Source organism: Astyanax mexicanus, chromosome 7 (assembly GCF_023375975.1).
Source record: "Astyanax mexicanus isolate ESR-SI-001 chromosome 7, AstMex3_surface, whole genome shotgun sequence".
In the NCBI taxonomy this organism is placed as follows: Eukaryota; Metazoa; Chordata; class Actinopteri; order Characiformes; family Acestrorhamphidae; genus Astyanax; species Astyanax mexicanus.
The window spans coordinates 45,735,739-45,878,395 of record NC_064414.1 but is presented as its reverse complement, the minus strand read 5'-3'; the positions used below and the strand labels follow the sequence as shown (position 1 = coordinate 45,878,395).

Genomic DNA, 142,657 nt, shown 5'->3' with positions numbered 1-142,657 from the left:
TGCATGTTCAGCAATAAATAATACAAATTTCAGCCACCAGATCTCATTTTCCTCATGTTTACTGTATTCGAGATAAAGTTTCTGATGTCATGATAAAATATTATAGTGATTAAAAAAAAATAATAATTTTAGTAGGATACCAAGAACAATTCCAAGTTTGCAACTCTAGGTCAACCACATTTTCATTAAATCCCCATTTTCACTAAAATTATTCACCCTGTCGTTCAGCTCGTAATGACCAGGTGGATAATTGCATTAAAGTTTAAATATAAAGTGAATAAAATGGAGACGTATGATTTCTGAGTAGTCTGTGATCTGTGATCTATGATAAATAGTCAAAAGAATAAAAAAGTACTCATTTTATGAGCTAAAAGGCATAGTATGTTGATTGCGAACATTTAATGTAGTTGAGCATCTGCCCATTTCTTTTATTATATATATATAATACTTGCTCAATTTAATTTATTTTAATTTCGTAGTTTCCATAGTTTTTGAGAACCGCAAAAATGCCAATCGACGCTTACTAGAAATGAGAAGTGAAACACCTCAGTGATGAACCTTAAAAAAAAGACTGCAAACGTACAACAAAAAAGACAAAGAGGGAGATAGAGAGAGATAAAGAAGGGGAGAAAAAGGTCAAACATTATGAAGCACAATCCACACAAACTTCATAGATCAACTTCAGTGTTTAATATTCACACCAAAAAAAGAAAAAAGCAATAAAAATAAAAATAATAACACACTTTTAACAGGCTACAGTCATCATTATCACCACCAACCCGACAGAATGTCTTTCCTCTAATGCTGCACATCACAGTGTGCGACTAAAAGATCACCCCATTTCCCCTCCTGTTTATTTCATGCCAGCTTTCTCCCTCGCTTCAGGTCCTGAGGACGGGCCGTAGACGACGGGGCTTTTGCTCCAAACCTGAGTCTTAATTACTGAGTTCGTTTAATTCATTAAAGCCACCTGAGGCTTGATTGGGGACGCCTCTGGTTTTTGGATTGCTTTTAAAGTTAAAAACAATAATGAATTATAACAAAATAAAACTAAGAGGGGGAGGAAAAAAAAACAAACAAAAAAAAAACAGAAGAAAATCAAAAACTGACCCCGAGCTTCTGATCTAAAGCTAATGGTTATCAGGCTCCGCCACCAGGCCCTTCTGCCGTAGGGACAGAGGCTGCTATTGTGGAGTGCAAATGTGATTCAGAACAGTCATCCTATCAGTCCACAAGTCCACATGTAGCAGGTAATCACTCCAAAAGATGTGGGCTGCTGCTGCTGCAGGGGACTACATAACACCTTCGTAGAAGTTACATAAAGCCTTTATTAAACCTTGGTTTGGGTGTCGCGCAACCCAAACCAAGATTCTACCAGTGATGAATACTCGTATCTACCTCAAGACCTTTAACCCAAGCCATCATAACTGTAGAATATTACAGTAGGGATTTAAAAGTAGAGCTGGGCAATATGAGGATATTTTTTAAATGTTTTGAGTACCTTTCATTACAGAGAGTGTAATTAATCTTGTTTAATTGCATGATGTCCAGCAAAAACTGAATAAAAAACACTGTACTGTGCACGAAAGACAGTTTAAACAGGTTTGAAAACTCTGCCGCTGCTGTCAAAACATTTTGATCAAGACCATTTAATTTAGTGGATCATTTCTCCTCATTTGTTTTGTATTGTAATATTTGAACAATTTTGTGTTAAATATTACATATTGTGACAATGTATTTAAGTACTGTGATATATAATATTTTTATTTATTATCATCATCCAGCTCTATTTAAAAAAAACAAAAAAGGTTAAATGTCTTTACCATACCAGCTGCCTATACATATAGTAGTAGGGATTATCAGCAATCAGCAATTATTCGGCCGAACAGTTTGGGGAATATATATATATATATATATATATATATATATATATATATATATATATATATATATATATATATATATATATATATATATATAAATAATTCGTACCAAACTATGACATTTTGAAAGATCAACTTGTAGGCATGTCACAATAATTACATCACTGATTTATTATACAATATATGGACATGACCTCAATATTTTTTGCTGAACTCTAAATTAATCCTTATGTTTTGCTTATATATTTATACTTTTAATTTAATTTATTCAATTTAAATATTTTTTAATTGTAGATAATTTTAAGACAAGACTTAATTTGAATTTTAAGACAATTTTATATTTAATGGTGAATAAAGGGGAAAAATTAATGAAACCTTTTAATTCTATCTATCCGTTTCTTTAACCAGAATTTTCATTTCGGTGTATCCCTAGCTATAGTATCCATATTAAAGAACCATATTTGCAGTGTCGGGATGGGTACTAAAAGCTGTATGAACACTACTAAGGATGTTACGCAGCCCAGAAAAAAAAATCCCTTGCATATGCACTGTGCTGTGTTATGTTTCCCTTGCTTCGAACGCCACACCACCTACTGTGCTATAGCAGATAAAGATATGTCTATATTAATATCCCTTGTTTTTTTATTATTAGTAGTAGTAGTATCTGTTTATACAAATCACAAAGTCTCCACTTGAGAACTTGTTGGAAATAAACTGATCCTTTCCAACTGATCATTGTCACTGTTCTCAATCAATAATAATCTATACATTAATCAAGGAGGTATGAACCAAACCAGAAAAAAAATAAAAAAAAGGAAGGAAGGAGAGAAAGAAAGAAAGAGTGTGAAACAGGATAAAAGGTTAAAAAAGAGGAGGAGAAGTGATAAAAGAAATGTGGAGGAAGGGATGGAGGGAGCAAAGCAGTCGTGCTCTTCCATTCACAACAGAACCTACCGAACTCTCAGATTTGACAAGTTACGAAAAACAATGTCTGGTCTGGGTGCAAATCAACCTGATACGATATATGTCCACAAAAACGTGTGTGGTGACAAACAAAGAGACAAGAGAGGATTGTGAAGCAGTCTGTGCCTTCAGTACATGGTGGAAGAAGTGTAATGCTCTAAATTTATACACAGTACAGTCAGATTATTAAGAATATTTTCTTGTTTATACAAACACTGTCCATTTTTCAGCACCAGGGAGCACTTTTAGTTCTATGATTACAGCCTGTAGTCCTGGGTCTGTTTATCTGCTTACTTTATTATTATCCTCCTTTTACCCCGTTCTGTAATGGTCAGGACCCCACAGGACACGGTCAGCTATTCTCAGTCCAGCAGTGGCACTGGGGTGTTTAAAAACTCCAGCAGCACTGCTGTGTCTGAGCCACTAACACCCCACCACCATGCCAGTATCACTGCAGTGCTGAGAATGACCCACCACCTCAATAATAATAGCTGCTCTCCGGTGGTTTATTCTGTGGAGTCCTGACCACTGAAGAACAGGGAAAAAGGAGGATAATAATAATAAAATATGCAGAGAAACAGATACAAAAATACAGTTCAATCACATAACTATAACGTGCCCCTATATGGTAAATGGAGCTGATAAAGTAGACAGTGTATGTATTCAAAACTATGTAGTAACAACTATAACCCAAAATGAGGATGTTCCAGAAAAGAGATGACCATGTGAACACAAGGATAGCCTGATGCTAAGAGATGCACATGCCAGTAGTGTGAGACTTTTTTTTGTCATTAGTATTTCAAGAAAAGAAAGAAAGAAAAAAAGAAAAAAACAAACAAACATGAATTATGAACCATAGCCAAAAAAAGCCAAATATCAAGACGAATCTGTAGAATGAACATGATTTGATAAACGTCAAACACAACCAACACACTATCAATGACTTGCGATCTCAGAAAACATGCTAGAATAGCCAGGAACTGAACCACTGAGTCCAGGGTCAAGTGCGACGTCCGTTTTGGTCTCTGACAGGTTTTTGGAGCCAGCTGTTCTTTGAGGTGTGGAAAAAAGGGGGACATGGCAACCCAAAGTCTATCTTTTTTTTTTTTTTGTGTAAGCCTCAGACAGGAAGAGAATGTGTCAGGGGTACGCGAACCACAAATTTTGTGTCAGGAGTAGAGGGAGGAAGGAAAGAGACAAAACAGTTGAGGGTGAGAGGGTGAGAGAGAGAAAGAGAGAGAGAGAGAGAAAGAGAGGGAGAGAGACATTAGGGTTCAGGAGTATGGCTGTGGTACTCCAAACCCTGGCCTATAAAGCGGCCTACCTGTAGGTGATTGGGTAGGAGCCATGTGAGGCCCCATGGGGTAACTATAACCGCCGTAAGGGTATTGACCGGGGTATGGAGCGTTGGTAGGGCCGAACTGCCCAAACGGTGGGCCCTGGGGAGTGGGGAATGCAGGCTGAGCCGGGTACGGGCATGCGGGGGCGGCAAAAGCAGGCCGTGATGCAGGGTAGCCTGTGGCTGGAGTAAATGCGCTGCCCTGGGTGGGGTACGGCTGAAACGCAGCAGAAGGGTTGGAGGGGACCGCTGCAGAGGCTGAGGCGTGCTGGGTGGGAGGAGAAACGGGGTACGGAGGGTACGGCAGGGCAGAGTTGGAGGGGTTGGTAGACACACTGGGTTTCTGTTGTGGCTGTTGCTGGGGCTGCTGAGGTTGCCAAGGTGGTACTGATCCAGCGTCCAGAGTGGGGCCAGACTGTGACGTCATGCCAGACTCTCCCGCTCCCTGGCTCTTCTGGCGTAGGATCTCCTGCAGCTTCTCGATCGACACCCGTCTTTTGTGAGCAAGGGAGCGGAGAGAGTGGAAGCGCTCAAGGAAGGATTCAAGTGACAAGGAACCTTCCAGAAACTCGTCAGCCAGAGTCTGAGGCAGAAGAGAGAGAGAAAGGGAGAGAGAGAAATTATTTTTGTCCACATTTAAGATTAAGTCTATGCACTTAATGCAACACTGAACATAGGCCCGTCACAATAATTCGGATATTGCCTACTCGAACAAGAAAAGCTGTTGCGTTAAGGAGAGTAAAGACTTTATATGGTAATATTTTGTTAAACTGAAAAATTAAATCCATAATTCAAAAAACAGAATCCAAAATCAGACGTTTTGTGATAAAGGAGATTCATTAAGCTGGTCTGTGAATTTTTTATTATTTAAGTTTTTAATATCTGAAATTACTTAATTATCAGACGTTTACAGCTCTTTGAAATGGTGTATTTGCCTTATTGTGCCATTATATTATTCTTATATTAGTGGAATAAACTGATTTTAAAACTACACTAGTATAATTTACCTTAATTCCTGGGATAATATATTGCCTGACAGGCCTAACCAAACCTATGCAATTTTGTAAGATATATTATTGTATAGCTGAACACAGTATTTACTATGAGATAAATATATAAGGAGACCCTTACCTCAGACTCTGCCTCTGTGCTGGCGCCCTCTACCTGCAGACGACAGAATAACCCCTCAGGAGACACCTGTCCCATTATTCCATCTGAAAAAGTAGCCAGGAAACAGTGACGTTAAATCAAAAGAATGTTTTAAAGACAGCATAGCTGCTACAGTAGATCTGTAGCATACCAGTCATACAGGATTGTGTGCTACATCAACATATTACATAACAGGTATTACTGGCATGCATTTTAAAATCCATAATACCATTAATTTGGTCAATAATTGTAGTTAAAGAGCCTACAGCTATTTAATAGACAATGTCATTATCATTGTTCATATATTAAAGCAATGTACAGTTTAATTTAATACACAGATAATTTGTGTTACATTATGTTATTGTACTAAAACAGTGTTTAAAAAGTGTAAAAAAAAAAAAAAAAAAAAAGCCAACTTACACCGAACATCTTTAACAAATATTTTTAATACTTTAAACTCAAACACATTTTTAATAGTCTTCTTTAAATTTTCACAAAATCACCAATTGTTTCTACTTTAAATGTGTCTATAAAAACTACTAATGTGTCTAAAAAAAAAATCAACCAAACAATTCTGGCACATCTACAAATATATATATATATATATATATATATATATATATATATATATATATATATATATATATATATATATATATATATATATGTATATCACATTGAAAACTGGGTTTCCCTACAGCACTTTTTAGTTAAGGATGCCTTGACCACAAAGGCTCCCCACCTTGACTACAGCACCGCCAAGACACACATTCCATGCGGTACACTGCTTAAGAACTAGTCCTCAGAACAAGTGTTAGGAAAGTAAAACTCACACGACAGACAGAAGGCTTTTATACGTGACAAGTGGAAAAACAGGATTGTCTAGCTGAGCCACATGTTCCTAATGATTCACCAACATGCCAACATCAACAGCATTACTTCATACAATCTGCAGTACTGTTTTTTTTTTCATCCACAGTACAGTTATTAAGGCCAATGTTCAGTAAATCAGCATTTAAATCTGTGAAAGTGTCCTAATATAATATTTCCTCTTCCTCACATGATCTTTTAAAGCTTTCTGTTCTTCTTTTACTTTCCCTTCTTAAACAAATCTCAAAGGTTAAATCACAGAAAAAAAATGTAACATTTCAAAATGTACTATCAAATGTACCACCGAAAGCTAACCAGAAACGACAGCCCAATTATATTTACTGAATTGCTAAAATGTATGAATCAGTAAATGATTCAACAACTCCATCATCACTTCCGTTCATCAGCTGCAGAAACATGCCAAAACGGCTCACTTAAATGAGAGTTAAATGCAGCTGGCTTCTTAGGTGTAGCTACAGACCTGGGCACACTTTGCCTCATTCACCAGCATGTCCTTAAGGATTTTCTTTCAAATTTCAGAAAAGTCTAATATCAGATTCATGAAAGGGCAGAATTGTTCCGCTCTCCTTTTATAATGATAATGTTATAGTAAATTGAACAAATCCCAAACAAGAAAACACTGCTAATTATCAGAATCTATTGTATTTTAAATTGTCTTGTTACACCCATTTTATTTCCGCTTGTTTTTTAATTTCGGCTTCTCATCTGAACAGGAAAAAAAACCCTATCCGAAAAAAATCTTTATTCGGACAGAGTGAATCTGACTGTGATTGGATGAGAAGTATAAACACATACTATTCCAACACCCTATTGGTTATACTGTGATACATCACACCTGCACACGTCACTAATCAACAAGATGTTGATTAGTGAACCATTTAGTGCACGGTTACTAACATAGCCCATAAAAACCCCTTCATATAAGATGAATGAACTCACTTCCATTTACATTCCATTTGCATTTACAATGTGTAAAGAAGAAGAGTCATTGACATAACATGAATCACCAGGGTGATTCAGGGAGCTTTTTAAGAAAAACTACATATTTGTCCATCAGACCTATAACAGAAAGGAACCTTGCATACTGAATATTAAATGTAAAACAATAATGTAGAGCAGTCCAGGATAAATAAAAAAAGTTGAAATAACTTCCCAGCTTAAATTTTTCAGGCCTGTTCAACTGTTCAATGCACTGCCCAAATGCATCGAATATTCGACAACTTAATTTACTTGGCTGAAAATGTAAAAAAAAAAAAAAAAAAAAGCAGCATTTTGTTGTTCATCTTTGGGTTTGATACTTTTAATATGTTTTTAATTGCTCTTTCTTCAAAAGGCAATACAAACATACATTTAATCTACCTGGTTTATTGGCAGTTTATTGGCCTCTACATTGGCAGTAGCTCTTGTTTCAGGGCCATTAGCAGTGAATTAGCAGATAAGCAAGATGTTGTCAGAAAGCACACTGATGCCATTTATTTGAACATGTTTGTCCCTGTCTACTCAGGAATACTACTGCTTTCAGTTTAAAAGAAAACTATGTGAAAGACTGCTACATTAAGGAAAAGAAAACACAAACAAACTTTAGTTTCTGCCTTCAGCCAATGGACTTATTTTGTTCCTTTTTAGTTCATTTCAGTGCTTCCCTTTCAATCATCCCTTTTTTCCGTTAGTTTAAATTTTACCATTACTGTCCACAACTCTTAATGCTTCTCTTCCCCTAAACCTTCATCTCCTCTTTCCATTATAGTTCCTCTGTCCCTCACCTCTGAGGGCGCAGTGCTGTTTGTATTTTTCCCTCACTTCCTCCAGTTCAGCGTACTTCTCCACCAGGCGCTCTCTCTCACGCTCCAGTTGAGGTTTCATGTCGAGGTTCTGCTCGGCCAGGCTGCGGTTGGAGGCCAGAGCCATTTCCCTTTCTAGCTGAATGTTCTGGATCTAAAGAGGAGAAAGTCAAAGTGAAAGTTCATCCCTAAATCTTAAGCAACAACGATCAGCAAACCCTCCCACAGATCAACACTTCCACAAGGCCTGTGTGAACGTGCCAAACATACAATCAAACTAGATTATTACAGTAGGGTTTAAAACACAATATTAGACAGACAAGCACACCTTCCTCTCACAGAATCTTCAGAATCATTAAAATTATATCAAGACACTCAACACCTTTTCTGTCGAGATGCAATGTCACATTTGGCTCAGCAGTATTAAAAGAATGTCATTTACAGCTTTGGTAGTGAACAGATTTGTGATGCTGTTAATTACTAACTAATTGGAGTTTTCAATGAGAGTCTTCTGTAAAGGTAAAGTTTGAGGCAGTAAACACATTGTTAAAATGCACATGAAAAAATAAAGTTATAATTACGTACATAGCATTTTTATGAAAATCATCTTATAAAGGTAAAAGAATATTTTACATATTATTATTTATTACATATTAGGGATGATGATCCAGGCGTATTTAAACGCATTGCGTATCAGATCAGCTATTTTAATCCCAACCCAGTTCTGAATCTTTGTTTTAAGCACAGTGTTCAGAGCACCATCTGTGTGGCACGACTACAGTATTTTAAAGAAACTGGTACCTGAATGGTCCGGTAGGTCAGTCAGACTGGATAATAAGATATTAAACACACTATAAAACATAAAACATTTATTTTTAAAACACCACTACTTAACACTAAATAAATCAATCCAGAATAGCTCATTATATTACTAAAACATTTGATGTATGGTGAAACATGTAATTTTACATAAGCATTCATCAGCAACACACCTTATCTAAACTGTGCAACAGTAATATTTATGAAGAAAAAAAACATTAAAAGACTCTGGGGCAAATTAACCTGATATAAACGTCCCTGTTTTATGTAATAATATATGTACTGCAGTTGCGCCACCTCATCTACTGGTTGCACCACCTTTAAACAGTATACCAATGGTTGTAGCACCTGAAATTAAAAGTATACCAGTCTACCTGCAAGCTGAAAGTAGCTAATTAACAATATTTGTAAAAGGGTCTTTCGCAGGGTTCTTGCACCATTTTACAAGTCTAAATGGTTAGCTCTCCACTTAACTTAAAGTTCTCTACCCGCTTAAGTTAGCTAGCTCGCCGCTAACACTAGCCAGCTTGGCACTAATGTTAGCTAGCTCTCTGCTTAACTTAGTTCCCTCCTTGCTAACGTTAGCTAGCCCGCCCGCCCCTAATGTTAGCTAGCTCTCTGCGTACCTTAGTTCTCTCCCCTGTAAAGAAGTTAGCTTGCAGCTAATGTAATACCTACAGCAAATGTACAGTAAATTCAAGACAGTTTAAGACCTTAATTACCCAGATTTTAATTGAAGACATTTTAAAGCTTTTTAAGGACCTGCGGGAACTGTTTTAGTCAGCCATGAAGATCACTTGGTGTCCCATTGATGATACAATATAAATGTTTACTGTTAGTACCCCTTCTTTTCATAAAAATGACCTAGCATACAAATGTGACACTCTGACTTCTTAGAACCTACAAATAGCTGAAAAACAGTTTGACAATTCTTACCAGTTTTAACACTATTTGCTAGATTGATTGATTGATTAGATTAGAAAGGTTTTTAAAATCACACAAATCATACAATTGTGTTTTAGTTTAATTTATGAAAGCAAACCATTTTAATAGTTTTCCTAGTCAGTATGTTTTGCACATATTTATGTGATGTTAATCTATTCAAACCCCCAAAATATGCATAAAATAAAGAACCAAACTATGAAAAACTTAAATGTTGTCTGATCTGCAGCCACATACTCAAACCACTAATATACTCAGAAATATACATATTTACAATCTGCAGTTTATTTTAATAATTTATATTGGTGTGAGCATCCAGCTCAAGTACTTTTAAAGTCTTGTTAAAGCATGGGAACAAAACCACCAATGTCTATGCCCATATTGGTCACTACCAAAATCAGCTTAAAGGCCAACTGACCTCTTCAACATGCAAATTCCAAACTTAGACAGTACATGTAAAATCGTGTGTGTTAAATGAGTGTATGCACTGCAAACAGACAGCAGTTCGAGGGAAGCTTATCTAAAGCTAATGTTCAACCTCTGGCTGACAGGTGAATTTTACCCATCCCTGTTATTTAAATATACAGTATTTCAACAGACCTGTTTTTGAATGTAACTAAATTTCACAGAACCATTATCATAATAACAGACTGCACTGTCCCTTCACTCTCTTATCTTTCATTATACTAGCTCTGAATTAGCTCAAATAGAGAAGATCCAAGGCAAGGCATGCAATTAATGATTCTTTCAAAACAGGAAAGATGGACATCACCACATGTGGCAAGTTAAAACCAGTAGATTGCATTGCATTACAGAGATACCTACAATCAAAAGGGTTGCATGACAGAATTTACACACACTTGACCAAAACAGAGAATCAAAACAATGTTAAACTGTGGTTGTTAAATAGTGAATTTGTGATTGAGAGAACAATAACGATAAATACATTGTCCCATAGTAAGTGAAATGTTCACAGATTACACACTAAAATAATTTGCAAAAACAGCCACTCACAGGCGTAGCACTGTTTAAAAAAAACAACATGTACCATCTAGTATTGATCCCATCTTGTTTAACTCCAACTTAAAGGTTAAAGGTCACCTCACCTGGTATTAAAACCGATCTCTGAGTTGTCGCACTAGAAATTACAACTGCAGTTTTCAATCATTTTAAACAATAATTTAAACGACATGTAAATAATGCATAAGCTGCAAACCAAACTACAACCAACTGAAAACTGTGACCTTCATAAAAGTATGATGTGGAGAAATTGGGGAACTAAATACATTTAAAAACAGAAATCTTAAAACTCTCACCTCATCAGACTCCAGTGCCATCGACTCCACCCGCTCAGAGTTATCCAGCAAATCCTGTAACTCGGATTGGCTGAGATCCTGAAGCTTATCCATTGATTTGCCAGGACAGCTGTCAATCAAAAAAGGTTAAAATGACAATTAATAATTTATTCAGTGCAAACGTCAATGTTTACAAAATACGTGTATTTTAACTTTCATTATAGAAAATTCTTAACTCACATTATTTTGAGGGTAAATCTAACCTATTTAATGGTTAGATTTATAATTTTTGTGCTTTGCACTGGCAATTTTCGTTGTCAAATTTACCACAGGCTGTAATAGCTGTATATAATAAATATCTATATTATAAACACACTTAGACATGCTAAAAACATTTCTATGCTTTATAGAATGGAAAATAACAACACCATTCTCATAGTAATGTGAGAAGCACTGGCAGTTTACACAACATGGTGGAAGAAAAACATAATCCCCACACCATGGTTCCCATGAGGACATTGAAACTTAATATGAAAGACCAAACATATAAAGGTTTCTGAACCATTTCTCTTGCTGCTGTGTGTTAAGGCTCTTTCAATTAGAAAAATAACTAAGCTAATTGTTTCTACATTATGGTTTTATCAGAACACTGACAGTAAAATGTAACATAGGAGAAAATCAGAGACCGAAGTTAATACTGAGAAGGACTCTGATTATGAAACATCCTGCTCTGATGAGACAGAGACCTTTACTGTTGATCCTCTTTTCTCTCAAACAATAACAGACAAAAATGGAAAGGTAATATAACCCCTCTCCCCACCTGAGCAGGCTAAGTGGTGCTAATATCATCAAAACTGTTCCAGGCCTAACTAGATACATTAGTCCCATAGCTAAGCATACAATCAAAAAGCATATACTTGAGATGCCAAGCAGTGAGAGTTTATAGCAAGTTTTGTAGCTATCCATAGTTGCGTAACAGATATTTTGGAGAGTATTATGTATGGCTTTATGTTGGTAAGAACTTGGCAATATGATACGCATCATTATACAGGGGCTATGATTGTATTATATTAGAATATACTGTGATACTGTATGCAAGGCAATACATTTTGATTGATTAAATCTAATTTTACGAAAACTGTCAGACTAAAAAGCTGCCAACCTGACTGCCAACAATAATTACATATATACTTATAATTTAAAATCAAATGCAAAACCATACACTTTGATATTTTGATATATCCTAATATATTTCCTATTACCAAAAGTATTATGGATATGTTTACATAAGTTTTTTTTCCAACAAGGAAACATTAAACACCTGTGTAATATGTTTAATTCTAATGTTTAAAACTTATTTTTTAAGAAGTTTAAACTGCTAGGGACAAATTGACCACAAGAATAAAAAGTGTTGGGTAGTCAATTTGAGGATAAAAAAAGGTTCATGAATATGAAAATGAATATGAATAGAGCACAACCAAGTTTGATCTCAAACCAACTCTTTTTAAGTTATTTGTTGGTACATTGTTTAGCTAAGCTAGATAGCTAATAAATGAGCCAAGCCAGCCTGAAACCACTGCTGTTATTTTTTAGCTTGAACAGTAAATATACAGTACGTTTTTTTTCCTCTGTAAAATAACCATCTAGTGAATGTTTACCAAAATGAGAATTAATTATCAATAAGAATGACTAAATCATATATAATGGCATGCTGTGAGGGTACAAGGCAGTTTGTAAGATGTATAATGCCTTCTTTTGTAGTACATCATTAAAGGTAACTTAAAGTAAACAGATTAGAAGGGAATATTGCATTATGTACCTTCATACACCTTGACAGAACAGTGTCAAATCAATTAAAACATTTTTTTTAAATAGTGTTACATGAAGCGTTTCCACACACTAAACCATGTTATCACATTGTTTCCTTCCTACACAGTAAAAAATAACTATCAATAAACCTGTAAGAAAAATATAAAATATTGTACCTTTAAGAAATCTAAAGGGGGGAGTTGAGTCATTCTTGCACTACACAGCATTTTGAAGATACTTTCCATTAAAGGGAGCCTGAGACCATATTTAGTCCCTGTTTAGGAAACTGCCCCAATATGTTCCAAATACTAGACTTACTGACATGTTTATATGAGCCAGCTAGTGTTCACTGGCATTACCTAATAACACAGCTTTATGGATGTAGATTTTCCATTGATTCAAATGAGCCCATGGTGACGTATGTCACAGACCCTTTAAAAGAAATGTAATGTTTCTTACAGCACTTTCTCAGTCATTTTAACTCATGAAGTCCCTGAACTTCCCGAGAGCATTATTACAGGCCTGTCTGAATGTGTTTGAGATAAAACTAACTAGCTCCTTTTAAAAGTGTATTTTGTGCATCTACGAGTCTGTTTAAACCATTTAACCATTCAAATGCTTTTCAACTAGCCCTGACCTGATTTCTCAAACAAAATGTTAAATACAAGTTATGGAATTGTTGTCTTAATTGTGTTACATCAGGATTTTTGCCCTAAAATATTTACAGTCACATGCCCACAATAAGAAAAACATTAATAAGCTCCACAATCCATCTATCAGATCAAATTTTGATCTTGGTATCAATATTCAGAAATTGGTCTTGGCTCTTTTGGGTTAAGAAATCTAAGAGGGAGTTACCCAGACAGAGATTAAGCCTAGTCTTGGAATACACAGCATGGATTTTGAATACAGATTTCCATTAAAAGAGAACTGAGACAAACTTAAGTCTATAACAAGGCATAATCCATGTCTAGGAAACTACCCAACATGATCCAAATACTGTGTTTACGGACATGTTTGAGACATATGAATTGGCTAGTGTTTACTGGCATTCATTTTTCCATTGTGTCCCAGATTCTTCAAAAGTAAAATTTCTTTACAGCACTCTGCCCTCCACTTTAACTGTCAACCCCCCTAAGTAACATGTACTATCACCCTGAGAACATCACATGACAGTGTGTGAATGTGTGTGGTTCCATCTGACATTATTACACAAGGTAGGTGTGCTGGGTTAGTGCTAGAGATAAAACTAGGGCCTTTAAAAAGTATAGTTTTGGATTCTACAGCTATGTTTTAACCATTTAACCATTCAAATGCTTTTCAACTTGTTCTGATTTGTTTTCTAAAACATAATGCTAAAATATAAGTCATGAAATTGGTGTGTTTCTTGTTATGGCAATTTTTTTTAACCTAAAGAACTCTAAGGGGGAGCTACCCAGACAGAGATTAAGCCTAGTCTTGAACCACACATATTTTTGGATGGAGATTTTCCAATAACCCAAAAGACAGACTCTTTAACAGTCAAAGCCCCTAAGTAACATGTACTAAACATCCTGAGAGCATCACATGACAATGTGTGAATGTGTGCTCTTTCGTCTGACATTACACGAGGTAGGAGTGGTGGGTTAGTTCTAGAGATAAAACTAGCTCCTTTAAATGTGTATGTTTGGTTCAACAGCTGTGTTTCAACGATTTAACCATTAAAATGCTTTCAAACTTGTTCTGACCTGATTTATAGAACAAAATGTTCAAATATAAATATGAAACTGTTAATATGTTAATATTTTAATCTAAGAACTTAAAGGAGGAGTTACCCAGACAGAGATTACGCAAAGTCTTGAATCACACAGCATTTTGGATTGAGATTTTCTATAAAAGGAAACTGAGACCATATTTAGTCTCTGTCTGGGAAACTGCCCCAATATAAGCCAAATACTGGGTTTAGTGACATGTTTAGTTATATGAGCTAGCTAGTGTTTACTGACATTACTTTACAACACATAGGTTAGTTAGGTTAGCTAACGCGACATTATAACAACACGCCTCTAAATCTAAGCTTATCTATGTAAGTAAGCAAAGGTTAGGTTAATCAAACACCTAGGTTAACTAACCAGCCACCAACACGTGTGGTTAGTTAGTTAGTTAACTACTTATCACTTAAAGAGTTTAATCCTGAGAAACACTGATAAATAGTTAAATACTCACATGGTGCTAGCAAATCAAATGTCTTGCGGTGGTCTGGAGCACATCGAAAAACATCCACATTAATAGGAGGCCACGGACGTTTAAACAGGACCACCGAGCCGCCGTCCTCGGTCCGAAACGCCCGGAACAAGTCCTTAAATATCCTAGAACTGATTAACCGACCAAACAAGCGATTAATCGCGAATAATATGAAAGTCTTGGCGCTTTAATCCGGGCAGGGGCAGGCAGAAACCGCCGCACTGGAGCTCCTTCTGTTCTCCTCTGAGCTCCTAACGCCAGCTAACGAAAACATTCACACATTCACCCACAAAATCCTCTAAATCAGGAGCTCCCCGACACCCACACCGAACCAGGTCAGCGACACGACAACACGGCACATGTCAAAGCGCCAACAGCGACCGGTATCGAGGCAGTTTGACCCGATTTATTCACTCTCTTCTGCCAAAGTTTCACTTCTTGCTGACAGATACCGCCGCCATATTTGGGTTCAGTCCACTGCCGGGCTCTTCCGGGGGGAGCCGGGGAAACGCTGAACCAGTTTATTTGGCTATAACAGCGAATTCCGCGCTGTTTTATACATACTATTATACAGATAAATTAATTAAAATATTATTCAGGTTATATGTAATGGTTTGGGAGCGCTGTGATGTGATATAAAGGCAAAGAAGTGGATTGTAAACAGCCGCTGGCCGAAGTGGTACGGTCGGGTCGGTGGGAAAGCCCACAGTGACGGGAATGTTCCACTCGCTGCAGGTCAGCAGGGAGGAGCCGCTCATCAACCCCGGATGGTTTTATATTAACTCTTTACTGCAGTAATGAACGAAATACACATACAAATATGGGTCAGTGTAACGTTTATTAATTTATTTACTACTATTTATTATTCTTACTGTTTGAGGCTAAATGCAAAAATAGAAAATTGTATGTAAAAACTGTTTTTTTTTAATGTAGAGCAGTGTACAAGAAATAAGTTTTCATAATTTTTTCCAATTTTATTTTTTCATCTCTGCACCTCACAATTGGATTTTCAGGAAAAAATAAAAAAAAAATGAATCTTTTCTTTTTTTCTGATTTTTACATTTTTGTATTTTGCAAGGATTATACCCTCAGATTTTTGTTACAAGATACAAAAATTGACAAATCTAAAAATCAAGAAAAGATTCACCTTTTAATTTTTCTTGAAATTCTGTTTGCTAAAAGCTGAAGTGAAAAAATACATAATTGAAATTAATAAAAGTAGTGGCAATGATAAGTATTTGTATATATTTTTTGTTTGTTTGATTTCTCCCCAATTTACAAGGCCAATTACCCAACCCACTCATTAAGACTACGTGGGTAGTAATGGCATACTACCCACTTGAGGTACCAATAGATATTCTTCAGGATCCCTAGAATTAACAAATTTTCACATTCATCTATGTTTTAGTTTTTTTTTTCCATTAACTTTTAACTAACCTATCTTTTCACTTTGTAGTTTAGCATTTAAAGTGGCAGTACACATGTTTTTGGTGAGATTGTGGAATTTCACAGACCATGCTACCAGACACCCAACTACATGAACACTACTTAAGATTTAAAAGATCTTAAGTAGAATTTAAAAGAAAAAAATCTTAAGGACTAAATCTTAAAAAATATCTTAACTCTAATAACCTTTTATTTTTCTTTTATTTGTTTAGTTATTATTATTTTATTGGGGTACTGTTTTCTTTTATTCTGGTTTTAATTTTCATCTGTACTTTATTAATTTTGCTTTGAACTTACTTGCTTCTTTTTTTTTCTTTCAATTATAAAGTATGCAGATAAAAAGATACAGGACAACATTCTGTGATTAAAAAGCTGCAAAGTGCTCCTATGTGCGTAGAAACAAGGAGGTAGTCATAATGTTATACTTGATCTGTGTGTATAATGTATCTTTTCAAATTCTCAAAACCATGACATGCTGTAGATAATTCTAAAATAAAATAAACCGGCCATTCAGAAAAAAATCACTATAGACAGACAATTAGACTCAATATCATTTATTAACACATTTTTTCTCCAAAAAACAATAAAACAGTGTATAAAAAAATCACAAATACATTCATCAAACAGTTTATAAGATGGCAATGTATAGTGTATAGATTTCTGTTTATGGCCAGTTTTGCTCTCGAAATCTACGACTGGGATTTTAACATAAACTTGATCCTTAGGGCAACTTATTTAAACTTAAAAATCCTATTCTGTCACATTAAGTGTCCTGGTAAAGTTTAAATGACATAATTTGAGCCTAAGAGAAACAGTGACTCATGAATCTTAACTGAATAACTGATGTCATCTACAAATGATATTTTAAGGTTTAAGCTTGATTACAGGGGGTGTGGTGTTGAGTTTTGTTCTTAAATATTCAGCCCTGTCACAATTGACTCTGTTATACATTTACTATAAATGTTATTTGCATAAAAATAGTTTTTTTTTTTAAATGTTGAACAATGTGAAACATTTGTTTACAGGTAAAAAACAGTGCTCTCTGGACATTAACAAATATTAACTGAGCATATGACGCCATCTGGGACCAGGTTGATGAAATGACTTGTCTATGCTCTGTTTACTCCCACCTTACAGATCACAACAGAAGCCATTCTGTATAAAGCTGTATCTGTTGCTTCTAGTTTGATATCATATTTACATTATGAAACACAAATAATTGGTATTATCAGTTTGTTATTTGTGTATATGTGATTATATTTCCTATACACATTATAGACATGTGCATTTCAGTTTAATCTCAGAGCTTTTATGGCTGAAATTGACAGAAAAGACTGAAGAAAGATAGCTGCTACCGCATAAATCCCCATCAACAGTACATAGTGCCTGAAAAAGTCCTGCAGAGAAAAAAAGAACCATGTTGAATCTAAATACATTTTTATTTGCATTTTATAATGCATAGGTTGATTAAGAACAGCAATGACAACTTACAACAAATGCGTCTCGTGGGCACTCAGAACTTCTCTGAAGGTCTTGCGGTGTACAAGTTTCCAAAGACAGAATGCTGTTAGCTGAGAAGCCATACAAGATAATTGCGCAAAATCCTAAAAACAGCCCACAGAGTGTTGAATACAGGCAGTTTTTCAGCTAAGAGAAGGAGAAAACACAAACACAAATAGTTTCAGCATACATTGTTAGTACAACTTTTGCTAGGATATATTATTTATCTTTGTAATACACTCTTTTACTCATCCTCAAGGAATCAACTGATAGGAATGAAACTAGGTGGGTGGTAGTATCAGACTGTAATGGACTGATTTATAATGGCAGCTGGTCACCTTCAATGACGAGCATAGATGTATAGTAACAAAGATGTTCTGCACTGTCACTGGGTTTAATGGAGCTGCTCATCACTGTGTGAATCAAGCAATCAAGCTGATCTTATTACATTACATTACATTACATAGCATTTAGTGGGTGCTTTCATCCAAAGTGACTTACAAATATTGATGTACATTAGAAATAGAGGATGTAGATGTTTATGGCAAAAACATTTTAAGAAGAACACGCATCAGTACTTCAGTACTACAGTTTACAATAAACTACTTGCAATACTTAGGTTAAAAAAAAGTTGAATACTTTAGAACTTCCATTTAAGTGTGCCACTTAAAGAACTATTCAACTTCTACTCAATTAATTAACTAATTAATTCATTAATATTTTTAATAGAGCAGTTTTATACATGTCTGGTGACAAAAGTCCCACATTTGTCTTGGTGGAGGTGACTAACGAATCTGTATGATCAGGAACAGTGGTCAGTACCAAGATCAAGGGTTTAATGTCACACAATCATTACAGGCTCTACAACCAGTAGCCCTACCTCTTCTGAACGCACACTCTGGTGCAATAGTGCAACAGGACAATACCTGTCCACATACTGCTCCTGTTTTGAGAGCTTGCCATAAACATATGCAATGGCCAGCTGCATCACCAGCCGTATTCCTGATTTAAAAATATGTGGAATGCTTTTGGACGTGCTATCAACACCACAACCCTACGGCAAAATGTGCGGTAACTGCATGACAGTATTTAAGCTGCATAGGATGGATTATTGGAGAACATCATTAGGAACCTCTACAACTCTATGCTGAGACGTCTGGCATGTTGCGCTACATAAGTGTTACACGCTACTTCTGTATGTGTAGCTCAATAAATATGACCAAGAGTTTCCCAGTATAAATTTTACATTATTTATTGTCCCTGGTAACTTTCTTAATCTTTCTTCTGAATGGTACTTCACCCTTACACTCTTGAAGAGGAATGTATTTGCCTGCCCTGTTTTTAAAATCTGTCACCAACAAAATTACCTTCATTTGTCATATATACATTTTTTCAATGTATAAATATCGTCGCTGTCCAATGAAAAACAATTATCTCCATTTTTGTCGATTTTTAGTTTGCTAGATAGTTTGAACTAATTGTCCCTCAGACTGTGCCAGAATTTCTTGGTAAAAAGGACCAATAGGAATACTTAAAATAACATTAAATAAACTCTTTTTATATTGACTTTCATTGAAAGTTTAGAAGTTTTTTTTCATTGCTTTTCATTGGACAGCGACTATTTGCTGTTTTTTCCTTTTTACTTTTTATTACAGTTTATTACATAATACTATATAAGTTCCTTCACATACTGATCTTGCATTTCTTACATTTACAATGTAGAAAATAATAAAAGTGTCCAAGCATTTTATTGGTAGTTTTTATTTAATGTCAATAACTTCACAAATTTTATTTGTTCCCAAATTTTATGTTAAACATAAAACAACACAAATAAAAAATTATACTTACCATCTTCTTGCTGGGAGATCTTTCACATACAAATGCAAGTGATCCTCCTGTTACATGCTGAGCAAAAATGACAATCCAAAAATATTATCTTTTTTTGTGGTTGAATTAAAAATTCAAGATTAAAATAAGTGAACTTAGCTTTTTGTAGTTATTATTTTTTGAGGACCACAATATTTGATTGTTTCTAATTGTATTTTCTATCCAATTTGGAAGGCCAATTACCCAAACCCTGTCCAAATAAATTCCCAATATCATGAGTAATGTCCTAAAGATTAACGCATGCTTCATCAAACACGTGAATTCAGCCATCACCTCTTGTACAACTACCAGCTCTGATACAACAACAAACAGACGCCTGTGCTGACCATCATCACACTAGCAGTGATAAGGACAGAGAGTGTCATCTACCCACCCAGAGTGAACATGTCCAATTGTGCTCTTTTCGAGTCTGGCTGCTGATGGCAAACAGCATATTCTGGTATTTAAACTAGAATATTTGATTTTTTTCCATATTAATTAATAATATTTTTAGTTGTGATTTTATGGTTGTCTCTTACATGGAAAGTAACTAGGTGTGTAAATATTAAAGAATAAAAAACAAAAACCACAGGAATAAGCATTATTCTGCGAAATAAAAATTGAGATATGCCTGCATTTATATAAAATAAATATATAAATATAAAAAAAAAAAATAATACACACCATCGCTCCAACACAGATTGGGCACCAATAGAGGAAAGTTACATCAATGCTCAAATAGTAAGCTGGAAATGCCAGGATCACTTGGAAAAGCCCAACTAATATCGTAAGTACCTAGAAAAGACAAGCAGTGTACATTTTAATATACATTTAAAAATATACATATATATATATATATATATATACTTAAAAATAAAGTTATTCATACTCACCGCTATCACCTCGGGATCGTAGAATCGAAACAGAACATATAATCTGTGGGGACCGGTCCCTGTAGACTCAGACTGGGTGGCAGGCATCATCTTAAAAGAGAACCATTATGAGTGAAATCTATCAAGTTTTGTTGAAGATAAGATTTAATAATGATGAAAGGTGTCTGCAAAGCCTTCCCAAAATTAAAATTCATAATTTGTATTTCCATATATAATAAGTTGGCAATTTAGAAAGATTATGTGGCTAGATCCAACAGTTTTGTCATTATTTCCTACAAGTACAGGTATATGACTACAATTGAAGTTAGCTTTGTGGACATGAACTAGTATGGGATATGGGTGTGGATATGGATGTAATTTCTGTCAGAATCGCTTGACTGTACACACGGACAGTTCGAGCCAGATGCCACCAGTCACAATCATTATTAACCATTGCACTGTGCACTTTGAGTGATACACACACTTGTACTTGTCCAACCTTTGGGCAATGACTGCCAAGAGATTTAAACCTAGAGTAATTTAATGTAAAATACACTGAGTGATGAATGGAACCACACCCTAAATTAATGTCTCTTCAATCAGATAACAGAAAGATAACAGAAATCTAATGCACCAATCACTGAGCATTAGGAGCACTTCGAAGTTCTATAATTACAGACTGTTTCTTCTGTTTCTTTGCAATACCTTTTTATTTTTCTTTCACTTTCTTCAATGGTCAGAACCACTACAGAGACAGATAGTGGACTATTTTCCGTACAGCAGTGAAGAAGTAAAGTGTTTAAAGACTCAGATCAGCACTGCTGCATCTGATCCATTTGCACCAGCACAACACACACTAATACACTAATCACCTCCATGCCAGTGTCACTGCAGTGCTGATAATGACCACCCAAATAATAATAGCTGCTCTATGGTGGTTCATTATGTGGGGTCCTGACCACTGAAGAACAGGTTGAAAGAAGTATAATAAAGTATGCAGAGAATCAGACACAGGGGAGGGAGAGAGGGAGAGAGGAAGAGAGAGGGAAGGAGGGAGGGAGCATGGGATGGTTTGATGAAAACCACATGTTCTGCTCTGCTTACTATGAACACTGCACAATGTGGAATGCAGACTGGAAATGTGTTTAGAGAGACTCTGCGCTCTCTCTAACGTCACTGCATACACACAATCACCCATGCAGGCAAAGTAGCCATGTTGGGCAAGCAGCCTTACTAAAAAAAGGGAGAAAATGAACAACAACTACTGAGGGTGGACAGCATGTGACTGGGCAGCCCCCATGGTTGAAAAAGCATCGCTAAAGTGCCTTCTAGAGTGGCAAAAAGACAAGTGCTCTGTGGGGAAAATGTGGAAGAGTGTCTGCTACTAGGCTGCCCTTTCTTGCAGTACATTATATTAAGATACCCTCTTGATCAAGGAATTTTTATATCGAACTATTAAAGTAATGTAGAACAGTATCAACATCATACTTAATTAGAGTCACAACTTTTTGAAAAATGTGGTTAGCCATTTATTCATAAATTATTATTTTGTGTTAAAGTTCAGATGAACAGTACTAGGAAGCCTAATAGTATGCAGGATCAAAAACATTGCATAGGTATTGCAATAGCCACACAGTTAAATGGGTTGCTGGTTTGATCACTGCTGCAGTTTCTGTCTGTGAAATGTTTGGTGTCTTAATGTAACGTGTAATTTGTAATGTGTCTTAATGCCCTTCCAAGTAAACAGGGTGCCATTGGGTCAATATCAATGCAACATAGTTGGTTACATATCATACAAACACTGTGTAATAATAAATGTTTTAGTACTAATCATACATGAATCATACATGAATTCTAAATTAACACATTATTAAAAATATAGATTAATGTTACTTTCATTTTAAAGTGTTTATTTGTACTATTTATAGATAAGAAAGTTTGCCATGTCTGCAGTACTGCCTGGTTAAGAGGTTAAAAGTTTTTAAAAGTATGTTATCCCAAGAAGACAGGATGGACAGGAAATTCACATATGGAAATAGCTGAACAAATCATTAAAAAAAAAACGTAAAAGGTATCTCTGCTGTAAAGTAAATGCTTTGTTCTAGATTTTGGAGTACAGCTGTGAGGATTTGGTTGCATTCAGTGACTAGAGCATCAGAACGTTGGATGATCACATCCTTAGGTCATCCTCAACCTTCCAACTTTTAAAGAAGTAACAGCTGACATGTTAAAATTAATTATAGTTAATATTTATCATATTCTCTCCATAATATCATGGTAAATGATTTTAGAAACAGAAACAGGGTCAAAATGAAAAATTCTACATGTTTACAACTCTAGCTAAACTATACTGTCATTAAATTATTATTTTTTTGCTTAAGTTGCCATTGTCCACTCTGTGGTGCAGCTTGCCCTGACAGGGTGGACAAATGCTCTGAACATGTAAGTGAAAAAATATATATATATATATTTTTTGTGTAATTTGGGGTCTTATAAGCCATTATATACTCTTATGTAAGAATTTTGCACTCCGCTGCATTCAGACATCCAGAGAGTGAATGCACCGCTGCATTGTCCAGTGCAGTGAACTCCAGTACATTAACACCCACTGACAGTAATGGGATGGGCTAGGGAGCCCTCTTGCTCAAGGCAAGCCCCCCCTAACTCAACAACCTCCACATCACACCCCTCCCTCCCAACTCCCCAACTCCCTTCCAATCCCCCACCCCTTTCCCTGCAGCTGGACAACAGAAGAATAATATGACACTGTGGAGAAAGTGAATAAAGAAAAAAGCTAAAAGTTAAGCACTGCTCACATAAAGAAACTTTAGAAACTGTTCCTCCATGCTCATCCCTTCATTCCAGACTAAAAGTGAGTCTAAAGCAGGGCTTACCTCGGCTGCAGGAATGCCTCTCGGCTGGGTAGTCGCGATCAGCTCGGCTGGGGCAGAAAGCAGAGCACTGGACTTCTGATATGAAGCAACAACGTGAACGAATGAGTGCGCAGGCAGGGGATAGGACAGGAGGAGGGGGCAGGAGGGACGAGTACAGAGAAAAACAATGAACGGGTGGGACGTGGTCTGAATGTACTTATCCAAGACTTTCCCGGGCTCGTGTTGCTGCTGTTAGTGTTGGAGATCTATGGTTTTGATAGTTAGAGGAGTTTGAAGATTGGAATAACCGGTGTGCACGGCGTTTGGGTAAGTTGTGCTTGGTGGGATAAATGGGTTTGAATTTTAAAGAAAGAGAAAAAAACAAATCCAGTCGTTTACACGTGTCAGGACGAGGCGACAAATGCAAACATCAACTGTCCTGTATGACTGAGTATCGTCACAGACGGCAGAGCATCAGTTTACATAATATTTTTTGAAGATATGGGGTGAACTCTCCCAAAACGTGAGTGAGTACATATTTAAAGTTCATATTTTTTGTCTCCAACTAAGAAGTAAACTGTATATGTGGTTATGCTGTAGTTTTTAATCAAGCTCGTAGTAGGTGTTGATTTTGGAGCTGGAGCTGCTTTTTTGGGACAGCTACCTCTCAGTCTATGGCGGTGAAGAACTTACTTGAGTGTGGACGGTGACACTGGTGTTTCAGAAGCGTCCAGTTTATGGCAAGCATGTTCATTAGTGGTTTCTGGGTTGTTCTTAACCATCCAAACCAAATTCCCTCTCAGCTGGTTGCTTTAATTAGAATCAGAGGGAAAACTATTACAATGAAATGAAAAACAAATGAAATGCAAACCATATAGTAATTTAGAACAGAATCAACATCATATTTAACAACTAGTGTTAACAAATATGGTTTGCCTTTTATTCATAAATTATTATTTTGTGTTAAGGTTCAGTTGAACAGTACTTGGTGATATTTTAGAAAGCGTAATAGTATGCAGGATTAAAAGCATTGCATAGGTATTTCAATAGCCACACAGTTACATGGGTTGCTGGTTTGATCATTGCTGCAGTTTCTGTCTGATATGTTTGGTGTGTTCTCCATGAGTCTGCGTGGGTTTCCTCCAGGTACTCCAGGTTTTCTCCCAGCCCCTATAAAAGAAAAATTACAGTAGGGGGTTTGGCTGTGCTAAGTTGCCTCTAGGTCTGAGTGAACAAGTGTGTGTGTACTCTGGGATGAACTGGCCTGTGCCCAGTGTTTCCGGGAAAGCTCCAGACACACTGTGACCCTGGTAAAGCTGAGTGGATGAGAAGATAAATGAATGAATACGTCTGTTCATTATAAACAGAAATGGCTCAAACTGGTTCATTTCCAGATTCTAAGGCTTTTTTCAAACTGTCATCTGACAGCAAATTGAATGAAAACCATATTTGGAGGAGGTTTTTAACGCACTTACAGTTTGATTCGTATAGATTGTATTTTATTTTACATCACTCACTACGTTGTTACCACATCATTCACCCACGCCGTTAGATTTGTGATATCGGAACATACAAATAGTAGTATTTTTCATTGTTCATTTTCATTCCTAAATTATTTATATTCAGAGTTGCAGAGACAGCATGTGAGAGCCTCCTCCAGATCATTAGTGTGAGCTTGTCCAGTGCTCCGGTCTCCTTCCACTAAAATCCACTTTTTCTTGTTTGTGAAATACTAGGTCATGCTGCATATGAAACTGTTTCTCATCCTCCCTTGTCTTCAGTAGCTAAGAAAAGAGAGATCTCAGAAAAAAAACGAGTCGATCTGAACCCTGGCTGGATAGAGCCGACACTGTCTTATTATCTAAGGAGGAGCTTACAGCTTCTGTTTACAACCAGCTAGTTAACGTTTGTGGGGGGAGGGAGCCAATCAGAGGCAATATGTTTGCATGTATGAATAGTCATGAGCAAGAGCCCAAATCCTGTCTTTCTTCAGAGACCTCTAATTCAGTTAAATAAAGCAGGGCTAAACAGAAACACTGGAGCACTTTTTTCACAAAAACGGCTCACATGACATTCATTCAGACTAGAGAACATAACTAGACAACTTAAAAAGAATGAAAAAAACGACAAAATGAGACCTTTAAAATGTATGTGGAGATTTATCTATACACTTTGTGAACAAAAGTATTGGGACACCTGCTTCTCCATTGGTTCTTTTGAAATTATTTCAATTAAAAGGAGTTTGTTATGTTGGAGTAACTGTCTCTAATGCTTGGGAAGGACTTTCTGGTTTTTTTTTTGGATTGTTGCTTTGAGGATTGGATTGCACTCATTGCATGTTGGATGGTCACCATACCACCTCATCTCCAACTCCCTAACTCGTCCCAAAACTTCTGAGAAGCACAGTCTTTATTTCAGGAAATAAAGGTCCACTGCTCTAGTACTTTTGGGAAGAGTGGGGTGTTCATGTATCATTCTGGCCTTTCTAGTGACCTTGTCGCTGAATGCAGTCAAATCCTCTTAGAAATTTTCTAAAAATCTAGAAAAAACTCTTCTCTGGACAGTGAAGAAGTTACTGCAACAAAAGCAGTATATACCCTCTTAATTGCCCCTGATTTCACATTTGTCTTAATACTTTTGTTTGTGTAGAGTATTTTTTTTACAAAACTGTTATACTATATTTTTTACAAAACTGTTATACTAAACATGCAATTGGGTGAGCAGAGTACTTGATATTCAGCCCAGGCCTGGGGGCACTGTGTGACCTTGACTGCTGACATTCATCAGACAGACCATTTATTTGTGCTTGGAAATTGTTCTGGTTCTATTAAGTCGTTCTGGACTTCCTTCACAAACACAGTGAGTAACACTGCTTGGGTCGGCTTCAACTTCACTTTGAGGGAATCCTGTTTTTAAGGACTTTCTTTCACTGTGCTTTACTCTGTTTCTGACAACCAGAAGAAAAAAAAAATCCCTTTTTCAATATTTTTTTCATAGAAGTGAGTAATTTTATTTATTATTGGATGCTTAGTTGTAATCATACATTCAGCTAAAGTGTTTGGTAACTGTTTCTATTTGAAGAAGGTGTTGAACTTAACTCAACCTAATTGTGGCATCTTACCAATCTGCAGACATATGTATGTTAGCCTAATAAAGTCCACTATACAGTAGGTCACTGTGCCTTTCAGTAGTACGCTTTTTTAGTTCCTTGCTGTAACTCACTCCACACATTTCTTTTTTTTAAGGACATATACATTTTGGCATATTATACTTCCAGAGGTTTTGATTAATGTAATTATGTAGCTTGTACTACATGAACTTATAATAATAAATACTATTTTTGATTTGTTGTTTGTGTTTTGGTTTTACCACAAAGTATTTTATCTAAAAAAAATTATAGAATTATATATGAGAAAAAGGAAAAAAAAAACTTAAACAAAACAACACAAAACAAAATCTATTTCTTTTTTTTTTCTTGAGGATGTTTAAGGATAAAGTCCCTTCATAAATAAAGAAATAAAAGTCTAAGTAAATAACTTTTTTTTGCTTTTTTTACTATATGGTCATTCGTTTGAATAGTTTAAATAATATAAACCTTTTCTTATATTTTAACCAGTAATGTGTATACAATTACAATTCACGCTTAAAAAACATTAGACCTTGCTCTTCCTGTCTGTTTAAGTGGACTCACATCTGCACATGCACATTCTCTCTGGATTATGCATGGGCTGTGTTCCAATTTAAGCAATATCTGCTTAATCCTCCTTCCTGCTTTCTTCCAGTTTCTCATAATATAAGAATCAGAAATATGTCAATGTGGCTTTGGGGAAAAGCACAATTGTCATTTTCTTCTGAATGGTGCATCAGGGAGAAACAAGCAGAAATGCTCAAACAACACTATATACACTTCTACACTTTAACAGTTATTTAAACGCTTTGTAATATTAAAAGGTTCCTTGCTTGGTTAAATTGGTCCTCTCAATAAAGGACAATGCCTGGCTGTTTTTTTTCCTAGTTACTACTGTCTTTTAGACTAGTCCCTTTTTGAAAAATGTTGTTTCAATGTAGCAGAAATGTGCCTATTGTGCGTACAATACTTGTACAGTACAGAACTTTGGACTCAACCTTCTCATTCATTGTTTTTCTTAAATGTTTTTATCTAGACAATTGAGAGACACATGTGGAATTACGTACTAAACAAAAAAATGTTTGAATGAGCTGGAGCTTCACAACTATTGTTCAGCACCTCCAGGAACTCCTACAAGACGCTGAGAAAACTATTCCAGGTGATTCTTCCTCATGAAGACACTGAGATTAAAATAGTGTGCAGGTCTGTCCTCAAAGATTAATGTGAAAAGAATCTAAAGAATAAAAAACACATTTTGGTTTGTTTAACAATTTTTTACAGAATAATTCTGCATGTGTCCCTGTATAGCTTTAATGGCTTCAATATAAAATTTTCATTGTAAAAAATCAATAAAGGAAACAAAATACATTGAATGAGAAGAGGTGTGTCCAAACTTTTTATTGGTACTGTATTTAGATATGCCTGATTTTCCTATATATGATCACAGACAGTTCTGCTAAGCATGTAAAATCATGTATGCTAATATTTCTTTGTTTAATGCATTTAGGTACTAAAATCGAGAATGGCGGTGACAGTGTCGAGTGACTTGTCTGTGAATGTAAGTGAAGATCAAGTTGTGAAGAAATTAACAGACAAACAGGAAGTCTTAAAAGAGAGCTTACGCAAAGGGGAGCCCAAAGCCATGGGGGTAAGTGACTGTGTCAAATTGAGTCTTAAGGTTTGATCATATGTAAATTACCTATGTACATTGGCAATCGCTACACAAGCCCTTATTTCTTCCATCCTGTCATGTTTTCCATTGAAAAAACGTCATTTATCCAACCATGCAAAATCTTAAAGCCTTGCTCCACTGCTTTTATAATGAACAATCGCTGTTTGATAAAAACCTCCTATCGCCAACATAAAAAGAAGTAGGAATAAGTAAAAGTCTCATTTATTTTATTACAGAGCATTCCTATAGGTTCAGTTATCATAAACCTAATGTAAAACTTTACTGCCAGATTCACAAAATACTGTTGCAAATGTACACTCAAAGATTTTTACCTGACAGTGATGATACTTTGCTATTTTGTCCTTGAATTAAAATAGCTTGTGATCAGAACGTTTGCTTAACCTTATGCATGGGATGTTCCTGGCATTCAGTTTTCAGTGCTTAGGTATATCTGAATTTCAAACTGTGGTCTGTCTTTTAGATTTGCCAAGTGATGGTGGGGTTTATGGTCATCTCCTATTCTATTCCACTGCTCTCTGCTGAGTTCACACAGCTGGTCTGGTTTGGTGTGCCGTGGTGGAGCGGCCTAACAGTAAGACACACTTGTAATCAGTCCGCTGTTTAAAAAACAGAACATTCTGATATCTAGCATGGTAAATGTTTTGTTGCCTAAAACTACTCTTTTACAGTTCCTTCTCTTTTCAGTTTGTTGCTGCAGGTACTATGGCTTTAGTAATGGAAAAACGCAACAGCATACAACTGGTGAGTTGGGAACTCCTACATCTGTTTGAGTTGTAAGGTGTTATCTTGTGAGTGAGGTTGAAAGGATCAGAATGCGAGCAAGGATTGATTCCATTTCTATGGGTTCTGTGTCTGAAGTTTGGAGCACTGGAATAGGTTAAGGCATTACCACCCACAGGGGACAGTGCCGTGTTTGGTAATGACTGTGAAAGGTGGCATCTGGCTTGAATTGTCTATGTGATCAGACAATGACTCCGGCTGAAATCAACCATCTCATGACAAGTCATTAATTCATGTCCTATGACATATGGCATGTTAGTATATTATCCTATTATTTAGCCCTTAGTTTTTTATGTCTCAGGCTAATATGTAAATGGTTACACGCATGTTCAAAAAAATGTTGTAAAAGTCGAAGTGGGATAGAGTGTTTTTCAGTTATACATGGGTACAGCCAAATGGTGTATGTTCTATCACTCATAGATGCTAATTACTTTCAGTCTCCATCACATTACTTTCCACATTTTCACTCACTATTTGCTTATGGAAAGGCTAACAGTTGAAAATGAGAGCACGAGTGAATGAGTGAATGTAAGTAAGCTTCTGCACATCTATTTCCTGTTTCTAGGTCCTGGCATGCTTGCTAATCACAATAGCGGCTGCATTCATCTCCATCCTTGCACTGGTCTTCTACTTCGTTGACCTTCTGAAGAACCCAGAACATGAATGCATGGAGAACCAGACGAATTTGCCCGAAAATACATGCGAACAACTTTATCATGGCAGTGTACGGACAAGATTGGAGTATCTTTGCATTTCTGTATCTTTTTTTTCTCACTGTAATTCCTGAGAAAACTTATTATGTGTTTTTCGTCCTTTTTTGTACCAAATTCACACCAAACAATAAGACACTGGTATTTTACCTTAATTCTTCCTCTTTGTCTCTTTTTCAGGTTTTCAGCAAAGACATGAAGTCAATTCTTATGTGCCTGACTGTAGTGCAGACTGGCATCTCCTCTGCTTTTTCATACATGCTGTACAGCGAACGGAAAAGGTTTATCCGCTACTCGGTAAGAGCAATGCACAAACACTACGGGGCAGTTTCCCGGACAAGGATTAAGCTTAGTCTCTGACAACACAGCATTTTTTATTGAAAGTAGTCTATGACTAGGTTTAATAGCTGTCCATTAAAAACTGCCCTTAAGTAAAATTTTTCTTCATGTACACACAGTGAGACGGTTGTGCACATCTTTAGAACTGAACGCAACACATATGCAACCTGCCATACACACAAAACGGTAGTGAAACTCAGCAGCATCAAAAAGGCTTAAGGATTTAATTAAAGATTACCCACATGTGTATGATGTGTCCTTGTCCCTTTATCTAGCTTTTGGAAGCCACGAGTGAAAGCTCCAATGACACACACAGAACATAGGCAGATATGTAAACAGTTAGGTTCACAATTCAACCAGTTGTCTAAGCACATAGTCAAACTGCAGGCTTATCTTTGGCCTTAGGCCCGAAACATACTTCATACAGGGACACTAATGCAAATAACAAAACGCCCAACAAACCCTCTGCAAATGCACAGTACTGCTGTAGAAAATGAATGTGCATTTTTATGGTACTGTGGTGACTAAAACATTATATACTCAGTGGTCAACAAATGACAAATTATAGGGCTATGACAGTGGAATAGAGTAGTCCACATATATTTTGGGCCTTAAAGTGTCTGTACACCTCACATTTGTTTGTACTTAAAGTACTTAAAATTAAAAACAGGTGCACCACATCAGCTGTAAATGATTAAAACATTGTTAGAAAGGTTTGTAAGGAGACTGAGTGCATCCCGATTGCATATTATTCTGTAATACTAACCAGTTCTTAAGTGTGTTTTATGTATTATTAAAAAAAATAGGTAAACTCAGATAGCCACAATGCATATTTAGAATTCATGCTGCTTAAAAGGCTTCTCTCTCTTAATTCCAGAGAGAGAAAATCAATATTGCTGCACATTTGCAGCAACTCTCAGATATTCAACTTGATCAAAGGTTCACGCACTGTTGATACAATCTGGTGTTGGTCAATCTCTAACCCAGTCTGACTCTAGAGATGGGAAAATTCCAGAATCCAAATACAGTCTCCGTTTCCAAAAAAAAAAATCAGACAGTAATCATAATGGGCTCAATGTTTTCAATACAAGAAAGCAGAAAAGAAAAGCAATTTCTCTCAAATGTGAGAGAGAGCATGGCTGTCTTTATTCTCTCCATCTGTTCTCTATTGAATAATGCAACCACAGAGTGTTGGCTGTAATGGCATGCCTAATTGGAAACAGCAGAAAAATAAAGCCCAAAGTATTATGCTTTAACTTGTTTGGGCTGAATCATCAATGCTTTCATAAGACATTACAAAATATAATATGTCTTTAAAAGCTGCTTATCCCTTATTAAGTGCAGAACTCACAATCCCTTCTTCTCTCTCTGTTGCCTCTTAAAGCTTGTGAATTGAAGATCTCCTGTTTATCATATAACCTCGACGTTCAGGACTCCAATCTACATATGGCGCACATCTCTGCAACTTCTTTGTTATGTCTGTAATACATTGCTTCAACTGTACCTTAATACATTTACTGACCAAAAATATCACATCAAAAAGGAGTTGATGGATTGGAATGAAACTCTGTAAGTGTGAATGTTATGATGATATATGCAAGTGATTAAAACATTAGAGTGTAAGGAAAGGTTTATTAGGGGAAACTGCACAATAGCAAGGAGACTCTAGAATGCCAGTCTCAGCTGGTCCCATAAATGCTCTATTAACAAGAAATCTGGCGACTGGCAGGACAAGAAAAGTGTTTTAATCCAGCAGAGAAATTCCTGGGAAACCCTTATGGTGTGTGGGTGAGCATTATTGTGCTAACAATTTCCAGTTGGAAGCCCCGCCATGAGAGCCAACATACTGAATGTGCTACACCTATTATTGAGCTCTTTGCGTCCCCCTGATCACTACTACAGGTGACTAGCTGATGTTTATGTTGGCTCCCCAGATCAAAGCTTTAGAAGTTAGGGTAGTGTGTTGTTACACAGCAAAGGCAGGATGGAAGCACTACATGAATGTTGTTGGATCCCAAACAGACAACACAGTTTCAGTCTGCAGTGGTACAGGTTTCTTGTTTTTATGACATCTCTACAAAAAAAATCAGTGGTACCTAATCACCTAGATGGCAGGCAATTTGTAAAAAAAGATCATCCTGCTTCTCTCAGTTCAATGATGCATCCATATTAAAAGTCTGGGCATATTGTCTTTGAGTGTTTGTAGAGGCATGTCTAGCAGTCCACAATCTCTCATCAAGAGGTACACTACCTAAAAGTAGCCTCTGAGGTAATTTCTATAGGACAGTGGGAAAAGCACTATTAAGACCTTCTTGTGGAAAGTCTCACTGTCCTATAAGGCCATACCTGTTATCATTTACACAGACATAACTGCACGTCAAGGTTTGCAGACATTGTATGCTTTATTTTTTTTTGCCAATAAGTGCATATTGCTTTATATATTGGACATTATGTATTTGCGGGTGTTTTAAGTTGTGTCAGTGTTGTATAAATGTATTATTACTTTTTTTATCTGCATCAAAATCACATCAAAAGCAGGGCAGTTGTGAAAGGGTTAAATTTCAGCTGTAAAGAGAGCGCTGGATCTAAGAGGTCTGTTGTTTTTCATGCTTCCTTGAATGGACAGTGAGAGCTGTGTTGTGTTGAATCTTGCAGCCGCTGGCCTTTAACCTTCTGAAATTCTTCCAATTGTCCCTACAGTATTTCTCTCTCATAGCAACAGACATGCTAGGCTTTTCGGCCTCTGTGAGAGAAGACACTTACTTTTTCACTCTGCAGTACATTTAGAAGTGATGAAAAGCTTAGTAACCACTCACACAATGTTCATTTGTTAAAGCACAGCAGGATGAATTACTTCCCAGAACTGTGAGTGTTTCTAAGAATTGCAAGTGAAGAGTTTCCAAATTACATTACAGTATTATACTCTGTCATGCAGGAATTGTGTCTGAAGACTTTTGCTATGTCCCCTGGAAACTGAAGAACAGTGAACTGGGAGTAACCTGTCTGGTTGCATGGACAATTTAGCCAGACGCCACTGGTGACAATCATTAACATCCACTACACTTTTTAGGTGGTAATGCCTTTTACAACATATTTTTGGTCCATCTGGCACCCATTATCAGGCCTCAATGTGACAATGTATGTTAACTTACCATGAGCACTCAGGCCAGCCTTCAACATAACTTTCTCAACTTTTTGTAATTTGGTAAATAATGGTCAATTACTCATCGTGAAGCTTTTAAATTGCTTGTGTGTAAAGTTCACTTTCAGCAGCATATTACACTAAAAAAAAACAATATCAGTAAAAATTGTATTTATGGAACCAAATTATTCAAATAATCAGTTTAATTAAAACTTATTAGAAAAATACAATTTCTTGACACATGCGTTATCTTTGCAAAATGTCTTTTGAATATCGCCAAACAAGTACTCTAATGCATTTATAATGATTCAGAATGTTGTTTTGATGTTAACTAAAGAATGTATGTTTGCCACTTAAATGTTTGTGTTTTTTTTATGGAAATATGTTTATAAAGGTGAAATTATAAATTGAAATTGTAACTTGTTTTTATTTGTATTCATTTTCTTATTTTAGTTCATTAATATGTACACTGATGCTCCTGAGCAACTCCAACAACTATAGAAAATATAACATATAACAAAATACACTTTAAACTTGCTTTTGGGTGGGTGGGGGTTTGCAGGATTTCCTGGATATTGTTTATAATTCATGGGCATCAGGGAGCCCCTGTTAAAATGCAGAAGACTCCCTGGCCTTCAGGGATAGGTAGGACACCTGGCACTTAGGTCATCACTTAAAATATAACACCTCAAAAACAATTTACACAGTGGTATCCCATGACTTTTTGTAATTTGGTAAATAAAGGTCAATTACTCGTATTGAAGCTTTTAAATAGCTTGTGTTTGTGAATTCAGCTGCTTATTACAGTGAAAAAAATTAATCAATGAAAATTAATATTTGATGAATTTTGGAATCAAATCATTTGGATAATCAATTGCATTGAAACCTAATGAAACAAAGAAATATTTTAACACATGATTTATCTTTATTCCAAAATGTTATTTGAATATTGCAAAACAAGTATTGTAGTGCATTTATAATGATTCAGTATGTTGTTTTGATGTTAACTAATGAATAAATGTTGGGTTTTCATTTTTGTCTTTCACAAACAGGATTTTAGGAGAAAAAAGAATATTCTCTATTCTTTCTTATTTTTACATTTTTGCATTTTACATTTTTCATACTTTCATTCTGTGCTTGGAAACGGCAGAAAAATGTTATTTCTTCCTAAATACACAATCTACACTGACCCTGTGCACTCTTTCAGTTCCTAGCAAGGCTCGGGAGGTAACCTAGATAACAGTGCTAACTAAAACCCTGATCCAGTCACCATATTCAAGATAGCTAAGCTAGCCTAGCTAGGTTGAAAGGTAGGTAACTTAACTTAGAAATACAGATATATGGACAAAAGATAAATAGGTTCTTTTATATCATTACACAAAATAAAACCAAATTAAATAGCTAGCTATTGCTAGCTTACTAGCTAGCTAACCAACCTAGTTTTTTTTTTATTTTCTTTCATTTTAAATCAAGAGTATGGATAGATTATTATTATCATTATTGTTGTTATTATTATAATTAATTACAATGTGTAGCTAGCAACCTAACCTAGTTGGATATGTACGTTAGGCTAGCTACCTAGCTAACCTAGTTATTTAGCTATCTAGTTAACCTAGTTAGCTTTATATATTTAGTTAGCTAACCTAGCTAGGTACCTAACATTAGCTTTCTATCATAGTTTTATAGCTTTCTATCCTACATATGTAGCTTATGTTGCTTAGCTAGCTAACCTTGTTATATAACCTAGTTAGCAATCCTAGTTATGTAGCTAGCTAACTAGCTAGTTAGCTAGGTTAGCTAACTACGTTATCTAGCCATGTACCTAGCTAGGCTAGCTAACTAACTACATAAAGCTAACCTAGCTAATGTTAAAGTTAATCTAGCTAGCTAACCTAGTTTTATAACCTAGCTGGCTAAGCTAGCTAACCTATATAGAGTTAGCTAACTATAGCATCTGGTTGAAATGAAAATATAGCTAGTTAAGATATAAACCTGAGTTAAAGTATAGAGAAACTGCAAATATTCCAGAAATACTGAGGGCAGTAGTCAAACAAATGGGTAATTAAATATCTAACTAGATAAAATCTAAAAAATATATAACCCTAGTTAACAGTACTGTAAGAGTAATAAGAGATCCTTCAAATGCCAGCAGGTCTAGTGTTTCTTAGGATAATAGTGTCCACTGGTTAATTAGATTAAATATAACCTGTTGGATGTTCCTGTAACTCCTCTTCTTGTAGCAGTAATGGAGGTGTTACCTAATGAAGATCTGCCTTTGGAGCCCATCAGATCTGAAAATGTTGTGATTCGTGGCAAGGAGTTTTTGAGCTTTTTGGGCCAAACCCTGGTGCCGCCCTGCGTGAGTGGACTTGCTAGACATTTCACGATAATTATGTTATCGATTTATCATATAATATTGGGACATGACCTCAGTCATTGTTGGCCTCAATAATACACAGTATAGACATGTAAAGCCCATTAACATGAACAAGCTGGTATGCAGACCATGTTTAAAAAAACAAATGTTTATGCTATAATGTTTTTTATTATATTCTTCGATGACGAAAAACATGGATCACATGGATACATGGATCTCCATTTTTAGAGCATTTACATTGGTCTATTCATCCACTGTTTTTATACAGTTTACAGAGCAGCTACAGGGTCCAAATGATGTAGAAACACAAAAAAAAAACTAGATGGAGAAACATGTTTCTCATTGGACGACAGTGATATTTCAATTCCAGTGTCTGAAAATGAAGATTTCCTTCTTTTTAAAAGGGTGTAACTGCATTAGTTTACTATTATATTATCATTATGTCAATAGCACATATAGTGACAATAATATTTTTTTTCATAGTTAGTGTGAAAATATATTGTCCCTACAAAAATAGTTATTGTGACAGACCTCCTGGCTGCTAGTGTTATTCTTATTATCATTTATTCTTAATTCTTAAGTATGTTTTGCAATCAGGATCTGAGACCTCCTTATCTTTTTGAAGGAGCAGGATTGGTTTGTTGAATCTATTGTGCCATCCTTAGCTTGTATGGCTGTGGAAAATGGTGACCTCCTTTCACTACAGCAGTTTCTGCCTCTGGTAACTTGCAGTTTATATTCATGAACATGTTTACATTAAAATAGTTTGCCTACAATTTCAGTGTGGCTCTGCACTGCTTCTATATTCAGAAGACAAGAAATATAATATATATATATATATATATATATATATATATATATAAAATATATATATATAGTTAAAGTGCACATGTTATGCAAAACTCACTTTTTGCATGTTGTTGTATAAATATAATAATCCTACATTATGCAAATGTACATATAAATAAAAGTTCCTGTAAGGAATAAGGTTTTAGCTTAAGGTAACTAAATGCTTATTTCTATGAACATGTTAAGATTATTAAAATAACAGTCAGAAATGTTCTAACACTGTGGTTTTGTACTAATCATCATAAAAGTGATATTTTTAAGAGTGAACAATTTCTATTTTTTCCCTTGTTCTCTTGAGTTGCATTGGACCACTGGAGATTATGATGACACCACTGCCCTACATAAAGCCTGTGAGCTGGGTAAATTGGATATTGTGAAGTTCCTTGTGGACAAAGAAGCATTTTCTCAGCTAAACTGTTTTGAAAAAAACACCCTCCTTCTACTGGCCATTAGAAACAGGTACAGCTTTCTGGTTTGAAAAAAGTAACAAAAACCTACAATAGAGTGCGTCCAACTATATAGACAGAACTACACAAAAAATGTAGTTTCATGGAATCCATAACAGATCTATTGCTTTCCAGTGTTCTCAAAATTTAGCATCAAAATTTTCAAACAAATGTGAAAAGAATTTATTGAAAAGGTCACCTTTCCAACTGTCAAACGTTTGAGGCATGCTGGTCACTGTAACAAACATCTTTTGTTTCCCCATTTCTTACTTTGCATTTACATTTAAAGAGTGGACCTCTATATTTTCTAAAAAATATTTAATGTTTCCTGGCAAGAGTTTAAAAAGTTCCACACAGGAAGTGATGTAAGAATCAACAATAAACTACAGTTGTGTCCCAATTGCGTACTACACACTAATACTAACACTAATAAGTTATACGGTATACAAATCTTAATCCCTTTCTGTTTTGCATTGCTTTGTGAAATAGTAGTGTCCATTATAACCACACCCCAAAATCAACCGGTTTTAACTTGGGCAAATGAGAAATATAGGAAACACCTACCAAGGAAAAAGCAGGTAAATATAACCATAGCTTAAATGTCACCTTCCGCGAAAATCCGATTTTTCTTGTTTTTTGTGGAATACAGTAGGTCTCTCAGAGTTGAATGTGTACACCTGCACATTAAACTGTTTTGCAGCCCCCATTGTCTGCAGGAGCTAAGCAAAGAAATCCCCCCTCCCCCCCCTCCGAAAAACGGGTGAATTTTGAATTATCTTTCTGCCTACGTAGGCAGAAACTCACAGACCAGCCCACCTTGGCTCGAGAAACTCCCAGAGGCGGAGCTGAAGCGACGCAACATCACCGCTCATCAGTTAGGAGGTGGGAGGCAGTGAGCGGCAGAGCGGTGGAGGGGCTTCGCAGTGCTCCTAGCCAATCAGAGGAGAGATATTTGCATGCTGTTTGCATGTATGAATATTCATGAGCAAAGCTGGAATCCGGTCATTTTGGACACACCCCTAAAACAGTCCATTAAAAAAGAGCTATACAGAGACACCTGAGCACTTTTTTTTTTTACAAAAACGGCTCACATGTCATTCATTCATACTAGAGACCACAACTAGACATTTTAAAATGAAAGAAAAAACGACGGAAGGTGAGCTTTAAATAGAATGAATAAGCATAATTCGATATGCATAAATACAAGTAATTATGGCCATAAGTAAGATGTATTTATAAAGCACTCTTATAACAGCTTGTGTTGACCAAGGTACTGTACATAAAATATATAATATAAAAAAAAAAAAACATTGCTAACAAAAATAAAAAATGCTGTTTTGATAAAACAAATAAAATCAATTATCAGTAAACCAATTATCAGTAAACCAACTATCAGTAAACCCTTCCACAAATTAAAGCACTTTAAACAGTATTTATTTTCTGGATAGCACCTACTTATATCTTTATAAAAGACCTTAATGGAGAAAGCCCTAATTTTGGCTTCTGGCATCTGATCCACAGCAGTGTTTTCACTGGTTTTGTTCTTTTTTATCAAGCTCTGCTCATTAGTGAAATTATTTGTTGCTGTGCAGTGGTGCATCAAATACTTGTAGTCACATTGCCTTTCTTTATTGGATTTAACAGAGCAGAGCTGCTGCAGCGCTCAGTTCACTGATTTTGCTGCTCAAGAGATCCTACAGTTCCCAGATTCAGTTCCCTGAAAGTCTTAAAAATTAGGGGATTGGTGTGTTGAACGGAGAGGTTGTCAATATAACTATATTTTATAATATTTTGGTACAATAGATTTAATTATTTTAACACAATACTTTTTAAGCACATCGAGAATACCACTAATGCTTAAAGAATGCTGACCCAACTGCAAATCTCATTACAAAGAATGGTATTATTCCAGTTTAATTGGATGAAGGACGGGGCAATTTGAATAAAAAAAAAATATCAGTTTAGCTGTGATTTTGTGTATAAAGATAAATATTGTGATATAATATGTTTACCATATCGGCCAGGCCTAGTTAAACACCATGCTTATATGATCTTGTGGACATATGTGAAACAGATTGCATCAAAGCACCACACAAAAGCACTCAGTGCTGCCTAACTGAATAGTCACATTTTTTGGCTTTTATCACACATTGTCCAATCTCAAAAACTTCAAAATAAATAAGAAGAATATTTTCATTACTGTGTTAACAGTGCTTTGTGTGGAATAGAATAACAGGGTGTCATACATGTTTTAAATGCATGTAACTTAAACAAAGGCCTTTGACTTAAATCCATCTCCTAAAAGTCCTAAATTTTAAAAACTTCACAGACAGTGTACACAATTTTGGATTTATTTTGTGTATTTCATAATTTCCAAATTTAACATGCAATCTACCATACTTATTTAAGGCTCTTCAATCCTGGTAATGGTGCTCCCGTGCCCTGGAATTCTGATAGCGCTTGTTAATGAGCTGATTAGTTGAATCAGGTGTGGTGCAGAGCAGTGGGGTGACTGGAGGGGCACTATTTTCAGGTGTGTTTATTACTTAAATTATTATCTACTAGAAAAGGTACATTTAATGAAAAGTCGTTGGATAACCTTATTTTAAGTGTATGAACAGTAAGAGTGGGCGATATAGCCCTACAATAATATTACAGTATTTCATAATATATTTTGCTATAACAATATCCTCAGCCATATGAAAAACAAAAAAGTGTTTTAATGATTTTAAGGACAATATATTACAATAACAAAATATATGTTGATTTTATTATAAATATATCAGATTTAAACATTAAATAAAAACAAAAGAATTTGCAAACTGTACTATAAACAATAGTAACTTAGTTAGAGCAAGAATTATATTCCAGTGTAACAAAAAAAATATGTAACATGAAATAATGTAATGTAACAAAAATCTTCCACAATACTAAAGTTTAACATTTAGTGCATGCTTATTATTACTGTTATTATGAGGGCATGTATTACTGTTATTATTGTGTGCTTTTTGCAATTTCGCTATAATAACAATATCTAAAATTATCTTTAATATAATACAATGGTATTAAAAAAAGTCTTAAAAATTCCTCATATCTACAGAGACCCTTCATAGCCATAAGGTTATTTTTACTTTTGAACCACATTCAGTCATATTAAAGTACAGAAGGTATTGAGAAAGTAAAGAATCCCTCAGAAGTCTTTGTTCTGCCAAAATATTCCCGAAAACAAGTTGTAACACTATCCACACAGAAACGAAAGCGTCCCCTAGGATCTGCAGGCCTATCTTGATCTCACATTCATGAATCCACCATCAAAACAACAAGGGCAAAAACAGTCCTTGGCAGTCATTAAACTAAATGTCCTGCAGCAAAATAGTGGATATTAAAGTTCAGATTTTTAGAGAAATACAGCAAGAATTCCAATCTGTATTTTTACAACACACAATAGAAATAACAGAGACACATGTATATTATTTTCCTTCTTTCCTTCTAAGATTTTAAATAATCAAAACTACCCTGAGATATTACATTAAAGTAAAAAAAGCATCTAGTGTGTCCAAAAAATAAATCATGATTTTAATTAATACAATATTTTTTTAAGTGACTGACACCATTAACATAACGTGTGTGTGTCACTTGTCGACTGAATAATTTCCCTACATATATATGTATATATATATATATATATATATATATATATATATATATATATATATATACTGTACATATATTGTATATATCATGGTAAACCCTCTTAAAACCATGAAGCTACTGTGATTAATAGTCTTAGCAATATTTCAAAAATAATTATACATTTTAAGTAAGCATTTTAATTCATAGTGTAAACACATTTTTAAAACCACAGGCACTTGGACGTTGTGGAGTTCCTGCATATGAAAGGAGCCACTGTGGAAATGCATTCAGTGATGGTTGCTACAGAGATAATCCAGTAAGTCTTCTTCTCTTCTGTTCAGGACAGTGTATTTACTGTGTATTGATTTTTCTATGGTCTCTTACATCAGGTGGGTCTCAACCAAAGCTTTTTACATACTGTAGTTTTTGTCCTTCTTCATGTGCTGATGTTAAAACTTGAGAACTAGGGCATGGAAATATTTTTTTACTTTTTCTGAGGAACAGTTTCACCATTCTTTCTTCGTGAAAAGATTTTTCCATCTCTTGTTGGGTGATTGTCTGCTTCAGCTGCATTGTTTTAAACTGTTGACATTTCATTTGTGTTCATTTGAATTTATTATGCAATTTTTTTAAAGTATACATTTCTATTAAGGTTTATATAACGTATTGTTTGAACACATCGGATGTATTGATTTTTATTCTGACTAATTATATATATATATATATATATATATATATATATATATATATATATATATATATATATATATATATATATTTTTTTTTTTTTTTTTTTTTTATATACTTTCATGATTTAACTTCCCAGCTAACAATTTTTGGTTTTCCGTACGATGTCACAAATAACATTCAATCTTTCAATCTTTCTTGGTGTTGTTAGAATGTGTACTAGTGGTCCATAGCACACAGATTTAGAAATTCTTTGTTTCATGACAATTCAATGATCTGCTTTACATTCTGATTAACCTCTAACCCACAGAGCTGTTAAAAAGAAGGATTATGGTTTGCTGCGTGCCTGGTACCTAGCTGGAGTGGACATGGACAGTAAGGACTACAATGGCCACACTGCCATGGACCATGCACGTCGACTGAAAGACGAGGCCATAGTTCACAAACTTCAGGGGTACGGAGCAAATCTTCTGGTAAGCCTTCTATTGTGTTTAACTGGTCATGATACATAGGGTTTTCAGACCAGAGTCCTAACCAGTATTCATGTTTTTACATTTGGCTAGTCCAGTTAATTGGTTTCACATTGCAATATAAAATGCACACTACAGAACTTTGTTGCAGTGGTGTAAAGAAATCATCCAGTAATCAGTAGTTCTATCTAAATGACAAGAGTAATCTCAATAAAGCAGCAAAGAGAGCAGTTGAGTCACCTCTTTTTAAAGCAGGTGGAAGCTGTTGATTGGTTGAGAGCATGAACTCTCCTGGTGGAACTTGTGCATGCTTTCATTATTGATTAAAGAAAGGTCAACAGAAAAGGTTAGACAGGTTGGAGCAGATAGAAAGCCTACAGTAGCAGACCTGAATCCAGTAGAACACTTTGGAATATGTTTTTCATTAAATTTACCTCAGGAACACTCTCTCTCTCTCAGGGAGCTGTGAAGGCAGACAGTGCTGAACAAGATTCATCTTCAGAGGCTATATTTTATCCTGTCTCTACCCATCACTTCCCCACCAAACAGGCAGAGCTGCAGCAGAAGGAAAACTATGTGTAGTGTTTCTCCTCACACTTCTTTTAGTAGTTTGAAAACATTGTTCTTTGATAATCTCTTTTACTTAAATGTTCATATTCTCTCTCAATGAATTTAAGTCAAATTACTGTTCTGCTGGTTTATTATAAATTGAGTGTTGGTTTTCAGTTAATATTTAGCACGTACTGATAAAACTGGAAAATATTCTTACTATTTTCACAACTGTAGTTGTTTTTTCTAATTAAAACCAGTCAGTGAGTTTGTTAACTTAATTCTAAATGTTTCATCTGATTACACAACATTAAATGCTTTGCCAGGACTGTATGCACCTTAAAATGCTCCCTGGATTCACTAATTATACTTTGATACAGAAAGTGTATGATGGTATTACTGGCACACTTTCACTTAATCCCAGAGAATGAGGTCAATGTAGTTTTATTCGTTTAAGATTTCTCTTACAAGGACTGAACTCCATGAGGCCTACAGAAGCTGTGAAATGATGGTTAACTTCTTAGAGCCCCAATATAGGATAGGATAGTGTGTCTACTGAAATGTACTGACATTAGTGTAGTTAAAACAAGGTTTCAAAGAGTCAAAGTTTGTGGGAATGTGAGATTAAAATGGTGCACTTTGGTGACATCTGCTGATGAAATGTAAGTATATGCACTAGAAAAACAAAAACGTGCATGTTCATTTATAAATAGTCTATTAGATTTCCATTACAGACTAAATGTTTTAATCTGTTTAATAAGTTAAAATTAAGAATATAAAAGGTTTAAAATGAACCACATTTCTATCATTGCATCACAATCTTCCAGAACATACAGTACCAGTCAAAAGTTTGGACATCTCTTCTTATTCAATTTTTATATTGTACATTCGAAATTTAATATTGAACACATTAAAGCTATATAGGAACACATGCGGACTTATTTTATTATAAAAGTGTTCAACAAAACTAGAATATGTTATATACTTAAGATTCTTCTAAATAGTCATATTTAACTTTGAGGACAGATCTCTTGAGAAGGTGTGTCCAAACTTTTGACTGAGTGCATTTTCTTCTATCCTTTCTTAGGTTATTTAATGAAAGCCTCTTTATTTTTATGCGAGCTGTAATTTGTAGCTTTACTATTTATGAAACAATCTTTTGCAAATTAAATTTTTTTATTAGTGGCCAAACTCTAGCGGCCAAACAGCAACACTTCAAGCCTTTCCAAAAAGTATGAGAGCTGGTGATGGTAAAGTTGAGCACAGTTTTTAACATAGCATTATTACCAAGTATTTCTTCCGTCGTTTTTAACTTTTAACACACACTTTACGATATAACTTAAATTTGGAAAATGCAGATGGGCAGGGTTAAGCCAGATAGTGTCTTGACAGAGACCAACAGGGGGCGCATCAAAATGAATGGGTTTATATAGAACAAATAAGCAAAATCATAAACATAGCACAAAAAATAAGGACATTTGTGTTTGGTAGATTGTTAATTTGTTGTAACATTGCTTCTTTGCAATAAATTGTTTAGTGGTTAAAAGCTTGTTAATTTCCTTTTTACATTGGGCAACATTTGTAAGTAACATGAATTTGTAGGATGAGCTGCAGAGCTAAGTATGTGAGTTGCACATATTGGCCAAATATTCTCTACCATTGCCAAGCATCTTGTTTTGCTGTTGGTATTTTCACCTGATTCGTAACACCTGTGAGCATGGGCCCTGCAACTGTGGTCAATAGGTACCTGCTTCAAGAATCAGCATCATGCCACGATGACTGATCTGGATAGGGCCCATGTGATACGGCAACTTCAAGAATTGGCGGAGAGGATTTGGAAAATTTTTCATGGGTATAAGTATGTGGGCACAACCTACATGCTCGGCTCTGCTGCTTATCCCACAAATGCATGGACCTTGCAAATGTCGCACAATTTAGGCTAACCATACAGTAGACAACTTCGAAAAGACTCTGAAAACTCTGAAAATACTTTAAACGGACTAAAGTCTGACACTCTCTCACATCTAAAGACTTTTTAGTCACAGATTAGTTACAGGCTAAGATTTTGCAAAGACTGGGGATCTTTAAGGATTTTTTTTACTTTTATTTATATATACTTTCATTATTTTATACTTTATATACTATTTTATTCCATTCTGTCATGTTATAAAAGGAAAGACATGTCAAATAGACCTTCATACTCACTCCACAGATCCACAGTTTCTCCTTCCTTTGTACACTCCAGGAGAATGATTTTATCTGAACATCAGGACGAGAAAAAGGCTGACTTAAACCTTTAATCCTAACCTAAGATGACGCGACTGCAACTCAACTCAAGCAAGACTCTAATGATTTTTTTCCCCGACACTGGAAATGTGTCTATAATATTAAATAAGATCAATTGCAGAGAAGCATTATTACAACAGAGAAACCAGTGATGACAGTAACGCCTTACTTAGTAACGCGTTACTCTAATCTAACCCTTTTTCAGTAACGAGTAATCTAACGCGTTACTATTTCCAATCCAGTAATTAGATTAAAGTTACTTATTCAAGTCACTGTGCGGTACTCTCTCTCTCTCCACCTCACACACACACACGCACGCACGCTCCCTTCCCCAACCCCTCCGCTCCAACAGGTTCAGTGTTCAGATTTATAGTGTTTAAAAATATCAGGTCAAGAAAGAATTTCTTTATTTTATATTTTTTATAAAAACAAGTGTTTATGTTAAGTGAAATCAAGAAAGACCATATTTTATTTTTTATAAAAACAATTATTTATGTTAAATTCATTCAAGAGATTTTTTTTCAGTAAATAGTTCAACTTTAAGTGTCAAGAGATACATTGCTGCTATTAAAAATGCATTTTCCAATAAAGGCAGTATTGGCAAAACTGGTTATCATTTTTATGTTAAGGTGGGGGGAGGTGGTGTCTGCAGCTGCCTAAAGTAACTAATAAAGTAACTTGTAAAGTAACTTAGTTACTTTTAAAATCAAGTAATCCATAAAGTAACTAAGTTACTTTTTAAAGGAGTAATCAGTAATCAGTAATCGGATTACTTTTTCAAAGTAACTATACCATCACTGAGAGAAACCATAAAAAAAATCAATTCTGTTTTAAGCATTTTTAAACATGCTCTGTTAGTCCAACAGCATCAGCTTAACAACAAGTCAGCTCACATTAGCATTAATGCTATCGTAATTTCTGTCCGAATATTGTTTGCTGCCGAAAAATTAAATAAGTACAGCTATTACATGTTTGAGCCAGTACTTTATTTTACTTCCTAAAATTAAAAGAATATCCTGTACAAGTAGTCAGACACTATTTTTAAATTGTGTTTTTAGCCGTTTAGCTCCATTCACCCCATTTATTGAGGACTTCCTCGTGGGCTCCCTCTATCGGTCAGCAGGAAATTTCTGCTATAACAGGGGAGATGGGAGAGTGGGCAGGCTCGCCATAAACCAGCTGTGGTCAAGCCCTGCCCTCAGCTCCACCACGCTGCCCACACCCTGAGTTGCCAGGTTCGTAGGTTTCCAGCCAAAGTGGGCTTGTTTGAAATTCCAGTCGCGGGTAAAAAATAAAAAAGCGGCAAATGTGTAGAAGTCCAGACTAAAATCACTCTTTCTTGGATCACAACAATAAAAAACAGGAGAACAAGGAGGTAACCCATTGCAAGGACTAATAAATATTAACGTCACCATTGCATTTTGATTTTATTTTTTTTACATTTATTATGCAGTTCATCACGAAAAGCCATGGCCAAAGTGAAGCTTTATTTTTTCTTTTCACTCAGCTTTTTCATTTTGTATTTGACTGTGAAATACACGTATGGGAATGAAAATGAAATGGCAAGACATTTAATTTGCCCTGTGACCCTTATTATTTATTTTGTCATAATATTTTCCACACGTTCAGAAAAAGAAAGCACAAAACAATGTATGCATTTTCATGTTAGTATTTTCATTTCAGTTTTATTTTTGGCAGGATTTAGCTCCCATAAATCACAAGGCGATGAAAAAAATGTTAAAGAGGATAGAAGAGTTCAAAAGGGGCAAGAATAATAATTAGCAAAAGTCAGTTCTTTTTTTTGCTAATTATGTTACTATTAGATGTTCTTGACTGGGATATAAAACGGTTATAAAAGAACTCATAAAAGTAAAGTTACAATATTATTAAGATCTTTAAGACAAATAGCAATACTGATAATAAATCCATTATTAACAAAATACACTTGACATTTGCTTCAAACATGTAACAGACATATGTATATTGGGCTAGTTTAAGTATCTGAGGGCGGGTTTTAGACTGACTTTGGGCTGGATATTGTTTTGGACCTGGCAACCCTGCCTCACCTCCTTCTCCAGCATTTTCCTTCCCTGTTAAGCCAGGCGGACACTGTGCGATTTTAGCCCGATTTTAAGCCCGATCTGGTCGGATGCGACTGAATTTCATGATCGGGCCGAATTTTAGCTTGATCGTGCGTCGTTTGTCGTGCAGTGTGAGAGGGGAAGCCATGTCCGATTAATTGCCCATACGAGCTGCGAATGAGCAGTCGGACGCGACCAGGGATTTCTGACATGCCAGAAATTTTGGTCGCTTGTCTCACAGTGTGAGCTGTTTTGCGGGCCGATTTCTTAACGTCACGGCCTGTTTTCCCAAAAATCTGCACAGTAACTATATATAATTATTAGTCATATTTATTTCTGTCAGTTATAAGGATTTATATTTATGTTCGTTACACAGACTTATAGCTTAATATAGCAGACACAGGCATTCTGCTGTTTAAGAATTTCAACAGATGCTTATTCTCAGTCAATAGCTGGAGTTTTTGAAAAGAAAAATTAAAAGAGAAAATATCTTTGACAAACATAAATTTATTTTATTTCACTTTGCTATTATATCTGAAAAATAAAGCACATTGTCAGCCTCTGATGCTGCCCGTCAATTATATAAAACCTAAAACATGCACAGAAATATAATATATATTTTATTATTCGTTTCTTTTCGCCAGGGCAAATTTATTAAAATTATAAATATGTTAATTTATTAATTAAAATCTCGTCCAGTGCTCCAGAATATTAGCCAAAGCCAGCTTAGCGCAGCGCGTGGCATTGCGCGCGGCATTGCCCGCATAATAACCTCTGTCTTCTAAAATAAACGTTTTAATAAATAAGGTCGGAGAAGTGTAGTATAATTAGTGCTATTAAACTTACTAAAGCTAATAAATGTACTGATAATTAATCAAGATAAATCAGACAAAATGCGCTGCGCCTCTCTCTCGCTCTCTTTCGCAGCGCGGAGCTGAATTCAGCGCGAGGCTACAGAAACTCAGTTCAGTTGAATAAAAATAAGTAAGGGCCTGTAAGTACAAGCAAAGGGCCTGTAAGTAAATATTGTCAAATATAAAGAATAGTTTGAGGTTTTGGTGAGCTGTTTTCATGATTTGAAACTGAACTAACTGAAACTTTGATTAATCTGCAGAAAGCCTGGGTTATTTTAAACGAATTTTTAATGAGTTTATATTTTATATTTATTCATTTTAATTATTTTTCTTCTTTTATTAATCAAATCATTAAATATATATCTTCATAAGATATACATTTTTTACCTTTTATGTCAATTTTTATTATATTTTTTTAAGGTCCTATTTTTCCTTTTTTACGTATATATTTTATTCGTCTATAATAAATGTCAGTTTTTATTTATATTTTTTATATATTTTTTAAATCCCTTTTAAAATGTTAATGCTCAGCGGCACTGTAAATGAGGGTCCCTATCCAGTGTGAATAACCTATTGCTTGTTTAATATTCAGTGTTTCAAAACCAGTTTTTACATAAACAATAAACAGAATAAAAAATAAAATTATTTTATTTTATTTAAGCTGCTGGTGTTTCTTTCGCAGCCTGACGCGCAGTCATTTTTCTATGCGCTCTCCTTCTGTAAAACGGACAACCCGTAGAGTCCACGTCGCCTCAGCCACCTGCGAGTCCATGTACGTCTCTTCCGTGGACTTTCAGCGCACAACAGGGCACAAATAAGCAAAGCTAAGCGCTTTCTTTTGCAAGGCGTTGTGTTGAAGCGAGAGTTTGTACGCAAAGAAAGCTCCGCCTACGGGCTGCGTTTAGACGTGCAGTGTCAGCTCCCCTGTCGCAGCAGGTCAGTCGGACCGTACAGTGTGTGCAGATGAATCGCAGGCGTTGTTCATACACGACAAACGATTCAAACGTGCAGTTTGAGCTCTCCAGAACGCATCCGATTAAAAAAATCGCACAGTGTCCGCCTGGCTTTAAAGTAAAGCTGAAGTTCCTGTTAAAAAGTCACTATACTCCTTATAAAAGCCTGTTTTCTGTCCTATTTTTGGCTGATATCACCCAGACATTATCCTGTAAAGGTAAAGATAGAGGGGAAACGTAATAAGTGTAGGTTAATAGTTTTAGTAGCTGTAAAATGTTTAACATGGCATGGCTGTTCGTCCTGGTATCGCTGATTTTGTCCACGCCGGCGTGTTTAAGTCAGTCCTCGGGGTCTGAAAACCAGCCCAAAGCCTCTGGTTTGTGGCAGACTCTGCAGTCAGTGTCCACCAGTCTGTGTGAGGACGGACACGGGTTCCTGGTGTCTCTGTTTGGCAGACAGTCCGTGGATTCAGGACTGAAGGTGGGTACAACTTGGTTTAATGTCTGTGGACGAGAAAAACCCAGCCATTAGTCAGTATACTACTTCGTTACTACTTTGTTTTAAGTCCAGAACAAAACATAGCTAGAACATATGACTATACAGTACCAGTCAAAAGTTTATTATTATTTATTATTAAAGTTATGTAAATTAGGAAGGAAAACTTGTGGAAATATTTAGCAAACAAAAAGTGTTAAACAAACCTAAATATGTTTTAGGTCTTGCTTAAAGTTAACTAATAACTTTACATCAGCTATATTGTGAAACCATATTTTTCACTTTTTTTGTAGTTTTGTTGTTTTGTAATTGTTTTTTGTTATTGTTTTAAAGCAAGGTATGCAAAATACATTTAGGGTATTTGTTAAATGAATGCAATGTTGAAAAAGGTGAAATTTATTATTCAACAAATCTTGGTGCATCTTTAAAAAAAAAAAAAAAAAAAAAAACACCTTACTTTAAATTGCAGTAGCTGATGAAACATTTTCAAAATAAAGTTCAAATTCATTATAAATAAAGTCCTGTATGAAGCCAAAAGTGTTTTGACTTAGTCTTCAAGGGGGGGTGTCATAAAGCCAAAACAGATGAAAAAGGATTTTTGACTGTATTAAAGGGCAACCTTGAATCTCATGGTAAATTTGGTGTATTAGCTTGTGTCTTTGGCTTTAAGAATAAACATCACTTAAATGTAAAGCAGGAGAGTCCAAACGTCTAGAAAATGTTTTTAACGCATTTGTTCAAAATTGGATCAGATACAGTGGCATTCAGAAAAGGAAGTTAAATTTTCTGTTATGTTTAGACGTAAGAATGTTGTTCTCGTTTTATTGGCTGTATTGTTTTTGTGTTTTTAAACAGACCCTAAGAGAGATTACAACGTGGGCTTTAGAGTCTACTGCTGGTTCTCTGAACATACTGGCCTCATATGTCACAGAAGTGCTAGGAGCAGCTGGAATCACTGGTGAATCTACATTATTTCTAAAAACACTACATTATTTAAGTCTGTAATGAATAGTTTTGCTGCACTTTAGAAGTGTATGATATGTGTGATCTTGGTGTTGGATATCCTGATGTCAATGTGAAACATGATAAATTAAGATCCTGAATTAAGTTCCTCAAAGATTATTCAGCATTCATGTTCTGCCTCACTGTCCCCCACTCTACCTCACCATCCTTCATTCTAACCTTGCTCTACCTCACTGTCCCCCACTCTACCTCACCATCCTTCATTCTAACCTTGCTCTACCTCACTGTCCCCCACTCTACCTCACCATCCTTCATTCTAACCTTGCTCTACCTCACTGTACTTCATTCTAACCTTGCTCTACCTCACTGTCCCCCACTCTACCTCACCATCCTTCATTCTAACCTTGCTCTACCTCACTGTCCCCCACTCTACCTCACCATCCTTCATTCTAACCTTGCTCTACCTCACTGTACTTCATTCTAACCTTGCTCTACCTCACTGTCCCCCACTCTACCTCACCATCCTTCATTCTAACCTTGCTCTACCTCACTGTCCCCCACTCTACCTCACCATCCTTCATTCTAACCTTGCTCTACCTCACTGCCCCCACTCTAAAGCCTGCTGTACCTCACTATATCTTGCTGTACCCCACTCTACCTCATTTTAACCTTACTGTAACCCAGTGTAGCTTACTGTAACCCGCTCTACCTTACTCTTGCCTGCTCTACCTTTTTCTACCCTGCCTCTCTACTTTACTCTACCCAACTGTACCTTGCTCTAACTCAACACAACGAAGTCTAGTTTTAACCTTTTCTGAATTACAGGCCAGGCTTTCTTAAAGAACAAACATTTATTTTAGTCATTAAAGCACTGTTAAACTAAAACTGTTTCCCACACAGAGATTAAGCTTAGTCTTGGGCTACAAAGTATTTAGAATGGAGAATTTTCTAATAAATGAAAATTTTGTGAACGACTATGCCTGTCCAGGAAACAAACCCTTAAAATGTATTTTAAAATATAAAATGTTAATATAACATTAGCCCATTAATGGCCTAATAATCAGGTCCTAATAAAAAAAAAAAACATTTATTACTCTTATTGCTACACTGAGTAATTGTTGATTGGAAGATTTGTAGAATTGATGCTTATATGTATTTCCCTTTTTTTTGCCTTCAAGCCAATCTGCCTGTGAAGCGCATCACTCCGGAAGGTGTTGCGTTTGTTACTAAGTGGGTCCTGTTGGCTGTGCTTGTCTACTGGATCCTGTCCTTGGCGGTGTGCTTTGTATCAGGGATAGTGCAGCGTACTCTGTGGCTAGTGAAGATCACTGTCGCCATTGCCATGTTTGGTCTCATTCTAAGTGATACTGGTGCCACTGCTGAAACCACAGCAATGAGACTGGCTGGATTAGTGCTTGCCTGCATCCTGCTGGGTATCGGACCCTCACCGTTCAAGGGAGATACAAATACACACATGGAAGTGAAAGTTAAGGTGCTGGAGAGGAAGGTAAGAGAGTTGGAGAAGAAGAGCAAAGATGACTAAGGGGCACAAATCCAGGATCACTAAACTGAAATGATCCTGACTTTAGATCTGTGTTTTGTGACTGAATTATTATATTATATCATACTCTTAAGCCTTGACCTGAGGACTGTATATATATTTTTTTTGTGTTTCAGCTCTGTTACAGCAAATTTAATGCAAAAACTGAATCACAAGGGTTTGATTTTCTGGACAGGGATTAATCCTATTTTTTGTTCGTCTTCAATGAAAACCTCTCCATTTCAAAATGCTGTGCTGTTTTGTTTGTGTATTCTGTAAATGTCCTTATTTCATTCTGATAGAGCTTGACAAGATGCATAATATAGCTATTATGTATGTTCTACTAGGTTGATACAAAACAGCATCTTTTTAAAGAGATTCCTTTTTTTTCTATTCTGTATTATGTATGTTAGGAATGCATGAAATATTTGGCAACCAAATAAGTGAAAAGACAGAAAAGTTATACTGTTACACATTTATTGACGTCATTTTGCAGCCTTTCTTGTGTCTTTGGAATATGGTGGAGACAGGCTCACAATCAGTTGTAGTTGTGTAATTGTTTTTTATATATATAATATAAATGAAAGGCAAAAATACATTAAGGCTATGCTATTTATTTAACGGTGAAGTGTGGAAACAGATGTGGGCAATTTAATAATAGCTTGTGGAAAAAGTATTCAGCTTTCAGCCAAAAACTGATTTTGGTGCATCCCTAAAAAATGGGACAGTGTACATCGGATGTGTTTACATCAGGAAACAATTTTATTTACTTTGAAAAATAACCTATTTTTTTTTATTTCCTCTGGTTTATATTATCACTACTGTGAACAATTCTGAAAGTCCACACCATAATCTGAACCAAGATTATTTTGTACACTAGGGGTGGGCGATATGGCTCTAAAATAATATCACGATATTTCATGGTATTTTCACAATAACGATACTTTTGGTGATTTGACAAAACACTAAATTAGAAAAATTATTTAAAATTTTATTATTGCATGCAATATGATATGGCTAACTGAGATATTAAAAAAAATAATAATTTTATCAGATTTGTAACAGAAGCCAATGATTCAGAATGTCATGATACTAGCAGTGCACTCCAAATATCTCCATATATCCAGGATTAAAGTTATATAATCTGTCTATAGTAGATATATAATGGGGAATGAGAACAGTGTGAATTTTTCCTTTGCTAAAAACGGTAAAAAAGTAGTACCCTGTTGTGATAAGTAGGGGTGGGTCATAGGGCACGATATTTCAGGGTATAATATTGTTCACGATATTCAATTTTTTTGGCGATATTATTACATACGATACAATGTGGCACACCCCTATTGTACACTTTGTTTTACACTGCCCTTTAATGAGCAGCTTAAACCACTTGTCTTTACCTACATGGGCTGTGTCCCAATACTTGAATTTGTGTGTTGAATGTTGTCAATTTAGAGAGTTGCCTTTTTAGATGTTGTCAAATTCTGCCTTCCTACCAGAATCTGACTCCCTTCAATTGAGGTGCAACATCAGATTACCCTCAGATTTATTTGATCTCTGTTTATAAGTAAGATAAAATATATCGTATACAGTAGATTCAGGAGTCACCAGTGTAATCTGTGTATGATGCGCATGCACATGAAGGGGAGTCAGAAATCGACACAACGTTGTTGTTTTTTCTCTCTTTTGTTTAATGGGTCAATATAGACTGCCTCAGCTTCCTGTATTTGATCCGACAGTGCGAACCATTTAAAAACGTTCAGGTGTGTGGGAGTAATAGGCATGAAAACACTAGTTACATTAATAATTTATTGTTTAAAATACAACTGTTGTTTTCATTTAATTTGTGCGCAGAAAGATTAATGACATTTGTTGTGTCTATATTGTGTTGTGATTTTAATAACACCTTGCACAAACAACATGGGACAGATATATTAACAATCTTATTTGTTGAGGTTTATGTTAAACCTTATCAGGAAAAAAACACCAATCTAGCTTCTTTTGTCATTCATCTTGAATTGAGAAGAATCTGCAGAATTCCTCACACGGTTGAAATGCGTGGCAGCTAAGCTGTGTTTAATCAGTGCTATTTCTGTTGAAAGAGTGTCCTCTAAAGCAGCCAAAGAAACACAAAATGTACAAATATGTTTTCACATTTTTATTAATAATATTTTGACCTACATCTCATAGTTTACGGGTTGTGCTGGGTTATATTTTATATAACTGTGTTGTTAGGATCTACAAACACTAGGTATAGTAATAAAATGTTTTAAAATATTAAACATGTGGCAAGTGTTTGGTGTCAATATTGTTCTCAGCTCTGCGGTGACACTGACAATGAGAAATATGCAGGCATGAATATTTGAAATAATTTGAATACTTCGACAAAGGCCAAAATGCCTTGGCCAGATGACTGGTAGGAAGCATCTCCTGGGTCTTGTGCCATAGTGTTTTATTTCATTTAAATGTTGACAGATGGTTTACACTGACACTGATGCATCCTGCACCTGCAGGAGAGCTTGTATTTCTTTGGAGCTTGATTGGGGCTGCTCATCCTTCATCTGGACTATCCTGTGTTGTAACCTTTAATAATATTTTCTCTTCTGTCAACGTCCAGGAAAAGTAGCTACACTGCCATGGATTTTACATGTTTTGAATATGTTGTGCACCGTGTTCAAAAAAATATCAAGATCTCTGGAGATGGTCTTGGTAAAATTAAGATTGTGGATATTTAATTTATATTGGTAGATAAGTGGCATTTATGCATGTAACTGTTTTTGGTGACTGACAAACCTTTGCCAGTGTCTTGCCAATGTGGTTCTTTCTTTACACACTGAAATTCCCTCCAATTCACTGTAGAGGAAAAGCATGCAAATCCCTTTCAATTTTTAAAACATTATTGATTGACAAACTGGAGATCTTCTGCCCATCTTTAATTTGCTCCTCACACTTTTGTGGATACTGCTGTCATATCAAATCATGATTACAATCACCTGTGCATGACATCATCTCATCATATTTGTATTAAATATAAAATAAAAAGTTCCGCCTCTGGTTGCATTCAGTACATGTACCCATTTCTAATTGAATGTACATGAAACATGAAGAGGATTTTTTGTAAATGTATTTTTTCTGTCTACATCTTATTACTTTAGCTTTTCTTGGGCTCCAAAAAAAGCAACATTCTCTTTAAAATAATCCTATTTGAATATACTTCAAGACAGACAGTTGCAGACAAAGACAATTATAAGATAAAATGAGATGTGATTATTGATGCCCACACAACAGTGGAGTTTCTTATTTTTTTTTTGCATGTTTGTCACTCTTAAATGTTTTAGATCATCACAAATGTAAATATTAGTCAAAGACAACACAAGTAATCAGTTTTTAAATAAAAGTTTTTATTATTAAAGGAGAAAAAAAATCTAAACCTACATGGCTCTGTGTAAAAAAGTGTTTTCCCCCCTAAAACCTACTAAGTTGGGCCACTCTTAGCAGCAACAACTGCAATCAAGTATTTGTGGTAACTTGCAGTGAGTCTTTTACAGTGCTGTGGAGGAATTGTGGTCCACTCTTCTTTGCAGAATTGTTGTAATTCTGCCATGTTGGAAGGTTTGTTGCAAGCTCTGGCAGTACTTGTGTCTATATTTTAAAGCCAACCTCTGGATATTATGCTGAGAATATTGAATACAACCTAACATAAATTAATGAAACAGCAGGGAAAGCAGCAGACCTGCTTCAGGCCAGAAAAATACTTATTTTATTGGAATTAATCGTATGGCAAACTGTACCAAGAGAAATGAAGTGAAGAAACAAACAGAAGTATGTCATTCTTTCTGTGTGGCCCTCCTTAAGAAAACCACGCCAACTCACTGTTGGGAGGAAGAACATAAAAATAATTATGGGAAAGCAGATTCAGATGTGCTTCATCCAACATTAGTCCTATTCTGGTCACGCCCAAAGACCCACCTATTTATAATAAAACATGGTTCAGCAACATTTTCATTGAAATTAAATCACCAAATTAACTAAAATATTATATGTTTACAAAGTACAGTTACCCATTATTACTGATGCCATTAAAGAGGTAAATGGTTAATTCATTTAAAAAGGTTATGTTATTTCTCCCATTTTGCAAATATATAACCGAGGCTAGTAACATAAATATAGAGGTTACATCCCACCCTGGCTTCTGGCAGGTACTTGTATGTTTTTTTTATGTTTTTATGTCACACCTTAGGGATATTTAAAAAAGCAGAATTTCTCAGTTGTGCTACAGAACTAAACTCAATCCTATTTAATAGAAAAAAAAATCCTAAAGTACATTACTTTAAATGCATGCTCCATCACTTTTATTTCCTTATTATACCTCTTCATGTGTGACTTTTGTGGTCACACCCCCTCATTATTATCCTCAGGTGTTCCTCGATATGTGTTATGTATTAATCCCTCTTTACTGGTGCTTTGCTAGCATTTTAATAAATATGGAGGAAGTGAATTTGGAATTAGATTTTTAAGGTCCATGGTGACAGAAAGAGAGTTTTAAAAAGTGGTGGCTAGTTAGAGCACCAGGCCATTGACAACAAGATTGTTGGTTTGATACCACGTGTGTCTGCTGATTGTGTTCACTAGTATGTATGTGTGTGTTCACTGCATGGGTGTGTGCAGTTAGCAGAGCCTAACTTCCATCAGAAGTGTATACTATATATATATATAATATGGTCCTCTTATTCTTCGTCTTTTTCTGCTGTCTCCTCTTCTGCTACACCTTCTAATAAATGACTAGGCTAAGACACATATCAAAGTAAGAAAACAAAGTTGGGAATTAAACTGACAGCAGTGTTATGTGAATTATTCATTTTATCCAAGATAATTAGTACATGCCTTTTGTATATTCCAAGCTGCGTAAGGTATATTTTTCCCGTTATTATGATAGCAAAGAAACACTAACATGCTCTAAACCAAGCTGCATGTTGAGCAGGTTGATGGCTCACCTACAGATTGATAAAATAGGACCCCTTGTATTATTTCTACATTAAACGTCTCACCAAAGCACTATTGACAGTAATAATTGTAAATAAATTAGTTATTTTTTATTTAATTTTAATTTGAACTGTAGTAAACGCTGGGCTGAATGGTGGGTCTCTCTGGTTTAGTTTTACTCTTGTTTCATTATTTAAGTATAAACAAACAAACAAACAAAAATACCATAAGAAAAAAAAAACATACTGACACAAACAAAGCCAAGCACCGCAAAAGCAAACTGAAGGGATATAGAAAAAGGTCAAAACCACAACATAAGCACAGAAGCATACTAAGTGTACTAATCTACAAGGGGATGTAAACACAGGGAAAACATACATACTAAAGAAAACCACAAAGAATTTGTTGCGCAATCAGTTTAGAATGTCTGTTTACCTCATCAAAGTCATTAACATAAAGTAAATGCAACTACAAATTGTGTGTTCTCATAGGAATTGTCAATCACCTATGTCTTTAGAAGGATTCAACTGTAAATGCTTAAATATATATATAAATCAATTTTAGGCTTTGTGAGCATTTAACTTATATGGCTTAACTCTGTTCAAAACCTAAAAAAAAAATTAAAAATCTTTCTCACTGCTTTATACAGGAATTGTCCAATTTGGCAAATGATTGAACTGCTTCTCTCGGCTTTACATCTTGCTTCTCTCACCTGTTCCTCCATCAGCATCTTCTTAGCTTTTTCCAATGCTTCGCCCTCAAACTGTGCTCTCAGCTCCTCAATCTCTTTCAGTCTTTTCGCTTCATTCTCTTTTAAGATCCTTTCTTTTTCTGCTTCTATCGCCCTCTCAGCCTCCTGAAGCATCTCTGTGGTGTAGTGTTCACCACCATTTCCAGTGACCATCTTGTCAATCTGGTCCAGTAGCTGGAGCACTTGCTCTGGATTCTGATCTTTATTGTTAAACACATGGTATCGACCATAGCATTCCTTGATAAAACTCAAAAGATCTGAGTTTGCACGAACAAACTGATGAATGTTCCTAACCTCCAGTTGATCTCCATGTGTGAACAGGGCCATAGTGTATCTGGAGGACTCCTCTCTTGAAATATCTTAACTGTTTTTCTCTCTTCATCTGTAAATCTACCCAACTGGATCACAACTAGAAAGACATGTGGACCTGGAGCCGACAGTGGAACACACAGCTTAATCCGATTAACCACCTCATCTTCACTTAATTTAGTGTCAAACAAACCTGGAGAGTCAATAACAGAGACCTCCCTCCCATTTACAGTCCCACTGACTTTTTCACACTCTGCTGTGACGGAGGAGGAGGACAGCTCAGATATGAAGGCCTGTTTTCCCAGGATGGTGTTTCCTGTTGCACTCTTGCCCACACCTGTCTTTCCAATCATCAGGATCCGAAACTCGCCATTTAGTTGTGGCGCTGTGGGGATATGAAATCATTTGAGAAAGATTTTGATATTTAAATTAGAGAGATGTGATATTAGTAATTTTAGTAAAAAGTTGGTACATACACATTGTGCTTTAAAGGTCCAGTAAGTACTAAATGTTCTGTATCTATTCATAAAATGATAAGTATGATCATTGATCATCTCCTGACAGCAGTGCTTCAGCCAGTATGTTCTTGTTTGAATAAAACAATGTGTTTCAGTTATGTAAAAGAGTGAACTGGAACAGAAACTGCAGCATTAGAACCTACCTAACCTCAAAAGCTTTAGCATCCTTTCAAAACGCTTCATTACCAGACGTGGAGAAAAACACCTGTAAATACTGGCAACATTTTTATATGAATATATTTTATATGAAGTAAAAAAAAAAAAAAAAACAGAAGAAAGGGTTGCTACAAGATGGATGCTGAGTTGATTAGCTAGCTAATTGTCTCTTGAACAGGTGAGCCCTGAGCTGTGTTTTCTGTTCAACTGGGCAGTGTATAACTGGACAATTAAATAATTAAACATAAATAATTAAACATTGCAATTGTATTTATTAGCTGATCAACTAACCAAGTATGACATATCCATCCCTCATAACATTGTAAAAAACTTTTCTTGTGGGCTCCACCTGGCACCTTGATGTAATTTAGTACTTATTGGTCCTTTACTAACTTGTATGCCCCTTTTTTCATTGGCAGAAATGATCTCAGTTCGATGTTTAGTTATATTACCTCCATCTCCTTATATTTTTCAAATAGAGATGAACTGTCCATATTTTTAAATATGTAAATATACAGAGAGCGAGAGACTCACCAGTTTCCCTGGGAATGTGGTTGCTCTGATTGTTGTACATCTAACAGGAAAAAATAAATATGCACATAAATAAGAAATTGATAAGGAAATATAATTTTATGTATATTTTATCCTGCTAAATATATCGGCTGCTATTTGATGTTATTTGATTTAACTCAAGATTACAGATTATACTGCTCAAGATTATACTGAATTGTGATATAAGATGCAAATATATAAAGATACAAATGAAGGTACAACCTTTCTTTGAGGCTCAAACATACTATATAAAAATACTATAATATACTATAATACAATACTTTACTAGTACCCAACCTTATTGTAACCATAAAGTGTAATCTCTAGGTGAATAAAACCCACCTGTAAATACCCAATTACAGCTGCAACAATGACAGGAATTGCCAACAGTAGTTTCTGTGAATGTGTGATCGTGAACCGTCTGGGTGGTATTCAGCCTGTTATTAATGTTACATTAGTCACAAAAATACACACTTTCATTTAAACTGGGAATTATCTCAGTAAAGAGACAGTTTGCATTCAATAGGATAAAGATATTAAATCTTACTTGCCTGATGTCTTGAGAAGTAGCTCTCTGGATCTCTCTTTTTGTTTTGCTTCTTTATAAATACGAATCTACTGCTTCGTCATTCTGAGTACACAAGAACCTTGAGCAACCTGATCTACTTGTGTTAATTAATTTATCTTTGATCCCTTTGTAAATAATTAAATGCATTTCTGAGTCATACTCATTTTATTGTGATGTTATACATCATTAGAGTGTACTCATGTAGTTGGAGTTTTCTGATGCTGTTAAAATAGAAAAATAACGCTTTTGCAAATTCCAAAGTATGCACTGACGTCAAAAATCATTGACCATGAAGTGTTTCCTCAAAGAACAGCTTGGAAATTTGGGTTGTTTTCTTGTGAGTTATATTGAAGAGAGTTGGAGTGAGGTCTGATAGTGGGTGCCAGATGGATGGAACATTCCATTTCTGAAGTTGTGTACAATATATACATATAAGTATACTTAAATATATAAATAAGTAAAATGCAGAAAAAAAAGTCTGGACTGAAATTAAAAGCCTTGCACCATTTAAGCCAGTCTGCGTTCCTAATGAACCCAGCATATCATGTTTTTTTAGTAAAGAATATACAACCCCAATTCTACACTGTGTAAAATGTAAATAGATATAAATAAAAACTGAATGCAATGATTTGTAAATTGTATATACACATACTTTTTATTTACAATACAACATACAAAACATGTCAAATGCTGAAGGTGAGATATTTTACCATTTCAGGAAAAATATGAACTCATAGTCTGGAAAAGTGATTATTTATAATAAAAAAAAAAAAAATAATAATAATAATAATAATAATAATAATAATAATAATTGCAGAAATATAAGCAATCTACAACTAATTCACATGACAATATAAAAAGAGCGTTTAGAGAGGCAGAATTTTAGACACAAAGTGGTAGAGTTTCACCACTCTGCAAAAATGCAATTTAAGAAAATGTTCCTCAATGTAAAATTGCGGTGACTTTAGATATCCAGCCATCTACAGTACCAGGGCCAGACTGGGACAGTTGTTTAGGCTGGTTTTAGGCTGGTTTTAAATGTATGAAAAAATTAAGACATTACAAAATACAGTTTAAAACTGCTGAATGATCAAACATTTATTTCCACTGATTTATTTAAAACTGCTATATCTTGACTTGATCACGTATTTGGACTCGCAGGAACTGCCCTAGAATTGGTCAGTTTATACCTGCATGGAAGGAATTATTTTGTTGAAATAGAGAAAAATGACCTGTGGGACACCACAGGTTACTGTGCCAGTGACTTGTGGTGTCCTCCAGGGCTCAATTCTTGGACCACTGTTATTTAGTATATATGTTAATAAAGTCTTATTTTATTATAATTTGCCAAAATCAGTTCTAAAAGGAAATACTATTAAATGCACGTTTCTATTGGCATACAATGCCATCTACTGCTTAGAGGGAGTGTTGCGTAGCTAGGAAAGCAGCCAACATCAAAAACTGGTTCAGTCTAGTTTTGACACTGAAAAAAAGATGTTGTTAGAAAGGAGAAGTTAAACGACTAGCTGCTGTTATCTCTCTGATTTTACTCAACCAGAACTTTCCAAACCATCACTGATTGTGAAAACTTCACACTATACAGTCATATGAAAAAGTTTGGGCACCCCTATTAATCTTAATCATTTTTAGTTCTAAATATTTGGGTGTTTGCAACAGCCATTTCAGTTTGATATATCTAATGCAATGGTTTAATGCAATATACATTAAACCAACATTTGACTGGTGCAAAAGTATGGGCACCCTTATCATTTTATTGATTTGAATACTCCTAACTACTTTTTAATGACTTACTGAAGCACAAAATTGGTTTGGTAACCTCATTGAGCTTTGAACTTCATAGCCAGGTGTATCCAATCATGAGAAAAGGTATTTAAGGTGGCCAATTGCAAGTTGTTGAAATAGAAGACCACAGGGACAGTTCTTGTTAAGCCCAAAAGTGTCAGGCCAAGAAAAAATATCAGAAAGGCAGAGAAGAAGAATGGTGAGAACAGTCAAGGACAATCCACAGACCACCTCCAGAGAGCTACAACAACATCATGCTGCAGATGGTGTCACTGTGCATCGGTCAACAATACAGCGCACTTTGCACAAGGAGAAGCTGTATGGGAAAGTGATGCAAAAGAAGCCATTTCTGCAAGCACGCCACAAACAGAGTCGCCTCAAGTATGCAAAAGCAAAAGCACACCTCAGGTGCCTCTGTTTGTGGCAGAAATGGCTTCTTTGGCATCACTCTCCCATACAGCTTCTCCTTGTGCAAAGTGCGCTGTATTGTTGATCGATGTTAAACTTAAAATTAGCATTTTTCTGATTACTACCCTTAAATGATCTCTAAATTCAGAGGATCCAGTGATATTTTGGAGGTGAATGTACACCAGTGGCGATTGCTCTAAGACTGCAAGGGAAGCTCAGCTTCCCCTAAAATGTAAAAAATAAGTGATTAAATATATACTATTGTGTGTACATGAACTACAACGCGCTGAACTTAGTTCAGAATCAGCTTCTTATCACTGGTAACGCCGCGGCTTTCCTCTCACTCATTCTCACAGCTTCACAGCGCTGTTTTAAACAGTGTGGACGCTGGAGCAAAGCGCGCGGCGAAACAAGACGAGTTATTGGATAAATGCTGGGCTTTGTCCCGCCCATCGGACGCTCAGCGTCTCTGGGGGTCTATGGGGCAGTGGGCTGGCCTCGGCCCGGAAGCTCAGCTTCTGCATGATGATTGGATGACCTGTCTCAGGCGGAGTCCCTTTTTGATTGACAGCTAAATGAGCGAATCAGCGGTCTTTGGGTGTAAACATGCGCGCTGGGAGCATTTTCATTCTGTTCTGAGTTGACCGGAGACTTTCCTAATCCTTATAGCGGCATATTATTTATTAAAAACTTCTATCACTCTTTTCTATCGCAGTTTCTGTCCAGCGGGTGCTGCTCAGCCCCTCCACCGTCACAAAGCACTCACAGACGGACACACTTCACACTAGCCTCGCGCCAGTGCATGCTGCACATTATGTCAGACAGTTTTAATGTTGTGGACCGGATTTTGGAGAAGCCATTTGATAGTCTTCCTTACGAAGAAAAATGTAAGAGTTAAACAGAAGGGCAGATCAACTGCTCAGATTAATTTGGTGTAAAAGGTGGGGAAAAGTAACAGGTCTTTTCAGGTGTCCTGGTATGATAAAGTGAGCTGGCTGACTGGAAGTGCTAACAAATAAAATGTACTGTTGGCCATGCCTCTTGATGAAACCATCTCAGGGCATAAATACATAACAGGGACCAGTAGTAAGTATTGTGTTATCATTAAAAATAATTAAAAATATTAAAGGGATTATTCAAGGAAATTAAAACTGTTCAAAAAGGAAATAAATTTACCTGCATTTTTTCCTTTACCAACTTTAAAGATTTTGCATAATGTTTTTTTTGTACTGATCATTTTATGTTTATTCATGTCATAGCGTCTTTTTTATGTAATTTTTCAATGGGTACCTTTTTGTTGTGTAGTGAAAACTTGAAAATAATGCCTTTTGTTTACAAAAAAAAAAAACATCTCAGGAAGAGTAGAATTTATGTATAAATAAAACGACATATGTTAAAATGTAGGCCGAAATTGAGCTTCCCCTCCTTGAAAGACCAGCATCCGCCACTGATGTACACAGAATAAAACGTACAGGGTTCTGAACATATTTATTTACCACAGAATGTCACAGAGGCCAGTTTTTGAAAAGCCCATTCAAACTCCGTATTGACTTGAACCGCTTAGACACGGAACCCCAAAGGAACCCAAATATGGGCATAAACAACATGGAGCCGACTACAAAATGACTACACGACTTCAGTGGTCTATTTGTCTTATATAATATTCAAATTTTATGAGACACTGATTTTTGGGTTTTCATTGGCTGTAACCCATAATCATCAACAATAATACAATTTTGACTTTCACATTTTAACCAGAATTACTTAAATAAAGTAACTTTTTAATAAAATTCTATTTTTTAGATGCACTAGTATAATGTGTTATTTAAAATAAATATAAAGAGGATGATCATTGATGAATAATGAATATATGTTTTTGAACTTTTGCTCTGTTTACTGGGATTCTAAAACGTTTGTACAATGGAAGTTGGGGAGTAAAGCTAGAACAGGAAGAAGTGATGTTAGCTGATGTGAAGGGTGGGTAATGACACATGGTCACAAGTCTGTTCCTCAGTTTAGTGTGTTCTAAGTTCAACTGTATTTGTAAGTTTAGCTTATGATTACAACGGTGACCAAAATCCATTTTTAATACTTTGAATTACTAAACTAATTCTACTGTTTTAGTATGTACAACAATGAACAAACAAAAAAATCCTCAGGTTATTATTATATAAACAACTAACCCTGGTATTTTTAATGTTAACTAGAATGAAAATAAATTCTAGGCTTCTACATGTTTACAACAACATCACCAAATTTTAGTAATATTTACAACGAATCCCATTGGTTAAGGTATTACTATCATGGTAACTACTCTGCAGGTTTTCATGGGTTTTAATACGGCACTGAAAAAATAATAATTTCAAAATAATCAGTTTCTCTGATTTTACTATTTATAGGTGTTTGTTTGAGTAAAATAAGCGTTGTTGTTTTATGCTATAAACAACTGACAACATTTCTCTCAAATTCAATAACAAAAAAAAGATGTAGTGCTTTCAGATCTCTTCAGATAAATAATTCAAAGAACTAAAGTTCATATTCATTCAGAAACAACAACACTAATGTTTTAACTCAGGAAGAGTTTAGAAACAAATATTTGGTCAAATAACCCCAATTCTTTTTTTAATCATAGCTTTCATGCATCTTGGCATGCTTTCCACCAGTCTTTCACACTGCTTTTGGGTGACCTTATGCCACTTCTGCAGTTCACCTTTCTTTGTTGGCTTGTAACCATCCAACTTCCTCTTTATTGTATTGCAATGTTTATAGAATAGTTCCCTGTGTTCCTGTATAACTTTAATGTCTTTAATATTAAATTAGCAATGTAAAAAATCGTAAAAAGGAAGAAAATCCATTTAATGAGAGGGGGTGTGTCCGAAGTTTTGAATGGTACATCATCCATTCATGTGTGTGTATGTGTGTGTGTGTGTGGAGGAGATGAGGTGGAGAGAGAGAGAGAGAGAGAGAGAGTAACGCACAGTGACTTAAATAAGTAACTTTAATCTGATTACTGGATTGGAAATAGTAACGCGTTAGATTGCTCGTTACTGAAAAAAAGGGTCAGATTAGAGTAACGCGTTACTAAGTAATGCGTTACTGACATCACTGGTAATGAATTATATATTTCTTTGTTACTGTCTGCTTTGACAATTATATTTTCATTCTAGATCGCCTAAATAATAATAATAAGTTATTAATTGAGAAATTAAACTGCACCGTAGTTTGTTTGCACTTAGAACAGTTCAGGGAGCATTTATAATTGTAAATCCGGTCAGAGTCCTTTGCTGGTGTGTTGGCGTCAGCAGTGCCGTCCCAACTGGTGCTGGATTAACGCAGCTTGCATATTCGTTGGGTATGTCCGTAATGAACTATTTTCTTAATTGTTCATTGGTAATTTATTAAGGCATTTTATAGTGTTATGTGTTTTATAGTGTCGTGGGTTTATAGTGTTTGTGTTACAGTTACAGAATAGTCATGCAGTTGCTTTGGCATCAGCAGTTTATGATACCTGGCTATGTTATGTTGGTATACCACTGTGTTAAATGGTATGGTTTTTGCTTGTGGGTATTGTGTCTATATGTATACAGTAGTATAATGAGGATTTTTCTTCTTGTTCTGATAATAATAATAATAATAATAATAACAATAATAGTTTATTATGTTTATTATTAGCCATAGTTCTATAGTTTGTGCCCATCACATATTTATATTTATAAATTAGTACCTGTTACATTAGCAGTAGCTCACATTAATACTCTGTACTGTTTTGTTCTGTAATTTGTTTGTTATTTGTTATTTGATTGTACGCGGGTCAACCAGAGTAAAAAGGGTTCCTCTCACTGAGTCTTGGTTCCTTCCAAGGTTTCTTCCTCTTAAAGGGAGTTTTTCTTTGCCACTGGGTCACCATAAAATTGGCATCTCTGTGGTGCTGCTTTGTGACAACCTTTGTTGTAAAAAGCGCTATATAAATAAAATTGAATTGAATTGAATTGAAATGCCTTCCACACTTAAATCTGATTCTCTCCACAAATCTTATCCAGTTTTCTCCAGTCATCCACAGACCGATGAGATTCAGCCTGAATGCGGAATGTGGAATAGGGAAATGAGAAATGAGACAATACTACAGGAGGCAACCTCTGGAGCTGAATCACCCTTTAACTGTGTGAAGGACGATGCAAAGCCAGAAGAACCTGAAGCATCATCCACTGGCCCAGAACAGCCCTCACATCTAACCCCAAGTGCAGGTTCTGGACTATCACAGTCTGTAAGTCATTTAGCTGTAATAATGTGTGATACATACTGTGTGTTCAATGCATTCAGTACTATAGTAAGTTACCTTAACTGCACTATTTGAAAAGGGGTTCTTTATAGTTTCTCAGTAAAGGCAATAGTTCATCAGGGAACCATGGAAATTAAATTAACCATTTGAATGTTTAATGGCTTCTTCAATGGATACCTGGTTCCTTCTTTAAATTCCTGTAACCGTAAACCTGTTGCATGTTGTTCTTTAAACAAACTTTTGAAAATGGTTTTACATAGCGCTAAATATCTATTTTAAATTAATTACATTTTTCAGCGTAGTAGTAGTAATAGTACTACTAATGATAATAATAATTCTAGTGTTGTGTGTTGTTTTTACACATCTGTGGTTTAAGTGTAATATCATTTTCATAAGGTCTCATTTTGTCTCCACATTCAGATGAATGAAGTAATACAGGAACTCAAAAGCGTCCAGCGTTCTGACCAACACACATCCCAAATTTCTACTCACTCAATGGACAAAGATCAGAGTAAGTATAAGGTTACTGAAGTCTTGTTCAAATTGGAGTTTGCAGGGAGAATCCATTCAGACACAGGCCAAAATGAATTATTATGCTAGGTTGTAGTGATGGTTATAATAATACTCACATCAGTTACAAGTAAATCATTAAGATAATGTAGAAAAACTGTTCACTTTAAATTGTTTTTATTTTAATGTTGATCAAATTATTTTAGAATGTTTACCTGATGGATCAGGTGTAACAAAGAAATCAAGATTTACCATTAAAATAAATCAAGCCTCATTATTTTAAGGGCACTCTCAGAAATGCTGCTTGTGAAGATTAAGTAACTTCCACCCTTAAATCTGATTCACTCCACAAATCTTCTCCAGTTGTCTCCAGTCGTCCACAGACCGATGAGATTCAGCCTGAACGCGGAATGTTGGATAGGAAAACAAAAAAGGAGACAATACTACAGGAGGCAACCTCTGGAGCTGAATCACCCTTTAACTGTGTGAAGGAAGGTGCAAAGCCAGAAGAACCTGAAGCATCATCCACTGGCCCAAAACAGCCCTCACATCGAACCCTAAGTGTAGGTTAATTTTTTTTTTTTTTTTTAAAAGGTATTAATTTGGATCTAAAAATATCTATTTTAAAAAAACTTTTAATTCCAATTTTTTCTTTAAATTTAAACCACAAAAATATTTCGTCAGGAATGTTGCAGGGATAAAGGAGAGTCACCAATGAGTCACCATTCTAGGCCAAGCCTGTCACCTAAACCCACAAAAACAAACAGATTACGAAGGCATGTATTTATTTATTTTTTACTTTTACACTTATTATGGACTATGAATACACAAGCATGTTTAATCACAGTAATGTGTTAACTGTGTGATCTCTAACAAGTATTTTGCTGACTTTGGTTAGGGTAACTGAAGAAAGGGTAAATAAAATAAAAACATTGATTATTTGTAACAGCTGGAACCTGTTTGAAGCATCCTAACACTATATTTGCACCTGTCAGAGCGAGTCTATGCCGGTTTCTTGAGCGACTTGAGCTCTACAATCTCTTTGTTTCTTCTTTCCTTTTCTGTCTGAGATTTAAAGTGGCTGTACCCTCTTTCTTTTACTTCGCTTGATTTTTCCATTTTTCTGTGTTTGAGGGGCTGTGCCCTATTACACTAGCATTTCTCAAGCTTACTCTCTTCCCCTCCTCTTAGTCTGTCAGAGTTTGAGTGGCCTTGCCCTCTTTCTCTTGTACTCTCCAGGTTACATCGAGTTAAGGAAATAAATTGCACTAAGCATCCATTTATTCTGTGGTTGTGTTTGGGAACTTTTTGTTTACCCCAGCAAGTTTCCCATGATGTTCTTTTGTTTATTCTCCCAATGCTTGGCGTGGTGGATTTTTTCTTCTTTTTTTTTTTTTTTTTGGTCCACCTCAACCAATACCCCCTTACCCGGCCACATCCCAGTCCACCATGTTAGCGTGATACCCTCTAATCCCTGGGTGGCCTAGGCCAAATCCCAGAGGGTTTTTTTTACTTGTAAATTTACCTGCTCTGAGGGTAGATGATGTGTAATGTAACTGAGTGCACATTTACTGGCATATATTTCTCATTATAATAAATATATTTGTTTCTGTGATTAGAGAGACGCTTCAACCAGGCCAACAAACCACAATGTTCAAGTTTTTGTTGACAATAGTTATTGCACTAATTGCAGCTATAATTTTAAACGTACAGGTGAGTCTCTTACACATACTTTTTAAAATAAATAATCAAGTTCCACCATTTTTAGTGCCATTACATTTGTAACTATATGGGCACCAGTAACATTGCCTTGTCTAGGTAGGACAAAACTATAAAATCTTACTTTATAGTTCTTGTCAAGAATGTTATACGAATGACTATAGTGCATATGATTTAAATACATTACATTATAATTGAGTGCTAAAAGTTATCATATATATATATATATATATATATATATATATATATATATATATATATATATATATATATATACATAACTTAAGAAGCATGATCAGTTGAGATTCTTTGTAAACATTTAAACAATTTAAAACTTGTTATTTACAGAGGAATACAGAAAATGTTACAGGACAGAGACTGTTTCTAGTATTTTCAGTATTTTATTTTTATAACTGTTGTATGGACATGATCTGGTTTTAACCAGCATTTGTTGTTTTTAACAACCAGACTGAGAACAACAAAACACAAAAATCTGTGGACCACGGTAACCATGCAGTGCAACAATCAAAAGAGCCGCTTCGGATCCTGATGATTGGAAAAACAGGTGTGGGCAAGAGTGCAACAGGAAACACCATCCTTGGAAAAAAGGTCTTCACATCTGACTTCTCTTCCATATCTGTCACAGAAGAGTGTGAAAAATTCAGTGGAATTGTGAATGGGAGGAAAATCTCTGTTATTGACTCTCCAGGTCTGTTTGACACAAAATTAAGTGAAGATGAGGTGGTTAATCAGATTAAGCTATGCGTTCCACTGTCGGCTCCAGGTCCACATGTCTTTCTAGTTGTGATCCAGTTGGGTAGATTTACAGATGAAGAGAGAAAAACAGTGGAAATATTTCAAGCTATTTTTGGCGAGGAGTCCTCCAGATACACTATGGCCCTGTTCACACATGGAGATCAACTGGAGGGTAGGAACCTTCATCAGTTTGTTCGTGCAAACTCAGATCTTTTGAGCTTCCTCAAGAAATGCTATGGTCGATACCATGTGTTTAATAATAAAGATCAGAATCCAGAACAAGTGCTCCAGCTACTGGACCAGATTGATAAAATGGTCACTGGAAATGGTGGAGAACACTACACCACAGAGATGCTTGAGAAGACTGAGAGGGCGATAGAAGCAGAGAAACAACGGATCTTGAAAGAGACCGAAGCAAAGAGACTAAAAGAGTTAGAAGAGCTAAGGGCACAGTTGGAAGGGGAAGCTTTGGAAAAAGCACAGAAGATTCTGATGGAGGAACAGGATAGGGAAGCAAGGCGTCAAGCTGAGAAAAGTGACTCTATAGTTTCCCGCATTGGACAGTTTTTATATAATACAGTGGATGTGATTCATACAATAATAAATGGCATTCCAAAGATCTGCATTTCAATAGGCTGACATGAACACAACTGTTGCCATGTTATCAATTTTTTTTTTCTATATTCAATATGTCATGCTTGTGTTTAATGCTTCATGTTTTAGTAAAACATCTGTATGGTGAGTTTTATAATCTTTAGTATGTACTACACAAGGACATGAAGGAGGTTTGTATTTATTCAGGTATTAGGGAGGTTTTTCCAGTGGCATGTGACCCTGACATTTTAAGGACACTTAAAGATTATTTGATGCACAATGATTGGCTGTTGTGTTTAAAAAGGCCAAAGAGCTGAACAACACCATGACAATAACTCGTGGTTGCCATCTGCTGGTGAAGTCAGGCTGGAGCTGATCTTATTACCAGAGCTGTGCAACAAGCTGTTGGCAATGTTGTTATATTGATAGATTCTATTCAATGGTCACCTAAGGGTACTCTAAACTCAGCTCTCTCTTTCTGTCATCCCCCCCCCCCCTCTTCCTTTTTCTGGGTTGTTGTGAATGTGTTGATCTGCTGAGATATATTTTATTATGTGCAGGCTCACTGATATACTTTTACTCTATTATAAACTGTATATTTGGACAGTGTTTTTTATACACATCTGTAATGCTGAAATAATTATTCAAGTAAATTAATCTTTTAAATTGTAAATTTTGACATTTGTCATCTTTTCACATTTGAGATTTTTTATTAGTCATTCATAGGACTAGGAGTTCTCACATAGCTTCCAGCTTGGTCTTAGTCAAGCTGTGATAAATTACCCAACCGTTTTTGGTTAAGGTGCTTGACTGCCTGAATACCACCTTCCACCTCGAAATACTGCTAATTAGGAGGGGTCTTCTGCTGGTTATCAAGCTGTGACTTTCTCTTTCATCTCCATCTTTCCCAAGACCAACCTCTAATCCTCCTCGAGTCATGATAGGAAACTTTATCATTAGGAATGTTTACTCTTGCCTATGGTGCAAAAATCACAGACATTACACAGCAGCTCACCAGTCTTTTAAAGAAATCATTCTAATCAGACACTAGTCACAATCAAAACATTTTTTGGGGGGACAAGGGGTACATCAAACAACAGTTAATCCACATATGTACCTTTATAATGTGCAAACAATAAAAAAAAATTCAAATGTAATCATTTGCTCATCAGCTTACAAAGTAAGACTCGTCATTAATATGGCAACCTGTATTCGTTGTCTAAAGAATGTCAATTGAGTTATTTAGATAAATCCATATTAACCAAACGTGTCATTGCTCATATCATTGCTTCCATACAAAAATCTTACATCTTAATGTTATTTATTTAGGTCAATATTTAATGATAAATTAACCTACAGTAATGCTCCCAAATAGTTTAGAATAAAAGTTTTAGTTTAAAGTGACTTACATTAAAATATTATAAGGGTATCTCCTTCTGCTGTAAAGTAATGTAAAAACATGTTTTTTGCTTGACTGATGGAAATCTGCATGGAGGACATTAAATGAAGTGCTGCTATAGGCAATTACACATATGTTATAAACCATTGAAATATAATGAAAACAAAGTGGGTTTTAATTTTTAAAATCAATTTTCTAGTAACAATTAAAATAAAGTAAGATTAAAAATCATGATTAAAAAAATGATTTTCAGATTTTTGCATTTTGTAACAAACATAGGTTGGATATACAAATATTTCTGTATTATAGTTTACATTTTAGGAAATGATAAAAAAAATGTGTCAAATTATATTAATATATACATTTAAGAGCATGTATTAGTGCTTAATTTAAAAAACTTACTTAGTGCAAAATGAGTTAAAAAAAAGATTCACAACTTATACCTGCCCATATGAATCTTTTTAGGTCGAAACCTAATAGTTTAAAATAAACATAGAGATAATAATACATACAGTAATAATGAATAGATGTTTGGGTGGTGAATGGCTTTTACAGCAAGGTCATTTTAGATTTTGGCAATAAGATAAATAAGAAAATGAACCAATTCCAGTGGATTACTGCTTACTTTCAAATTTAACTGGCCTTTTTTTAACCTTTTCTCCATTTACTGTAATTGTGCCACCATTTCACAAAACAGGAACTTGATGAGTGAAACTTAAACAGGAAGAAGTAGGGATGGAAGTTGATGGGCAGTAGTGACTGTGACACATAATGACACATCGGTCTCAGAGTTCAACTAGATGTCTGAAGTTTAGTTGTTTACAGAATTAACAACTAATCCCATGGTTTTACATTTTTACATCAAAGTCAGCTAATTCTGGGTTATAACATTTATAATGTTAACAGATAATCCCAGGTTTTTAATGTTTAAAAGAATGTCAACTAATTACAGTATTGAAATACTGCATTTCAATGTGTCCTGTTATTTAAATACTCTTTCCATTCACTTTCCCCTTTACTTCTAATTGAGGGGATCAATTGCTCTGTATAAACCAACTTGTATAACATCCACGCGGCCTAGTAATTGTTACTGTGAAGTTTAATGAATTCTTCCCAGTGCATATTCTCCACTGAGGGTTTTCTTTACTGGCATTCGTTCAGAAGGTGGGGCTAACGTCTGTGGTGTGTGATGAGGTGGAGTCTGCAAGCATAGTAGTTTGCATGTGGAAACAACTTCCTCTTCTGAGCTTTTACATTCCCACATCCTGAGTGTGGAGTGCAGAAGCTCATTCACCACTATGGCAGGCATAGATAACAGCTTAGGTAAGTGTCAGTCTGTTTATTCCTTTATTTGTCTCCTCTTTTTTTATTTAATGGTTAATGACCACTTTATTAATGGTTAATGACCATCTTCTTGTTCTACTCGGTAAAGCTGCATCAGCAGCAGTTTGAAAAGAGTCTGAATTCACATTTATTGAAAGAGGCATGTGCTAGTCTTCATCCTCCTGGTGTTGGGGCATCGCTAGTGATAAGGGGGCTGGGGGTTGGGTAATTGACCGTGTAAATTGGGGAGAAAATGAGGAAAAACTGGAAATAAAATAATAAAAAAAAATAAAAATAAAAATTGTTGACCAAATTTAAAACAGAAAATCTGGCAGATTCATGATGGGTTTTTACAGCTTTTCACCGCTCTGCTCTTATAATGATTGCACCCATTGACCTCATGCATTGAACTAAAACCTTTATGCGAAATGTAATTTAGTATTTGCTTTGGGGAATAATAAAACAATCAATTAGTGCTTTGTTTATGGACTGTATAGCTCTATTAAATATTTTAGTTGGCCCTTAGTGATTAAATCAGACACAAACCACAAATAAATGATTTAGTACATAAAAAAATGTTCTATAAATATCATATGCGTTAAAAAAAATAGCATACCTTTGTAAATTTCACCCAAAACCATCAACATATGGAGTCATTTACTTCTTAATGACTTACTCTTATTTGTGAGTCCAGTCCCAGAAGGACAGCATGTGCTCCAAAACTAAGCCACTGAAAAGCACGTTCCTTTTACTAAAAATAACAAAGATTGTGGTTCAGTTGGATGCTAACTGTCTCCTGAATCACCACAGAGGTAATGAACTCCTTTGGTTCTGGTTCAGTACCCTGTTGTTTGCTGCTACACCTATTCTTAAGAAACAGGGATTGGATTCCAACATTATAAGTAATTTTTGCCAATTTTCAATCCCCATTTCCTGTTAAAAAACAATGGAGTAGGTTGTTGCCTCTTGGCTCAAATTTTTTAACTCTTTTGGTCTGGTTATAGCTAGGGGTGGGCGATAAGGCTCTAAAATAATATCACAATATTTCAGGGTATTTTTGCGATAATGATATACTTGGCAATATAGGAAAACAGAAAAATAATTCATTAATTTCATGAATATAGAATAAGAGTATAACAGTATAATCATAATGTGGCAAAATAAATAATATAGCATAAAATAATATAATGCAGCAAATAATATTGCAGAATATTTTCATGCATATAAACTGCAAACTAAAACAATTATACAATAAATACACTTAAAGCTTCACAGTAAATAATAGACTACTTTTAAGACAAATCATCCCTATTATCAGGATATGGATTTTTAATATTGTGATATTTCTGTGTCACGATATATTGTATACAATATAATATTGCCCACCCCTAGTTATAGCATAGCATTAAATCGGTCTGCAGAGTTACAAATATCTTTCTCTTTCCTCAGACTGTCCTCATATCAGCATTCTCATTCTCATCTTATTGCAGCTTTCAGCAGGGCCGTGCAGAGACCTTTAGAGGGGCAGGTGCTCAAAGTCAAAAAGGGGCACTTGGAGCACGAATTTGAAACACTATACAGAAACATACCTTACAATATAACCACTTGATTTGTGGTCTTACTGAAGTCACGTTAGAGCAGTGTTTCTCAACCCTGTTCCTGCATATTCTACTGCATATTCCAACTGTTCTGCATATTCTACAGCTTTCTATGTTTTAATGTCCAAAAATAAAGTAGGTGGTGATATGATGTGTCTAATACACTGCTGGATATACATAATGATTGATTTATGATCCATAGGGCTAAGGGATTTTATTTTATCAATTTTAGGGCAGAGACCAGGGCTATAAAAAACTGCTTTAAACTACCAACATAAAGTATTGTACTAAATTCTGGCTATCCACTACATCCAGCTTCTAGTTAACTAGTTAGCTAAATGGATTTTCCTTCATTATGGCTTACAGTAAGAAACCCACAACCATAAAAAAAGTTCCATAGAAAATGAATGAGGGTCATTTTTGACCCACCCATGTGTGCTTTAGAGTGGTAGTGATACAAAAAGGGCTTTTATTCAAAAAGTAAGAAATGATGTACAATGAATAAAAACAAGTTAATTGAGGAATACCTTGAATACTGAATGACTGAATTAATTTATTGCAAAGATATAGAAAATTAACCCAATTGACCAATGTTGCACATGAAAGGGTTATACATCTGTTATATGGCTCTCTTTTTATGTTTGAATGAATATGTTTTTTTGTATTGTACTAGTTTGTATAAGGCTTTTAATGTATGTAAAGCAACTTTTAATATCTTGCAAGTTGCTAATTATATGATATTTTGTGTGTTCAATACAGATTTGCCTGAGGAGTACCAGATGAACTTCAAGCGGCGAGGATCGGCCCTAATCTTTAACCATGAACATTTTTTTTGGATGCTGCGACTGCAGGCACGTACTGGAACAGCTACAGACAAAAGAAACCTCACTGAAAGGTGCACATGCACACTCGCATGCTTACTGAGAGAAATACACTGATTAATAACTTCATTAATGGGCTTTAAACAGTCTGATTGCAAAGATTATGCCTGCCATTTTGTTTATATCAAAGTGTCAGTAAACATTTTGCACTGCAGAAAGCATTTCTAATGGCTGTGCATTATATACTCTAAAAGTTGTATATAATGTTAAAAGTTATTATATGCCTTTTGCTAGATCATTTGAAAGCAACAGAATGCTTTTTGCACAGACAATTCTAACCAGACACCACCAGCCACAATCATTACTGAGAATCGAAGAATGTTAAATGCCTGTTAAACCTCAGAAACCGAATGTCACATTTTTTGGGCACTAACTATCAGACCTATTGCTTAAACTCTGATAATTTACGTCTACTTGTCATGAGCATGCTGGACTGCTCAGCCTTAATCACTAGATAACATCTCTTTTACAGGTGAAGACGTTGCAAAGCTACTCTCTGCCCTCTGAGGCAACACTTTAATATCAATATGCATACTACTGTCCCATGAATTTTGTCATGTCCGTGTCAGTGTATTTTATAGAGTATTTAGTGAGCTAGTTTGCATTTTAAGCCAAAAAAATGTACACTACATTACTACTGCAAAGTAAGTCTCTGTGTATGGAGATATCTGTATCATAAGGACACTGTAGTTTGATGTAAGTGTAAAATTTACTGTAAAAAGTTAGCTTTTTTTAAGTAAATTTATTTTAAGATAAATTTAAGTGAAACTGAACTTCAGTCAATCCTTTCTTTAAGTAAACTTTACTTAATTTATTTTTGCTAAATCAACCCTTTCTTTTAATAACCTTTATCTAATTTCTGCATACAATATTACCTCATTACAGTTTACATTATCTCAAACATTTATTTTATTTTAACAGAACAAGTCTCACTAAAAATAATGTATTACATGCCACCCATGTGCCGAAAAATATTTACTTTTCAGGAATTATAAAATATCATGTATCATTAATTATTTAAGTAATATTGTATAAATTGTAATTAGGTTATATTGTATGCAGAAATTAAGAAACGTTTACTAAAAGAAAGGATTGACTGAAGTTCAGATCACTTATTTACTCTATTAACATTTAAGTCTTGAAACCGTGTTCTCACATGTCTTTCACTATGACCGTGACATAGAGGAGAATGTGTCTGAGACAGAGGAGGACTTTGAGGAGGATCCTGATTATGATAATCCTCCTCTGATGAGTATCAGCCCCTTACTGTAGACCCACTTTTTGTCTCTCAACTAATAGCAAACATACTACTTTCCAGAAGAATTCTTGAAAACAGAAAAAATGTGATCAAAACAAAAATAAGATCTCTATTTTCAACTGTATGTAAATCAATGAGATTTTCTTTCTCCATATTCACATTACATGTGTTCTGTATATAAAGGGGTGGGTAGGATGGACATATAGTTTTTTAAGGCTATTTAAGTAGTACATAAACAAATATAGCATGTGACATAAACTTGGGTAACAATTTAATTATTATATAGTCATTTTCTGAGTTTAAACTTCAAAGTTCAAATTGACCCCAAATATAATACATGTTACTATTGTTGATAACAACTTATTTTTAATTCTAAATGTTTATATTACAAAAAAGTTTTACTTAGAAGTAATATAAAGACATTTAAATACCAATAAGATCTCAATTTTCAATTTTAGGAGGGGTGGGTTGGTGGGTACAATTTTTTTTTATGTCTATTTAAATACTCAGCAAACAAATATAGCATGTGAAATAAACTTGGGTAAAAAATATTATAAAATTATAATTTTCTGTAGTTTAAAATCAGTGGGCAATTAAATTGACCCCAAACATAAAAGATTAAAAAGTAAATTTGAAGTTAATAGGACGGTTAAACTTAAAAATATTGTGACAATCAGTGATGTCAGTAACGCGTTACTTAGTAACGCGTTACTCTAATCTGACCCTTTTTTCAGTAACGAGTAATCTAACGCGTTACTATTTCCAATCCAGTAATCAGATAAAAGTTACTTATTTAAGTCACTGTGCGTTACTCTCTCTCTCTCTCTCTCCACCTCATCTCCTCCACAAACACACACACACACACACACACACACACCGCTCCCTTACCCATTCCCCCTCCGCTCTTCCCCAATCACACGCGTCTCGCTTTCTCCCCTGTCTCTCTCTCTCTCGCGCTCGGCGTGTCTTTAGTTTCCGCCCGTTTTCGTTTTTCGCCAGTTCTCGGGTTTCGCCAGTATCTCTTTATAAAGGCGTTTTTTTTGCGGCCGCGTCCCAATTCACTAGCCAGGGCAGCGGTCTGCCACAAATTTCCGGTGCTTTAAATGAACACTGTCAGAATTAAATCTTTCTCAGTAGTTGGGTCCGGTATGGGTCCGTATTGGACAACGTCTGGGTCCGGTAATATGTGATCCGCAAATATGTGATCCCTGGTCTAGACCATATATACACGGTTCTGTTTTATAAAACCACTCCTTGCTGCCCTGCAGAGAACAACAAGTTCAATGTTCAGTTTTACAGTGTTAAATATGTCAGGTTTTAATATGTTAAGTTAATTTTTTTTATTTTTATTAAATATATATATATATTTTAGGAAATAGTTCAACTTAATAGAGATAAATTGTTGCTATTAAAAATGCATTTTACAATAAAGGGAGTATTGGCAAAACTGGTTATAATGTTTATGTTAAGGCGGCGGGAGGTGGTGTCTGCAGCTGCTGAAAGTAACTAATAAAGTAACTTGTGAAGTAACTTAGTTACTTTTAAAATCAAGTAATCCATAAAGTAACTAAGTTACTTTTTAAAGGAGTAATCAGTAATCAGTAATCGGATTACTTTTTCAAAGTAACTATACCATCACTGGTGACAATGGAGTGCTACCATGATATTTTGGGGTTTGTTTGGGATTTGAGTTTGATAAGAAAGAAAGGACATTTAGTAGAAAAAAACAAGCAATTTACTATTTTGTGGTTTAAATAAATTTTCTGCTTTTCGCAGTGCAGTTTTCACAAGATTGGGCACAGCATTTTCAGCATCATTACATCATGTTTTTGTTGGACTATTTGAAGTAGTGAGTAACTAGTAATATCATATGCCCATCATTCCAAAAACATTCTACAAAATCTAGAAAATATGCCTTAGTCACAAACACACTCACCATCCATGATTACTATAATCACTCTTAAAAAAACCCAGCTCTTATAAGAAGTGAGTGGACAGCTGTAAAGAATGTGTGTGACGAGGTTCTTCAGCATTAGGGGTGAAACAGTCTCTGAATCTGTTAAATGCTAAAATATTTTACAAGTTTGTTTAAGGGTCATTTAAGGTTTGAGAACTGTGCAGTGATGCATGTTAGATGGGATCTGGGAACTGCAGACGTTACCAAATTCAGATTTATTTTTCTTTTAATCATCAAGCAACCGGAATCTGACTCACTTAAGCACATTTTACACCCCTCAACAGTCCAGTTTTTTATGAATAACCCTTCTGTTCTTTGCAGACAACCCAGGCCACCATATTTGGCCTTGAACTATTGTAACTCTTGCTCAAGGGGTTGTACTGTATTATCTTCATGCTCTCACAGTATGACAGAAAGGAGAGAAACAGAAATAGATGCCATAATTCCAATCACAGCTAAACATTAGTCTGGGCATTTTAGGCTTAGACACTGTTAAATGAAGTAAATCAGATGGGAATGCAGAAATGTAGATGCACTATTCCAAATTCTGAGACTTTCATAAGCATTATGCAAAAAGAACCTGACTCATTTAGACATCAGTTTTTCCACCCCTCAACAGTGTCCAGTTTCGATGAATAACACTTTTTGTTCTTTGCTGACAAGGTCAGTACCTCAGTATTTGGCCTTGAACTATTAAAACTCTTTCAGACATGCTGCAGAGCAATTATGCAGCAGACTTAGCTTAATCCTCCTGTTGGTCAGATGATTATTAATCCATAATTTGCTAGTATTCACCCACGCCCTAGATGGAAGAGGAGAGAGGGGGTGGGGGCAAAAGCAGTGGATATTTGGGCTGGAGTTCGGGGCAGCTTTGCTGGGACATGAAAAACTGAAGCCCCTCCCGCAATGAGAGGTATTGAAGAGAGAGAAGGTGGAAGATGGGGAGGAGGTGGGTGTTAAGTTGTGCCACATGCAGGTGGAGAGAAAGAGGGGATATAAAAAGGGCGAGTGGGTAGAGTAAAGGGCATGGAATAATCTCCAGAAATTTAGTTATATACATAACTCCACTAGAACTCCATCGGGCACTACAGCAACAGAGTGCCAATCCATATCTGGGCTTTTTTCTGGGTAATTTTAGAGTATCCAATTTACCTGATCTCCATGTTTTTGGACTGTGGGAGGAAACCAGCATCCCTGGAAGAAACCCAGGCAATACACAGGGATAACATGGAATATCCACCCAGACAGGGACTTGAACCCCAATGCTAGTGGCCCTACCTTTTCTGAATGCACACTATTGGGCACTATTCCAACAGGACAGTGCTTGTCTACATAACACTGTCACCCTAACAGCTGTGCCTTGAAGCCACAGATACTATGCCATTGTCAGTTTTATAACCAGACCTTTGCCTGATTAAAAATGTGTGAGATGCTATTGGACTTGCAATCAACACACCACCCCTAATGCAAATATTGGAGCTGCATGGTGATTGCATTATAATTGTTATGATTATTGCAGGATATCAACAGGAACCTAAATAACCTCAAACTGAGATGGCTGGCATTTTACAGTGTCACCGATGTATTAAACTACTTCTGTATGTGTAGCTCAACAAACAAACCAATAACCACAATTTACCCATACAGTATCAGTATAAATATTTATTAATTATCTTGTATTATAACTGCATTCAAGTAAAAGGGCTCAGTTTTCTTTTACCTTACTTCTGTTTCAGATTTACAGAGCTGGGATTTAATGTGGAATCGTGTGATAACTTAAACGAGAACGACATGATGGACAAAATACGTCAAGGTATGACCCATTAAACGTTTCTTCAGCTCAAATATAAAAAAGATCTTGTTTACAACTCACCACTTCATGTGAGTAGTATCTGGATTGTATCTTGATTTAAAAATATTAACCACATGCATTTACACTTTGTGGTTAAATGCAGACTGAAATCTGATTACTGTGTGGGAGCAAATATGCAATTTAATTCATTGTTTGCCAATTATTACTGCTGTTCTGATTCTAGTGGAAGGAGTTTTAGTTGTAAAATATGTCTAGGATGGACGTTTTCACTGATATAACGTGGCTTAAATATGTCTCAGACCACCTCTTTATGTAAATCGGATTTAATGTGTCTTGGGTAGTGCTGGACGAAATGGCCAAAATGTATCTTGCAATATATTTCTTAATTTCGGCGTATGTGATTATATAAATCTGATATTCATATGAACAGAATAAAGCCATCATATGCCAATTTCATGGATTAAAATGCTTCAAAATGAGATGCAAATATGAACAGAATTTGGATATTTTACTATATTTTTTATATAGTATATTTTTATTTTTATTTGATTAAAATAATCAATTAAGCTTTATTTTCACTTGGGAATACATGAAATGAAATAAATGAATAAAATATATATAAAATAAGAAAATCTTAATAAAATTAAACAAAGATAAATTAAAAAGAAAATTGAGTAAAAATAAAAATAGTAAAATTAAGTGATGATATAATAAAAAATAACATTACCTCAGTTAAATACATGAATTTGGTAAAAACAAAATAGAATAGTCCAAATAAATTAACAAAACTAGACATTCTTTATTATTTTAATATATATCTTTTTATTTATTTTTTTATGATTGGGTTTTAAGACTTAAGACTCTTATTATGAAGCAATCACAGATTAGCTTCAAAGGAGCTGGCAACAGGCTAACTGGTGATGATAAATAATGATTATTTTCAAGCTTGGTGGATTATGTCTACAGTATATATTACTGAATCCATCCCTGTTTTTTTTATAACATTAATGTTATATATGTAGTAAGTTCTGTTGTTTTGATATGATATGTGTATGATGTCTGAAGTTTACTCTGGTTTGTAGTTATGAAGATCAAAACACAGACAAAATGTATTTGGCACCTTAATGTTGCCCTTAGATGGGTTCTGAGTGAATCATCGAAATTGTGTTTAAAATGATCTCACTGTTAAAAGTTTTCTATAAATGGCAATGAATACCAATATCAGGCCTAGTCTTGGGTGTGCTTACACTGGCATTGTTATGTGATTTGGTCTTATCCAGATATAAGCTTGATATTTAATACACATAAAGGGACCAGGTGTAAACAGAGTCAAGGTCTGTCTCATAAATACTTTCAGTTTCCTGTAAATTGTGTGATTGTTGTTAATCATTTGTTTATTTTGGACCACAGCTGCAGAGGCTGATCACATGGACTCTGACTGCTTTGTGTGTGTGTTCCTGAGTCATGGGAGAGATGGTCATATATTTGCTTTTGATAAAATGGTTAACATTAAAGAAATAACAGATCTTTTCAGAGGAGACAAATGCAGAAGCCTTGTAGGAAAACCCAAGATCTTCATCTTCCAGGTGATTAATTCATTACAGCACCTTATTTCCTTGTGTCCTTAATTTCATTGCACACTGGTTAATAGGGCTGCAACGAAAAAACTATATAATCAACAATGTCATTCTCGACTAATCGTTAATTTGTAACATTATCACATTACACAATATGCTGGGGACAGAAGCGCAATGAAAGACGTGTAAATGGCTCACTCAAACAGTTCACACTCAACTTAGTCTCCAAGTCTCCAAAAGTGCCCAAATACAACAGATTACGTATTTCCCCTCTAAATATCAGTAATTTCCACATTTAAACAACATCTAGACATTTAAATGGTTTTAAATCTCATGTTCAGCTATTATTATGGTTTTTAGAGATGAAGGACTTGGCAGAAATAATTGTTGGAAAATCAACTAATCAAAAAAACTAATCACCAGATTAGTTTACTATCAAAATAATCATTAGTTGCAGCCCTACTGGTTAAGCTATAGATACAGTTTGAACAGGTTCTTGTGTCAGTATTAGACATATCATATTGGATTGGAATAAACACTAACATCATTTGGGCTAATACAGGGTTTGTAAATCTAGGCATGTCGTGGGGATATTACAGATGATCCTGTGACCCCCGTAGCTGGAGAGGATGAGGAGATAGAGGAGGTGGAGGAGGACACTGCTATGGTCTACACACTTCCAGCAGGAGCAGATTTCCTCATGTGTTATTCTGTAGCTGAAGGTTAGTAAGGTTCATATAGTTTTATTCCACTTCAGTATGTGGTACTTAAAAACAAACACATACCCAATTTGTGGCAAAGCAACTTAGGCTACGTTCACTCTGCAGTAAAATGTGGTTTAGGCTGTTCACACAATCTTTTTAATGTGACACATGTCTGCCATCTGTCTGAACATGCATACACTCTAAGAAATATAAGTACAGATTTGTACTTAAAAGAGTACAAAGCTTGTCGCTGGGGCTGTACCTTATATTGAGGCACAAAAAAGTACCTTTCAGTGAAAGTCCTTTTTTGTACCTATGGTTTTTGTGGCAGTAAAGATCATAAAGATTATAAACGTTATCATCAACTAAATATGGCTCAAAAACTTGATGATCCAAAATTGTCTGGCTTTCAAATAAAAAATGTGCAATGTAAATATATATTGTTCATTAGTACAGTGATGCAGAATACTGAATGTACCCTTTGGCTGGTTAAATGGTACAAATTTGTACTTATTGCTGTTAGAAATGACTTTGTACTTCAGAGGGAACAAATCTGACCCCGTAAAGACCAATATTGTACCTTTGAGGGTACAATTATAAAGAGTGTACCTTCGAGTACAAAAAAGTACTCATATCGTACCTCTGTTTTTTAGAGTGTACATGACAAAGCAACTCTTCATGTTAAGTTTCAGTTTCATTCTTTTCAGAATCACAGGAGCTATGAATGAGTTCAGGCTGCATCTAAACTGAGAACTTGCTCCAGCTCTCTGTAAAAATTGCACATTATTTAGCCATGGCCAAGTTTTTAGGGCCTTTGATGCTGCAGCTGTGGTCGCTAGCCACATTCAGCAATTCCTTTAGGAACACCATGTTGCTGCGTATTAGAACAGTGTGGCTTCGTCAAAGAAATAAATGTCTGTGCCTGAATAACATGCCTGTTTTTCCAGCAAATTCTCAGTGATAAGACCAGTAGTTATCAGCCTGAAGTCATTTATAGTTTCTGTGCTACTGATAAGAATAAAACTGAAGCAATGCTGTTTTAATCAGGTGCGTCATATACATATCAGCAACTGTCTAGACAACATGTGACCATAGTCCTTGGCTTCGGTTTCATTTTATCAGGTACTTCCTGTAGCTGAGAGCTTGGCTCATCACTGATAAAGTGTTAAAGCTCACTTTAAAAAGGACATGTTATTCAGAGATTGTCCACCTCATTGGTTTGTGTTCTTGGTTTCTTTAAACCTACTTTTTAATCTTTTTATATTTTCATTGGACACTGTAGCCTCGTTATGTTGTGTGCATTGATCAATTTCATTAGAAACACTAATTTTTGTATGTATGAGGTTTAATGCTTGCTATTTCATGGGCATGAAGAAAAGAGAAAACGAATAACAGTGCATACAGTGCATTTTAAACTGCATACAGCTCTGGAAAAAAAAGAGACCACTTAAATTTTTGTTTTATTTTACCAAATTGAAAACCTCTAGAATATAATCAAGAGGACGATGGATGATCACAAGCCATCTAACCAAGCTGAACTGCTTGAATTGTTGCACCAGGAGTGGCATAAAGTTATCCAAAAGCAGTGTGCAAGACTAGTGGAAGAAAAACATGCCAATATACACGAAAACTGTGATTAAAAACCAGAGTTATTCCACCAAATATTGATTTCTGAACTTTTAAAACATATTCAAAAAAATATTAAACTTTTTTCTTTGCATTACTTGAGGTCTGAAAGCTCTGCGTCTTTTTTGTTATTTCGGCACATAAAATGCAAATAAATGCTCTAAATGACATTTTATTTGGAATTTGGGAGAAATGTTGTCCGTATTTTATATAATAAAACAACAATGTTTATTTTACTCAAACATAAACCTATAAATAGCACAATCAGAGAAACTGATTTAGAAACTGAAGTGGACTTATATTTTTCCAGAGCTATATGTTGGGGATATGTTTCTATTCAAACTAAATTAGAAGGTTTGTGTCGGAACCATTTTATATTTCTAAATAAATGGCTGACACAGCCGCAGGAAAACATATCATTAGTGTCAAAAAGCTTGAAAGCTGAGTTTAAAGAAACCAAGATTGCAAACCAAGGAAGTGCGCGGGTGTGGACCTTTTTCTTTTTTTACAGCAAGACAATACAAACACATTTTCCGTGATGAGTTCAGATAAAGTTTAAGGTAACTTTTAAGTAAAGCATTGCTCTTTTTCTTATATGCATCAGTTCAGATGCGTGAACTGTTCAGACCAATATTGGATTTAGACACTATCTAATGTGTGAACAGCCTAAAGTAAACATCGGATTAGGTGAGAAAATTGATTTTAGTCACTATCTGATGATTTAACTGTTGAAAACTGTTTGCTTCTTTTAAATAAACAGGATTTGCTGCCTTTCGCCACACAAAGCTCGGCTCAGCCTACATCCAGGATCTGTGTGAGACCCTGAAACACCAAGGCTCAACTCTGGAGTTCACCGAGCTCCTGACCCTGGTCAACCTGAAAGTGTCTAGACGGACCCACAACAACAAAAAACAGATGCCCTGCTTCACCTCCATGCTCACCAAGAAACTCTACTTTAGACCCAAAGAGGAGTAAAACAGTCTGACACCTTCTGGATCAGGCTTGATAAATTTCAGGAGTATGTAATAAAACACTAGTAGATTAGACACAGCAGTTCTACTGGAGTTTTTAAACACTTCACTTCAGTGTTACTGTTGAACTGAGAAGAGTCCACCAACAGTGCCCGGTTTATAAATATAGAACATTTTGAACACCACAACTAGTAGTAGTTACTTTGTTTAATTGACATAATTTTTTTATTTTCAGAAATATATCTGGAGTCAATATTCTGTCCATGCATTTACTGTAAATGTATGTTTTAGAATTTGTATAGTTCATCAAGGTCAGAAGATGTAAAGGTAACTGGCACTTGTATCTTAAATGTAAAATGTTCTTTCATTTTGATTTGTAAACATCAGTGAACACCATGTAGAAAATTGTGTTTGCAGTTTTAAAATAAATAAATCTACATTTAATAAAACAACTCAAATGTCTAGAATAAAAAAAAGAATAGAACGAAGCTTTGTCTGTTTAATTAAGAGCCCCAAGATGGCAAGAAGGCCATATGATAGCTGAATGGATAGACAGACGGTCGGAATAATAGACAGACAGACAGATAAACAGATGCAAGATAGAGATATAGCTATATAGATAGACAGACAGATGGCAAGATAAATGGATAGATAGATAGACAGACTTCAATATAGTCAGATGGATAGACCGGCAGCCATATAGATAGCAAGACTGACTTCCAAAAGGATAGATAGATAGACGGTCAGACCGACGGATCATTTAGGGAATCGAATCATTTGAAGGATTTGACATGAGTGATGATTCAGTCCAGATGAAGAATGCTAGTTTGTGCAGAGGACAGAAGGGAGCGAGGGAAACAAGGAAATGTTTACAAAACACTAATCTAGAGAAAATTCAGGCTTATAGATGCAGGAGACGCAACCCAAGCTGAACCATGAGAAAAGTCCACATCGGCAGAAGAGGCTTGGAGAGCTGGTGGAGGCAGCAGTGTGGGTACATGTGTCTCAGTATCCCACAACACAGTGCGAAAACTCGCCATGATCAATTAGCAGACATGCTAAAGTAAAGTATGAGTGATCTATTAGTAAATGTGACTAGAGTAGAAGTTAAAGTGTTCTTTACGCACCACACTCACGTAGATGGACAAAAGTATTTAATTTTTTTTTTATATTGCAAGTAGTTTATTCTAAAATGCTACTCAATTACTGAACGCAAAAGTTGTTAAATACTTAATTTTACTTAAGTCAATGGCTATTTTAGAGTCAGACACAGCTCCCCAGTCAGCAGCTCTAGCTCTGTGCCGCTCACTGGGCTCTCCAGAAACACTGTCTATATCTCTGTGTTTGCAAAATTAAGCTTAGCTAAGCAAACTTCAAACCACTTTTCTTTAACTGTGATGCTTTAAAGTGTCACTCAGGGGGTTTTAACATTCAACATTTCGGGATTTTGAGAATTTTGACAATGAATGCTGTGCCACATGTGCATCTGCTCTCCCCTGCTCCCAACACAGCTCCCACTACTCAGGCTTTGCGCCAATGAAAAATATATCTAAATGGAAAATTAACTTAATTAAAGAATTTCCTATAAAGCTTTATTTAAATAACAGGGAAATTCAACATGGCTACATGATATTTTATGATTTAATGTGGGGGGTCCAGATAAATCATTATGACGGATTCCTCCACTCTGAAAGAAGACCGTGTCACACCCGCAGTTTAAATTGATTCTTTTGCATGCTCGGTGCAGTCACACATTCTCACCAGAGAGGGCCCTAAATCCCCCAAATCCCAACATTTACGGACATCAGCTTTAACAGCCAACATGAGTAATCTCATTCTCATACTGTCACCATGAAAGGATGCTGTATTTTTGGATCTTGTAGGAACGATCGGTGCCTGTTTGGTATCGAATTTGGTTACCCAGCCCTAATTGGGATTGAACCAATGATTTTGCAGTGATGGGGGCAATGATAACCTTTCACTTTCATTGCATTTCTACATACGACAGCAAACAGTATTGTGTCTCAAGACTTTTGTGCTAATGTAGCCCTAATGAAGTAATTTCAATTCTTCCTGTTTATTGAATTCCCCCATTATATAATGTGACCGGATAGCATGTGCTTCCTCACAATAGCATGTAAGTCACACAAAGGCAAACAAAAACCTTTTTTGGAAGTACCTGTAATGTCGCTGCATAAAGCAACTAAATTTAGTGGAGAGCCCTGACTGCATAACATGACTTCATGAGTCATGGGGGGAGAGGGAGTTTACCCATACAGAGGAAGGCCAGTTATGCTCCTGGCTGTGGCTTGATTTAAGTTTGAAGGGTCAATGGAAATCTTTATCATTATTAAGAGTGTATTTAAGTTCTATGAAGACTAGGTAAACATACAATCAAAACCCTTAACTTACTGCCAATAGAGCAGTGATTTTATATTCTATTTTATACTGACAAATCAAGAATATAGACATAGTGCAAATGTGCAACTTTGTACAAAATATCATCTATATAATATATAATATTATAGTTATTACAGTAAAGAAGGATACTTTACACAATTGGATATATAATGTTTTAGCTATTACAGGAAAGAATGACACTTTGAACAGTGGAATATATAATATCACAATTAATATGGTAAAGGAGGACAGTTTGAACACTGGAACATCAAATATAACAGTAGCAAAGAGAACAATTTAAACAATGGAATGCCTAGTATTACAGTTATTAGAGTTTAAACCAAAATGAACTCAATCTGGCAACCTACATGAGCTTTGAGTGTGAGGAGGGGTGGGTGAAACAAACAACTCTCGTTCCAGGGTTTGGAAATTGGACTGTGGTAGCCATTTCACATGTTTATTCTCGTTTAGTAATTTTGTTCCTTTAAATAGTGGGTTTAAATGCGTTTAAACCAATTGTAGCGCCTTTATTTTTAAGAGTGTGCACTATTTATTTTTTTAGCATTTTGTCACACTGATCAAGAACTGAAATTAAGAACTTGTGCATGAATTTGTAACTGAAGAGTTATCTTTAACTACTGTACAGTGTTTGCACCCTGACTTGCCAGATGTCCTAGGACAGGAATTAGTATATCATGTCTCCTAGAAGCTTTAGAATGCTGTCACTTGTCTGTTTGGACAGGAAATTCATGCCAGACACCACCAGTCACCGTACCCTCTGTGAGGTATTACAAGTATTTACATGATGCTGTGGATTAAGCAATGTTACATTTCTTCAGAAACTGAATTTCCCAGAAATACTTAGTGTATCAGTTTTCCATTGTATCATTTGTCTGGCTGTATGAACTTGTATGTATGTTGTAATGTGTACTGTAACATTTTACTAGCAAGATTCTCCCAGTTAATGATTGACTGTGCATGCATACCTGTCAAGTCTCCCGTTTTGGCCGGGAAACTACCGTATTTTACTCCTCTTTCCCGCCGTCCTCCCGTATTAGTATTTTCCCGTAAATTTCCTGTATTATACTACATAAAAAATATATAGGCCACAGGCGACAATGCACATACCGCTGTGTGTCTCTTAACCAATCGTGGTGCCGGTTCAAGGAGAAAGTCCCGCCTTTCAGGAGAAAAAGCCAATCAGCTAGCTGGTTTTGCGGAGCGCAGTTTAGTGTGCGGGAAGCCCCGCCCCTCCCCTCGCTGTGAGTTCAGGCAGCTAGTCGGAGCAGCTGTCGTTAAAACTAATCTGGATATACGGATTTTTTTCTAAAAGAAAGGTAACTAACCATGTAAACTGTGATGAGATTGTTTCTGATAGCTGGTTAAAAAGACTCTTCTCTGAATCTAAACATAAATTAAACCCAATTTAATAAAATACAGCTTGTGACTCAGTTAGCTTAACTTTAGAATTAGCTAGATAGATATTCAGGGTTTGAGAAAAATCTACATATATATATAATGCCCTGCCCTGATGTGCCTGATCAGCCAATAACTATCATTTCCAAACTCTATTAGTTCAGGGCTAGTTTTAGGGTTTGTTAGAATTTGTTTAAATCTCAAGTATTGTGGTAATGTATTTTAATGTAATGTAATGTATTATTTAGAAGGGGTAGAAGAGATGGTTGAGCTGGAGAGAGAGAAAATGTGGAGAGGGCTGAAATTAACTGAACTGATCAGGAGTGGACTGAACGATAGAAAGAAGTATTAATGAAAGATTAGTAATTGTGTAGGCCCCTTAGGACTATTATTTACTTATGGAATATATCTGATCCATGTCCTTTTTGTAAATTTGTGCACCCTTCAATTTCAATTTTAAATCTATTAAATAAATAAATATATATATATATATATATATATATATATATATATATATATATATATATATATATATATTATTATTATTTTTTTTCCCCTCGTTTGGGCTGTTGGGGCGGCGGAAAAAATCCCTTATTTTTAAGTCCAAAACTTGACAGGTATGTGCATGCCTCAGATGACTTCAGAGTTTCTCTGAAGTTGCCTGAACTGGTTTGTGTATTTGTACTTGGTAACTCCGCCCAGTGGTGTGTTTGCTTCCTTCTGCTTCTGTTTCGCTGGAGTTTAGAGACACATTCAGCTACAATGGCGAGCAGAAAGGAATCACCAGGTAATTTAAAACCCTTAACATTTTTGTTTAAAAAACATTTGGATACCACTTTAAAATAAGACTACCTCCATAAAGGGTTTATAAATGGTTTACAATTAGTTTATTAATGGTTACTAATTTGATTAGGTTGTAAATGCCTTAAAAATCATTAATAATCAGTTATAACACATATACGTAGAAAGGGCAACAATGACCTGTTGTTTGCCAAATAGTGAACCCACAGCCATCTATATTATTGCCCTTTCTATGTATATGATATAACTGATTGTGAATGTTTTTAAGGCATTTACAACCTAATTAGTAACCATTAATAAACTAATCGTAAACCATTTATAAACCATTTATAAGGTAGTCTTATTTTAAAGTTGTACCAACATTTGTTTAAAAACTTTAAATCTTTGATCTATATCTCATTTCTCAGATAACATAATTACACTTAATATTTGTGTGAAGCCAAAACAGGTCTGCTTGGGGAGTACAGGATGAACAACAAGCAGCGAGGATTGGCCCTTATCTTCAACCAGAAACATTTTCAACAAGAGTTACGTCTGAGAGAACGTGATGGAAATGATGCAGACAAGACTAACCTCACTGAAAGGTACACACTTAATATCAGTTAAGACAAAATGTTAAAATATGTCTGTAATTCTGAGCTTCATGACACAAGATTAGGATAACATACATACATGTATATTCAATTTAATGCTATTGGCTAACCACTGCAGTGTCAGATGACCTGTCAATAAAATCAGCAAGTAAAAAGTCGCCGTGAGGTTAGAACATGTGGATGCATATATAGCTAAGTTAAGGCTGCTGCATTGATTCATGTCAGAATTGTGATTCCCACTATCATAAGTTAGAAAAAAATAGTAAAAATCCAAATCGTTATTGATTTAGAACTGGACTAATGTGAAAGTGCTCAGTCTCCTTTTACTTCACTTCCATTACAGATTTCAGGAGCTCGGATTTGAGGTGCAATCTTATGATAATTTAGATGAGAAAAATATGATGGACAGCATACAGAAAGGTACAACATTTTGGCGTTTCTTCATTTCAAACATTAAAAATCTCGCTTTTAAGGGCGCCGAGTGGTCCAGCGGTCTAAAGCGCTGCCACTATGAGCAGTACGCAAAGCTTATGTAGCTTTGCCATCAAGCTGCCGGTGCTCAGAGGGAGCAAAATTGTCTCTGCTCCCTCTGGGTGGGTAGTTCTCTCCCCATATCACTCCTAGGGTGATGTCTGCAGCACAGGGCGTCTGTGAGCTGATGTACCGGAGCCGAGCCGCTGTGCTTTCCTCCAAATGCGCTGGCTGCTCGCTAATGCTGCATCAGCAGCAGCTCGAAAAGAAGTGGTGGCTGACTTCACATGTATCGGAGAAATCATGTGTTAGTCTTCACCCTCCTGGTGTGTTGGGGCATTACTGGTGATAGGGGGAGTCCTAATGAGTGGGTTGGGTAGTTGGCCATGTAAATTGGGGAGAAAATGGGAAAAATTAGAAATAAAAATTATAAAAAAAAAAAATTATAAAAAAAATTCTCGCTTTTAGATTTCTTTAACTGTGTGAAATGTTGTAAATCGCTTGTTAATCTTTGTCCACAGCGGCAAAGCGTGACCACAAAGATGCCGACTGCTTCGTGTGTGTTTTCTTGAGTCATGGAGATGAGGATCATATTTTTGCCAATGACAAAAAGGTTAATATAAAGAAAATAACAGATCTCTTCAGAGGGAATGAATGTGAAAGCCTTGTAGGAAAACCCAAGATCTTCATCATCCAGGTGACTCTAATATTACATGAACAATAATCAAATACTTTCATCTTTTCAGGCTGCAGTTATGAATGTGTGTCAGTTTTAAACCAAGCTCATTCATGTTTGTAAATGTAGGCAAGCCAAGGCAAAATTGCTGAAGAGGCTGTGACTGGGATGGCTGCAGATGATGATGAGATCACTACTTATTTCATCCCAGCTGGAGCAGATTTCCTCATTTGCTGCAGTGTTGCTGAGGGTGAGTGAGGCAGACATGATCCTATTGGCACTATGGGTAATGTCAGGTGTGGGTTGGAGGAGTATAACGTCCCTGAGCATACAATACAATATATTTTTTATTTCCGTGGGCCTTCCATTTTAAGGATCTTCTGACTATTAGGGACTTTGACCCCAGGGCCTTCATGCTTTTGGGGGCCCTAGCCATGCTTTTGGGGTCTTTTGGCGTTGTGGCACTGCTCTGACTTCGTCTTCTGCCTATTAGGGGTCCTAGGAAAATACAGGAAATATTTTTAGGGGTCCCTGGTTATGAGAGCCCCTACCAGGGGGCTCTAGAGAGGAGCTGAGCATACCATTAGAGGGCCCTTGATCACGAGGGCCCCTTTACTTCCATAGAAGTTGTTTACCATGGCTTCTTGACTTTCGGCACCTATAAATTTGCTAGGCAAATATGGCCCTGTTTAAATACATTTGTACTTTCAGTTTCACTTATTTATAACTAGCCATAGAGCAAATGTTTATTTCCTTGACCTTTACTTGGGACTACCAGTGGTTTTTCCCCTATGACTTAAAAACAGCTGAGCTCCCATGGACATAAAATATATAAAAAGTACATTAGAAGTTGTTTACCATGGCTTCCTGACTTTCAAGGCAAGCTACCATATTTCATAACAGACGTTTTGTTGCAAATATGCAATTCAGGCCCTTACTTAATGTTTCTGAAAAATACATGAATTACTAAAATTATTATGTTCAATTTCTCTTAAGCACAGAGACAAATTGATTTAGCAATTTTGCAATTATTTAAATTTAAGACAAGCAATTTGTCTGATGAATGCTACCTTAAACACCGATTAAATTGAGTAAATTTGGTCAAGGGTGTGACTATTTGCCCAGGGGCCCAGACTATCCTTAATCCTTGGTACTGAGTGGGGTCTTACGGTGGTTATCTGATGATTCAAGAACAGCTATTTAATTGGGCAGCAACAAAAAATCAAATCATAATCGTTTATCTACCTGTGGATCTTTTCTGCTACATCATAAATAATTTTGAATGAATTTTGATAATGTTATAAGTCTTAAACAGCATTTCTTTCCTTTGCCACCCAGTGGACTGCAATTTCTTCATTCAGGATCTGTGTGAGACACTGAAACACCAAGGCTCAACTCTGGAGTTCACCAAGCTGCTGACCCTGGTCAACATGAAGGTGTCCACACGTACCCAGAGTAGCAATAAGCAGATGCCCTGCTTCACCTCCATGCTTACCAAGAAACTCTACTTCAGACCCAAAGAGGAGCAAACGTCGACACCTTCTGGATCTTCATCCATTCAGAGCTGAATAAATATATATTTTACCACTGTATTCAAGCCCAGGTCAGCCTCAGACCCTACAAAGTAGAATAAAGTTGCCAGATACTTTTATTTCTCACTGATTAAGTCATCATTATTACAGACACAATTCGATTTTTTTTATTTACAGCATCCATGGGGTAATTAGAATTAAATGAATGAACCCAGCAAATAACACATTTATTAAGACTTAAAAAATAGTTTTTTAAGTAATGGGGCTCTGTTGTGGATCTATTAATACAGGACAAAGCTACTACAGGAAAACCTATTCTGTTTTCTTGCATTTTATTTTTATGTCACTATGTAATTTTATTTATTCTGTACATTGTACTTATGTAATACGATGTAAATAATGCAAGTTATAGCTGAACAAAAAAAATAAACTATATTGTAATTATGGTTTAAAGCTGAATAAAAATCAAATGTTAAAAATGTACCTGCATACCTAATTATTTGCTTTTTTTTTACTATATCTGTAGAAGAAAAACAATGTTACTTTTTGTATTCAGATTACATAACATTTTTTATTATTATGTTGGTACCCAACCATGGTCGAGGAATATGTATCAAACCACAAAAAAAAAAAGAAATATTAAATTCTAAACTCGAATCATTAAAAAAAATGTAAAGATTAAATAATGTTAATAAAACTGCTGAATTAAAGCACACGTCACCAAATATATGAACTAACCAGTAATGACACAAATGTAGTTAAAGTATTTAAGTTGTCTATAAATGACATGTCTGCTGTCTACGTGTCTTTAAAGGCTTTTCAGGTTTGTCAGGTTTGCAAGGTCAAGGACTAAACAAATATGGCCCTGTTTGAATACCTTTGTACTTTCAGTTTTACTTATTTATTATTAGCCATATAGCAAATGTTTATTACCTTGACCTATTACATTTATTTGAACTACCGGGGGTTTCCAGTATTTTTTCCCTATGACTTATAAAAACAGCTGAGCTCCCCTGGAAAAAAAAAACAAACAAACAAACTTGATTGTACTTAAAACATATTGAGAATTTTATGTACTTACATAAACTATATGAAAAGTACAAAAATATTATGCTTTCATCAAATGTTTGAAAGTAAACTTTGATCATACTTTCATCATAATTGATCATAATTACAATATAACACAATATAGTGTATTTAAAAATATGTAGTACTACTATAAAGTACACTTTTTGTTTAATGTAATTCAATATATTTCTAAAATACTTATTTCCAAGTATACTTTTGTACACTTTTTAGCAAAGTGTGTTGAAAACAACTGTTACAATATATCATGTAACTTTTTAGAAAGTAAATTAAATTACTACTACTAATTTTAAAAATGTAAAATAAATTTGTAACACGCATACTGTGTAGCACAGTATATTAAAATATATTTTTATACCTAACAAAGTATACTAGAAGTGGCTTGACAAGGTCAGGAGTGGGAAAGGTACCTGGCACTGTATCTCGTTTACTTTGTTAAGAGGACTTTCATTTTTATTGAAGTTAACACCATGTAGGAAATATGATCAGTTCTTAATTATTTTAGTTAACCTTCCTGTTATGAGCTGTTTACTATATACCATATACCATCACCATGTTTGACCCAGCAGGGACAATGATGGTTTCAAACATCTCAAATGTAAGACTGAAAAAAGTTAGTTTATTTTCTGGAACATTGTTTTAATAGGAACTTTGGTCAGCAGTTCCTGCAGTCTGTGACGTTTGATTGGGGCGGGGCTGTCATGTATAAATTCCTTTTAGAAGAGTGTGTGCTTTCTGTTTTGCCACAGGAGTTCAGAGACACAGTCAACTACAATGGCAAGCAGAGAGGATTCACCAGGTAATGGATCCTTTCTTTTCTTCTTTATCCCTCTTTTATCTTTCTGAACTGTTGTTTAATTACTTCTTCAGATAACATGTTCATACGTATCTGATCTATTTGTGTAGCTGGATCAGACCAGCCTGAGATGTACAAGATGGACCACAAGCGCAGAGGATTGGCTCTTATCTTCAACCAGCAAGACTTCAGTCGTGAGTTGAAAAATATGGGAACACGTTTTGGGACAGCTGCAGACAAGGCTAACCTCACTGAAAGGTACACACACCCTCAATCTCAATAAAGACATGGATTTAATTCAGCCATACCTTTATTCTATCAGTCTTTTCTACTTTACTTCCTACTTCTACTTACCACCTGCTCATGGTAAAATAGCAGAAATGCTTAAAATTACATGGAGTAAAATCTTGTAACAATAATTTACACCAAAACATTTGTTTCTCCTGTAAATGTTTTGAAGATATGTTGAATTTTTTTGACAGTGATGTTATGCTTATATATTTTTTTTTACATAGAAATGAAAGAATCTAATCGTAAAATAAGGTAATACTGTTTTATATCATGAATGGAGTGTAAAACAAAATACATTTTTTATGTTTTATACACAAATAGATGTTGGTGGTTTTATAACTTTCTAATACGTCTTTATTAATGGAATTTTGATAAAAGGCAAGCTTTATTACAATGCATTCATCTAATTAATAATACAAGTGTTATTAATCTTCTTTGGTTGATGAAAGTTGCAGTGCACCAGTCTCGAGGTTTTTGTTATAGAAATATTTTTTTTATTTGTTATTTGTTTTTGGTATAATATAGCACAGGGAAATTGATGAAGGTTTATTAATAAATTAATACTCTGTTAGGGGTGGAAATCTCTATGCACTTCATAGATGTGATTATAAAACAATTATCAATGCATCTTGAATCTTTTTCTTCTAAACCTTTTTCCCATCATTACAGGAGTACTTTAAACTTTTAAAGTATGTTTCTGTTTACTTTAAAAAAAATATTCAAATGATTGATACAAAAATCTAGGATTAATTTTATTAGGGTAATATTAAAACCAGATACAAGGAAAACAGAAAGAAAATGGTGATTTATAATCTTTGACAAGCAATACTTTGGTCAGCTGAGACTTTCCTCATAAAGCAATGTCAAGACATGCCTAAAATTATCTTGACTGGGAAATTTGAAAATTTTTGTATGATATATTGCTTCATTCAAACTTTTTTTTCTTGTTTTATTTATCTTATTGTATTACAACAAGCAGATCTACAAGGAGTTTAAATGTCAATTGAGGAGCATATTTTCAGCTAGTCAGCTATATTAAATAACATTGGTTATTTAAAAAATAAAAAATAATCGTAATAATTCACCTCAATATGTCTTTTATAGTAATTTAACCAGCAGGGGCAAAGGAACAGTGACTAGAATACTCAAATTATTTTGACTCTGTTTTTGAACAATGAACTGAATGTAATTAATGTATATAAAGACTTTGAAATGATTAGAACAATTTAGAGAAAAGTTTAAATCTAAATCCGGCTCACAAGAAACGAGGCCCGCTAGTCAAAAAGGCTACTCTGGATACTCTGTTTTACTATTTCGCTACACCTGTCCCTTACTTATCTACTCACACACTTATCTACTCACACATGAGCAATGTCTGTGTACGTATATAATCTAACCGTCCATCCAGGCCATTTGACCCAACAGTTCTCCCAATGGCCAGTCCGGGCCTGAGAACATGAAATATGTTGGGTTAATAATGTGTGCAATTAAATATGAAAATTAATAGTCAAAGTTAATGTACAAAACACTACATTATATTTGTTTATTTATTTATTTTTGCATTTTCCTTGCTGTCTTCTAGATTTAAAGAGCTACGCTTTGAAGTGAAAGGTTATGATGATCTAAAGAAGAAGGATATGCTGCAAAAAATAAGAAAAGGTATGGTATTTAAACAATAGAAAAAAAATGTTTATTGCAAATTGTGTGAAATGCTGTCTTAATGATGTTAATCCCCCACACAGCTGCAAAGGATGACCATGCAGACGCGGACTGCTTTGTGTGTGTTTTCCTGAGTCACGGAGAAGATGGTCATGTCTACGCGTTTGATGATAAGATTGATATAAAGGAAGTAACATCTCTGTTCAGAGGAGACAAATGCAGAAGTCTTGTAGGAAAACCCAAGATCTTCATCTTTCAGGTCACTCTATCATTAACTAAAAGCTAACATTTTTTCCCTCATGTTTAATACAGTGTTGTGTGTGTGTGAGAGAGATTCAGTTTTAGCATTGAAGGACTAAACATGGCTCAGAAAGACCAAATGTAGCATAGCTGCACTTCACCACTTGCTCTAGGAGCATCAAACTCAATTTTAGAGCATAAAAATGCTTAAGTTTAAGACATTAATGTAATGATGTGCTGTCAAAGTGCCTGTAATCAAGACTTAAGGCAATCTGGTGTTCCATACATAATACAAGGCCTTCTGGACATGTATTGAGTGAGGAATTGTTGGTCTTGGCTGCTGAACACGGTGCCTCCCCACATGGATTCTGTGGTCTTCTCCACCAAGACAAAAGCAAAACTCATCACTAAAGATGACCTGCTGCCATTCCAAGTCCTTAATAAGAGTCTATCATGACTACCTACCAATTCCTGTCAGTTTCTTCTAGGTGCAACTACATTTTGATGATGAATTTATAACTGCAGATATTAAAACTAACACAAAGAAACAACCAAAAATAAAAGTTGTGTTCTCGGTTTGTGAACGCAGGCATGCCGTGGTAAAGATCATGAAATTGGTGTGACCCCAATGACTGCAGATGACAGTGACACTGAGGTGGTGGAGGACGCTGCCATGATCTACACGCTCCCAGCAGGGGCAGATTTCCTCATGTGCTACAGTGTAGCTGAAGGTGAGTAAAACATCCAGTGATGTCAGTAACGCGTTACTCTAATATGACCCTTTTTTCAGTAATGAGAAATCTAATGCATTACTATTTCCAATCCAGTAATCAGATTAAAGTTACTTATCCAAGTCACTGTGCATTACTCTCTCTCTCTCTCCACCTCACTCACACACACACACACACCGCGCTCCCTTCCTCATCCCCCCTCTGCTCTCCCAAATAAAAACAAGGCCAAAGTAACAAAAGTACATATAATGTCAGTCTAGACCATATACACGGTTTTGTTTTGTAAAACCACTCCTTGCTGCCCTGCTGAGAACAACAGGTTCAATGTTCAGATTTATAGTTTTAAATATTTCAGGTCAGGAAAGACTTTCTTTATTTTATATTTTTTATGAAAAAACAAGTATTTAAGTGAAGGGAAATCAAGAATAAAACATTTTTTTTTTAAGTTAATTCAAGAGAAATGGTCTTTTATTTTTATAAAAACTTCTTTTTTTCAGGAAATAGTTCAACTTTAAATGTCCAGAGATACATTGTTGCTCTTAAAAATGCATTTTCCAATAAAGGGAGTATTGGCAAAACTGGTTATAATGTTTATGTTAAGGTGGGGGGAGGTGGTGTCTGCAGCTGCTGTAACTAATAAAGTAACTTGTAAAGTAACTTAGTTACTTTTAAAATCAAGTAATCCATAAAGTAACTAAGTTACATTTCAAAGGAGTAATCAGTAATCAGTAATCGGATTACTTTTTCAAAGTAACTATACCATCACTGAAAACATCACTAAAAGGTGGAATCAGAGGTAACAAATTCCACCAAAATCAAATCTGCATGGTGTTTTTCATTCTGTCTTATGCACATTTAATATGTAAAAAAAGTTAGTTTAAGTTAAAAAAAAAGTAGTTTTATTGTGTGTTAATATTCTTAAACATAAACACTAATGCCAGGTGATTTTCACCCACACAATTTTTTTCATGTGATTTTCATTGTGTTGCTGCTGTCTGATTTGCATGGGACTTTGAGTAGCTTCAGGGTGGAGATCATTGATGACAATGTTATGGTTGATTCCCTCCTCCCATCTATGTTTTTTTTCAAGAGGCATGCGTTCCATTGCAGTGATTTTCAGAGTAACATATTTTATGGGTGTAATTTACCTGATGTTAGAGTTTGTGTGTTTAAATCAGGCGCTCACATGGTCCAGGAAGGGTGGACCAAAGACAAAGTTCCCAGCAGAATAATTTTTTTTTGTTAGGACATTACCTGTTAAGGATTACCGGATTTTCCACTATTTTTTTTTTTTTTTGCTTTTTTATAGGGTCATCCATGGTACCTTTTTTATTTTATTTGATGTTCTATGTAGTAAAATTAAAGAAGGGTTCCAAAACTTGTCACACAGTGTATACCCAACATTAGTGATGGTGTTACTAATTTTAACATTAGTGTTCTAGGGTTAAACACACTTTTGGTTTCTAATCATCACTGTTTATATACTGCATTATCTATAAATCTAAACCTAATTTTCCCTAGTTTTCTTTTTCACATACTATAAAGTACATGTTTTTGTAATACCCAATTATGATTATATCTAACAAAAACTTTGTTTTCACATCCTGAACAGGATTTGTGTCCTTTCGACACATAGAAGAAGGCACGTATTACATTAAAAACCTCTGTACGACACTACAAGAACGCGGTTTAACTCTGGAGTTCACCGAGCTGCTGACCCTGGTCAACATGAAGATGTCTAAATGGTGCGTCAATGGCAGGAAACAAATGCCCTGCTTCAGCTCCATGCTCACCAAGAGCCTCTACTTCAAAACCAAAGAGGTGAACAGTCAAACCCAGAGCAACATTTTAAAAATATTCACATCCTGTATGTTACCCAAAAAGAGAATCAACAGTCAATGATTCTGATTGATTCTGATTATCGACTGCCCTGTCCTGGGGTGTCATCTTGATCCATTGGAGTTCTTGGGAGATGGGAGAATTAGGATTAAGGGAAACCCAGTGGTGGACTAATTTCTTCAACATATGGATTTTGTAGTCAGAACATTTTCAGAAACAGCAAAAAAATTTCAGAGCACTGCTTTGTTACTTTTTGCACAGCGTCTGCTAAGTTTAATGGAAGCTTAAGCTTTCATAGCTTCCCGGCTCAGAGTGATCTGATAAACAGGGGCTAATATTATTTATTTATATTATTATTATTATAGATATCATTATTAGTATTGTTAGCATTATTTTTTGAGATAGCAATTTTATTATTATTATTATTTTTATAGATAGCATTTGTATTCTTATTATTTTTAATATTATTATAGATAGCATTATTATTATTATTATTATTATTATTATTATTATTATTATTATTATTATTATTATTATTATTATTATAAATAGCATTCTTATTATAGATAGCAGTTTTATTATTATTATAGATATATTTTGTATAATTATTTTTATAACATTTTATAACTATTTCTACTACTACTACTATTATTATTATTATTATTATTATTATTACAGTTAGCATTATTATTATTGTTATTATTATTACAGTTAGAATTATTATTATTATTATTATTATTATTAAATTTAGCATTTGTATAATTATTTTTTAAAATATTATTTTTACTATTATTTATTATTTTAATATTATTAATATTTAATATTATTTTAATAATATTACTATTATTTTAACATTATTTATTATTATAGATAGCATTATTATTTTTCACAATTTTAGCACAACAGGGTAATAAGGCATCACATGTAATACATTAAATGTTACAGTTTTAAGGCAAGACTTACATTTGACAAAAGGAGAAACTAACCCAACTAACAGTAACGCACCTAGCAAGCTAGTTAGCTATACTAGCTAACGCTGAGCTGTGGGGGCTAACGTAAAATAAGTTATAAGAAATATCTTCGTAGTGTGTAGGTATGAAGATAAATATAGTTTAAAGCCTTTCTTTAGCCTGCTAGTGGTAGACTTTACTGGACTTCTTGACGTTAAGGTTCATTTTTAGAAGCTCTTGTAAACACCAGCTGAAAATACTGCCATAACGAGTGTATTGGAAAAGCAAAACAGGAAAAACTGGAGCAGCGCTGATGAGAATGCGGAAGTAGTTGTGCAAAGAGCTCATTCCAACAGATCAAGATGACACCCCAGGACAGGGCACCCCCTGCACCGCTTCTTCAGTGTCCACAGCTGCTGTACTTAGAGAGATACTGGAGTGTAGTGCACTATAAAACGGTTTACTAATTACTAATTAGTACTTATTTAGTCTTATGGCTCTTACTAACTTTATTGTAATTTAATTTGTTTACTGTTAACTTAAAGGTGAAACATCACTGGTTACTGTTTACCATAACACATACATACAGGGGAACCACCATGTTTCCTCTAATCTCACATTTTTTAGATTCATATGATTTATTATTTAATTTATGTTTTGTATTTTTGTTTATATACACTGATCAAGCATAGTATTATTACAACATCCTTGTTTTTGTTGTGATGCTCTGCTTGATTGGTGTTTAACAAACAAAAATACAAAATAAACATAATAATACTATGTATAAATATGAATCTAAAGAAAGACTACAAGACTAGAAAAAAACTTGTGTTATGGGAAGCAGTGATCAGTGATTTTGTTATAATCATCATTGTTCACTATGACAAATGCAATGTAATGTAATGTAATGTTCATTGATCTGTGTTGGCTTATAAATAAATGTAATTAACTAATACATGTAATTAAATTAATTGATGCACTTATGCACATATGCTTATATTTCTAGGCTAATTAATGCTTAATTAAATGCTCACATGACTCCTAATTTTTAATTGTGATGTTTCATTGTTACAGTTAATATTATTTTGTGTATGCAACTTGTCATTAATTGTTCTGAATAGTATTGTGACAACAGCGCATAAGGGGACCTCAGGAATACTGTTTTTTTAATTATTAATTTTAATATAGTTCCAAAAATTTTTCATGACTTTTCACTGGGGTGATATGATGAAAGTTGTGTCCTTTTTCTGTTTCCTGTGTTTTTAATTTTTTTGAAACTGTTTACTGTTTATTAAACTGGTGACTCTTACTTTGAATATAGCAACCTGCATAGGGACAGGAAGTGTGACCGCCGTTTTCATGGAGGATCAAGATTGGGGTCTTTTTGAGTTACTTGCTTGTTAAACTCGAAGACATTTTGGTTCCATTTATTTTTACCCCTATTTTTACTTGAGGAGTGGATTATTCTATAGCCAGTGGAGATACTGCAAGGAACTGGGTGAGCTCATTCTTGTTTATTTATTTCTTTGTTTGGGTTTTATTTTCCAGCAGGACTTGGCACACTGCCCACATTTGTCTTTCACTCTGTGTGTAATACATCTATGTAATATGGGTTTCACATTGTGAACTGAATTACTGAAATAAAGTAACTTTTCAAAGACATAAAATTTTTTGGATTTGCACTAGTTTTTTTTTGCCTCGACCACTGTTGATTTTTGAGTACCTTTGGACTACTGTTCATATTTGGAGTGATTTTTAATGATAATTCTTTTTAGTTTGGATTCATTTTGCTTGTTACTATTGCCACAGTACTGGACTTTAATACCTTTTTTAACCAGTTGACATTTATGTTTAATTTTTCTCAATTTCTCTCAACAAATTAGTCTGGACAGTTACTGGACTACTGAGTTTATATCAGATTATTACAGTATCTGTGAAATTTGAGTAGCATTTCTGCTGATGATGTTTGGGGATATTCACCAGTGGCATTGGGACTCATCATTATGTTTATCAGCACTGTTTGGGGTAGCCAGAGCCTAAAAAGTATAATAGCAGGATTGGGACTTTTAAGGTTGCTGGTCCAATCACCAGGATCAGTAGAAAAGTGAGGAATAGAGATTGAAGGAACAGTGTCTCTTTTTTACTCAGCATATATGGTGTAGATACCTTAACTGCTCTGTGGATGCTGAGGTGCCCACCACTTTGAGTGTTTCTCACTGCTAATCAGTAGGGCTGTAGTGATTGGTTGATGTAATCAACAATTTTAATTATTTAAATTTGTTGACTACAAATTTCATTGTCGACTAATCGTTAATTTATAACAGTACGGCATTGCACACTGTTGGTGACAGAAGTGCAATGGGAGATGATTAAATAGCTCACTAATACATTTTACACTCTATTTTATCTGTCTCCAAAAGTGCTCAAACATAACAGATTTCAAAACTTTCCACGTTTAAACAACATCCAGACATTTTAATGCCTTTTAAATCTCATGTTCAGCTGTTTCTATGGTTTTTAGAGATGGAGGACATTTTAGAGATAACCACTGACTAATCAGAAAAAATAATCATCAGATTAGTCAACTTCCAAATTAATCAATATCTGGAGCCTGACTAAGCATTAGTGCGAGTGTGACAAATTCTTGAAATTCCTCATAGCATGCAAAGCAAAAACTTATGTCATGGGACCAATCTGTTGTTTATCTGTTTAAATCTGAATATGAATCACATTATTATATCTAAATATGCCAAAAATCACATTTGGGCCTTCAGTCTGAACAAACATAGTAAACCTCTAAATTAACAGGTGAGGTAATTCATGTATGCACAATGTATCCAGCAACTCCAGAACTGGAATTCTTCATTTCTGTATATTTTTTGCTCTAAAGAAAATTTAAAAAATGATGCAACACATTTAGGGTAAGCGCTTTATTTCAGTACTTGGAGACTCCAAATAAGAAATGCAACACATCAGATGGTTTTCAAGAAAGTTTAAAAGAAATTCATGAGATGATATCTGTTAATGGCGCTATAAATAACATGAGTATCAAACCATACAGTTTAGGGAATCAGAGAAAGGCAGTATGTCCGTCATTTGCTTTGTATATACATTGTAATGTACAGTGTATGCCTTATTCATCTCTGGGCCGGATCTGTTCTACAGGTAGTCTGAGTTGGTTTGGGTTTCGCAAGCGTCTCAGATCTTCCTCCACCTAAAATGATAAGACAGAGAGAACAGAGCCATAGAGTTAACACTAAATGCTGAGAAATCAAACCTGATTGAAAAAAATCTGAAGAATTTTATGAGAAGCTGAATACCGAAGCCAGTTCGTTCTTTAGCTGGTTGTATTTTGGCACATTAAACTGATGTCTTCTGGCCCCTCTGTAAAAGTAACGCAGGAACTGCCGGTCCTTTGCATCTGGGTAAACGTAGTCCTGAGGGAGAAAATTTACTATTGAGCTTCAGGCTTGTTTACATATATACACAATATATAATATAATTAATGAATTTTGGTACTCATCAGATTGTTCAAGGACTAATAAGTGTAGGACTGGAAGATTATAGCCAAATTAATATTAAAATATAATTTTAATATGTTATATTAAAAGTTAATAAGTGACTGATTCTGTAAAAATGAATACTGAAAAATTGAAAATATGTTTAAAAATCATACATCACAGTTATTGGAACATTTTATATTGCAGTATACGTATATTGATTATGAATTGTCATCCAGCCCTACATAAAGGGGAGGCTAGGGTTTCTTACAGCACATTAAAGCTGATATAAAGATATTAAAAATAAAAAAAGATTTTAGTTCAGTCAGAATGTATACCCTATTCTAATTTCCAACATTTTCTAGTTCAGCATAAGTTGCCTGATCGATACCTATGCTGACCATGAATAACTTTCAAAGAATTGCCTCAAATTGCAATAAATATGTTTAGAATTCTGTTTGTTTTGTTCTGTATACAGAATCCTGAATCCTCTGAGTTACGAGATCCTTTATATGAGTCGTGATTCTAGTAAGGGACCACATGCAATCTAATGTTAGTGTGTATCAATTAGACATCAGACAGTACTTTTTTCTCTGCCATTTTTTTTCATGGATGATCATAAAAAAAAGTGTCAAATGAGGTGCAAATCACTTTTAGTCACTATCAGTGTAGCCTGACAGCAGCAAATTGTAGAGCTTGTCAAAATGAGTTAAGAGGAGAATGCTGTATTGTGTTTCAGTGAGCACAGATGATTGCACTTTAACCCACATAACGTCTTTGAAAATCCAGATAGAGATCAGCTTCTGCTGGTACACAAATATATACAGAAGACACAACATACAGGTACAACATAAGGGTTCTGAACATATTTTGGTTACATTTGATAAGAGCTGACTTTGAAAACTTATTTCATTCCTGCCATTAAACCCCTTAACAGACTAGGTATTTTTGTCAATGGTTTGCCTGACATTACACCACTAAATCTTGAGGATTTCTATTCAAGCATTACATAAAATGTTTTACTGTTTGATAAGGAACATTACTGAAAAGCATAACTGTAATTGTAATAGAAAATATAAAAAATATTTAAGTAAATCTGCTTATGGCAAAATTTTATAAATAAATGATAAAATTGGCCTTTTTTCGGAACTTTTTTTTTTAAATCAATATTTTTCTGAATACAAATAAAAACGTTCATGTCCTCCAACCCTTTAGTTTCGTTATGTCTGTCTAGTTTTTACCTCTATTTTCAAACCTGCAGAATTTGGGTTGATTCCTGTCACTGATCTGGAATTATTAAGTGGAGTAGAAAGAAAACAAGCAGCTTCTTTAAGTGTCCTGTAGGAGATTTCAAATAAGTTATTTTACACCTGTAGCCCGTATACAGGACAAGGTATTTTAAGGGATTAAAAATCAAGGTAAGACCAGAGTTGCAAATATATGTATATCAAAAACTTCAGATGCCCATGCAAATTGAGTGATCTATAATGGAGAATTGTTATATTGCTCATGGGGTCCCTCTACAGGTAGAGAGTGTGATTCTCAAACACAAAACTTTAGAACAGCTCTACCTCTGAAGATGATCCTACCTGTTTAGTGAGAACGTAGTAGGCATAGACCCCAATGCTGGTAGAGTAGGTGATGAAGTAGGTGACGGGTTCCATGACATCCCAGGAATAAACCCACCATGTGAGCCAAGCCAGGGCCCCTCCCTGCACAGAAAGCAGAGCCAGGCCCATCCACAGCACCCTCGAAGAACTGCGCTCAGCTCTGAGGTCCAGCTGGGCCTTCAGCTGCATTCAATCACACACAGACACAAGACACATAAAACACCATGTAATTCATGCTATGATAGATCAGCATCTACAGCACAGGAAATTAAAGACACATTTATTTAGACTCTACCTGCTCCATAGGTGTGAGCTCTTGTTTTAAAATGTCCAGCTTCTGCAGCAAATCTGTTTCCTGCACAAGGTGGTGCTCAGGTAGGCCTAGTGCTGTGTGTAACATGTGCACCGTGTCCTTCACGTCATTCAGGTTCGTCAGCTTCTCACTAGAGAGTGGTTCTGAAAACACATACATACAGACACAGAAAAAGAAGAATAAAATGTTGATGCATTTTACTGTGTACATGTCAATCAAAAGCCAAATTGATGGATCATTACTTTACACCAATTCCCCCCCCCCAAAAAAGCTAAAATATAGAAAATAAATAAATAAGCTTGCAGATCTTCTAAACTCACCTTATATTCAGAGTGGTACATAGAACACATATCATATGCTGATTTATTTTTTATTTTATGAAAAATATATATTTTTTTAATATTCAGAAATGTATGGCAACATCTCAAAAAAAGTTGGGATGGGGAAAAACAAAGGGCTGAAAAACAAAGTGGTACTAATTAAAAAAAATGTACTCACATGTCTGGATAGAAAAAGCAATTTAGAGATTTGTAGACATGCTCTCAGAAGCAGTTTAACCATTGTGTGAAAAACTGTTTTGTGAACCAATTTCAGAAAAGAATTTGGAAACCCCACCATCTGCAGTACATATCATCAAACGATTCAGACATATAGAAAGATTCGTAATCAATATCGGATGCTAATAGTGATCTTTGGGCTCTCAGGTAGCGCTGCATTAAATACAGGCACGATTCTGTATTGGAAATCACTACAGAAACTGAAAACTCCAGAAATCACTGTCTGGGCACATATTCTCAGTGTATCACTGTTTCAGTGTCCTAAGTGTGTATGTGTTTGTTTTTACTGGACTGATGGGTAAAAGGTGGCCATATTTTATCTGCGTACGGTCGGTATGGTTGTCTTTTCTTGCAGCCACCAGGCATCTCTTTACCCTTTTGTGTTGAGCGAACATTATAGATGACTTCATTGATGTGTAGCTGGAAGTCCTTGTTAAGGAGAGTGTCCATGGGTGTACCGGAGGCAATTCTCACACCATCTGTTTGCAGAGAGCAGATTTCAAAACTGTTATTATATCTGTACATAATATTTATTATATTATTATAATAAGATATGGTCATAACAACATAATCATTAAGCATATGGCCTAATTCTGAAATCTGGGCACCCCCAAGCTGTCAATACTTGAAGTGAAAATAAATCCACAAATCCTACAGAAAAGTAGCATTAGCAGAAAAGAACAAAAGCATTATGTTCAAATAAATAAAAATATAAAAAGGAAGTTAAAAAATGCAGCAAAATAAATAAACATAAGTGGTATTTTAGTTACAATATACATGTAAGATATTAAACAATACTTGGTCATTGATATAATATAGTGGTTTTAAAGTCTCAAAAAAGTACATTTTTTACGTATTTTGCATTAAAACATCCGAGCAATTTAAGAGGAATTGCATAACAATAAATGTAAATAATGACAATACATACTCTTAAATCATCAGTTCGGTTTGTTTGTTTGGTGTTGTATGCATGGCTTCTTCGAAGTGCCTCACAGATTTAAACAAGTTGACTGATTTAACTGAATAACTAATTTGTTACATTTAATTAATTCATTTAATTAATTATCTCTTTATATTTTTAATCATTTTATGGCCCTTTTTAATTATATTTTTGCCTTTTTGTAAACTGTAAATAACTGCCTAGTGAGTTATGCTAAAATAGGCGTAAAACAGATAAAAAAAAAAAAGGATTGCTTTAGTGGAATATGAAACAAATTTGAAATATCAGCCAAATCTACAGGCCTCTCTGTAATTTAAACTGCTACTAATAAAAGTACTGGTGAACTAAGAACATGTTTTGGGTTGTGTGTACCTGTAGTAAAAACAGAAGCAGATGAAACTCCTGAGTCCTCTTTCTGGATGTCCTGAATGAGGTCACTGACGGTTGTGAGCATGGGCCGCATGAAGAAGAGGCACTTCTCCTGTCTGGAGGGCAAAGGCAGTGCCAGCACGGGGCGGCCATGTCTGTACTGCACTGGAATTTCTGTGGTAAACACACACACAAAAAAAACACACACTTCATCATTTAAACTGTAAAATACATTTCATGCACTGCAATGTTAAAAAAAAAATACCACCAGATGGTGCTGAAGAGCTACAGAAAATTGTCTGTGTCCCAGTTGTGTACACTAATAGTAACACTAAGGTATAAACTAGTATACTAAACTTAATAAAGATTAGAATTTAAAATTGATGAATACAAATAACAGTAACTATCAAATTTGCTTTTTTTTACTGAACTGGGAAAATCTGCTTTTAGTTACAGTGTAACTGAAATACACTAAAAGAAACTAAAGCTCAGCCCACTGGTGTCACTGAGTCATTTTAAACTTTTGATATCTGACCAGGTTCAGCCTGTCCCAGTTTTCCTAATTGTATTTATTCTTAGCTTTTATTTCTTGTTTTAGGCTTTTCCTCTTAGTTTCTTTCATTATTTTATTTTAATAGTTTTGTATTATTACTTTGTAACATATTTTAATTAGTTTTTTTTTATTAATACTAATAATAGTTTTATTTTTTATGTATTTATTTATTGTTATTATTATTAATATTATGAATGTATTGTACAAAGTTTGTTTTTGCTCAATTTCTACTGTTTTTTATTGTATTAATCTCTCATCTATTTCATTAATCTCATCAATTAAACCTCAAGTTGTATTTTTATCCATTTTTCATCTTTTATTCACTGTTATTTAAAAAAATCTTTTAATTTAAAATTATTAAATGTAGTTATTATTTTTGTCATCTTGTCAATTCCTGCATTTGTAAATGCTCGGCTACACTGAAAATGAGGGTTGCCCTCAATGTACTTCTGATTCAAAATAAAGGGTAATGATGCAATGATATGCCAATATACATCCCTGCAAATTCTCCTACTGCCATTTCTGCAACACTTGCATTGTTATCTGCAATCTTCTGTAATCAACTGTAGCTCCTCAATTTCTGTTTTGCATTGCATAGTGTAAAAGTCTCCATTTAAACCACAATCTGACTTTTCTTAGTATTTATTATGGATGTATATTTAAGTATACTAAACTTTGAGACTTTTATCTAAACTACATTCTCAGAAAACTAGTTAGTATTAGTAATTAGTACACAATTGCTACACATCCTTTATGCTTATAGTTATAAGAACTTGTGATTTATAAACTCTACCATTATGTGATGCTGCAGTGCTACAGCAGAGGACAGGGGAACACCTCCACAGGAACTTGCTGGGTTGAACCTGTGAGAGACATAAAGAGACATAATATTGAGGCAAATCTACAATTTACAGAAAAAAAAACACTCCTTCATTTATTGTATCAGCTCTACATGCACTCTACTCCAACTACATCTACAGTATTTACACTGAAGACCCTGAGGGCTTCCTATGGTACACCCTTTGCTGTTTACTTTTGCAGGGTGTGGAGGATTAGTGGAGCAGACGGCTCCTGCTAGATTAGACCTGCAGGAAGCTGAGAAAAGATTCTGCTGACCAAACCCTTATCCAGCTCTTTCTGCTGAGCCACAGACGCAATGGAACTTTCTGCAGTTCCGTCATCATGAATTCACTTTTTTCCACAATGATGAAGAGATTCGGGATCAGATATGAGCTTTTTTTTTGTTGCTTTTTTTGTTGTTTTCCACCAGGTTAAAAAATACAGAAAGAAAAACAATAGAAAAAAGAAAAATGTTTACTAAAGCCCTATTTGGATGGAATTAGTTTCTCAGGGGGTCCTGGAGTAATTTTCTCTTTTATTGGGGTTTACTTTGATTTTATTCCCATCCGGAACGACCATGTACGTGGTCAAAAAACTCACTGGTCCTCCAGTTTTTTTAATTGCAAACCAGATGCAAGTGTTTTATGACTGAGAGGAAGTGTGAAATATTTTTCACAGACATCCCCCTGAGAAACTAATCCTGTCCGGATAGGTCTTAAGGTAAGGTAAGGTAAGGTAAACTAAGCTAAGCCAATCCAATCCTTTATTAATACCACAATCGAGAAATTTGCAATGTTACAGCAGCACAGGAGAAAAGACAGAAAAACAGGTCAGGAAAATATATAAACAAATAATAATAAAACTATATATACAAACGATTACAGGAAATATATAAAAATACAAAAAAATATAAAAAGAAGTAAAAAAATAATGGTTGGGTGTGACCAGTATTATTTCACAAATAAGTGAGTAACAGTGCATAAATAACAAAGTAGATTTGTAGATAGTAGATTAAGGCCTTATTTCTGCATGCTAACCTGCAAAACCGAGAATTTTAAACTAATGCAAAATGAAGAACTGAGTTTTTGTGTCAGCTACCAGCCTCATCCAGCCTCAGTACCGTGATATTAGCACGCCTGTCAGACATCGCTAATGTGGTGTTAGCATGCCGCCGACAGGGCTAATTTAACATCACTACTGTGTCATTGCTGCATTACCCGTGTGCAGCAACTGGAGGACCACGTTGCAGAGTGGTCATGTGACGTAACTAGGCTGGAGGTAGAGTGAGATAGAGGGACAAATAGTGAGATAGAGGTCCACAGTGAACTCACACACCAAACTACTTCTTATCCTAAGAAAAAAAAGTAGAGCCTAGCTAAAAAGCTTAAAAGAGGACTTTATTTCGGAAATTAATTAATTTATAGGTTTCAGTGTCGCAAGACCCATCGCTACCAAACGATACAGGAAGTGTATCGGTCACGTGGTTTTCCTTAACTTGATACGCGCACTGACACGGGGTTTCGCCTTGACAGCTCGGGTCCATAACCCAGAGGTCGATGGATCGAAACCATTCTCTGCTAACTGTTTTTTTTTGGTTGTCTCCTCTGAATATAGTCCTTAGTCCATCTTATTTGACCAGTATTTAATGTATTATATTTTATCATGTTTACGTATCAAGGGGCTTTACTAATCTACTAGCTAGATTAGTAGCTTCTAGATTAGTAGCTAGACATGTAGCTTCTAATATAGTCCTGCCCCCTTCAATAGCTGTCAGCAGAGTGGCGCAGCGGGAGCGCATTGGGCCCATAACCCAGAGGTCGATGGATCAAAACCATTCTCTGCTAACTGTTTTTTTTTTTTGTCTCCTCTGAATATAGTCCTTAGTCCATCTTATTTGACCAGTATTTAATGTATTATATTTTATCATGTTTACGTATCAAGGGGCTTTACTAATCTACTAGCTAGATTAGTAGCTTCTAGATTAGTAGCTAGACATGTAGCTTCTAATATAGTCCTGCCCCCTTCGATAGCTGTCAGCAGAGTGGCGCAGCGGGAGCGCATTGGGCCCATAACCCAGAGGTCGATGGATCGAAACCATTCTCTGCTAACTGTTTTTTTTTTTTTTTTTTTTTGTCTCCTCTGAATAAGGTCCATCTTATTTGACCAGTATTTAATGTATTATATTTTATCATGTTTACGTATCAAGGGGCTTTACTAATCTACTAGCTAGATTAGTAGCTTCTAGATTAGTAGCTAGACATGTAGCTTCTAATATAGTCCTGCCCCCTTCAATAGCTGTCAGCAGAGTGGCGCAGCGGGAGCGCATTGGGCCCATAACCCAGAGGTCGATGGATCGAAACCATTCTCTGCTAACTGTTTTTTTTTGGTTGTCTCCTCTGAATATAGTCCTTAGTCCATCTTATTTGACCAGTATTTAATGTATTATATTTTATCATGCTTACGTATCGAGGGGCTTTACTAATCTAGTATATTTAGTATATTGCCATTTTCTAAAATAATTATATTAAATATATAACGTTATAATACTTTCCATCTCCTCATGATCAGATCATTTGATTCGTCCCCTTTAGCCCAAAACTGGGCTTTAACTTTATTAAACTAGGATATTTGGTATATTGCCCCCTTCTATATTTTTATATAATTTTATATGATAAAATCATTTGATTTGATCATTGCAAGCAACTGTGCAAGGAACTGCATCGGTCACGTGGTTTTCCTTAAAATGATATGCGGTCCGACACAGGGGTTCGCCTTGTTTGCTCGGTGCATGCGCCGAGGTTTCAGTGTCATCAGACCCATCGCTACCAAACGATACAGGAAGTGTATCGGTCACGTGGTTTTCCTTAACTTGATACGCGCACCGACACGGGGTTTCGCCTTGACAGCTCGGCGCATGTGCCGAGGTTTCAGGGTCGTCAGACCCATCACTAGGTCTACATCATTTCATATAAATATAATACAGCTTCTGTAATACAGAACCGACATCTTCATTATTGTGAATTACAATGGTCTTCACTGAAGCAATAATAACCATCAAACAACTTTTCCATTTTAACGCAACACTAACTCTCTCAATTACATCCCAACAACTCAGTAAGCATATCTGGCCTCCAGTCACTGTCATCTCTGAATATATGATATGGACAGCATTCCCATTATAAAGCTGCACCTCAGGCTGTTCGCCTCATGCTTACTGGCTCTAATGACCCAGAATCTTCAGGGAATGAAAGGATACTGTGAGGTTTATCAGTTAGTCAGATATCTTAAGACCAAAATAACTGCAACTGTAACTCATAATAAGATCTGTGACATTTATGATCCATTATCCAGATTTCTAAAAAGTCAATTATCTAATGCGTTCCATGTATCCAGTATCGAAGTAAAATAAACAAAATCAGGCAGATATAATCTGACTAAAAATCTGAACAGTGTGCATTTTATTTTTGTATCAAGCAGCAAAAAAGTTGTAACAAGACTATTGCACACAATATATTGTGCATCCCTAATTCCCTAATGTTAATTGCAGCTCTTTCAATGTATCGCAAAAACCTATATTGCAATAACGAAGCACTTATCATTTATTTTACAGCCATAGCATTATTTATGGCAAAGTATCTGAATGGCAGCTTTTAAGAACTTGCTGCTTATTTGATTGATTAGTCCTGATTATTTTTTGTCATGCTCTTTATTACAAGGACAATACATATTAAAATCAACACTGTCACTTACCCGCACTGAAACACCATCACTTTTCACTTTCATGTTATTGATATCCATTCAATCAATCATGCTGCTATAGCAATCTGCACTTTGGGACTTCATGTTGTTAATTACAGTGTTTTTATTGTATTTTATTTTGTGATTATATTTATCTATTTTAAAATTGCTCTTAGGTGTAAACTGTACCGTGAGAATACAATTTCGTTCCACCTCATGTACCATATTTACATTCCTCCCCTGTCTCGCTGTTGCGTTCGACGTGACTTTTTTTTTCCCCCGGCCGTGTTTCAAATTACTAGCCGGGGCAGCGGTAGTATATGGATCCCGCGTGAGGAGCATGTGCGTATTTATTTATTTTTTCCTTTCTTCTTGGGTTTACCTGCTCCGAATTCAACTGTTCTGCAATTGGGTTCAACAACCCTCTGGGTTGGAGAGCTACTAGTCTGTAGCACTCCATCCCATTACACTTCATTTTCCAAAACAGAATTTATTTTTTTTTTGTGGCCCGCCATGTAATAGCTTGGAAAATATCTGGCCCATGGCCAAATTTAATTGCCGACCCCTGCTTTAGAGTATTGTGGAGTCAAATGTGTTTGTGTTTAATGGACAGAGAGCTGCTGTTGCACTGTGTGCTGTTACACTGAGTCCCACCCACACTGGCCAACCAAGCATGAGGAGAGGCCAATCAGGATGCTCAGGATTTGTCACTCTCTCATTGTGTGTGTGTCTTCCTCGCTTGTCCTTTTTTTTTTCTCGCGCGTGCACTATTTCTGTATCACTCTATCACACATGAACGACACATCGACAATTAAATTCTGTGCGGACAATTTTTTGGAGTCGACATTGTCGATTATGCAGACTAATCGTCGCAGCCCTAGCTGCTGTTAACATATTTTTTTATGTGTCAAAATATCCTGATAAGCATTCTTATCTTTCTAAATATCATGATATGGTAAAACAATCTCTCACCCCTAAAGCTCTTGGTCTTACGTTACCTGGCTAAACTGATAGACTCTGCTCTTTGGTATACACCTCTGCTCAGTATACCATGGAATACCATTTGGTAAAAGCACTGCTGGAGACAAAAGAACAGGCAGTATGGCCCGACACCCATGGCCTACGGATTTAAGGTGTCCAGAAGACAGAGCGCCCCATCAATATTCAATTAAAGACCCAGCCAGTACTCATTTCTAGCCACTTACTCAAAGTCAACACTGGTGGATATGTAGTCTATACCCAGGGTTTACAACCACAGCTCAGGACTCTAAATGAGGAGCATGCCTTGTGGTGGAAGAGCTGTAAGTAGATCTGGGCTTCTGTGGACTCCGATGAAAGAAAAGAGAAGCAGCTGCAAACAGCAGAACTTAACCATTGTTTGTGAAGATATTTTCACACTTATCCCATCACTTCATCAAGAAAAGTGTCAGAAGAGAGCACTGCCGCTTCCGCTACACTCTTCTACAGCCTGGCTTCAAGTCCACACAGAGTTTTTTTTTTTTTTATCCCTGAATGAAAACAACTTGTTAGAATCTGTTACCAACAAAGCAAATTTACCCAAGAACATCACTGTTAATTTCCCCTGACGCTGCAGTTACACAGCAAGCAATCCTGCTGGTCAAAACAGTGTTTACACGTTAAACAAAAACAAACCGTCTACTAGGTGATCTTTCAGCCCAATTAAAAACAAAGGATCTGGAAGCAACTGATCTGTCTGCACATAATGTACCGGTAGTCTAATAAACAAGAGAGGAGAATAGGGAGAGCTTAAAAGTTAAACTGACTCACAGGTACAGTAAACAATGAAGAAACTGGCTGAAAAACTCTGCAACACAGTCTTTCTTTGTATAAAGAGGGCCTGAAAAACAATGAAATTTTACTTTATTAGCAGCTTTCATCACCATTAAAGCGTTTCAGATTACAGAGTAAGAATGCACCAGTTACAGTAGCAGGCTACATTTACATTTCCAGGCAAAAGTGACTAAAAAAGTGACTTTTTGTCCAGGGCTGTGTGCACATGTAAATTAGAGTCAGATTTGAGTCATTTGTATGTGTTTTTAGATCGGAAACATGTTTTTTTTGCGCATTCAACAATAATATAACCTATGGTGTCACATCAATGACAAAAGTCGAGGGTGCAAATATACCAGGTGAAAAAAAATGTCCACCGTCTCTTGCCTTGAGCGATCGCTCGCCAGCTTTGTCTGCCTGGCATCAGTTGCTCAAGGCAGTAACCCAACAGAGCCGGCGAGCAATCGCTCCAGGCGAGAGATGGTCGCTACAGGCGAGAGCCGGGCAGACAGAGTGGGTCACTCCGGGCACTAAACCCGGGTAGACACAACCAGAGCGCCGGAGATCGGATTGTTTGGATGTTAGCATAGCCAGTTAGCTAACTCTCCTGCCGTCCTTCTTTCCCCGCCCTCCTCCGGCTCGTGGAGATAGGCGGTCCGTCAGGAACCCTGGAGATATCAGCCAATAGCGTTCGCTGAGGGCTCGACCCTGACTCCGTCCCCAAACTGTCAGAACCACCCCTTTCAAAATTTGAGCGCAAAACACTCAGTTGAGCACAAACTGCTGCAGCAGGTAATTCACACAGCGTGCGAGAAAAAAAAAAAAACACCTGAGAGGAGAAGAATGAAGCTCGAGAGCAACATTTTCTTCAGGGCGCACACGATTCCCTTTTTTTTTTGCTCATTAGTTTCACATTTGTGCCCAAGAGAAGTTAATTTACACACACAAAAAATTTAAACCCGCTGGTTAATTTTTTTCACCTGGTATTTTTGCGCCCCTGACTTTTGACATTGATGTGATGCCATAGTGACCAATCAGATCAGACTTACTGCAGTATTTTATATTGCATGTACACATATGCCTTTTTTTTGTCCCCAGCCAACACTAGCTACACCGCAAAACAACAATAAACCTAAAATCTTATCATTCAAGACTGAGAAGGGAAGTTTTTTCTCTGGAATAAATAAGTTGGACATACAGACATAATAGTCAATTAAATATATAGCATTTTAATGTCTGGTTAAGTGATTATAGTAATACATTTTCTTTGCTTCATGATCTTTATTGTCTGCAATAGTCTGCAAACAGACTATATGAAAAGATGAAAAGCAAACAGATCTGCAATAAACACATTCCTACCAATAATGGTAGTGTTTAAGTCAAGTCAATATCTCCACAGAACCAGACCTCTTAACAAACTAAACGGAAGTGAATTCCTCAGAAAGTGTTAAGTTTAATTAACACAATTAACAGAGCAAATAAATAAGACATTAAATGATTTAACTCACAGATCTGTCAACAAACTGCCAAACACAGCACTCGCCTGCTGCTCGACTGAGGTCAGAATTCATTTATTAAAATCTTGCTTATTCCTTTGCTTTTCTCATTAGTGGAGTGTGCTGTGCTGGACTGTTTGTCAGGGAATGGAGCTGCACAGCAGAAACCTAATATTGAATTAACTCTTACTGCACGCTGTTAAGACTGTCCAACTGGATCTGATTCAACACTGCAGGTGTCAGTTCAGCAGCAGAGATATTGCTGTCCGTTAAAATTGTGATTAACACATTTTGCTAAGCTGTGCTGAAATCGAAAAAGGCACAGTAATTGTGGCAGTGTGCCTTATAACCCTCAAACCCACTCAATATTAAAATTGGGATCAGTCCAGTTCAAGAACAGTATAGATTCTACCAACTGTCATCTGTCTTAAAGAATAACTGTAACCCCTTGGTTGTAAAAGGTTGTAAATGGAAAATTATTAAGAAATAAGCTTTAGTTTATGGAAATTTTACTGGCACTGAGCGTTTATTCTAGACCTCTGCCTCGCTCTACCTCCAGCCTTATTTCGTCATGTGGTCACAGTCTGCGGCATGAGGATCTCCCTCTGGTACTGCACATATTTGCTGTTATTCACAATATTGTATTGTTACGGCTCTTTCAATGTGTTTACAATGAAAATACAATTTTATCAGCCCTAGTTTCTACTTACACTATTAGATAGTAAAATAATTAGGCTCTCCCTATATAGCTCAATAGCAGTGAGGGAGGAGGGATTTGGGTCATAGTCAATGTGTTTAACATGTAACAATACTTTTGTCTTTCTTTCAGTTGCCAGTATGATAATATCGCTATTATACTGTGTTATTTTGTTTCTTAGTACTGAAAATTGATTTTCAAAAACAGAGTATTAACAAACTAGATAGACGTGTTAAATTCCGATGTTGTAACTGAACAAAAAGTTACCTTATTTAGTGCTACCGTCGATATTTACGCATCGCTAGCGCTGCGGTTAGTAGCTAATGCTAATGCTGCTGCACCCATCCTTAGTGCTGGAAAAAACTTCACTGAAAACTTACCCTTAGACTAAATATTGGAAATCTAAGCTTACTGTAAATAAACGAAAGCGCTTTACTCAATCACATTGGAGAAATCTGTGTAGATTAACATCCAGCGCTAGTCTAACTTGTTTTTTTATTCTTTTTACAGTTTTGTTTACTTAGGCGCAACCCCCAGCTTCCCATTAGAAAGGAACCATGGCGATACCTTTGCTCACTTTGATGTAAGCATCCTTACTATTGTTGCTCAATGTTTTTTACGATCCGTTTGAGCCTTATAATCCGAAAAATATGATTTACAGTATATAACTTACAGTATTGCAATATATGGTGATATACTGAATCGTAAGTCCTGTATCATGATGAGTATTGTATGTTTTACCAAAACACAGCCCCAGTTGCCAGTGAACGGTTCTGTTAGAGGTGCTTAGCCAACAGTAAGATGACTAGAAGCAAAGACTTGACTTCCCTCTTTTACCCAACAGCAGGACGGAAGAGTGAGTCAGTGGAGCACAGCAGCTTTTTGAGGAATGTACAGAAATGACTCTACATATTTTCCATATCTACATATGAGTCATACATATATAAAAGAAGGAAAAGTATTTTGTGCAGAAACCTCAGGCCTGCAATGCTGAATCTACTCTTAGCTCCTCTCCTGTGGTAAAACTACAGAAGTGGAACAAGCCCAACAGGCATCTGCTCGTTATTCTCAGCGGATGAAAACCCACACACTCTCCGTAACGGTAAAGAAGCACAGCGCAAAATCTGGTTCTACAAGAAGTTCTTTCTTGAACAGAGACTGCACTGATGTGTGCAGAGGGGCTCTGACAGAAAAGTTTGCAAGATAAGACCAAAGACAAACAGCAGGGGTATGTGCCAAGGACTGAGACTGACATTGAAACAGGACACACAGCCAGAAGCCCAGCTGCTTCCAATCCTAAACTCCTGCAGGACCCCCATGCTGCATATTTTACTGACTGCTTGCTCAAACACACTTACTCAGCTAAAGCAGGTTGTATTTATAAATAAGCGGACAAGTTCATGCCAAAAGACATGTGACAGCATTATGGGTGTAAGAAAATATTATCATATAAATTTTTACAATATAATGTTTTGCACTCCTGTACTGATTTTCAAAAACACAGTATCCATATTATGTTGTGTTTAAACCCCGACCACTACAAGGCAGTGCTGTACTTGGATTTTGAGCCCAGTGGTCTGATTGGATTAAAAAAAAAAAAAAAAAATCTTTAAATTAGATTTTATGCATCTGATGTAGGGCTGCACGATATATCGTTTAAGCATCGTCATCGCGATGTGCGCATGTGCAATATTCACATCGCAGGATGTGGAATGTCAAATAAGGCAATTAAATCAAACATGTCATGTTGCAATGTTTTAATTATTGCCGCAAGAGGTAGAGACACAGCGCTGTCTCTGTGTCTGTGTGAGTGACAGGCTTCTGCTGCCTGAGAACGCGAGAGGGAGGGGGAGCGTGAGGGGCCTCCATCCACATGGTTTGGCACGTAATTGTAAACTCACATGTCAAAAGCTGTGCACCTCAGTTCAGCACAGATATTTCCATTTACAGCTGAATTCACGCTTTAATAAATGCTCTTATTTACCTTTTAAAAAGCCATTTAAATGCCTGATTAAAGGGCCGATTACTGTTGTTTTGCTGTTTTTCTTGGGTTTTGAGAGCTCGGCAATGACTCAGCTCTTGATTGGTTCGGACGAGAGACAGCGCGAGGGTGGGGGCAGGGCTGGTGAAATCATGGGCCCTGCATTGTTTAATATCGCAATATTTACTGTCCAAAAAAAGAACATTTTCAATGTATTTTTTTTCCAATATCCTGCTGCTCTAATATAATGTTTGTTTTTATAATATGGAAATGTTTCCCCAAAATGTTTATATATCATCTTGCTTAGAGCATTGCAATATATTGCAATGTATTAAATAAAAACTGCAATGCGAATCATATCACCAGGTTTTTTCTTATCCACAGACAAGTGTCTCTGGCAGAAACAAATTACATCCACACATTCTTTAGCTTTCTAGGAACACAAGTTCATGTTCTATAACTTGTATAACCATCACTGGTCTTTCCCAGCCAGGAAACAATCACCCAGCACAGCTTCACATCCAACACACTGGATTCAGTACATTACCGCCTCAATAATGAACTAATGAGCTAAAAAGGGAAGCTGTGCAGAGCAGTATGGAGTTCAGAGGTCCTGCTGTACAGGCCTGTTCTCCACTCCTCTACTCCGAGGTCTGAAGCGCTGGTCAGGTATAGTTATGACCAGGTTCTGATGAAGCTCCACTTACTGCTGTACTGTTTAATTTCTTGCAGAGGAAGTCTCTGGAGAGTCATTATGACTGTGCTTCACTTTACAATTGCTCAGATCCAGCTTATTCCATTAAACCTAATCTTTCTGCCTTGATGGCCATGACTTAATTTGTCCGTTAAATGAGCCATATACAGCTCTGGAAAAAAAAAAGAGACCACTTCAGTTTCTGAATCAGTTTCTCTGTTTTTGCTATTTATAGGTTTATGTATGAGTAAAATGAACATCAATGTTTTATTCTATAAACTACATTTCTCTCATATTCCTAATAAAAATATCATTTAGTGCATTTATTTGCAGAAAATGAGAAATAGTTATTTTCACAAGTTCATATTAAGTTTTAAAAGTTCAAAATTAATATTTGGTGGAATAACCCTGGTTTTTAATCACAGTTTTCATGCATCTTGGCATGTTCTCCTCCACCCGTCTTACACACTGCTTTTGGATAACTTTTTACCATTCCTAGTGCAGAAATTCAAGCAGTTCAGCTTGGTTTAATGGCTTGTGATCATCCATCTTCCTCTTGATTATATTCCAGTGTTTTTCAATTTGGTAAAATCAAAGAAACTCATAATTTTAAGTGGTTTCTTATTTTTTTCCAGAGCTGTATGTTATTAGTGTTACACACCTGAAAACAGCCATGGCTAAACCTATTATCTAAAGTTATATTTCTTATTGTTAAACTGCAAAAGCTGGACAATACTTGGACCTCAATAAGATTTTACAAAAGGGTTGTCAAACATGTGGCATGACCTGGACCATCAAGTAAATTAAGAACAGCAGAGTCAAACTAAGAGGCAGAATCAAAAGCACTGTGTGACTCCTGTTTTACTAAAACTAACAGGGAAGGCCAACTCTTGTTTATAGACACATTGATGGAAACACTATAAAATGGTGAAACTTTGAAATATTGCTACAATAATACAGAAGATTATGTTAATAGTTGCAGTTCTGTCAGCCAAGAACAGAAAGCTTAGGCTGCAGTGAGTCAATCCAGAGACATTTACAATGGCAAGTGAATGTAAATAATAGCAGATTGATAAAATGCATGAATTACAATATTTCAATATTCCATGCCTCAATATAACTGAATTGGTGTAATTTTTCTGCCACTTAAAACAGTAATATGCATAATGTAATTAAGTATAACTTTTTTGTTTTTGTTGTTGTAGTAGAATTATGCCAATTTCAGCAATGTTATAAAAAAAAAACAAAGCTAGAATAAAGGTGGACATGTCCATCCAGACTGTTCCATATTTTTGAATGAAGACTGCTTTACTTCTGCCTGAAGTTTTTTTCATCCGTGCTGGCGCTGGCCTGTGTTCAAGCCTTACATTACATGGCACAGTGATTAATTACACTTAGGGTCAACACAGTCCTGTGAGTGAGAGGAAAATACATAATTCCATAAGCCAATCTCACACCCCTCCATCCTCCCCCTGTCCGCCAGAGTGAAATAATACCAGTATCTAAATTACAGAAGAGGCAGTGAGCCATGATGATTTGTGTGTGAGCATTTGTCTCCTCTGTTCAGTGAAGAGAAGACAGGTATGTAGGAGCACCAGAGTGAGACATTTTTCAAATCTGTTCCATTTGATTTAATATTCTGGATTTAAATAAATCTGCAAAACAGCCAATTAGACAACAAGATTACAATATTTATCACAGTGTATTCAAATACCAAATTACAGCTGTATAAATTGCCCCTGTATAAATTGCCCCCAGGTACTCTCCATTCTAAGATTGCAATACGGTTCTAAACAGGTCTAAATGATACATTAAACATTTTCAAGTATACATATATTATTCAAAAATCTAATGCAGCCATGGCTGGGGGAATTGAGTTGAGCAAGTAATTTATCCCTCACTTTTTAAAGGGCTTATTACAGTGTTTTCCAGGATTAGAATGGTATAAAGCTAGTGGTGTCAATTGACTGACATTTAAATAAAATAGTGAATGTAAGATTGGCAAAATGTAAATATATTATTATAAGTGGTGTCAAGCATTAGCATCATACAGGAGCAGCAGCAGCAGTGTGTGCGTGTGTGGGTGTGTGTAAAACTGAAACATTAATTTAAAAATATCATTTTTTTATGCAAGATGTGCCAAAATAGCAAACTGTAGTCAAAACCATGCAAGCACAACTATTTTTATATTTAATATCGCAATATTTACTGTCGAAAAAAGAACAATTGCAATGTAATTTTTCCAATATCGTGCTGCTTTAATATGATGTTTTTTATAATATGGAAATGTTTCCCAAAAAAGTTAATATATCGTCTTGCTTAGAGCATTGCAATATATTGCAATGTATTAAATTAAAACTGCAATGCGAATCACATCACCAGGTTCTTTTTTATCCACAGACAAGTGTCTCTGGCAGAAACAAATTACATCCACACATCCACGTTAGCTTTCTAGGAATGCTAGTTCATGTTCTATAACTTTTATAACCATCACTGGTCTTTCCCAGCCAGGAAACAATCACCCAGCACAGCTTCACATCCAACACACTGGATTCAGTTCATTACCGCCTCAATAATGAACTAATGAGCTAAAAGGGAAGTGTAGAAGAAGCTGTGCAGAGCAGTATGGAGTCCAGAGGTTCTGCTGTATAGGCCTGTTCAATCAAAATATCATTTTTTTATGCAAGATGTGCCAAAATAGCAACAAGAAACTGTAGTCAAAACCATGCAAGCACAACTATTTTTATTATTAACCTAAATGTAGAACAGCAAGCAGAATTTATATATATATAAAAAGAAATGTCCCATCTATCTAGCACCCACTACCATTCCCTGCTGTCCCCAGAGGTTACACTTCATTAAAATGTAAATACTGCAATCCCATGACTTTTGGCATCTCAGTGCAAGCAATTCAATATTGTCTGTATGTTTTTCTCGATTTGTGTCACTTTTTGCTGAGAGCGAAGATGCAGAGCCAGAAGTGGATAGACTGATGCTTTCAGGCAACGTCAATACCTCCACATCTCAGCCTCTAATGAGCTGCCCTGTCCACCTGTTCCACAGAATCATGCAGCATGGCTTCCTAATAAAGAACGTCCCAGGCTCCACCGGCACCTGTCAGCTGAAGACAGACCATAATGACCAGGTTTTCTCATCGACGTGGATGCGGACGCAGGGCATTGACAGAAGGGACCCAGAACCACACAGAACAGTACGACAGAAGACTTCTATAGAAATGCTGTAATATGTACAAAAGTTACAGCAATAAGATATATAGATATGATACATAGCTACTATATGCAAACAACAATTGTAAGAAGCCTTCCAGTTAGGCCTGTAACAATAACTAACAATTTATATATATTTTTTTACTTACTTACTTATGTTTTGTCCTTACAATTTCTCACAGAAATAATTGTCAATAATAATATTCATTTTAAAACCATTATATGGCACATCATATATAGGGCTGCATGGAATTGTGGAAAAAAATGGCAATTCATTACTCTGACTGTTGCGATATGAAAATAAAAATACAGGATATTTTGCCAGATTTCACAAGAAGTGTGTGATCTAACATATTATGCACTCTGTTAAGGCAGTTTTGGAGTAAAATGATAAATGCACTGAAAAAATCTTGGCCACAAAAAAATAAAAATAAATAACTCTGCCAAAGGCTAAATAACAAACACATTTTCGGCAGGTTTTCGTTTTTTTCACCATTGCATACATTTATTTTTGTCTTGCTTTTAAAGAAATTTATTGGTTGGTACACATCAATCAGTTCTATATGTGCACATCGTGATGGCAATGCTGATACAATATATTGTGCAGCCCTACACTGTTATAATGGTAATTTAATAATAAAGTAATGCACCTAGATCCTTTAAAAAGCCATTCATTTTTTTTATTTTATAATCCTCTAGTTGTCTAATTTATCGGTTGTCACAGGATGCTGCCCACAAGGTGCAGTTGGCTGAATGTTTCTGAAAAAAACTTGTATTAGAGCAACACACACCAACACACAAATAACAGCTGCTCTGTGGTGTTTTACTCTGTGAGGTCCTGACCATTAAAAACAGGGTAAAATAAGGATAGTAAAGTTTGCAGACAACCAGAAGGACTACAGTATGTAATTATTGAAATAAAAAGTGACTAGTGTAGCAGATAGGATTGATAATGTGTGTATAAATCTAAAAACAAAAACACAAAAAACAGCCTTTTAGGACAGTATGAAGCTATTTTGCTTACAGTGTAGATTGGGTCAGACAGACATTTGCTATCTGCTTGGTGGACTAGAAAATTACATTTGTAACAGCCCACGGAAAAAGAGTAAATGGTCCCTAGAAGCTATTCAACTCAATCCAACAGCTAGCATCATAATTAGGGTGAGGTCTAAGTACGACTAACTGTAGTCGTTTCTATACGAACTGAACCACAGTTACATTGTTAACATTGTTTCAGGGAAAATTTCTTCTTTTTGTCCAATGTCAACTGCAAAGCAAGAATAGTGCTGCATAAAATACAGATATTTCTGTATGGGTGTTCTCAGCAGAGCCTTACGGGGAGAAGAGCTACAGAATTAATGACAATTGCCTCAATGCATTATTAGTTCATCAATATTAGTCGCACACTGCTTTTATTGCCTGCGTATAAATTGAATCTGCCTGCTCCAGCACTTGCGGCAGATAAACGGCTTACTCTGGCTTGGTTATATTCTTTATCTCCTGCAGTTAAACACTATAATCCTAGAATTCACTTCTCAAAGCACCCAGCATCTTAATTGCTGGATACAACAATATTAATAATAGCTGATATAAGACTGCAGCACACTCACACAGCCTGAGAACAGTATGCTAACTAGCGAGATAACAAATATGTTCTAGAGGTGGAATCCAACCTAATGTGACAAGGATGTGGTGAGAAAAGTAAATATATGTTTTAGTGGGTCTTCTGAATCACGAGTCATACATATGTCAACTGCATTTAGTGCAATAATACAATAGTTATGTTATGCTAACGGTGGGAGCAAGGTAAGATGGATATTTACAAAAAAATGCATGGCCAACCTGTGTATCCAAACCAATTAATATTTTGAGCATAATTCAGAATTTGTTGCTTACATTAGATCACTGCTATCCCATGAAAAACAGGCATCTCCATTTTTGCCTGTTTTTAATTTTGAATAAACAGAACAATCATGACAAAAGAAACACGACAACATAACAAAGAACAACTTAAATGCATTCATCAGCATTTGGCTGGCGAAATAATTCTTCATATACAAGAAAAGTGTCTCATATAGCACTAAAATATAATGGTACTGCCTTTTTCCCCCCTTTTCTCTTTCTTCTTTCTGAAATCATTTGAATCGGTTGTTCCTTACACTGTCTTACACGTTATATTATGAATGGACTAAAATAAATGATCCAAAATCTCTTGGAATAACATCTTTTTACACTGACATTAGTTAATTAGTTTAGCTTCGATACACACCAACGTGTCGAAAGCAATAGCACGGGTCATAGGAGAGCAGTATATAAATTGATCATAAACTGTTATCTCAGGAGATGGCTCGGAAACACCCACCCTTGTTTAAGTTGTGAGGTGTTATTTTGTGAGTAAGGCTGAACACTAGGGGTGTCACGATTCTCTAAATCCTCGATTCGATTTCATTTTCGATTTGAGGGTCACGATTCGATTCGATTCTCGATTTTCTTGTTTTTTTTTTCTTGTTATTATTTTATGCCTCATAAAATTTAAATAATATACTTATTATTATTATTATTATTATTATAAATATTATTATTATTATTTATTAAGATATATATGGTAATGCCATCTAGTGACTTTTTTTGGTAGCAACAGTGTGCACTATTAAAACAAGCAGTTTATCAGAGCTGTGTGTGGATGGCTGGTGAAACTGCTCATTACATGAAGCTGCAGTTCTTCATCCAACCACTAGCAGCAGCAGCACAAGCCCCGCTCTCTTCACTCAGTCACTACTTCAGTACAGCCCAGCCACGGGCTACAGAGCTCAGCCAGTCCGTTTTTACTGTTTCTGTAAACAAATAAAGGTTTTAACCCCACTAACCGGATAATACAGCTCACTACAGTTCATCTTTCAGCCCAAGCAGCTAACAGCAGCAGGTTAGAACAGCCGACACGGAGGCACTGCTCGGATTACATTATAAACAGGTCAGTTAGCGCGCTGCTAACCTCAGGATGTTTATAACTACGGAGTTTAGTGGACACACCACGGCCGCCAGGTAAGTCTTTTAAAGGCTACTGAAGACTATTAAAGGCTATTAGAGTGTAACCCCTGGCTCCCAGGGGTTACAAGAGGTTATTGAAAGCATTATTGGGGGGCAGAAATCAGTACAGGCTGGTTAGATTAGTGATGTGGGTATTGTCTTATAAATATTTACACATAACTTATATCTCTCCTGAAAAGCTTTTATTTTAGTCAGAAACACGCTTGTGTTTACTTTATCTGAGAGAAAGATGTTTTTTTAATTCAATGGAAAGCAACAGGTGTAGTCAATTATAAGTTTAAGATTTTTAATCCACCTCACTGTGATCTATAGTCAGTGTTCTCAAGTCACACTGACACACGCATTTCAGGGAGTTCACACGCTCTCACCTGCGCGCACCCACCCCTCCGTTAGATACAGATACAAAACCTGCGCGCCCAACCCCCGCCCCCCTCCCCCGTTGGACAGATAAAAACAGTGATCACACTCCCGCCGACTGCGCTCATGCAGTGGCTATCTCTATTTAAATGAATAGGATGCGCTGTGTTGGTGCCGCGCCATTTGCGTAGCGCGCTGCGCTATTTGCGTAGCGCGCGCGGGAGGGATCGTCGATCCTCTTTTTGACTTCGATACTCGAGATCGTGACCTCATTTCGATTCGATTTCGATAAAATATCGAGATCGTGACACCCCTACTGAACACTGGCTATTGTGTTCATAGCAAGGCGATGTGAATGAGAGTTGGAATGACTCCTAAAAGTGAGTTTTGTGAGTTACTGGTGCAACACAAACTAGTTTAGTCTTTATTTGTTAAAATGTTCTATAAAATATTTTACAAATGACTTTCATGGTCAAATTGGTTTCGTAAAAAAGTGCATGCTCAGCATTTATTTTTTTTTAAGTTCACCAGGCAAAACAGGAATTTGACACTCAAAATATAGTGTACTTAAAACTAAACTTTTTAAGTTAAAGTAACTATTGCACAACTGGACTACGTTACTTGTTTAAGTTTATTGCAATTATTACATCAACTGTTCGTTCAACATAAGCATATTATAGATGTTTTTATAGCTTGTATTAGTAATCTTTTCTCAAATCATTAACTCACATAAATTAGCCTCAGAGTGAACAGTATTGAGAGCACAGCAAAGACAGTTACTGCAGCTCAGAAAATGATGCTTGTTTTTTACAGCCAACAACACAGCTAAACAGTTAATCATAATATATGATCTAAGGGGGACTTACTACACACTGATGGTGAGTGTCAGAAAATGGGGGACACGCCCAGTATGCAAACAGATTGTGCCAGAAGCCAATGGAAAAGAAGTTGCAAATGGCAACAGACTAAACTCCATGTTCAGCTAACTCAATATAGTTGAGTATTATTTAGAAATATCCAATTTTTTGTAAAACACACTTACGTCATTTGAATTCAAATAACTTATGGGTTTACAGTGTGGCAAATAAGCCATTTTTACCCTACTGTCATGTTGCTTCAGATGAAAAAGAATAAATTTGAGTGTTCTGTATATGAAAAAACACATATGTGATTTTCTTGGTGACATCAATGATTAAATGAGCATACTGCATAACAAATACTCTAAAAAAAAATCTATTTTCCATCACGCTCCCATAAAAACAATGAGTTCCCATTGTTTCTGACTAACAGCAGAAACACTGCACCCAGGAAATCATTTCATCACACTAGCAAAATGAATTGCCCCTCTCCTTCTCCTCCTCTCTCTGCTCAGTTTATGACCTGAAGAATGCAATCACACGTGCTGAATGATTACGGGTGATGTAGGATAGGCAATAGCAAGCAGGTGCAGACCCCCGGGTGGAACACTGAACATATGAAACATTAAAATTTTATATAGGCAGCTAACATGCAGGGAGCGAAGCAGTGGCAATGAACATGATTGACTGTATAGAGGAAGCTGACCTTGCTATAAAAGAGTCACAGGGGTGAAATACAAGCCCACGGTCTCTGCAGTGTGAAAGCAGGGCGTGGCTGCAGGGCCTAGGGGCAATGACACAACCTGCTTGTACACAAGTCATCTTTCTTTGTATGCTGGAGCAGACCTCAGAGGGAAGGCATAAAGAGGCTGTCCTGGTGTGAACAGACCACATGGCAGATTACGACTCAGTGTGGCTCAGTTTCAATAACAGGTTTAGGCTCAGAGACGGCATGAGGGTATTGATTTCCAAAATTTGGAAATTGATATGGTGTGCCATCAATTTAATACAGTTTTTTTTTTTTTTTTTTTTTTTTTTTTTTTTTACAGATTTTGGATACATGAACACACAGAAACCTCAGCAAGGTTTGAGCAGGTTAGCCAAAATGGTAACTTTTCAAGCTGCACTACAGTATTTTTCGCACTATACGGCGCACCAGATTAAAAGGCGCACACTCAATAAATGTCTATTTTCTGGTATATTTTTTCATACATTAGGCGCACCGGATTATACAGCACATTTTATGCGCACTAGTAACTAGTAGTAGAAACAGGGGTGCCGCCAAATTTTGGGTGGTGTGTACAAAACTAATTCTTAAAAAATATATTTTTTTTGACGTGTCAGAAAAGTCAAAATCAAAAGTAGGTACTGGATGTAAATCTACACAGATTTTTTCTTGAAAACGGTTTATTTGGTTGAGTAAAGTGCTTCCGTTTATTTACAGTAAGCTTAGATTTCCAGATTTTCACTAAAGCTGGAGCATTAGCATTAGCGGCTAACCGCTAGCAGCTAACAGCGCTACACTGAGGAACCCTGAGTGTTCCGGTAAGCCAGGGTGATATCAGCTAGTGGTTTGTCCCATGTAGCTTGTTTTAACATGGTAAACACACAGGCTACAGTCCGATAACACTCACTTCTGAACAGCAAAAAAGCTAACGCTGTGGTTAGCGGCTAATGCTAATGCTGCCCCATCAGTGCTAGCCGGGGTTAGCAGCAGGATACAGGCTGATAATACTCACCTCTAAACGACCAAAAAGCTAGCGTTTAGCACGGTTAGCATGTAATGCTTATACTGCTGGAGAACTAAACTGAAACTCTTTTATAATGCTAACGCTCCTTACAACCTGACTTCTAAAATTTATACACAAGGAGCACTGACAATTTTGGGGAAAATTAAAGGATTTAAAGTGCGCCTTATAGTGTAAAAAATACAGTATTTGCGCATACTGTGAGGACAGGCTGTGTGTACCCCACAGTTTAGAGGGGGTAAATTCTGCTGTTTGCTCTGTATGTCTGAATCTGAGCTTTGAAGCCTAGAAAACGATCAGCTCTGAGCTTCCCACAGAGTGTGGGCTTTGGGCTGAGTGAATTGATCTGTCTCATGGAATTGCCTAATCCAATACTCAAGCTAACTAATTTTGTTAATATCGGAACTTTAGACTGTGCATCTGTAGAGTGTATCACTCTAGAAGAAACAAACTGCAACTTACGAAGTAAAAAGAAAGAAACAAATTAAAGAAATCAGGGTTAGTGTTCTGTTTCTTCCGTTCAGTTGTACTTCACACATACCAAACTGTGAAGTTCAAATGATGGTGTGAACTGAACCATTAATTTTATGTAGCATTACGCACCTGATTACTATTATAACTTAGAATTTAAATTATACATTAAAGCACGTGTGGTGCAGTGGATAACACCACTACCTGCTGGTGCTCTACCACATCATGTGGGACACTGGAATTAAATTCCAGTCTGGGTGACTATGCTGTGCTACAACCATAAGAGTCCTTGACTCCTAGCACATACTGTAAGACTCCTAATACTGTAACCTTGTAAGTCACTCTGGATAAGAGCATCAGCTAAATCTCCTAAATATAAAATGTAATTTAATATTTTGTCAGCATGATCAGCATGATCAGACTAAACCCCACTGCTCTTTAGCAAAGGACAGACATACTTACATCTTCTCCTTATTGGACTTTATATAAGGCCCAATAGACTCCTTGTTAAACATGCCCATGCCTATGCCCCTTTTAATGGTCTGCTGCTTGGAGACAGACAGGGTCAGTTAAAGCATCCCCAAAATAGAAAATTGTTATCTGCTCCTCTCGAATCTGCCACTCAGTCATGACTAGAAACAGCTGACAATACTGAATTCATTTCCGTGACTCATCCAGCCTGTCTCTCACTGATAACCACTTAATAGGAAGACCCAATGCCTGTGCAAAGATAACCAGAAAATGGTCAGCTGAACAAGAAGCCTAATATTCTCACTGCATTCTGTCTGCAAGCAGGGTAAAGTTTAGTGGGTGAAGTTTTACCTTACTATAGACAAGCAACAATGTGAAGAATAGAAACCAAACATCATAAATACCCTGATTTGCATAATGCCAATTGACAATATGTCAACTGCATCGCAAAGAGAGCAGTGCCCACTAAAACAAAGGCTGTGTCCTAAACCGCACATAACCATACTATATTGTGAGTTGAAAATAGAAGTAGATGTGCGTGGTTTGGAATGTAGTATGGATCACAGCCTCCTGCTACATTTTCAGTTTTTTCTTTTTTATTATTTTAATTTTAATATCGTGATGTTAAGTTTTAAAATAATAATTAGATCAATCAATAAAACACATTGTTGTACGCAGAATTTTATACGCAGAAAATACATTTACTAATTAATTTAACTGCATTTTATCCAATTTAATCCTATTTTATCCCATTAATCATATATTAACCAATATCAACTGTGTATTACTTCAATGAATAAAAAGCTTCAGGATCCAAAAAATGTAGGCACGCCAATGTTAGCCCCCCTAAGGAAACACTTCAAGATCAATTTACATACTGCTATCCCATGAGTTTTGGCATGTCAGTGTATATTTTGCAATGCTGTATTCATTTTCAAAAACAGTACTGATTTTAAATAAATCCATATAAGGATTGGTGGAAGACATTGATTCATAAACCACAACCACTACATATCAGTGCTGTATTTTGTCATCAGATCCCACTGTTCTGATTGGATACAAAACAAACTTTCCTTCTACTCAGATGAGGGTGTGTTCTCACAGATCACATTTTCCTAAAATTTGCTAACAGTAATAAATTACACTGAATTATAACGCCCTATATCCATTTGTATCGTGTTGCCAAATTAGTACTGTTCTTGCCAATACACAGTTCTAACAGACAGTGTGCCTTTGGTCACCGAGGTAGAATGAAGCTTTTGAAGCTGCTCTCCAGCCTAAAAGGCTTTTTAAAGAGTTTCTGTGTTCTGTTTTTATGCAGATGGATGGATTTTCTTTGTTATAATCTAAAATCTGTATGTATTTGTAATATTGCAGCTCTTGCTGGCAGTCACGTCACGTCCTGCACTGACATTCTCAGTCACCTAAAACAGCTGCACTTCTGTATTCAGTTACAGAAGACGATAATGCAAACTGTCACACTCAATGACATCTTTCCCCAGAAGCATTTAATGCAGAGGTCATATTGGGCTCTGTTTCTGTTGAAGCTTTGACCAGCAGAGGATTCTTTGAGGCTGTGCACACAACTGAGGTCCCCCTGCTCTGCAATTTTTAGTGGGTTCATGCTCCAGCATCCTAGCACTCCTAAATAACTGTGTTGGTAGCTGAATCAACAGTATGGGGCAGTTTCCTAGACACAGATTAAGCCTAATTAAAGACTATATTCATTGGCTGGCAAGCACAACAATTTACACCAGGGGTAGGCAGCCCTGCTCCTAGACCTATTATCCATCAGTCCTAGAGGTTACACATTGATCCCAAATTTAACACACCCCACTCAACTGATCAAGCACACTTGGAAGCTTGGATACGTTGTAAGTTTATTTTGTTAGTCCACTAACCTGCTTTTGTTATTAGTCAATAAAAAACATGTATTTCTGTCATGCTTTTTAAAATTAAATAAACAGCTGAACATGGGATGTAAATGCTCTGCAAAAGATTTTAAATGTGGAAAGTGCTGATACTTAGTAAGTAAATATGTATTTAGTTTTTAAAAATATTTTTCCCCCATTTTCTCCCCAATTTACATGGCCAATTACCCAACCCACTAATTAGGACTCCCCCTATCACTAGTGATGCCTGATCACCAGGAGAGTAAAGACTAGCACACGGCTCTTCCAACACATGTAAAGTCAGCCACCACCCCTTTTGGAGCTGCTGAATAGCATCACAGAGTGCTCGGAGGAAAGTGCAGCAGCTCGATTCCGATACATCAGCTCACAGATGCCTTGTGCTGATCCACATCACCCTTCTACCCACCCAGAGAGAGCAAGCCCAATTGTGCTCCCTCAGGGCTCCAGTAGTCGATGGCAAGCTACATGAACAGGATTCAAACCTGCGGTCTACTGATCATAGTGACAGCGCTTAGCCCGCTGGACCACTCGGAGCCCCTGTGTTTCTGCGCTTTTGGACAGGCAGAAAAAGCTCTGTGTGAACTGTGTGAGTGATTCCCTACTGTGTTTTTGTCTCCAGCACTTTTGAGTAGTTGTTGTTGATATCACAAACGAATCGAGTCGAAAATTCTTTATATACACAACACTGACGATTATTTAGACTAATTTGTTGCAGCCCTACTCTACACTAATAAATGTCCTTGGGCAAAACTCCAAATTCTACATTCTCCTACCAAAAGAACACAATTAAAATATAAGTCACTCTGGATATAAGCATCAGCAAAATATCTCAAATGTAAAGGTTTGGGGATCCACTACTAAAACACATCACACACTGTGAAAAACACACAGCAACGCCTTCACTTCCTCCAAAGACATCCTGCCACAACCCACTCCACTGCAAATGTCTACAGATTCATGATGGAGGGCACTGTAACTGACTGCATTATGGTCTGGTATAGCAGCACCAATGCTGCTGAATGCAAGGCTCTACAATAGGACCATCTGCTCCCTGAAAAGAGATACGGAACATCCAAACCTAAAGGACCAGACTCATTAACCATTTTAACCTCAAGGTGTTAAAGACCAGAAATACCCACACGGACATAATATTCACACTACAGACTGCTGATGATCTAAACCCTGGTACTCTCAAATTACTCTGTATATCTGAACACACAAGCTTTTGGTGTGTTGCACTTAAAAAAACAACCTAATACTGAACACCAAAGCTGCAAACATAGCCAATAATGCTCATTCTCTTGCACTGCTACAAACTTTAAGCTTTTTTTAATTATTTTTTTAAACGTCTGACCCAATTGCCACATTAAGTTTGGAGGTGTGTAATGACGGATTATGTAGACAGTTGGTGACCTCTTCACACTATTTTCCTCAGTATCTACCACCCTCTCTGCTAGTTTACTTTGCCAGAGTAAGTTGCTTTCGTTCCCAGTCGCTTTCACTTTGTTATAGTATCACTGACAGTTGGCTGTGGAATATTTAGTAGTGAGGAGATTTCACGACTGAACTTGTTGCACGGGTGCTGCATCCTATCACTGTACCACAGTGCTGGAGTTCACTGAGCTCCTGAGGGAGACCCATTCTTTCACTAATGTTATGTATATTTGTTTGTCTGTATGCCTAGATGCTTGGTTTTATACACCTGTGGCTATAGGAGTGTTTGGCAATGTGTACCTTTGGCAATATAGTTAGTTAGACAGGTAGGCAGGCAGGCAGGTTTTCTCACCAAACCACTTTCCAAAACTGTTTACATCAATGAACGATCTAGACATGCTGTCAAAATCATTTGTCAAGTTCTCAAGACCTCAGATTTAGATGTAAGTGTGGCTAAATCTCCATTCTTAACCCAAAAGTACCCACTGTGTAAAATTTCTTTCAGCACTTTGTCCTTCACTTTGTAACTAACAGAGTTCCTAAGTGACATAATACTGAACATCCTGAAAGCATCCTCACAGGACAGTGTAACAATGTGTTTGTGTTTTCCTCTGGCTTTATCTACAGAATATAGGTGACTTGTGTTAGTGCTGGAGATAAAACTAGCTCCTTTTAAAAAGTGTTTTTAACCATTCACATGCTAAAATAAAAGTTTTATTTTGCATATAACAGACCTGATTTATTAAACATATTGCCAATAATATATGTTGCATCATAATTTCACTTAATAATAAATATTTTAGTCATGAGCCTGCAATAAGAAACAATCATGAAACCTGAGATTCTCACTGAATTTATCTGATTCAATTTTGAAATTTGCATCAATATTAAAAAAATGGTGATGCGTTTTCTTGATTTTACCAAATCAAAAACCTCTGGAATATAATCACAAGCAAGATTGATGATCACAAGCCATCAAACCAAGCTGAACTGCTTGCACCAGGAGTAAAGGCATTAAGTTATCCAAAAGCAGTGTGCAAGACTGGTGGATTAGAACACATGCCAAAATGGTTGAAAACTTATTATTAAAAACCAGGGTTATTTCACCAAATATTGATTTCAGAACTTAAGGTCTGAGAGCGCTGCATTTTTTTTGTTATTTCTTCAGCCATTTCTCATTTCATGCAAATAAATGCTCTAAATGACAATGTTGTCTTTAGTTTATAGAATAAAACAACAATGTTCATTTTACTCAAACATAAACCTATAAATAGCAAAATCAGTGAAACTGATTCAAAAACTGAAGTGGTCTCTTATTTTTTCCAGAGTTTTGTTTTATATATATATATATATATATATATATATATATATATATATATATATATATATATATTAGTAGTTTTAACTGTGCATTTCTTCAACAGCCTCTCTAAAAAAATGTGAACACCTTGCTTCTGCTATGAAGATGAACTATCCATGTTTCCATCCAAAGCTACCAGCCCAACTTCACAATGACTGAAAAAACAGGAGGGGCCATAACACTCACTTAGTTTTACAGTTACAGGCTGGTTTTCTGGTTTTACAGCTTTCAGAACAAGACTTTGCAGAGTAAAACTGCTTCCTATATCCCTGTAAGCTCTGGCAATAAAATATAGAGTTGTTCTGCCTAAAATAAATGCTGTTTTTATAGTTATTTCAACAATTAGCCATGGTAGTTACTCTAGCTAGTCTGCACTAGTGAGCCCGGGGCAGGAAACGCTGCACTCACTGTTTTGTTTGGCGAACAAAAACTAGAAAAGGCGTTCACCTGCTGACTCTAACACATTACAGCACGCAGAAAAGAGTGTTACAGATATTTTTACGTAAGATTAATGGATGTAAAGAGGTCCTGAAACTCAACTCGGACAGTTTTCCTTACCTTCAGCTGCAGAGTCGCGCTGCTGCTGCTTCTACTGAATCGGTTCACTCCGGCCAGTCTGCTGACCATCCTTAAAGAAGCCATGGCCGCGAAACACTGTGAAACTCGCTCCTTACGGCATACTGACACCAGATTCACCTGGATTTACCTGCATTTAGCGACACAGCGGTGAGTATTTGTGTTCTCCTCTACTCGGAGCTCATCTCCGCTGTGTGTGGAGATATGCCGCTATGGGCTCTTCAGTTTCTTTCCTGTGGTTAACTCGCTCCTCCTCTTGGGGAGCAGAGCAGAGCAGGGCTGACTGTAGAGGAGAAAAGATGTACTGCATGACTCTTACTCACAGGGCTGGGCGATATTGTAGAGAAGATAACTTAACCTCGATATTCTAACATTTCAGCAATATATATATATATATATATATATATTTGTAGTTTTCACATAAAAAATGAAAAAGACAGTTTTATTCTGTTTTATCCAGTTTAATCTCTTTTAAAGGCAAAGGTTACACATTAGCTAATATGAATCAAAGCCCACCCTATAGTGATGTTTACACATGCAATTTTTTCTGTACTTCCTTTATTATTAGTTAAATCCAACCAAAGATTATTTTACTTCCTAAACGTGTTACTCCACATTATGTTGTTTACGTTACTTTGTTAGAAACAAAAACTGATCAGTTATCACCTAATATTTAAAATAATATAACAACAGACTTGATTATTATTATTATTATTATTATTATTATTATTATTATTATGTATTGGCATGTCAATTCTGTATTTTTACATTTTCTCCACTCTTCTTTAAAAATAAGTGTAGATTAAAAAACACAAGTCCTGTGTTTTAATTTTTTTCTACTGAAAGCACTTCTTAAGATGGTGTCCTTTTATTAAAAGAATGTAACTTTACGTTTTATAGAATTCTTTAGCAGCAGTTAAAATAAACGTTAGATAACCCAAATCCTCCTAGTCTGGTATCATAACAAGACATTATCCAGAAGCCGTTTCATTGCAGTATATTGTCATTCATAGGATTTCGGCTCTTTCCATGTCCAGGTCCAGAAAAAATCATTAAAAATCCACCATGGGGTTTTGTTGGCTGAGCCGCAGCAGAGCCAACCCAAGCAGTTAGAACAAAAACCTGAAGAGGATTATTACTTTTAACTAGTGTAAACAGAACTGTTCTAAAATACACCTACCTATTTCAGTTGTACTTTGCTGGTGGTGTTCCATAGACAAATCCTAACCATTTGTTCCTTAGCAACCTTAGAAATTGGGCTGCTGTAGCTATTTCACACGCTCCCTCTCAATTCCTACAACCCACTTTAAGCCAGGTTGAGTCAGGTCTCAAAAGCTTTATCATAAAAAGTTTTACGATAGACTTCTAAAAACACATTAAACATTAGTTTTTTTTTCTTCTTCTCATTGGGTAAGAAACCATAGAAACCATAGATCTAAAAGCATTCCTTTCTGATCATGGGACCATGGATAAGCTGACAGGTGACTTCAGAGATGATCAGATGTATTTGTTCTGAATTTACAATTCAGTCAATATATTACAATTAGGTATTTGGTGTTAAGTGTTGTATTGTTTGTGAAATGGTTTTGATGCAGACTCTCATTCTATTACAGTTAGGTCTGCCTGTGTGGTAAAAGTACATACACAGTTGGTGCTGGAAACAGTTTACATATCCATTTGTAGCAAAGATGTAAGTGTACACACACACACAAACACATACACACTTAAGTACTCTTAATTATGTTTCCCATCCCAGAAAACTAGAGTTCCCGCAGGCCCTCGAGCAGTCTTCATTTCCACTCACTCAGCTTTCAACTAGAGGTGGGCGATATGACAGTGTGTGTATGTCTTTATGATGAAAAATAGTCATATTGCCCACTCCTACTCCCAACACACCAGAAACAAGTCACAACAATGAATGGCTTCTATGGTTGTGGTGGGACAGAGTGGAATTGTGGACTATCTAATGGGCCTTTTGAGAACAGGAGTATGACTGATGGCCTGTCTGGGATCCTGGCCTGCCTGTTCATTTTCATCTGGCAGGCTGGGTGGATGAAAGCCTCCAAAATATAATCAGTGAGTCAACAGCAGAGTTTTTAATAGGCGAAAAATAAGGTAAGAGACTGCTGTAGACTCGCTCCTGATGGTGGTGCACTGGGCACTGATCCAGCCTCACACAGGAATGCCATGGGCTGGGCCGTGTGCCTGCGCTATTGAAGAGCAGCAAGTACTTCATGAATAGTTTAACACCACTGATAAAGATTTACAAGATATGCAGTGGACTCATCTGAAAAAAGATTCATAGAGAGTTTAGTTTGTGTAAGTCAGAGCCTTAATGAATTTTAAGTTTCATATACAAACAGTGCATAAATAAAAAGGACCTTGCAATAAGCAAACAATTGAGTTATATTCATATATTTTATGGCTGAAAGTGCATCCTTTTGTCAGCAGACTTTTAAAATGGCCAATTAGTTTCTTTTTTGTCATCAAATCGATTGTGTGCGGTTTACTGTTTTACTGGAATGTCCATAAATTCTGGATATGCTTTATTAATTGGTACATATTGTATATCAGTGAGCTGCACATAAAAGGCACAATAAAGTTTTAAAAAGCTCCTCTTGAGCCTCCACTGTAACGAGAACCAGTGAGCTGCACATTTCTAAGCTTTAAAGTATTCAAACTTTGTCCCTACAATCATCAGCCATAGGCAATGAGACAGGAATTAGTATTGTGTCCCATGACTTTTGCTTGTCTGTTTGCAAAGACAGTTCTAGCCAGATGCCACCCACTGTGCTGTCCACTGTGGATGGTTATGCCTTTTATGATATATTCCCAATAAACATGTACCTACAAAATACCTACAACACTTTAGAAATGGCATGTTCCATCCATGTCCATCCACTCACAAGATAACACCTCACAACAAGTTTGGCTGTTCCCAAGCCATCCTCTTATGTAACATTTCATAATTAATTACATACTGCTATCCCGAGACTTTTGGCATGTCAGTGTACGATGTCCACAAAGCTAGAGAGAGAATAGTGGCAGTAAGGTTTAGGTCTGCAAGACCAAGACTGACTATAGAGTTTGTAAAAAAGCTAAAAGGCAACTATTTTCTGTCTTCTGTCACTACATATTACAGTGCTGATGTTTTCAAAATCATTTAAACAAGGTGAATGCATTTTGGAAACAAGTCCTGTAGATTGTTTTTCGACTGCACTGAACAAAGGTTTTTTGGAGTGAAAAGGGAGCAGAATTTTTTTGTGTATTCATATAAAATAACACTACATAGGTTGAGTCAACAAATGCTCTTTATTTGCTGACTGTAAAAACACAGCATCATTACACGCACCACTACTTCGCAGCTGAACACATCACTAGTGTGCAGATACATGCTGATTTGTAAAAGGTTTGGCTTTATTGTCGAATATAAATACAGATTGACATGCCACCAAACAAATACATCCTAATAAAACAGGATGTTTTAAATCAGTAAATTTCCCAATAAATTTCATAAAACAAAGAACACCTTCCCAACTTGGCGGTGTGTTGCAGCCAGTGGCACGGGAGCATTTCTCTGGTGGAGGAAAGAATGGCTTCAATTTAACACCAGCACATTTTGTAAACTAACCATCTGTAAAAAGCATCTTTTTAATCAGAATAATGATCCTAACACACCTTAAAATCTACAATACGCTACCTCAAGATAAGCAAGCTTAAGGTTTTCCCATGGCCCTCATTGTTCCATGTGCATGCATGACGGCCCAAGAATCTAAAAACTATTTGCATCAAAAACTTAAAATAAATATGAAATAAATGTAATTTCTTCATTCAGTACAAAAGGTGTTTACATGCTGTGATACTTGCCATGATTTGAGCTTTACTAAAACCCTTGGTATTTTATCATTTAAAAATATTTAAAGTCTATTGTAATTATATTAACAGTGCTTTTCAACACTGCAGAAATAGGAAATGTATCACTCAAAGACTTTATTGTGGCCGTTTCAGGAAATTTGCATCTGCTATCAGTGAACGTATCAGTAATGTAGCTGTTTAACCACATGACTGCATTTATAACAGCCATGTGTTCACTGTACTTATGCAGCAGTTCTGGACACGTACGGGAATTTTTGCATATTTGTATTGGGTTAGCAGATTTTACAGGGTGTTGACCAGAGATAGCATTAGTGGGGCTAAGTATAGCCATTGCCCTGTGTGTGTACAAATGCTAGTCATCCTGAGTCACTGGCGTAGAGGGCTTGGGGCAAAATGACATGATTGGCAAAAGCAAAAAGCTAACAGCGGCTTTCACACAGGATGGAGAAAGCACTGTTAGAGCACTCCCGCTGCACTGACAGGCCGGAGGACTGGCACTCTATACATCAAACCAGCCGAGCAGCTCATGATTTTCTTTTTTTTAATGCAGTGTGCCACACTGCACCTCTCTCAGAACCCACGTCCATTTCTGCTGTGCTGGCCTTCTGACGCACAGCTCTGTACATTGCATTAACCCAGTTTGGAGCACAGTTCAGTTTATTGAGCCCATTGTCAGTTTTTGTTTTTATTTTGTAGTATAGCTTTGCCATATATAAAGCCTATTAATGCAATGCATATAAAGTCATTTCCAAAAAAATTGCCTCGTTTAACATATTTTAACATAGACAGTTGCATGTATACAGTATTAAGAAAGGGTGATAATATAATTAAACATAACTAAACATTCAACTGAAGGAATGACTTTAAAATTAGTTTTTAAAATATAATTAATAAAAATGTTCTTTTAGAAAAAAGATAAGACAGACCAACAATTAATATTTACTATTGTATTACTTTATACTTAAAGGGTTGGATTCCCAGATAGGAATTAAGCCTACCCTTGTGAAAAGGAAATATACTTAAGGTCATTAAAAGTATGTTTAAATTAGATAAAGAATACTAAAAGTACCTATTTAATATAGTTTAGAAAAAATACCCATTAAATACACTTTCTCTGTATTGCGATAAAATGTACTTTTTAGCAATATGTTTACATTACACATTGTGTTGATAGAAAATATATGTACTTGCATTAAGTACTGCGCTTAAAATAAAAAGTGCACTTCAGTGTAGTTTTTTTTAGTACCATTAAGGTGTACACAATATATACATCAATACGCAGAGTATTTACAATATACTTGAAGTGTGTTAAAAATGGTGTTTAAAAAACACATACTTAAGAATGCTTAGGTTCGCAGAAGTTATCTTAAAAAAGCCCTCAAAATCACCATTTAATGCTTTTACGTTGTTTAAATATACATATTTAAATATATATATATTTAAATATAACCTAATTATAATTGAAATATACATTTTTCCATTTCAAGTCTGGGAAACTGCCCCACAGTGTGTGAAATTAGAATCAGTTTCAGCTGATTAGAGCATAGATAGAGAGGATTTGAAGGAGCCTGTCTCATTTAACCTCTGACATTCTTGATTTTGTTTTAAGTATCTACCATCAATTCAGTCAGTGGATGAGTACTGTCACTTTAATTACATACAGAATGGAGCGTTTATTAAAGGGCCTGCTTCTTTGCATTTAAAATTGTACACTGGCAAATATGTGTCACAATATTTTTGTGAAAGCAATATTCCTGGTCAAATGACAATATGACAAAACACTGGAAAATAAATATATATTATAAAATAAAAATATAATATAAATTATTGCCTAATATTTTTTGTATTTCTGTTCATTGAACAGCAACCCATTCCAAAAAATATGAATTAAATGATAAAGAGTTTTTATAAGGTGTTATTTGTCACCCCGCTCACCCACCTAAATGTTAAAGGAGTTTCATCCCAACTACTTTTTAGCTTGCACTGCAAATGGAGGATATGTTGAAAAAGTAATTTAATGCATTTACATCAACATGACCAGCCACAGCCTACAGACTGAACCTGTGAATAATACATGATTTCTAAATTACCTCAATTTATTGATCTAAGCTGCCTATAACAGTTTCTACAATTGAAATATCAGAATGTATAATTTTCTGCCCTCTGGTGGTCATAATAATAAAGTTACACTCTTTTTAAAATAAAATATACAAGATGTTTGAATCAAATTAAACTCTTAAAGGCCTGCAGTGCTGCAGGTTAGTGTTTTTTCCTCACACAGTTCTTGAAGGACCTGTTCTTTAGACAGTAATTTAAATCAGATGAATATTTTACAAAGCAAGATTTATCAGGTTAGGCAATAACTTTTTAGATTCATGTCCAGCCAGTCTGACAGGACAAGGGCGGAGAGGTATTCCCATTAGACATACTTTATTTATAGTCTTGGTAAATTAGAAATCGTACCTTGTAAAATTCCAAGGAGAGGTTTTAGAGCAGTGAAAACGTTCACATCACAATTCATTCTAAGACAAAATAGCAGTCACAATAAACAGTAAAAAGAGAAATACCTTCTAAGTTTATTCAAGTCTGTTTTTTGTCAGATTAGTCACACTTTAATCATAACATAATCAACATTTTAATTATACATTTCTAAAATAAGTAGAATTCCACTTTTTGTCAATCTTTATACAATCTTTTGGCATTTTTTTTATTATTTTAACAGCTAAGAGACCAAGCCAGTCCTCTTATAATTTTAAACAGTGGCCACTTAATATGAATTTCATATTTATCCATTTATCTTCGATCTATTCTTTCACTTTCACATGTTTGAAACACCTGCATATATACAGCTCTGGAAAAAAATGAAGAGACCACTTCAGTTTCTGAATCAGTTTCTCTGTTTCCGCTATTTATATGTTTATATGTATATATTTGAGTAAAATTCACATTGTGGTTTTATTCTATAAAATACGGACAATCTATCTATCTATCTATCTATCTATCTATCTATCTATCTATCTATCTATCTATCTATCTATCTATCTATCTATCTATCTATCTATCTATCTATCTATCTATCTATCTATCTATCTATCTATCTATCTATCTACACCATATTGCCCATCACCCATCAAAATATATGTGTGTGTGTGTTTACAAAATATTCTGCCTTTTTTTATCTACACTTTTAACATAATTATGTTTTTCACCCAGAAAAACAGACACACATTTAAGCAGCCATTTTCTGCAAATTTAGATTAAAAAAGAAGAAACTACTGGTGCATTTCCCAATCACCAACAACCAGTCGACTGAGGAGAATGACTACTGCACTGCTGCTAATGACGGACGGGGTGATTATCAGATGATCTGAACTGTGAAAAGAAACTTTAAATTACTTAGTTAAATTTAGAGGGGAAGTGAATGATAAGTAAACATTTTTATTTATGCATAAAGAGACGCATGCATGGGATGTTTGAGCGGTTTATTTCCTGAACATTATTTTTCTCTGTCACTAAAATCTTCTTATTAGTATTAAAGCACAAAAGGCTTTACTGTAGGTTTACTGGTAGTTGCATGTAGAATGATTATGTTTATGATGGAAATAACGTGACTTTTGGTTCCGAGTGATTTTTTTTTATGTGAAAGAAACATTGTTAGAAAAAATGTTAATCTTTAGATATGTTCTTAAGAAATGTGTTTTTTTTTCTAGTCCTTTTTTTTTTTACTATTTTCAAAATTATACTGGTATTCTTAAAAAAACTAAAGTTTAAAATAATTTTCATAATTGTGCAATAACCTTATACTAGTCTTAGACTGTAAGGGGCAGTTTAACAGACTTGGTTTACGGGTTTCATTTAGATTTAATGTCTAAATGAACAGGATATGTGGAGGTTTCTCTTTCTCTACTTAAAGAAAAATTAACCTTTAATTCTGTTTTTTTTTTTCATTTCTGAATATTGGGAAATTGAAATGTTATTTTGTTTATAATAAGCTGTGAAATGGAGCAAGATGATGCTACCTGTGGCCTAAGAACTGACTCAAGAAAATCTTATAACAGGATTAAAATTTTATTTTAGTGTAAGGTTATTACACTTTTTAATAATTGCATTTATGAGCATTCTA

General features: G+C 35.7%; 10 protein-coding genes, 1 long non-coding RNA gene and 1 pseudogene across 18 annotated transcripts; 7 read left to right on the top strand and 5 right to left on the bottom strand.

The window, feature by feature from the left end:
* Window positions 1–667: 667 nt before the first annotated feature.
* Window positions 668–15,583, bottom strand: vps37c (VPS37C subunit of ESCRT-I). The gene is made up of 5 exons (XM_007229483.4): window positions 15,077–15,583; window positions 11,084–11,192; window positions 7,989–8,160; window positions 5,317–5,399; window positions 668–4,768 (listed from the first exon to the last, which is right to left on the bottom strand). The coding sequence occupies exons 2-5, from the start codon at window positions 11,174–11,176 to the stop codon at window positions 4,121–4,123; spliced, it is 996 nt and encodes a 331-aa protein (XP_007229545.3). The 5' UTR covers window positions 11,177–11,192; window positions 15,077–15,583; the 3' UTR covers window positions 668–4,120.
* Window positions 15,584–17,078: 1,495 nt separating this feature from the next.
* Window positions 17,079–23,776, bottom strand: si:dkey-9i23.16 (uncharacterized protein LOC571915 homolog). The gene is made up of 6 exons (XM_049480994.1): window positions 23,673–23,776; window positions 20,800–20,889; window positions 20,591–20,701; window positions 19,889–19,945; window positions 18,032–18,187; window positions 17,079–17,937 (listed from the first exon to the last, which is right to left on the bottom strand). The coding sequence occupies exons 2-6, from the start codon at window positions 20,887–20,889 to the stop codon at window positions 17,830–17,832; spliced, it is 522 nt and encodes a 173-aa protein (XP_049336951.1). The 5' UTR covers window positions 23,673–23,776; the 3' UTR covers window positions 17,079–17,829.
* Window positions 23,777–23,826: 50 nt separating this feature from the next.
* Window positions 23,827–33,855, top strand: tmem176 (transmembrane protein 176). 2 transcript variants are annotated; one of them, XM_022684506.2, is made up of 8 exons: window positions 23,839–23,978; window positions 27,815–27,937; window positions 28,286–28,426; window positions 28,932–29,042; window positions 29,156–29,212; window positions 29,817–29,975; window positions 30,142–30,258; window positions 31,685–33,855. In XM_022684506.2, the coding sequence occupies exons 3-8, from the start codon at window positions 28,301–28,303 to the stop codon at window positions 31,694–31,696; spliced, it is 582 nt and encodes a 193-aa protein (XP_022540227.2). In that variant the 5' UTR covers window positions 23,839–23,978; window positions 27,815–27,937; window positions 28,286–28,300; the 3' UTR covers window positions 31,697–33,855. The 2 variants fall into 2 exon arrangements, with proteins under 2 accessions (XP_007229543.3, XP_022540227.2); XM_007229481.4 differs by lacking the exon at window positions 27,815–27,937 and having other exon boundaries at window positions 23,827–23,978.
* Window positions 33,856–34,588: 733 nt separating this feature from the next.
* On the top strand, window positions 34,589–43,247 carry si:dkey-9i23.14 (60 kDa lysophospholipase). 5 transcript variants are annotated; one of them, XM_022685003.2, is made up of 7 exons: window positions 34,594–34,752; window positions 35,683–35,801; window positions 36,451–36,540; window positions 36,967–37,127; window positions 40,980–41,063; window positions 41,745–41,907; window positions 42,364–43,247. In XM_022685003.2, the coding sequence occupies exons 2-7, from the start codon at window positions 35,688–35,690 to the stop codon at window positions 42,484–42,486; spliced, it is 735 nt and encodes a 244-aa protein (XP_022540724.1). In that variant the 5' UTR covers window positions 34,594–34,752; window positions 35,683–35,687; the 3' UTR covers window positions 42,487–43,247. The 5 variants fall into 5 exon arrangements, with proteins under 5 accessions (XP_049337737.1, XP_049337736.1, XP_022540724.1 ...); XM_022685002.2 differs by having other exon boundaries at window positions 34,597–34,752; window positions 35,686–35,801; window positions 36,445–36,540; XM_022685001.2 differs by having other exon boundaries at window positions 34,599–34,752; window positions 36,445–36,540.
* A 5,499-nt stretch (window positions 43,248–48,746) lies between these two features.
* On the top strand, window positions 48,747–53,905 carry tmem109 (transmembrane protein 109). Its single transcript, XM_007229480.4, has 3 exons — window positions 48,747–49,108; window positions 49,979–50,081; window positions 51,265–53,905. The coding sequence occupies exons 1-3, from the start codon at window positions 48,902–48,904 to the stop codon at window positions 51,627–51,629; spliced, it is 675 nt and encodes a 224-aa protein (XP_007229542.3). The 5' UTR covers window positions 48,747–48,901; the 3' UTR covers window positions 51,630–53,905.
* Window positions 50,339–50,736, bottom strand: LOC125803005 (uncharacterized). Its single transcript, XR_007440061.1, has 3 exons — window positions 50,582–50,736; window positions 50,449–50,550; window positions 50,339–50,417 (listed from the first exon to the last, which is right to left on the bottom strand). It is a non-coding gene; the product is annotated as an uncharacterized LOC125803005 (long non-coding RNA).
* Window positions 53,906–56,606: 2,701 nt separating the features above from the next.
* Window positions 56,607–58,044, bottom strand: LOC103043009 (GTPase IMAP family member 7-like; annotated as a pseudogene).
* A 6,576-nt stretch (window positions 58,045–64,620) lies between these two features.
* On the top strand, window positions 64,621–70,202 carry LOC103042697 (GTPase IMAP family member 4). The gene is made up of 7 exons (XM_049481800.1): window positions 64,621–65,023; window positions 65,712–65,935; window positions 66,371–66,461; window positions 66,824–67,023; window positions 67,145–67,236; window positions 68,080–68,173; window positions 68,648–70,202. The coding sequence occupies exons 2-7, from the start codon at window positions 65,759–65,761 to the stop codon at window positions 69,572–69,574; spliced, it is 1,581 nt and encodes a 526-aa protein (XP_049337757.1). The 5' UTR covers window positions 64,621–65,023; window positions 65,712–65,758; the 3' UTR covers window positions 69,575–70,202.
* Window positions 70,203–72,171: 1,969 nt separating this feature from the next.
* Window positions 72,172–85,124, top strand: LOC103035747 (caspase-6). The gene is made up of 6 exons (XM_007229478.4): window positions 72,172–72,251; window positions 74,609–74,744; window positions 79,682–79,758; window positions 81,169–81,344; window positions 81,913–82,057; window positions 84,426–85,124. Exons 1-6 carry the CDS (start codon window positions 72,227–72,229, stop codon window positions 84,638–84,640), a joined length of 774 nt encoding a protein of 257 aa, XP_007229540.3. The 5' UTR covers window positions 72,172–72,226; the 3' UTR covers window positions 84,641–85,124.
* A 4,007-nt stretch (window positions 85,125–89,131) lies between these two features.
* LOC103036066 (caspase-6) lies at window positions 89,132–93,008 on the top strand. The gene is made up of 6 exons (XM_007229479.4): window positions 89,132–89,239; window positions 89,693–89,837; window positions 90,190–90,266; window positions 90,839–91,014; window positions 91,123–91,243; window positions 92,332–93,008. Exons 1-6 carry the CDS (start codon window positions 89,215–89,217, stop codon window positions 92,559–92,561), a joined length of 774 nt encoding a protein of 257 aa, XP_007229541.2. The 5' UTR covers window positions 89,132–89,214; the 3' UTR covers window positions 92,562–93,008.
* A 1,312-nt stretch (window positions 93,009–94,320) lies between these two features.
* On the top strand, window positions 94,321–101,778 carry LOC103035239 (caspase-6-like). 3 transcript variants are annotated; one of them, XM_049481662.1, is made up of 7 exons: window positions 94,321–94,410; window positions 94,518–94,665; window positions 96,281–96,357; window positions 96,441–96,616; window positions 97,187–97,328; window positions 98,941–99,149; window positions 101,439–101,532. In XM_049481662.1, exons 1-7 carry the CDS (start codon window positions 94,386–94,388, stop codon window positions 101,448–101,450), a joined length of 789 nt encoding a protein of 262 aa, XP_049337619.1. In that variant the 5' UTR covers window positions 94,321–94,385; the 3' UTR covers window positions 101,451–101,532. The 3 variants fall into 3 exon arrangements, with proteins under 3 accessions (XP_049337619.1, XP_049337620.1, XP_049337618.1); XM_049481663.1 differs by lacking the exon at window positions 98,941–99,149 and having other exon boundaries at window positions 101,439–101,778; XM_049481661.1 differs by lacking the exon at window positions 101,439–101,532 and having other exon boundaries at window positions 98,941–99,596.
* A 1,254-nt stretch (window positions 101,779–103,032) lies between these two features.
* On the bottom strand, window positions 103,033–134,905 carry LOC103042391 (calcium uniporter protein, mitochondrial). Its single transcript, XM_022684557.2, has 8 exons — window positions 134,641–134,905; window positions 108,753–108,822; window positions 107,410–107,580; window positions 106,472–106,576; window positions 105,523–105,683; window positions 105,207–105,410; window positions 103,438–103,554; window positions 103,033–103,331 (listed from the first exon to the last, which is right to left on the bottom strand). The coding sequence occupies exons 1-8, from the start codon at window positions 134,722–134,724 to the stop codon at window positions 103,251–103,253; spliced, it is 993 nt and encodes a 330-aa protein (XP_022540278.2). The 5' UTR covers window positions 134,725–134,905; the 3' UTR covers window positions 103,033–103,250.
* Between the last annotated feature and the right edge of the window lie 7,752 nt (window positions 134,906–142,657).

What these genes read in the sequence shown, in the direction of transcription:
- vps37c (XM_007229483.4), bottom strand. Translation starts at nt 11,176, where the DNA reads ATGGATAAGCTTCAGGATCTCAGCCAATCCGAGTTACAGGATTTGCTG. An exon ending in TGGCACTGGAGTCTGATGAG is followed by an intron (nt 8,161 to 11,083) that starts GTGAGAGTTTTA and finishes TCTCCTCTTTAG; the next exon opens with ATCCAGAACATTCAGCTAGA. An exon ending in GCACAGAGGCAGAGTCTGAG is followed by an intron (nt 4,769 to 5,316) that starts GTAAGGGTCTCC and finishes CTTCTGCCTCAG; the next exon opens with ACTCTGGCTGACGAGTTTCT.
- si:dkey-9i23.16 (XM_049480994.1), bottom strand. Translation starts at nt 20,889, where the DNA reads ATGATGCCTGCCACCCAGTCTGAGTCTACAGGGACCGGTCCCCACAGA. An exon ending in ACGATCCCGAGGTGATAGCG is followed by an intron (nt 20,702 to 20,799) that starts GTGAGTATGAAT and finishes TGTCTTTTCTAG; the next exon opens with GTACTTACGATATTAGTTGG. An exon ending in GATCTCCCAGCAAGAAGATG is followed by an intron (nt 18,188 to 19,888) that starts GTAAGTATAATT and finishes TCCTTCTCTTAG; the next exon opens with CTGAAAAACTGCCTGTATTC.
- tmem176 (XM_007229481.4), top strand. Translation starts at nt 28,301, where the DNA reads ATGGCGGTGACAGTGTCGAGTGACTTGTCTGTGAATGTAAGTGAAGAT. An exon ending in GGGAGCCCAAAGCCATGGGG is followed by an intron (nt 28,427 to 28,931) that starts GTAAGTGACTGT and finishes TCTGTCTTTTAG; the next exon opens with ATTTGCCAAGTGATGGTGGG. An exon ending in CGTGGTGGAGCGGCCTAACA is followed by an intron (nt 29,043 to 29,155) that starts GTAAGACACACT and finishes TTCTCTTTTCAG; the next exon opens with TTTGTTGCTGCAGGTACTAT.
- si:dkey-9i23.14 (XM_022685002.2), top strand. Translation starts at nt 35,688, where the DNA reads ATGGAGGTGTTACCTAATGAAGATCTGCCTTTGGAGCCCATCAGATCT. An exon ending in TACAGCAGTTTCTGCCTCTG is followed by an intron (nt 36,541 to 36,966) that starts GTAACTTGCAGT and finishes TGTTCTCTTGAG; the next exon opens with TTGCATTGGACCACTGGAGA. An exon ending in GGTACGGAGCAAATCTTCTG is followed by an intron (nt 41,908 to 42,363) that starts GTAAGCCTTCTA and finishes TCTCTCTCTCAG; the next exon opens with GGAGCTGTGAAGGCAGACAG.
- tmem109 (XM_007229480.4), top strand. Translation starts at nt 48,902, where the DNA reads ATGTTTAACATGGCATGGCTGTTCGTCCTGGTATCGCTGATTTTGTCC. An exon ending in CCGTGGATTCAGGACTGAAG is followed by an intron (nt 49,109 to 49,978) that starts GTGGGTACAACT and finishes GTTTTTAAACAG; the next exon opens with ACCCTAAGAGAGATTACAAC. An exon ending in AGGAGCAGCTGGAATCACTG is followed by an intron (nt 50,082 to 51,264) that starts GTGAATCTACAT and finishes TTTGCCTTCAAG; the next exon opens with CCAATCTGCCTGTGAAGCGC.
- LOC103042697 (XM_049481800.1), top strand. Translation starts at nt 65,759, where the DNA reads ATGTGGAATAGGGAAATGAGAAATGAGACAATACTACAGGAGGCAACC. An exon ending in CCTCACATCGAACCCTAAGT is followed by an intron (nt 67,024 to 67,144) that starts GTAGGTTAATTT and finishes ATATTTCGTCAG; the next exon opens with GAATGTTGCAGGGATAAAGG. An exon ending in AAAACAAACAGATTACGAAG is followed by an intron (nt 67,237 to 68,079) that starts GCATGTATTTAT and finishes TTCTGTGATTAG; the next exon opens with AGAGACGCTTCAACCAGGCC.
- LOC103035747 (XM_007229478.4), top strand. Translation starts at nt 72,227, where the DNA reads ATGGCAGGCATAGATAACAGCTTAG. An exon ending in AGGCATAGATAACAGCTTAG is followed by an intron (nt 72,252 to 74,608) that starts GTAAGTGTCAGT and finishes TGTTCAATACAG; the next exon opens with ATTTGCCTGAGGAGTACCAG. An exon ending in AAAAGAAACCTCACTGAAAG is followed by an intron (nt 74,745 to 79,681) that starts GTGCACATGCAC and finishes CTTCTGTTTCAG; the next exon opens with ATTTACAGAGCTGGGATTTA.
- LOC103036066 (XM_007229479.4), top strand. Translation starts at nt 89,215, where the DNA reads ATGGCGAGCAGAAAGGAATCACCAG. An exon ending in AAGACTAACCTCACTGAAAG is followed by an intron (nt 89,838 to 90,189) that starts GTACACACTTAA and finishes CTTCCATTACAG; the next exon opens with ATTTCAGGAGCTCGGATTTG. An exon ending in GATGGACAGCATACAGAAAG is followed by an intron (nt 90,267 to 90,838) that starts GTACAACATTTT and finishes CTTTGTCCACAG; the next exon opens with CGGCAAAGCGTGACCACAAA.
- LOC103035239 (XM_049481661.1), top strand. Translation starts at nt 94,386, where the DNA reads ATGGCAAGCAGAGAGGATTCACCAG. An exon ending in AAGGCTAACCTCACTGAAAG is followed by an intron (nt 94,666 to 96,280) that starts GTACACACACCC and finishes GCTGTCTTCTAG; the next exon opens with ATTTAAAGAGCTACGCTTTG. An exon ending in CCAAGATCTTCATCTTTCAG is followed by an intron (nt 96,617 to 97,186) that starts GTCACTCTATCA and finishes TTGTGAACGCAG; the next exon opens with GCATGCCGTGGTAAAGATCA.
- LOC103042391 (XM_022684557.2), bottom strand. Translation starts at nt 134,724, where the DNA reads ATGGCTTCTTTAAGGATGGTCAGCAGACTGGCCGGAGTGAACCGATTC. An exon ending in AGCTCACACCTATGGAGCAG is followed by an intron (nt 105,411 to 105,522) that starts GTAGAGTCTAAA and finishes GATTGAATGCAG; the next exon opens with CTGAAGGCCCAGCTGGACCT. An exon ending in TAAAGAACGAACTGGCTTCG is followed by an intron (nt 103,332 to 103,437) that starts GTATTCAGCTTC and finishes TTATCATTTTAG; the next exon opens with GTGGAGGAAGATCTGAGACG.